This window comes from Peromyscus maniculatus, chromosome 6 (assembly GCF_049852395.1).
Source record: "Peromyscus maniculatus bairdii isolate BWxNUB_F1_BW_parent chromosome 6, HU_Pman_BW_mat_3.1, whole genome shotgun sequence".
Lineage (NCBI taxonomy): Eukaryota > Metazoa > Chordata > Mammalia > Rodentia > Cricetidae > Peromyscus > Peromyscus maniculatus.
Window position 1 is genome coordinate 114,326,954 of NC_134857.1, and position 144,179 is coordinate 114,471,132.

Sequence of the window (144,179 nt, forward strand, 5' to 3'; positions counted from 1 at the left end):
ACTGGTCATTAATGTCCCTTGATGTCAATGGACTCAATTTGCCTATAAAAAGACAGAGTAACAGAATGGATACAAAAACAGGATTCACCCTTCTGCTGCATATAAAAAACACACCTTAACTTTAAAGACAGACACTACTTTTATACCGAGTAAAAGGCTGGGAAAAGACTTTCCAGTCAAATTGACTTAAGGAGCAAGCTGGTGTAGTTATCCAATTTCTAACAAAATAAACTTCAAACTAAAATCAATCAAAAGAGATTGGGAAGGACATTACATATTCATCATAGCAAAAATCCATCAAGATGAATTCTCAATTCTGAATATTTATGCCCTTATTTGGGCACCTACATGTGTAAAAGAAACATTACTAAAGCTTAAATTGCATATCAAACCCCACACACTAATAATGGGAGATTGCAACAACCCTCTCTCACCACTGGACAGCTCCACCAGATAGAAACATAACAGAGAAATAAGGGATCTAACAGATATTATGACTCAAATGGACTTAATAGATATCTACAGAACATTCCACCCTAACAAAAAAGAATACACCTTCTTCTCAGCATCCCAAGGAACCTTCTCTAAAACTGATCATGTACTCAGTCACAAAGGAAATCTCAACAGATATAAAAAATTGGAATAATCTCCTGTATTTTATCATATCACTATTGCTTAAAGTTAGAATTCAACAACAACGTAAATTACAGAAAGCCTGCAATCTCATGGAAACTGAATAATGCTCAACTGCATTACCAATGGGTCAAGGAAGAAATAAAGAAATTAAAAACTTCCTAGAAATCAATGAAAATGAATGTAAAACATACCCAAACTTACAGGACACTATGAAAATAGTGCTTAGAGGAAAATTCATAGCACTAAATGCGTACATAAAGAAGTTGGAGAAATCTCACACCAGTGACTTAACAACACACCTGAAAGCTCTAGAACAAAGAGAAGCAGACTCACCTCGGAGGAATAGATAACAGGAAATAATCAAATTGAGGGCTGAAATCAATAAAATAGAAACAAAGAGAACAATACAAAGAATCAATGAAAGTTGGTTTTTTGACAAAATCGGCAAGACAGACAAACCCTTGTGCAAACTAACCAAAAGGTAAAGAGAAAACATCTAAATTAACAAAATCAGAAATGAAAAGGGAGACATAACAACAGACAATTGAGGAAATCCAGAGAATCATCAGATCATACTTCAAAAACCTATACTATAAAAAATTGGAAAATCTAAAAGAAATGAACAATTTTACAGATAGGGACCACATACCAAAATTAAATCAAGACCAGATAAACAATTTAAATAGACCTATAACTCCTCAGGAAGAAGAAACAGCCATTAAAAGTCTCCCAACTAAAAAAAAGCCCAGAATCACATGGTTTCAACACAGAATTCTACCAGAATTTCAAAGAAGAGCTAATACCAATATTCTTCAAATTTTTCTACACAATAAAAACAGAAGGAACATTGCCAAACTCTTTTTATGAGGCTACAGTTACCCTAATACCCAAACCACATGAAGATGCAACAAAGAAAGAGAATTACAAACAAATCTCCCTCATGAACATTAATGCAAAAATACTCAATAAAATACTGGCAAACTGAATCCAAGAATGCATCAAAAAAAAATCCTCCACCATGATCAAGTATGCATGAATGGCTCAACATACAAAAATCTGTCAATGTAATCCATAATATAAACAAACTGAAAGAAAAAAAAAACACATGATCATCTCATTAGATGCCAAAAAAGCCTTCAACTTTTTGAATCCAACACTGTAACTGTAAGTTTTCTCTGGTCCCACCTCACTTCCATGACCCCAAGGTGCCGCAGTCACTTGGACCCAAATAAACACACACACAGGTTTATATTATTTTTAAACTATGGCCATGGCAGGCTTCTTGCTAGCTAGCTCTTATATCTGAAATTAAATTAACCTATTTCTATAAATCTATACTTTGCCACATGACTTGTGGCTTACCAGCATCTTTACATCTTGCTTCTTCTGGCAGTGGTTAGCAGTATCTCCTCAGCTGTCTTTCTTTCTTCCTCTCTCTCTAGTTAGAATGTCCCGCCTAACCTTATTCTGCCTCACCATTGGCCATACAGCTTTATTTATCAACCAATCAGAGCAACACATATTCACAGCATATAAAAATGACATCACCCATCATAACACCCCTTTATGATCAAGGTCTTGGAGAGATTATGAATACAAGGAACATACCTAAACATGATAAAGGCAATTTACAGCAAGATGACAGCCAACATCAAATTAAATGGAGAGAAACTCAAAACGATTCCACTAAAATCAGGAACAATACAAGGCTGTCTGCTCTTCCCATACTTATTCAATATAGTACTCTAAGTCCTAGCTAGAGCAATAAGACAACAAAAGAATAACAATGGGGTACAAACTGGGAAGGAAGAAGTCAAACTTTTGCTATTTGCAGAAGATATGATAGTATACATAAGTGACCCCAAAAATTCTCCTCCTATAGCTGATAAACACCTTCAGTAATGTGGCAGGATACAAGATTAACTCAAAAAAATCAGTAGCTCCCCTCTATACAAATGAAAAACAGGCCAAGAAAGAAATCAGAAAACCATCATCCTGTACTATAGCCACAAATAATATAAAATACCTTGGGGTAACTCTAACTAAGTGAATGAATGACCTGTATGATAAGAACTTTAAGTCTCTGAAGAAAGAAATTGAAGAAGATATCAGAACAATGGAAAAATCTCCCATGCTCATAGATAGTAGAACTAACATAATAAAAAGGGCAATCTTACCAAAAGCAATCTACAGATTCAATGCAATACCCATCAAAATCCCATCACAATTCTCACAGACCTCAAAAGAACAATACTCAGCTTCATATGGAAAAAAAGCCCAGGATACCTAAAACAATGTTGTACAATAAAGCAACTTCTGGAGGCATCACCATCCCTTACCTCAAGCTCTACTATAGAGGTATAGTAATAAAAACAGCTTGATATTGGAATAAAAACTGACATGTGGTCCAATGGAATTGAATTAAAAACCCTGATATTAATCCACCCCCCTATGAACATGAGACATTTGACAAAGAAGCCAAAACTATACAATGGAAAAAAGAAAGCACCTTTAACAAATGATGCTGGCATAATTGGATGTCAACATGTAGAAGATTGCAAATAGATCCATATTTATTGCCATGCACAAAACTCAAGTCCAAGTGGATCAAAGACCTCAACATAAATCCAGTTACACTGAACGTGATAGAAAGTAGGAAGTAGCCTTGAATATATGGACACAGGAGACCACTTCCTAAATATAATACCAGTAGCACAGACACTGAGAGCAACAGTTATTAAATGGGACCTCCTGAAACTGAGAAGCTTCTGTAAAGCAAAGGACATAGTTATTAAGACAAAATGACAGCCTACAGAATAAGAAAAGATCTTCACCAACCCCTCATCCGACAGAGGTCTGAACTCCAAAATATATAAAGAACTCAAGAAAATAGATACCAAAATACCAAATAATCCAATTAAGAAATGGGCTATGGAGCTAAACAGAGAATTCTCAACAGAAGAATCTCAAATGCCCGAAAGACATTTAAGGGATTAACATCCTTAGTCATCAGGGAAATGCAAATCAAAATGACTCTGAGACATTATCTTACACCTGTCACAATGACTAAGATAAAAAAAAAAAAAAAAAAAAAACCACTGATGACCGCTTATGTTGGAGAGGAGGATGTGGAGCAAGGGTAACATTTCTTCACTGTTGGTAGGAATGCAAGCTTGTACAGTCACTTGGGAAATCAGTATGGTGGTTTCTCAGAAAATTGGCATCAATCTACCTAAAGATCCAATCATACAACTCTTAGGCATATTCCCAAAGAGTGCTCAATAATACCACAAGGACATTTGCTCAACTATATTCATAGTAGTATTATTTGTAATAACCAGAACCTGGAAACAATCTAGATACCCCTCAACTGAAAAATGGATAAAGAAAATGTGGAATTGGGTAGTGGTGGCACATGCTTTTAATCCCAGGACTCAGGAAGCAGAGGCAGGTGGATCTCTATGACTTCAAGACCAGCCTGGGCTACAGAGTGAGTTCCAGGAAAAGGCACCAAAGCTACACAGACAAACCCTGTCTCAAAAAAAAGAAAGAAAGAAAGAAAGAAAGAAAGAAAGAAAGAAAGAAAGAAAGAAAGAAAGAAAGAAAGGAAGGAAGGAAGGAAGGAAGGAAGGAAGGAAGGAAGGAAGGAAGGAAGGAAGGAGGAGGAGGAAGGAAGGAAGGAAGGAAGGAAGGAAGGAAGGAAGGAAGGAAGGAAGAAAGAAAGAAAAGAAAGAAAGAAAGAAAGAAAGAAAGAAAGAAAGAAAGAAAGAAAGAAAGAAAGAAAGAAAGAAAGAAAGAAAGAAAGAAAGAAAGAAAGAAAGAAAATGTGGTACATATACACAATGGAGTACTACTCAGCAGTAAAAAAAAATAATGACATCATGAAATTTGCAGACAAATGGATGACACTAGAAAACATCATCCTGAGAGAGGTAACTCAGACTCAGAAAGACTAACACGGTATGTACTCACTCAAAAGTGAATACTAGATGTAAAGCAACGGATAACCAGACTACAAGCCACAGCTCCAGAGAAGCTAGGAAACAAGGAGGACCCTAAGAGGGATACATGGATCACCCTGGGAAGGGGAAATAGATGAGATCTCCATGAGTAAACTGGGGATGGGTAGGCAATAGAGGGTAGGAGTTAGGGGATGAGAACATAAGGGAATGGGATGGTTGAGCTAGAACAGGGACAGAGTAGGAGAGCAATGAAAGAGCTATCTTGATAGAGGGAGACGTCATGGGGATAGGGAGATACAGGATGCTAGGGAAATTTTCAGGAATCCACAAGGATGACCCCAGCTTAGACTACTAGCAACAGTGGATAGAGTGCCTGAACTGCTCTACTCCAGTAATTAGATTGGTGACTACCCTAACTGTCATCATAGACCCTTCATCTAGTAACTGATGGAAGCAGATGCAGAGACCCACAGCCAAGCATCTGGCCAAGCTCTGGGAGTCCAGTCGAAGAGAGGGAAGAAGGATTATGTGAGCAAGAGGCATTAAGATCTTGAGACAACCGAACCAAGCTAGTGGAAACACATGAACTTTATTCCAATAGCTGTAGAGCCTCTATGGAACTGGGCTAGGCCCTCTGCACAAGTGAGACAGTTGTGTAGCTTGGTCTGTTTAAGGGGTCCCTGGCAGTGATCAGAATCCATCACTGGTGCATGAACTGGCTTTATGGAGCCTGTTACCTATGGTGGGACACCTTGCACAGCCTTGATGCAGGGAGAGGGGCTTGGACCTGCCTCAACTGAATGTACCAGGCTTTGCTGACTCCCCATGGGGGGCCTTACCTTGTTGGAGGAGGGGATGGGGGTGGGATGGGGGAGGAAGACCGGAGGAGAGTGGAAGAATGGAGGAGGGGGAATCTGTCATTGGTATGTAAAATGAATAAAAAATTTCTTAATAAAGGAAAAAGAATTTTTAAAAAAAAATTATTTTAACCTGGTGGAAATAAACTGAATATACCAAAAAGAGTTTTATGCAAAAAGCTGTCAAACAGAAGGTTATTGAGAGAGACATGAATCTAGAATTTAGGAAGATTCTCCTTTCCAAACAGGAGTCTGGAAAGCATTAGACAGCAGCATTACCTGAAATACCATCTTATTATTCTTATTTTGGGAAGGCCTGCTGAAATAAAAATTCACATATCAGTAACACATGACAAGTACCCATTCTCCTTCATATGTGGTTAAACAGCTAGAGCCCATTTCCACTGTATAATCCAAGCAAAAATGTGGCTAGCAAATAAAGTGGAGTAGAAATATAATCTAGATATAATACAGCACAATAATATGCACAGGCATTTCTTGACCAGTAGCAGTATTAAATATTCACATAAATGATAAAAAAAAGTTTCATTCTACTTATGTAATTAAACAGTTTTAGTTTGCTAACATGTAAAACCTACCAACATTTCAAGCCAAGCTGTCTCCCACCCTGGCTATATTTTCCAACATCACATATCTTGTCGTGGCATGTGGTACCCACTAGTCATGCACACATACTCAAAGGTTTTAAATTCCAGGCCCTGTTCAAAGAGTTTGCTTCTGATATTCTACCACTTACCTTGTGTTTCTATTCGTTCTTTAAAGGCTATGATTTTTGAAGTTCTTATGATAATACAAAGAGAAGGAAGAACATTATAAAAAACCTTGTGAGTGGGTTCAGATAACAGAAGGACTCTGAATCCGACTATATGGATCAACTGTTCTCCAGAATCCCTTAATCAGGAAATCATCCTTAGCTACTATCTCATAAGCTTTACTTTCAAATGTATGTATATATGTATATACATATCTATGTCATTCTGTATTTCAAGAACTTGTTCCATCCTCACAAACTAATATACCAAGATAAATTGAAAGAATCCTAAGAAGACCTGTGGTTTTAGCACCTTCCATATTGTTAAACATTCCAATATTTTTCTGTGTCTTCCTTTGCCTGTCTTAAGGGGACATGTACAGGTGCCATCACAGCTGGCTGACTTCATGCTCCACTCCCAGTACCTGTCATGGCATGTGGGAGGAAGTACAGTCAATTCTTACCCAATAAATACAACAAATAACTACCTGTTGAGATGCAGTGAGAAAAGGAGAGCTATAAAGAAGTGATGATCTGAATCACTCCTTTTGAGGAAGGAAAGGACTCTTTTAAATCCTTTTCCTTTTATTTACTTCTAATTCTATTAATCAGGAAGTTATTAAATCTTTAATAACTTGTGAAATATTATTTTAAGGTATGTTATATTTGTTTATGCTGTGGAACATTAGTTTAGTGATGCAAAGCTGTGTTGCATTTTTTTTTGTTGCATTTGTTTAACTCTGTGAAGCTGTGTTACTCTGCCTGTCTAAATCACCTGATAGTCTAATAAAGAGCTGAACAGTCAATAGTGAGGCAGGAGAAAGGATAGGTGGGGCTCACAGGAAGAGAGAATAAATAGAAGGAGACAAAGAGCAAAAGAAGAAAGAGCAAGAGAACAAGGAGAGGAAGTTGCCAGGGGCTAGCCACCCAGAGCCACAGAGCCAGCCATGGAGTAAGAGTTAAAGTAATATATACAGAACTAAGAAAAGGAAAAAGCCCAGAGGCAAAGTGTAGATGGGGTAATTTAAGAAAAGCTGACTAAAAATAAACCAAGCTAAGGCCAGGCATTTATAATTAAGAATAAGCCTCTGTGTGTGATTTATTTGAGAGTTCGGTGGCAGGCCCCCCAAAAGAGCAAAAACAACAAATAATAGCCTTACCTATAATTTATTACATGTTTTTATGGAACTCTGGGAAGAAATAATAATACTTTTAATAATGTTATAATTATAAAAATAATAATAATGTTTGGAAAGAGGGTTTTGTTTATATGATGGTTATTAGGGTGCCTAAATCTATTTTTAGCATCACCCTATTAATTACGTTTCACTACCAGTTGTCCATTGGTGCAGTAATCATACCCAGCTTTTGAAAATGTGTAAAAGTGCAGAGTGTCTCCAAGTCACAAGCCAGCTTCCATTGACTCTGCTTTTTCCTCAATCCGTTTCACCTGAAAACTTTGAGATGCAATGCATGGTGATTACAAAGGAGGACATTAACATGGATTCAGGTCTTCCTTCTACACTGTGTTGCTGAAGGAAGCCTGTTAAAGCGCCACATACCCAGAAGTCAATCAGATAAAGGTTTTCAATGTACACATTGGAAACTGAGTTTCAAAGTTAAGTATATGGAAAATTAAGAATATGTTTATCCCTGAATCCTTGTACACCTGCCCAGAGATTAAGCAAGGGAGTTTTGCTTTGGAACCTTCTGAAAAATTGTGCGTGATGTCTGCATAACTTCAGACCACTGCCTGTGGCTCCCACTCCACAAAGCACTCTCACTCCCCTCGCTCAGAAGTCAGGCCAGCAGGTCTGCTTGGAAAGTAATGTTAAGGCCTGAGCACAGACTTCTGGAGCCACATAAGCCCATATGCACACACTCACATTTCCAGTGGGTGCATTTGACCAGGGTGTGGGGGAAAGAGATCTACACTGCATCCATTTGTTTAAGAACATTTACTTTCCTGGCTTACATTCTGAGTGCTGGGACATTCTAATCTGAAAAGAATCCTCGGGGGGGGGGGCTGGGGGGGCGGGGTGCAGTGTCCATCTGAGGGGAGCAGAGCAGAGGGGGCAGATTTCCAGTAACAAGGGTTGGGAGAAGAAAGGAAATGGTCGACACTTGAAAGTGGGAGCAAGAGAAGGAATCTCAGACTGAAAATATAAACAGGGTTCAAATGCTGAATTAAATCCCGAAGCCAAAGACACAGAGTAGACACTGAGTAGTTTGCTATACCCACTGCCTGCTGCTGGCTGAATTCCTACGCACTCCCCTCACGTTTACCTGTCATCTTGCCTTCTACTCACTGGAGAATTTTTAATTGTTTCAGGAAAGTGAATCTCAGTGAAATATTCTGAGAGGGAAAACGCTAAAGTTAAAAGAGGGAAGACAGTATTGGAAAGATTTGATTCTGGGGGAAAAGCATGTCTTTCCTGTGCCATCAGCTGGCAGCTGCCTGGAGAGGAGCGGAATGAATGAAACCCAGAGTGTGGGCTGGAGAAGCGGAGAGCCAGGAGCGGAGCTTGCAGGGAGGGGGAGGGAGGGGGACGTTCGTCAATCTTGCGACCCGCGACGTCACGGAGGCTGGGGACTCCTGGAGACTATAAAGCACGCCTTCAGTGCAGATCTCAGCTCTCCAGCTGCTGCCTGGGAGCTCCTCCCTGGCAGGACCCAAACGGGGGGAAGAGTCTCTGGTTCTTCCCTGCCCCGCAGAGCAGCAAACTCCCAGGACTAAGTGTGGCTCTGCTCCACATCCTCTGCCCCATCACAGTATCCCAAGAGCGGGTACCTTCCCTAACCGCTGTCAGGCAGTACCCAAGACCACCGTGCCCAGGGGTTGGAGAACTTCAGGGGAGCAGGCTCCAGCTGGCAGCGGGAGTGTGGCAGGTCCCGGGCTGCAGACACCGGCCATGGCCTCAGTCCCCACCGCCGAGAGCTGGACCGACGGGGCGACAGGAGTGGGGACCCACGCAGAGAACCTGAGCGCTGCGTTGGGGGTCACTGAGTGGCTTGCGCTCCAGGCTGGCAACTTCTCGGCGGTGGGGCTACAGATGACATCCCAGGCACCTTCCCAGGCCCGGGCCAACCTCACCAACCAGTTCGTGCAGCCGTCCTGGCGGATCGCGCTCTGGTCGCTGGCTTATGGCTTGGTGGTGGCTGTGGCAGTCTTTGGAAACCTCATCGTTATCTGGATCATCCTGGCCCACAAGCGCATGAGGACCGTCACCAACTATTTCCTGGTAAACCTGGCTTTCTCCGACGCCTCCATGGCCGCCTTCAACACCTTGGTCAATTTCATCTACGCTCTTCACAGCGAGTGGTACTTTGGCGCCAACTACTGCCGCTTCCAGAACTTCTTTCCCATCACAGCGGTGTTTGCCAGCATCTATTCTATGACAGCCATTGCAGTGGACAGGTGAGGGGAGGAAGGCAGGAGAACAGGGGGAGGGGGCGGGCAAGGGCGAGGGGAGCAAAATGGGACAAGCAGTCGGTATGGCTATGAAAGAAATGATGACCCAAGGGGCCTTTAAAGGTAAAGGAACTATGAAGCAGTTTCTGCTCCCATGACCTCTCCACTCCATCTCCCTGGTATAGGGAGGGCATCTAGAGCAGACAGATGCCTGCTGTGAAAATCTCTCATTCCACGTAGGCAATCGGCCAGAATGACGGAACTATTGTCTAGAATTTGTGTTCCATGGAAAATTAATTTTTTTGTCCTTCTTTTTCTCTGTTGGTCAGTCACTCTGCTGGCTAGAAAACGCACAAGGAGTCTCCCATTCCCCTGGCATGTTTTTCTGGAGTCCTGGTCTTAATCATTCTCTGCTCTCCAAACCTGCCCCAAAGCCAGCACTCCTGCCCTCCCTCCCAGAGTCTAACAGAGGTAGCAAGCTCTTGCTAAAAGTCTTGTCAGTTTCCATTATGTTCCTGGTAAGATTTAACATCCAGAAATCCACAGAAGATCTGTGTGCCTGGAAGGGCCTAACCAAGTTTCAGAATATATAAAACATTATAGCCAAAGAATAAGTGGCTGCAAAACAAGATATATTATTTCATAGCTCTTTAATATATATGTTTAGATAGATAGATAGATAGATAGATAGATAGATGATAGATAGAGATGATAGACAGACAGACAGAAGATGAGTGAGAGAGAGAGAGAGATGTTCTTCACCTAAGATGAAAATTCTGAAATACTTGAGTAATTGAAAGCATATTAAACCTCAAATATTTGTTATATTCAAGTTTTTACAAATTCCCCATGCATTTGCTTTCTCTCATAGAACATTGGGAAATGTACAGGCTTGTGAAAACACTGATAAACCCGTCCCCATGAGTGAAAGCTGGCTACACTTAAATCCGACATAATGATAAAGATGAACAGTCCACAACCTGGTGATCCTGCATTCGGCTTAGTGATTGACACTTGCATGAGTGTAATGCCTATTTGAGTATTCTCAAGATTCTGGGAAAAGATTGCTTTCTTACATTAACAAACTCATTATAAAATCAAAAAGACTAAATAAATACTAATTATTACTACACTTAGCTATCATAATGAGAAAAAAAACTTGATTTCTTGCAATACTGAACAAAGAGGTTTTAATAGTGTAAAGCTATACACTATTTCTTATGCCAGGCCCACAACGTTAACCTGCAGGAGCAATGGATGGATGTTACTAAGAAGAATAAACAAATGTAAAAAAAAAAGAAAAACAAAAAAAAACCCACCTTTTAAAGGTCTTCAATACCGTATACCCCCCTCCCCTCCAGCTCTGTTCTTGTACACATTTCTGCTGGGGACAAAGGTGAGTGCAAAGACTAAATAAAATCAGTCCAAAGTTTGGAAATGTGAAATCCTCCTTAACCTTGCCCCACAGAGACAGAAGTTTATGCTTCCTTAGGTTTACATATCATCCTTTGCTGTTTTGTTCTGGCTTCTTTTTAAACAAATTTCTCATATGTGAGTTTCTAATGCTGTGATGGGGGAAGAGGTGTTGGCATATAATGCCACAGAATGATCATAATCTTCTTGAAGTGCTAACAAGGCAACATATTATTTGTTGGAAATTCTAGTGTGTGTAAAATTGGTTTCTGAGAAGGAAAGAATTTATTTTGCTAGTTTTATCTAGTCAACATTTCTTAGATGGCTTTCAAGTTAACTGATAATGCAGAGCTATTTCATTATATTGAATGATTTGAAATAATGTGACTTTATTACTTATTCTTTTTCATTTATTTTATAGAAAACATCATGAAACTGGCTCTAAACAAAACACAGCATACAGTCTGTTATGAAATTGAAGTATGCTCAGTTCATGTATTGCAAATCTCATTTGTTTAAATGGTTATTTAAAAGAATACTCTTATTTGAGCAGACAATTTATCTAAAAACTATAGATGTGAAGAAAACCCTATTTGAGATAATTTTTAGATCAAAGAGTACAACAGATTAAAATTCTGTTTTGCCACTCCATGGACCCTTTCAACAATGGTATCTTATCAAACACAGACTTGGAGAGCTGAGTCTGTAGTGCTTGCAGCCCTATTATAAGATAAACTTTGCAAGATTAGTACTTTTGAGTTTGCAAGAGCATCATGACTTCTCAGGTTACAGTTACATGGACGTGCTGCAGCATGTAGCTGACATCATTACTAACAATATAGTTTTCACAGAAGGCATAGTTTCCTGTATAATTAATGCTTTATAAAAATAACCATAAAATTAAATAGTCTGCAATCAGTTCTCATTAATAAAAGAATATGTCATCAGGCATGTCCAACCAGTGGCCCTCAGGCTTCATGCATACCAGGATAACTGTGCATGTGGCTCAGTGCTTTTGTAGATGACAATCAGCATCATATGGTAATGTGAAAAAGTGGAGCCCCCCCCCCAACCCGATGTAACTGAAACATCAGTGATTTCATGGTAAATGTTCTCTATCCTATTATAACATAAACTGGTTTACATGATCCCATTTTGAATGGAAAGCACACTTGCTTCAATCTGTTTCTTTACCTAAATTAAAAGATCCCCTGAGTGTGGAAGGAGAATGAGCTTTGACTTAAGCATGTGGCCTCCCATCAGCTGCAGCAAATGTTTGCATGCCTCCTGTGACACTTAGAAAACTCAGGCTTGAAAAGGGTTATTCCCTTAATAAGCAATTGACAGTAATGGTCACACATTTATTCAATAAAAAGCATTGTGTCACTCGGAAACCCACTCTGTGCTAGTAGAATTGATTGCTTTATATTTCCACTCTGTAAATAACTCCCCCAAAGACTTGAATGTGAGATCACAGGTTTTAGCTTTCTACTGAAGTGTGGTAATTACTACATTATTAAAATTTCCTGAAAGCCTGTTTTGTCGCTTGGAAGGCCACTTCCCTATCATCATTATCATCTTGATAGCCAGGCCCCAAACTCAAGGTAGAATCTCTGGCCACTACCAAGTTGTATTTCTCTATCATTCTCTCCAAATTTGCCCTCCTGAAATAAAACATTGGGCTATAACACGTCTTTAAAATGCCAAACCTTTCCAAGAGCATGCTGAGAAGCAAAGATTCAAACCATTCTGTCTGGTTGGGACTAATGCCCCTCCGAGCCTCTAAGCTACCATGCCTAGTAGTTAGCTGTGAAGCCTGTAGTCTTGATTAGACCAAGATTGCCTGTAGGATTGTTAGAATCTAGCACTTACTTAATGTGTTGAATGAAAACACCTGAGTTTCAGTTGAGAATGTAGGACGCAGAAAATTACTAAGAGAACAGTTAATACAATAAAATGTGATTTCTGTTCAGTTATTGCATCCAGCACTTGATTTAGGGAGATGTAAGAAATAAATATTTTCTTCCATTTTCTAGGTATGTATTTTGAAATGAAGTTAGAAATTCTAGGAAGTTTTTTTTTTTAATATAGTAAAGGATTATCACAGAGTACGTGGCCTAGTTTAGGTGAGTATTCAAATAATTTTGTAAAATTCAATTCACTTTTTTTCCTGATAAACCTTGAGAAGATAATTTCATATGTTTTATGTAACTGCTCAAAAACAAAGTCCCAGCAAAGGATACTTTACGTTCTTTAGATTCAGCCACATACCAAACTTTGTAATTATTGAAAGAAATGCTGAAATGAACGAAGAAATAGTGTTTATCCGAATAAGTGAGAAATGAACTTGTTTGCTGTCTTCTGTTTTTGACAGAGATCCTTTAGTTTTCCTGTTTCATAGTTAATTTATGCAAATTATTCATGAAATGTTAGGGGTGCTTTCAAGATGGATTGAACAAATAGAAACGTACAATAATAGAAAATAATGAAGAGGAGTTGATCTAAAAGCTGACTCTAAAGTATGGTAAACTTCACATTGTTGCTAAAAAATAATACAGGTTTAATGGTTTTGTAAGTGTGTCTAGAAATCTTCTTATCTGCTGAGTTGAGAGCCCTGAGCCAATTTTGCTCTCCTCTCGGCCCACTTCTATCCACTTACAGTTCTTTATCATTGTTCCAGTCATACATGCCACGCTATTTAGTCCATAGATGAATTTGCTGAAGTGAATGTAAGATCAATCACTTAGTGTCATTGAATTATTTACAAAATAGTAATAAAGCTATGTTTGGGGAAATATTACTTTCAGGAAATATCATAAACCTTTTGCTCTGCTTTAACAATCCTTTCAGTATTTAAAAATTATCTATAATAGTTAATGATGAAAGTTCCGTTACAATTTCATTTTTTAAGATTTATTTTATTTTTAAGTGTAGTGTGTGTGTGTGTGTGTGTGTGTGTGTGTGTGTGTGTGTCACATACAGACATGTAGGTGCCCACAGAGGCCAGAGGCACCAAATCCCCTGGTTCTGAGAACTGAACTCAGTAGTCACTCACCACTAAGCTGTCTCATCAGCCCTGACAGTGCCAGTTCTTATAAAATTAATCATGAGTACATAATAAAAGCAATAAATGCATATTTATTCATTAGATGAATTCATTAGATGTAAGGTCAGCACAAGTAGGCTACAATCAAAGGTGTGTTATATACTCTTGGGAGAACTCCATTTGACACCAAGATTACAATGACAACAGTAGGTAGGATATGCCCCAAACAATCTGTAATAAATAGGTACCCCTGAGGCATTGGTCACACAGCTACCTTCCAACAGACATGGCTTCAAAAACCAAACCCTTGATATGTAACATATTATACCAATATGACTCAAATGTAAAAAGAAAATAGAAAAATAGAACATTTACAAAAGAAGAAATAAAAATATCTAATAAGCATCTAACTTATCCATTGCTTATATTCAAATTTTCCATTTTTCTTATCAAGTATTTTCTCATTAAGCCACTCAAACCTCATTTACTATTTCTATCCAAAGAACCTTATGATCAATTACAGCAAACATGTCACTGCTCTGACCTTCCAGACTATTCAGCAGGACTCGTTTAGGGACTTCTGCCTGCAGGCCTCTCTTCAAATTATCTGGCCCATCCTTCCTCCTGGGCCTCTTTCCTGGCTGCATTTCTGAAACTCCGATTGCATGTAACAATTGCATTTTAGGTTCTTCAGTTCCAAATACTACATCTGTTTTTATTCTTCCTTTATTTTCTTGATTGTCCTCAATTTATCTCATCCAGACCTAGGCTTACATTTATTACACTTAGGAACAATGTAGGTTTCTGTTTGTTGTTTGTTTGTTTGTTTTTTTGTTTGTTTTATATTGAAAACTAGTTTTTTTCAGATTACAAGTGGCACACAGTTACCATGCCAATGTATATAGGCAAATTAAAATATTAGTTAAAAATGTAGAGTGGAGAAAAATACTGTGTATTTACACATACATACATATATGTATATACTTATCTCTTCTATCTCTATAACATAAGGCATTACTGGGATCATTATCAAACATTCTATGTCACTCAGCCTCATTTTTGAGGCTTTTTTTAATTTTTCTAAGTCCTCAAGCTTCTGGATTACCATATTTAAAAAAAACTAGTAGCATGGCTTACATTGTCTACACACACAGTACACCCATGTCTTAAGTGCTGAAGAATCTCTGATGTTTAGTTTTGAGGAGTGCATTGTATGGATCAAAAAGACAGTATCTTTTACCAAAATTATCATTAATAGGAAAGTATGTTCTTTCCAGATTTTTACCTAGTATTCATCTGACTGGACAGACACAGCACCAAGCAGAACTCAGTGAAAAGCTCTCAAGGTGCTTGCCCTATGTGTGAGCAGTTTCTGGGTGATCTCATCTGACCCAAGGTCAAAATGCAAGAAAGATAAAATACTGTTTTCTCTAGAAATGTTTGTCTTCCCTTCAGTTTGAACACAGCATAACAAAAAGAAAAAAATCAAAGCTGTCAAGCATGGACAAAGCTTTCCAAATCCTCTTCACTCCGTTCCAGGCTGCCATCCTGATGCATCCACTTTCCCACTGTGTAGTAAGACATTCCTTTGGGCCACCAGCTCACAAACAACAACACAGAGACTTGTTATTAATTATGAAAGCTTGGCCCTAGCTTAGGCTTTTCCCCAACTAGCTCTTTTAACTTAAATTAACCTGTTTCTATTAATCTACATTCTTCCACACAGCTCAGTTACCTCTCTTCTGTACAGTAAGTCTGACTTCTTTAGTGGCTTGGTGGTGTCTCTCATGCTCCTAGATTTATCGCAAGTTCCTTTCTTTGCCCAAAAGTCCTACCTATTCCCTTTTGCCTAGCTATTAGCCATTCAGCTCTTTATTGAACCAATCATAGTGACACATCTTCACACAGTATAAACAAATATTCCACAGCACCACTGTAGTATATAAATTTACTGTTTTCATGGTTCATTGTAAGAATCACAGTCACAGTGAAAAATAATTGTGTGTGTGTGTGTGTGTGTGTGTGTGTCTGTGTGTCTGTCTGTGTGTGCCTGCATGTGAACATACATGTACTGGCTTTCTTTGTAATACAGCTTTACTCTGTAGTGCATACTGGCCAGGATCTCAATATATAGTCCATGGTAACCTTCAACTTCTGATAATCTTTCTACCTCAGTCTTCCCCATACTGGAATTCTTGGCATACACTACCACATCCAATGGGAAAAAATCCTCTTAATTCCTACTCTCTGTACACATTTTAACCCTCTACAGGTTTTTGATCTGTGTTTCTGGCTCTTACTTTCCCACTCTCCCATAGTCCTTTCTCTACAGTGTACATGCTTGAGTGTATGTGACTCTAAGCACATTGTATGTATGTATCTATGTGGATATTTTTATTTAATTATAATAAGAACATCACATTTTGTATCATCTTTAAACAAATATGCTGTTTCATTAGATACGCAATTCAATTTTGGTATATAGAAATTTTCTTTATCCTATTGAATTTTGCTTTAATTTTTATATGTATAGATAATGCATATATTTAATATAAAACCCACAAAACAAGTGATTCACAAACTTAAAATCCCATTTCCAAACTTTGTTGTGTTCAGGCTATACGTATGAAATTTCACAGTTTATATCGTATCTGGATTTCTGAAGACCTCCTTATATCCCACATATTATCTTTCTTCCAACCCTTTTTCCCATTTCAATAAATCATATAAGAAGTCACTCAATTATTGAAACAGCTCACAATCTGTTATATTTTATCCCACTTCCCTGGTATAAGTCACTCTCATATCTTTTTGGTCTACTCCATTAGCCTTCTAGTGGGTCTCTCACATTATAGCACAGAGTGTTGCTTTGAAAATAGATGCAGTGTGTGTGTACTTCTCTTCTTTTGGGGTTTACTGCTGTGGCTTTATCTATTGCCTGTGTTTTCGAGGGTGTATCTGACTTCCTTAGGTTGGAATTTTCCTTCTAGTGCTTTCTGTAGGGCTGGGTTTGTGGATAAGTATTGTTTAAATCTGGCTTTGTCTTGGAATGTCTTGTTCACTCCATCTATGATGATTGAAAGTTTTGCTGGGTGTATTAGTCTAGGCTGGCATCCATGGTCTCTTAGTGTCTACATTACATCTGTCCAGGTCCTTCTGGCTTTCAAAGTCTCCATTGAGAAATCGGGTATTATTCTGATGGGTTTGCCTTTATAAGTCACTTGGCCTTTTTCCTTTGCTGCTCTTAATATTCTTTCTTTATTCTGTATGTTTATTTGTTTAATCATTATGTGGCAAGGGGATTTTTTTGGGGGGTCTAGTCTGTTTGGTGTTCTATAGGTTTCTTATATCTTCATAGGCATTTCCTTCTTTAAGTTGGGAAAGTTTTCTTCTATGATATTGTTGAATATATTTTCTGTGCCTTTGATGCCCTGAAGGAGGTGGGAATGGGGGGTGGGCTGGGGGGAAGGGGAGGGGGCGAGAGGGGGGAGAACAAGGGAATCCATGGTTGATATGTAGGACTGAATTAATTGTAAAATAAAATAAAAAAATAAATAAATATTAACTAAAAAGAAAATAGAAGCAAAATTGCACTTCTTGTATGCCACCTTGGGTCCATCACTGATCCTCACTGATTTTATGGAAAGGATATTCTCAATCTGTGATTCAAAATGCCTAATATGTTTCAGACTTTCAGATTCTCCTTCATGTTCAAGTGATACCATTGTTTAGCCACAATAAAATGCTTTGATCATAGTTTTTCTATTTCAAATATCCTCCAATTCTCATCAAATGTATGCTTCCTCTGAATGACATTTCAAATGTCATTTTCCCAAAAAAGCTTCCCAAACTTTACAACTTAAATTTCATTCTCTCGGGGCATGTCTGTCATAAAAAATTTTCATGAGAGAAGTTTCTTATTCATATTTAAGAATATTTAGTCAATTTTCTCTAAGTCTTGTAGATGCAGCGAAAGCAGGTTCAGTTATGAGCATGATAAGAGCTCAAACATATCAAACACACAGCTATAAGAATAATCAAATCAATGAAGATTAAAGCAACTAAATTTCACTTTTTAACTTTGAAATTGGCAGAAAGCCATGCACAGTGGCATACACTTGCAATCTCAGCACTTGAAAGGTTGAGATATGATTGTTGTGAGTTCCAGGTCTGGCTGAGCTGTAGTATGTGAGCCTGGCTCAAAAAAAAACAAAAGAAAAAAAAACTGACCAATATACAACAAAGATAGCATTCTTATACCTATTTCAGTGATGTTATCTTTACTCTGTTTTAAAATCATCAACTGAGTTGGGCGGTGGTGGCACATGCCTTTAATTCCAGCACTCGGGAGGCAGAGCTGTGAGTTCAAGGCCAGCCTGGGCTACTGAGTGAGTTCCAGGAAAGGTACAAAGCTACACAGAGAAACCCTGTCTCGTAAAACCAAAATAAATAAATAAAATGAAATAAAATAAAATCATCAACCATTATTTCATATGAATTAACCCAATATAAATCAGGTATAAATTAGCAAAGATCTTTCAGAAGTACAGTTTGTCTGTGCATACATGATTGAAGGTCCTCTGCAAGAGCATCAAGTGCTGTTAACTGCTGAGCCATTCTTCAGCACCCAAGAATAACAATGGACTTGAATAAAAATCCACATTAGAAGACTTTTCTAAACCAAAATCTCAATAATGCAGCACAAATGAAAATCACAACAAAAGAAAAGAAATAAATACTCAGTCATCTGGAAATGAAAGTCAATGTAGAAATAAAAACCTCTAAGTTGAAATATAGCTCAATTCTTCAGTCTTAGGCCCATGAATATAAATGTAACAAAGTCATTAAGAATGTCCAAATTTCTTTTACCCACGACCCAGAATGACTTTGTTTGTAAATATTTTCTTATACTAATTCACTTTTATGTCCCTTAATAACATTCTCTTTAAACTTTTAATCAATTTAATTATTATTTACTTATCTAGTATATGTGAGCTATGTGTGTATATGTTTTCCACACACATAGGAACTTTTCAGGACTCTGTTCTCATCTACTACTGTGTGAGTCTTGGAGATCAAACTGAGTTCATCAGGCTTGGTGATAGGCAAGTATACCCATCACGTTATCACACCAGCTCCACCACATTCATAATAAACCAGAATCCCTTCATCTTCTACTGCCACAATCCTAAATCATATATTGCAATATTGAAGCCAAATAAAGCAATGAACAAACTCTTTTAAACAATTGAAATGTAAATGATGTAGTCAAGGGTCTTAAATTTCACTGAGTCCCCACAATCAAGAGAAAAGATGCAAATAACAGAAGCTTTACAAGAATAAATTACATAAATAAGAATATTCATCTTTATAATGACACACACTTGATTAAAAATAAAGTCCCATATTTTGTGTTAATACTGTGTTGACGAAAAGTCACAGAAGTGGGCACCTTCACCTCCCTCCCTAGCTAATTTTGAGTTTTCATTTTGGGAGCCATGGAATACAGTTTGTTTTGCTTTATTATTCTCAAGAGTGGGACCTGTTCTGGGGTGTGGTAAAGCTACTAGAGGTCATATCATTAAAGAAAATCAATCAACACAAAAATGCACAATTGTCCAAGGTGCAAAAGATCAGAATGTTCAGCTCTATAGGGAACATATATACTGCACCCCTCCTCCAAAGGCTCAGAGATCACTGCAGAAAAAGGAACAGAAAGACCATAAGAGCCAGAGATGATGGATGACTCTAAAGCAACCGTGTCTTCTGGACACAGTGTGACATCTGCACATAAGAACTCACAGCAGGAGTCACAGCATGCACAAGACTTGTCAAGCACAAGCCAGACCAAAGTGAAGCATGGAGAGGAGAGCTAGGCACAAGTTCCCTCCAAAGCCCAAGAGCTGTTGGCAACTGTCCACTGTTGGCAAAGAATTGCTTTCCTCTAAGAGCTAGTTCCTAGTAAGTCAAACACACTCGAATGTGGAAGACCACACATCCAAGAATATTTGGGCAGCACAAATTGGCCTTAATGGGGGCCAGAACGACCAACAGCTGTATGGCTTTTTCAAAAGTCCTTTAGTGTTCATTAAATCTTCCAATATGCTCTCCTCCTATCACATCCCAATTTAATACTCCTGTTCCATTGTTTGCCTTTAATATTTCATAACCCTTTTATATACTTTATGATACTTTTATAACCCTTTATACTACTGTGTTCTATCTCCCCTCCCTTAAGACAACACCTGTGGTCCTTCACTAATTTCTTGACCTCTATGGCTATTCCAAATGAAGATTAAAAGCTATATCCACAAATGAGAGAAAACATAAGATATTTGTCTCTTTGTGTCTGAATTACTTCACTTGGAATGATTGTTTCTAGCTCCATTTACCTGTAAATTTTATAATTTCATTTTTTATTAACATATAAGTAATATTCTACTATGTAAATGTGGCACATTTTAACTATCTGTTCAACAGGTGGCAGACATCTAAGCTGTTTCTATTTCTTCATTACTGTGAATAAAACAACACTGTACAAGGAAGAGCAAGTATCTCTGCAACAATATATACATTCCTTTGGGTCTATCACCCAAAGGATATTGGGTGTCGTCTTAGCTAGAGTTTCTATTGCTGTCATTAGAACACTATGACCAAAAGCAACTTGGAGAGCAAGAGTTTTATTTCATCTTACAGCCTGTAGTCTATCACCAGGGAAGTCAGGGAAACAACTCAAGGCAGGAACCTGTAGGCAAGAAGTTAAACAGAGATCATTGCAGGAATGATGCTTACTGGCTTTCTCAACCTGTTTTTTTAAAGCATCCTGGACCACCAGGCCAGGGTTAACAACACCCACAGTGAGCTGGGCCTTCCCACATCAATCATCAATCAAGAAAATATACTACGGACTTACCCACAGGCCAATCTTGCGGGGACATTTTCTTTTTATTCTTTTTTTTCTTTTTTTGGTTTTTCGAGACAGGGTTTCTCTGTGTAGCTTTGCGCCTATCCTGGGACTCACTTGGTAGCCCAGGCTGGCCTCGAACTCACAGAGATCCGCCTGCCTCTGCCTTCCGAGTGCTGGGATTAAAGGCATGCACCACCACTGCCCGGCGGGGGACATTTTCTTAACTGAGGTTTCCTCTTCCAAAATGACCCTAGCTTATGTTGAGTTGACATAAAACTAGCCAGCACAGTAATGTAACTGAATCATGTGGTAGATAAATTTCCAGCTTCTTTGGGAACCACTATACTCATTTCCATAGTGGTTGTACTAGTCTGCATTCCCATCAGCAATGAGTGCTTCCCTTTCCACTCATCTGTACCAACATCTGTGCCAGCTTCTTCTGTCACTTGTGTTTCCTTTGTTTGTTTGGTTGGTTACTTTAGTTTGTTTTTTTCCATTGGCATACTCCATTCTGACAGGGGTAAAGTAAAATCTCAATGTAATTTTAATTTGCACTTTCCTAATGGCTGAAGATATTGAACATTTTTAAAAATGTTTCTCAGCCATCTGAATTTCATCTGTTGAGAACTCTCTGTTTAGATCCATGCCCTGTTTTGTTTTTGTTTGTTTGCTTGCTTGCTTGCTTTTTTAAAATTTTAGTCAGTTGTTTCCTTGACATTTAGTCTTTTAGTTTTGTATAGTAAAGGTACTGGCCATATGCCATATTTGTAGGCAGTAAAGATATGTTTTCATTCTGTATACTGCTTCTTCACTTGAATGATGGTGTTCTCTGCTGATATGGTCCCACTTGCCAATTGTTTTCATAATGCCTGGTGTCTTAGTTAGGATTTCTATTGCTGTGAAGAGACACCATGACCACAGCAACTCTTATAAATAAAAACATTTAATTGGGATGGCTTGCTTACATTTACAGAGGTTCAGCTCATCATCATCATGGTGGGACATGGCAACATTCAGGCAGACATGGTGCTGAAGTGGTAGCTAAAAGTCCTACATCTTGCAGGCAACAGAAAATGGTCTGAGACTCTGGTATCTTGAGCATATATGAGACCTCAAAGCCCACCTCCACTGTGAGACACTTCCTCCAACAAGGCCTCACCCATTCCAACAAAGTCACACCTACTAATAATGTCAGTTCCTTTGGGGACCATTTTCTGTCAAACCACCACAAGTAGGCTACCAGAATTCTAATCATAAATCCCATTCCTGTGCCTATGAGTTCAAATGCGTCCCCTACTTTCTCCTCTATCAAATTAAGTGTATCTGTTCTTAAGTTAAGGTCTTTTATCAGAGTTTGTATAGATGATAGATATGAACCTATTTTAATTCTTCTACATGTATCTATCCAATTTGACCAGCACCATTTGTTGAAGATACTCTTTTTTTTCCCAATGTGTATTGTGGGCTTCTTTGTCAAAAGTCAGATGTTCATATGTAGTATGGCCAATGTGTCTGTTTTCTGTCAGTACTGTGCTGTTTCGATTACTATAGCTCTGTAGTATAACTTTGAATCAGGGAGAGTGATACCTTCAGCAGTTCTTTCATTTTCAGAGATGTTTTGGATATCTCTTTTGTTTGTTTCCCAGTTTAGTTTAAGAGCATTATTTAAATTTCTGTGAAAACTTACTTTAGGATTTTGATGGGGATTGCACTGAATCTGCATATTGGTTTTAGAAGGATAACCATTTTCACAATTTTAATCTTGCTAATCCATGAGCATAAGTTATCTTTCCTTCTTCTTGTATTTTGTTCAATATCTTTCTTCAGTATCTTAAGGTTTTTATTATATAGGTCTTTTACTTGCCTAGAATTATTCCAAGATACTTTTGAGACTACCGTGAAAGGGATTATTTCTCTGATTATTACTTGATATGCTTGCCATTTGTATATAGGAAGGCTTCTGATCCTTATGTGCTAATTTTGTGTTCTGCTACCTTGCTGAAAGTATCAGCTGTGAGAGTTTTCTAGTGAAGCCTTTATGGACATGTGTATAGAAAAGGATAATCTCTGCAAATAGGATAATTTGACTTCTTTTTCTATTTGTATTCCTTTCATCCTCTTCACTTGTCTTATTGTTCCAGGCATGACATTAAGCACTACAATGAATAGGAATTGAAAGAGTGGACATCTTAGTCTAGTTTCTGATTTTTACAGAAATGCTTTGAGTTTTTCTCCATTTAGCACCATGCTGTCTGTGGGTCTGTTGTATGTTTCCTTTATTATGTTGAGATAGGCTCCCATACCCCTAGATTTTCCATGACTTTTTTGACAAATGGATGTTGGATTTTAGGCAGAAGTGCAACTTGCAGCCTAGTAGTAAAGTTTTGTAGGCTTAGGAATCCTCTCCTCCAATCTTCAGAAATCTGTAGATATCTCCCTGTGATTCTGGGTCAGACTTTACACTGTGTTGGTTCCAGGCAGTTGGTAGATGTGGTGACTGATAAGCAGACAGAATAATTGATCCAAGAGACCCTACCTGGATTCCTGGTTCTGACTCTACTCAGTGTCTGTGTTGAGAGTGTGGATGACTGATAGGACTTCTATTTTCTTAAGAATAAATTTCTTTATTTCAAAAACATATGCTTAAAAGTGAAGACAAATTTAACTTTTTATTATCAATAGATTACTTTCTATACAATTTTACAAGAAACTGAAAGTTCGCATGCCTTCTTTTTACTCATTCCGTCTCCAGTTCTAGAACATCAAACAACGATGCTGACTTTGTCTTTATACATGACTCTTACAACAGAGGTTGACTATTTGTATCCATTCCTACACACTTCTGAAATTATGCCATGAAGATAAGTTAATGGCACGTTGTGTAGTATTTTCCATTTATTTTATATGTTTCAACTGTTGGTTTATTAATTTTTGGAGGAAAACAAACTTAAGAATTAAGAAAAATTCTTACTAGAAATACAATGTGGCATTTTTAAATTAACAAAATTGTTCCACACACATCATCATCATCATCTCATAACAAGCTGACTGCTCATAGTGTACAGATACTTTTTATGTTTACTAGTTTTGTTATCTCACCTTCTGCTTTTGTTGGCTGCTAACTGGGGGCTACTAATTTGTTTCTAGGTTTGCTTTGTAAACTTTTTGAGGCAACATGTAACTTCAAACTTTATCATTTTATTTTAGATTTATTTTAAATTCATTAAACTTACCTAACATGGTAGCTTACACTTTTAATCCCAGAAATTGGGAGGATGAGGTAGGAGGACCACAATTCCCAGGTCAGCAATGGTTATACTGATTTGAAGACAGCATCTGCTGTGTAAGAAGACACTGTCTCTAAACTATCCACACCAAAATAATCCAGCCAAATTTTATTTTGATTGATGTAAAAATCTAGGCTGTTTAATGCATGAATAAGCTCATCAACACCATCATTTCATAAAATATTTCCATCATCACAAAGGGACTCCTACCTTTGGTCACTTTGCATTCACACCCTCAGCCTCTCCCAAACCCTAGCAGTGACTAATCCATCCTCATCACTTGGTCTTCTTATGAGAAGGTTATATTAACATGAGCATTGAATATATGATCTTTGATAATAGGTACTTTTGCTCACCAGAGCATATCTGGCATTATCTTAAGGACTGAGTATTTCACACTTTCTTCTCTATTGAATCCCATTGTGTAGCTCTTCCGGAGTTTGTTCATCCACTCCCTGTGGGGCACTTATGCTTTCCTGACTTTAAGGAATTATAAAGAGAGCTGTATCGGCATCTGTGGGCCTTGGTCAACTATCCATCAAACAAGATGTGGGCTTTTGTCTCTGGACCACCGGTCCACATGTCTGTTCCTATGCCACTAACACTCTGAGTCATCTGCGCTTTTAATGAGATTTGTAACAAGTCTTCTAATGTTTTCTTCCTTTTTAAGGTTTTTCTTTTTATATCTAGAAACTTTGATGTGACTAGAACACTTCTACAAGACTTTAGGATGAGCCTTTATATTAAGAAATTGAACTGGAGAGATTTACCAGGATAGTGTCACATATTCTGCTCAATTTGGAGGGCATTGTCAGTTTAAAAATATTGAGCCTGCTGGTCCATAATCATTTCCCGTGTTTCGGTTCACTCAGATCTTCGTTAATTACTTGCAGCAGTGCTTTGTAACCTAGGTAAATGAGCCCTGCATTTCTCTTTTGTTAATTTTTATCTTTTTTTCCCTTTTATTTTATTTTACAATACCATTCAGTTCTACATATCAGCCAAGGATTCCCTTGTTCTCCCCCCTCCTGCCCCCCTCCTCTTTCCCCCAGTCCAGCCCCCATTCCCACCTCCTCCAGGGCAAAGCCTCCCCCGAGGACTGAGATCAACCTGGTAGACTCAGTCCAGGCAGGTCCAGTCCCCTCCTCCCAGGCCAAGCCAAGCGACCCTGCATAAGTCCCAGGTTTCAAACAGCCAACTCATGCAATGAGCATAGGACCGGGTCCCACTGCCTGGATGCCTCCCAAACAGATCAAGCCAGTCAACGGTCTCACCTATTCAGAGGGCCTGATCCAGTTGGGGGCCCCTCAGCCTTTGGTTCATAGTTCATGTGTTTCCATTCGTTTGGCTATTTGTCCCTGTGCTTTATCCAACCTTGGTTTCAACAATTCTCGCTCATATAAACCCTCCTCTTTCTCACTAATTAGACTCCCAGCGCTCCACCCGGGGCCTAGCCGTAGATGTCTGCATCCAGATTCCTCAGTCATTGGATGGGATTTCTGGCACAACAATTAGGGTGTTTGGCCATTCCATCACCAGAGCAGGTCAGTTCCAGCTGTCTATCGACCATTGCCAGCAGTCTTTTGTGGGGGTATCTTTGTGGATTTCTGTGGGCCTCTTTAGCACTTTGTTTCTTCCTTTTCTCATGTGGTCTTCATTTACCTATTCCTTGTTCTCCCTCTCTGTTCTTGATCAGCTGGGATCTCCTGCTCCCACAGGCTCTCTTTCCCTTGACCCTCGCCCTTCATTACTCCAACTCATGTCCAGATTGTTCATGTAGATCTCAGCCATTTCTCCGTCATTGGGCGATTCTCGTGTCTTTCTTGGCTTTCTTGGAGTCCTGTTTTCCAGGTAGCCTCCCTGGTGATGTGAGTAGCAGTCCAGTCATCCTTGTTCCACCTCTAGTATCCTCCTATGAGTGAGTACATACCATATTTGTCTTTCTGAGTCTGGGTTACCTCACTCAGGATCTTTTCTAGATCCATTCATTTGCCTGAAAACCTCATGATGTCATTGTTTTTCTCTGCTGAGTAGTATTCCATTGTGTAAATGTGCCACAATTTATTTATCCATTCTTCAGTTGAAGGGCATCTAGGTTGTTTCCAGGTTTTGGCTATTACAAACAATGCTGATATGAACATAGCTGAGCAAGTGCTCTTGTGGTGTGATTGAGCATTTCTTAGGTATATGCCCAAGAGTGGTATAGCTGGATCTTGAGGGAGATTGATTCCCAATTTTCTAAGAAAGCACCATATTGATTTCCAAAGTGGTTGTACAAGCTTGCATTCCCACCAGCAGTGGAGGAGAGTTCCCCTAGTTCCACATCCTCTCCAGTATAAAGTGTCTTCAGTGTTTTTCATCTTAGCCATTCTGACAGGCATAAGGTGGTATCTCAGAGTTGTTTTGATTTGCATTTCCCTGATGATTGGGGATTTTGAGCAGTTCCTTAAATGTTTTTCAGCCATTTGAGTTTCCTCTGTTGAGAATTCTCTGTTTAGTTCTATAGCCCATTTCTTAATTGGACTGTTGGTCATTTTGATGTCTAATTTCTTGAGTTCCTTATATATTCTGGATATCAGTCCTCTGTCAGATGTGGGGTTGGTGAAGACCTTTTCCCATTCTGCAGGCTGTCGCTTTGCTTTGTTGACCATATCCTTTGCTCTACAAAAGCTTCTCAGTTTCAAGAGGTCCCATTGATTGATTGTTTCTCTCAGTGTGTTGCTTTTTCAAGATTATTTTAAATGTCATTTTTAAAGTTGACTTGCAGATATTTCATAGCTGGTCTGTTTTGCAATTTTTGTTAATGGCCTTTTGGTCTGATGTTAGTGGAGTCAGTGTGGTTCTTTTACTCATTTATTCCGATGTTACCATGGTGTCTCTTTGTCCGTTTTACTTTCAACTCACTAGTCTGCATGAGTTTACTCTTTAGTTCGTATGGATAACATTTGATGTTACTTTCTTTCAGCCAAAAGAATATATTTCAGCATTTATCTAAAGTGTGTATGTTTGAGCAAAGTCTCTCAGGCTTGCTTATCTGAGAATTTCTTTAATTTAACTTGCAGCGTATTGTATGTTTTACATTCAGATATATGATTCTTTTTTAGTTAGTTATCTAATAAAGTACAGGGTAGAGATCAAAGTAAGTATTTTTTACACATAGATTCCCAATTGTTTCAAAATATTTGGTGAAAAGACTGCCATTTTTCCATTTAATTGCCTTTTCACCTTTGCCAAAAATCAATGAGCCATCTTTTGGAGGTCTATTTCTGGACTCTTGATTTTATTCCATTGATCTGTGTCTGAACCAAATCTGAAGTCTTGATTACTGCAGCATAGACTAGGTCTTAAAATTTGAAAGTGTGATTCCTTCTCCTTCAATCTTGTTTGCACTTACTTTTCCATTCTACTGTCTTGCCTTTTCATGTGAATTTCAGAGTAAGTTCATACTGTTACAACAAACTCTTACCATATAATAATTGCCCTAAATCTGTAGGTAAATTTGGAGATTATTAGCATTTATCATGCTAAATCTTCCAGACAATGTCTCTCTTCAGCATAATTAAGACTTTTTAACACAGTATTTTGTATTTTTCAAGGAAGTAGATTTTGTATGTATTTTGTGAGATTCATATGTGAATGTCTCTAGCTTGTAAAATGACATTTAAAGTTTCTGTTATAAGTTGTTTACTGCTAGTATATAAATATTCTTGTTATTTTCTTTATTGCTCCTTGGTGAACTCACTAATTAGTTTTAGATAGAGACTTTTGTAGATTTATTATATCATTAAAAGTGTTACTTTGTGAGAAGACAGATATTAATTTTTTCCTTTGAAAATGTATGGCTGCCAGTCCTTATTTGTGGTTTAATGCTCCACAAGCACAATGTTGAGTAAAGGAAATAAAAATAGACATTCTTGTATTGTTTGTATAGTAAGGAAATGTACAGCATTTTATCATTAAACATACTATAAGAATGAGATTCTATAGACTATGAGATTTAAGAAATTATTTTATATTTTAACATGCTGAGAGTTTATTGATACATAGGTTTTGAATGTTATTGAATGTGTTTTCTCTATCACTTGATGTGTTCAAATGGTTAGTTTAGATTAAATTGATTTATTTTTTAATAAAATACAAGCCCAAATATTTTATTATTAGTATATTAGTCAAGGTTCTCTAAAGGAACAAAGATGATAAAAATTAGTATTTGTATCAAAAGAAGATTTATTAGGTTAGCTTACAGGATGCTGTCTGGGTAGTCCAATGATGACAAGCTCACATTGGAGAAGCCCAGAACCTCATAATTGTTCAGCCTATAAGGCTGGATGTCTCAGCAGTTCCAATATAGCACTGAAGGCCTGGAGAATTCCTTGGAGAGCTGCTGGTTTCCAGCCTATGTTGGAATTCCTAAATTGGTTCTAATATTTGTGAAAGAATGCCATAGCAGCAGGGTAGATGGATTTGCCAGCAAGGGCAACGGCAAGCAGGCTAAAAGCCAAGATTCCTTCTTCCATGTCTTTTCATCTGGGCTACACCAGAAGATACCACCCAGATTTGAGGGGGATCTTCTTGCTTCAACTATTCTGATTAAGCAAGCTCCGCTCAGATATGCCCTGGCAGCTTGAATTTTAATTGATTCCAGATACAGTCAAACTGACAATAAAGATTAAGCTATTACAACTAGATATGATAGATATAATATTGCCTAAATTGCTCTAAATATTTACTAACTATGTCTTTTTCAAACATGTCTCCATAGTGATATCACTTACTCTGTTTAGGAGTTTCTGTGACTCTTGCTCTTTGTGCAACTCCCATTGCATTATAATCTTTGGGGATTTTTCCGGAGTCAGCTTTCAGATTCACTGATTTTCTTCTATTCTTCTGTTGAACCTTTATTGATTTCCTTTCTTTTCTCTTGCTGAATTTGCTTTTCTCTTATTGTTTTCTAGCCTTCATTTAAAGTTTCTTTTTTCTCTCTCTGATACTAAGCATTTGGTTCTGATTTTCATCTAAGTGTCACTTTAGGTGATCTCATTTGTTTTTATATTTTTATATACCTGATTCAGTACAACATATTCTTTTAGATTTCTTTGATTATTCTTTGACCCACTTTGTAGCAGGCAGACTTTAAGATAGTTCTCATTATCTCTGTCTCCCAGTCATATTTACCTTAAAATTATCTCTTAGTAAGTGATAGACCTCTGATTTGCATCTATCCAATAAAATGGGGCAAATGACATAAGATGTTATCATAATAATTAATCTAACCTTACAACTCATACCTCACTAGCAGATAATCCCTAAGAGTTGCCTTTTTTTATTGATGATGAAAGAAACAAGTTTTCATGAAGCTTGTGGCCACAAGAACATTTTCCTGACACCTAGGAAAGGTAGACATAGATGCTTTGCTAGTCAGTGTCCCAGATGTAAACGTGCTCAAAGCTCATGTGATCTAAGTAGAAGACTGAGTGACATTTTCCACAGATTTTTGAACCAAAGAAATTGTATCTTATTCAATTTATGTTGTTTATACCACTGAGTTAGTGACAAATTGTTGCACATTACATAAAACTAAGATATAAATTGTTGAGTTAGTAGAGTGTATTGCATAACATATCAACTGGGTTATAACAGAGTTTTGTATAACTCCCAAGCTTAGAGACTTTCCTGTTGTATAATGATCCTCCAAGCATGACAGTTGTTATCTTCATCAGCACAGTTGTGACTACTTGAAAGAGGCCTTGAGATTGAGTTTATGTACTGTTGACATTCTGTTTAAGAGGATAGATGAGGATTATAGGATCGTCTCTTCAGTTTCTCATGCCCTCACAGCCAATTGAATGTAATTCACCTCTAATTGCATGTGACGTTGTGGTCAGATGGTGACTTTATAAGACTATAAAAAGTTGAATACTCTTAGTGCAACACATTACTCATGTGTTTCTGGTATAAAGAAATTTTCCAAGATGCCAGTCTTATAAAAATTATGGAATGTACAATTATGTTCATTGCATTATATTTAACTATATTACTTGCTTATATATCCCCCATACTATAGGTTTTATTCTTGTCTTAGAGTACAATCCTTCTACTGATTAAAAACCATTTATGGGGATGTAGGTTAGTGGTAGAGTGTTTATCTATCAAAGTCTTTGGTTTGAAGCACCGCACACACACATACACACACACACACACACACACACACACAGAGAGAGAGAGAGAGAGAGAGAGAGAGAGAGAGAGAGAGAGAGAGAGAGTACTAATTGAAAAAATTAAGAGTTTACTGTCAAATAGTGCACCAGGTTACCAGACAACAACCTCATATATACATAGGGATAGTTAACCTTTCCTGTCTCTGTATAAGCAAGTATAGTTTATGGTGCCTGGAAATTTGGAAATAACAAATGCACGTCTCAGAACACATCCATTTCATCAAAGGACTCATGACTTTACAAAATGGATATGTATTTCCAGTGGTTTATTTAGGACATGAGAAAGATAATATTTTGGATAAATTTTACAACACCAATAAGTAAATGAAGTTGAAAGATCTCTCAATGTATAGGAAAATAAAGTTTGATGGGAGAGGGGATAAAATAGTATATGCAATGTGCACTCTTCTAGTGTTTTAATATTGTTACATCCTCATTTGGAAAGTTAATTTTTAAATATCCCATTTCATCAGTGTGAAATCCAGACAAAACTGGAGTTACCATTGTGTAAAATATTTTATAAGCAAGCATAGCTAGAAAATCAATCGATCAAAATAAGACCTCTAGGGAAGAGAATAAGCTTAGAGACAACTATGGAAACTACCAACAAATTAAAGCCTCTTTATGAAAAATTTTCAAGCTTTGGTATCAAGCAGTTTGGCTATATAGAATAATTGTCAACTTTCTAATCACTCTATTAACACTAAGTGCGACTATAAATGAAATTCTTTACTCTAGACAGTTAAAAAGATCATTACATGGTGAGAAAACAAGGCTGGAAAATCTATAGTTCTCATCAATAATCTCAAGCAATAGATCAGTTAAGTAAAAGCTGCTGTGAACTGAGAAACTGGCCTCCTAATCAAGGTTCCATTCTTAGCTCCACAGTAAGGAAAAAAAAAGGAAATGCTACTGTGTGTATAGCAATGATGGTACAATCAGGTAGTGATGAGGAAAGAGATACGTTCCTTTAGCTAACCTGGAAACCTTCCAATGGACGGTCATGAAGGGTTGGATTTATAGTAGAAAACACTTGTCATGTAACCCAAACAGCTTTAAACATTTAACTGACAACAAAACCAAAGTAGTTTCCCATTTTAATATGAATCTGCTGTGGATATCGCTCTGTATAAATAAAACACTGATTGGCCAGTAGCCAGACAGGAAGTATAGGCGGGACTAACAGAGAGGAGAATTGAGGGAACAGGAAGGCAGAGGGAGAGACTTGCCAGCTGCCGCCATGACAAGCAGCACATGAAGATGCTGGTAAGCCATGAGCCATGTGGCAAGGTATAGATTAATAGAAATGGGTTGATTTAAGCTATAAGAACAGTTAGCAAGAAGCCTGCCACGGCCATACAGTTTATAAGTAATATAAGCATCTGAGTGATTATTTTATACGTGGGTTGGGGGACTGTGAAGGCTTGGTGGGACCTGGAGAGACGCTCTCCAGCTACATGAATGTATCAATATTCTATGTTATAGAAGATTTGAAAATATGGTAGAATTTTCTAATTGGTCATGGAGTCAGTCACTACCTCTTCTGTCACTGAAGTCTATATTTTATCCACAAAGGTAGAAAGAGGTTGGTAAGCAGTGGTCAGCGACTTACATAAAAGGATGCTTATGGGCTGTGTTTGAGCCATGCATCCTCCATCCCTGGAAAGCAAGGAAGGCTTGGACATCAAAAGGGAACTTGTTTCAAACTAGCTAACTGACTGAGTGAATGTTTTTAAGTGGCCAAGTATGAATAGATAAGGGAACTTTATCAAGCAAATAAATCATCATGGATCTTAATTGCTTGAAGCTTTAAATCCACAAACATGTAATTAACAATTAAAGATAAAAATAACTATTAGGTTTATTAAGCTTCAAAAACCACACAGGAGAAAAGGATTTGTATATCCCCAGTTGCTCCACAGCCCTTCCTAAGCACCATGAGGAACACCTTCATTGCTCTGCTCTGACAGCAAAACATATGCATAATTTGAGAAACATTAGAGAATGCTTTCAATTAAAGGAATCAAGAGAGGCAGAAAATAACATAGTTGCTTAGCAATATAATAATGTGCTTCTCCTTGCATGGAATTTAAGGTGTTACAAACCCAATTTTATTACTCAAAACTACTCAAATTGAAAAAGAAAAACAATAAAACAGCAACAATAAACTCACCACCGTCAAAATTCTTAATATGGTGGGATTTGCCTGAACTCCTGCATTCTTTATAGCTTTATTTTTTTTTTAAAGAAAAGTCACATGCAATCTCCTACTTAAATTCTATTAAGGAAAATTTTTCATTATAAACCATCATTTTACCTACTCTAGAGGCATCATTGAATTATATAGACTCAGGATTACATAAATCTAAAATTGTATCTTATAAAGTTTAGAAGCATCTTCTTTTGCTGTTGTTAAGCAAGCAAAATTCAGTGTAGAAGATTCATATTCTATTCTCCCACTAAAGTGCCTCCAAACTCGCAGGAAACTCTATGCTATGGTTGTTATTGACCATTTTTTAATTTATCTTTTGAAATTTTCATATATAAGTATTGAATTTACATAATTTCCCTTTCTGCTCTTCCCTTCGATTCCTCCTGTGTTCCTCTCACTCATCAATTTCAAGCTCTCTCATTCTTTAATAATTGTTTTACACACACAAGAATTTACTTATTTATTAAGATAACATTATGATTAATTTATTAATTATTAATTCATTATCTCATTCTTAAATTCTTGGAGACATTATGGGAATTAAAGATAAAACTTTTTTTTTCAAGACAGAGTTTCTCTTACCCAGGAAGTACAACTTAAGCAAAGGTTTCTTATCTCTCAAATGGTTTGTCAAAGTAAAAGTAACCTAGCACTCAAGAGCCAGAGCTGAAATTTTATAAATCACTGTACATCCTGAACAGCTATGGCTAGCTATCCAGGGCACATTTTACATCGGGATTTATAGTTTGGAGCATTTACTGTGGTCAGATGCAAAATGAGAACAAGTGAAATCTGTATCCCTTCAGGAAACTTTTCCTCACATGATTTATGTAATCAAGTAAACTTCTGAGGGTTGCATTTTTCATTGTAAAACTTCCAATGTGTAGAACATACATAAGGGTCAAAAAGCAGATTACTGAAAATACTAGCAAAAGAATAAATTATACTAGCTACCTATAATACTTACAAAACAGAAACGACTGGTTTATGGGGAATAAATAAGCAAATTGCATTAAAACCTTTAATTTTCAAAAAAATCAAAGTAAATACAAAATACTCCCCCACTTATAGCATAAAATTGTAATTAAAGATGGTCTCGTATTAGAAGACAAAGAATGTGTGCAGAAGTCTTGAGTCTAAAGGATGAGTGTAAGAATTGTCTTCTTTAGAACAGAGTTCCCATGAGCCTAAGCATGTATTTGCTCCATCATACTGGTGAGTCAGTTCCCATGAGCCTAAGCATGTATTTGCTCCATCATACTGGTGAGCCAGTTCCCATGAGCCTAAGCATGGATTTGCTCCATTCATACTGGGGACCCAGTTACTACTGTTGGGGCAAGATTCAGGACAGGAAGTGTAAGTGACAGAATCAGTTTCAAACTGGTCTTCAGCAATGAAAAAAATTTACTGTTTTTTTCCTACTGGTTCACCCTTCTGTATCTTGTCATTCCGTTACTTTCATGAAGCTGTTAGCTAAATGCAGTGGTCAGTGACCAGGCCCTGTCCTTGAAGCATAGTCTCTAATCCAAACCTAAACAGGCTCCACATAACTGTCTCCACTCTCTCACCAACCATTTTCCAACTTAAATCTGGGTGCTTTTTTCCATTTCCCCATGTCTCTGTATTTCGATATTTCACCCTTTTTATGACATCAGTGATATTTAATTTGGGCCCATCCTGTCCACTTGTCCTTCAGAGTGTTAACCCGGAGTGATGCTCTTCAGAGACATCCCATATACGATATAAGCATGATTTCACCAGTCAATGGACCACCTTGGCCCCGTCTTTGTGAATTTGTCATATCTGTAATTGATACCTAGTGAGGTCATCTGGTCAGATTCTGCTGTGGTTCAGACACTGTTTGTTCTCTAGGCTGATGTCTTGGAAGTTCAGTTCTCAACGCACGGATGTTAAAGGGTGATAGAACCTTTACGCATGAGCATGGTGGAGAGTGGTTAGTTTAAGTCTGAAAGAAGGTGATGAGACAAAAGTAGTGTCAGCCCCTCAATGGCTGCTCCCCATCCTGCCCTGTGATTCCTGCTTAATGAGTTGTCCTATCACAGTGGTGCCCCATCGGGGGTTCTCACTAGCTGCTTACAGTGCCATGACTTTGAGCTCCAACACTATAAGCAATATAAACTTTTCTTCTTTATAAATCACCCAGATTCAGGTTATTATTTAAATCAAGAGAAAATGGACTAATTCAGTATCTGTTTCATAGGCTTTCAGCAATTAAAACAGCATTTGTGCTCACTGCTATATTATCGCATTGTTTGGAATACCACAATAGGCTTTAACTTGATGTTTCATTGAATAACATAATAATAGACCAGTAAGGAGAAAAATGCCTTAAGTTCCAAGAGCTGACACGATGGCTCAGCAAGAAAAAGTGCTTGCCAGGCATTCCAAACCAACTGGATTCCATCCCCAGAACCCATGTTAATGAGGGAAGAGAAAAATAGACACCAGAGCTGTCTGCTGACACATATATTATACTCAGACATGTACAAATAATAATAAATAAAAATAAGGTTTTAAAAGCCTTTTGAAGTTTCAAAATGTCATACCACTTTGTGAGAACATAAATTGATTCCACATAATCAAAAATAAATAATAATCTACCTATCAGGAACTAATTTATCTAAAGTTAGAACTATACAAAGGATACAATGAAAAATTAGGAGTTTGTTTTGTCCTATCTGTGCTATAGGGACTAGAAAGTACTCTAAGCATATAAAACTAATTGCACAGATATCCAAATGGCATGCTAACAAAGCCAAAAAAGAAGCCAGATTGTGGCATAATTGAGTCATACACAGTTCAGTAGCACAGCAAACTTTATTGGCAAGTGTGCTTGACTATGGAGATACCCATGAAGCCATAACTGAATATATTATGATAAATGCTTTGACATTTAGAAGCAGCATCAGTGAGAACAAAAACATGCTTGCCTACAGTTCCTGCTATTGCCTGCCTGACTTCAGTGTGTAGTGTTGTGCTTTTGGATTTAGAAGATGAAAATGCTACTTTTGATGCTCTGTAAGGTTCCAGCTTGTATCTATTTACCTCCTCTTCTGTGGACTTTATGTGACTATCAGTGCCACAGTTTGTGTTTATTTGGACTTTGAAAACTAACAGAATATCCAGAGAGATGATAATTCTACTTCTTTGTTATCCCATAGACAAGGGTTTTCCATTTTTGTTCAACTATGAATGACTTTCATCTCTTTAAGCCTCAATTTTCTTTTCTATAAAATCTACCTCATGGTAACATTGATGAAGTAACATATTGATGAGGTTACTTTAGGCCTTTAATGTACTCATTGTGAAGTGCCTGGCTATAGTTAGTAATCAGTGATTGCTGGTGGTGTTATCTTCATCATCAAGAACATGAGGGGTGAATTTTAAGTAGCCTTCCATTCTGACTTTGCATTATATTATCTTGTGTGGTTCACTTTGCTTTTTTATAATCAAGTTTTTTTTTATTTTTCTATTTTTAAGCTTCAATAATGTATAATTGATATACAGTGTGTACAACCTGATGAATTTGAGAAAATGTATTAAACTATGATACAGTCACCATAATCAAGTTACTAAATATATGCAACACCTCCAAAATTCCTTGTTGTGTACAAGTGCACATTACCAACATAGCCTGTGGATGATTATGTAATAAACACCATGTATTTTCCCAAGGTGCAATAGAAACTCAATTTGTTGAATAGTATAAAAGCCAAACCTCTATCCAGCTTAACATAGCTTAACACTCACACCAGCTAAATCCTGAATTATATTGCTGCTTTAAGTGAGGGTGTAGGCCACAGCCTTCTCATGGCATTCTCTATCCTTGTCGACCATCTAGCTACCTACCATCCATGTTACCTAACCCTAAACTTCTATTAAAAAGTTAAGCCATCAGAGACATTAAGAAATGATAATTAGTGACTGGGAATACAGCTCAGTGACAAAGCTCTTTCATGGCTGGTGGCAGCAAGGCCCATGCTTGACTCTCAGCACTGACAAAAAAAAAAGAAAGGAAGAAAGAAAGAAAGAAAGAAAGAAAGAAAGAAAGAAAGAAAGAAAGGAAGGAAGGAAGGAAGGAAGGAAGGAAGGAAGGAAGGAAGGAAGGAAGAAAGAAAGAAAGAAAGAAAGAAAGAAAGAAAGAAAGAAAGAAAGAAAGAAAGAAAGAAAGAAAGAAAGAAAGAAAGAAAGAAAGAGAGAGAAAGCGAGCAAGCTGCTCAGGTAATGAGCCTATATTTTCAGGCATTCAGTGGATACCTTTTCAGTTCCATCCAGCAGATATTTATGAATTCAGATAGTGTTCTAGGCACAGCACCAAGTAATCAATACTTCCACTTACACTGTTTCCATTGATCCTTACTGCACCCCTAAGGCGTGGATGTTCTTATTTCTATTTTAAAAATAATGAAGCTGAGTTTTAAACAGTTAAGCAAGTCTCAGAATAGGATTTGACCCCAGATCTGCCGATTCCTGTGATAGTGCCATTGTTACCTATCTGTGCTACCTCTAGATGCAAAATCCTTATCAAATTCGGAGACACATCTATTAAAGCACCTTTGAAGTTCCGGTTTAAATTCCAATAATGAAGGGAATGACAGAATGCTCTTCTTTATTTCACATAGGTACATGGCCATTATCGATCCTTTGAAACCCAGACTGTCTGCCACGGCCACCAAGATTGTCATTGGGAGTATCTGGATTTTGGCATTTCTACTTGCCTTCCCTCAATGTCTCTATTCCAAAATAAAAGTCATGCCAGGACGTACTCTTTGCTATGTGCAGTGGCCAGAGGGTCCTAAGCAACATTTCACGTAAGTTAATGCTCCTTGACAATTTTCAACTTAATCTAACCAGACATTTAAGGAAATGAAGATTGGGAGAAAAATGTACAGGTAAGACACAGTCATTCATGTTAAGGCTTCTATATTACCAGGGGAAAGACATGTAAAAATACACTACTATGTGATGTGTTGATTTGCAAAGCTACAAAGGTTTTTAATTTGAAATGTGATGACTTCTGTTGGAGAAGCACTAGCATGTCTTAAAGGAGTTGGTAAAAGCTGGAAGCAGTGTGCCAGGGACAGCAGGGTACTGTTGACTGAGAAGCTAGAAAGTAGGAACTAATGCCCGATGTGTTGATTGCTCTTTTAGGAAGCCTGGCTGGAGTAGAGGAAAGTCCTGGCAGGTGTTTTAATTTTGTTTTGCTTTCATTTGTATGTGTTTGTTCATTTCAGCATGAAAAAGCCTGGACACTAAATTAAAAAGGAAATGGGTATGCTGTTGGATAGAATTGGGATTTCATATTTCAGACCTAAGTTGAAAAAGTAAAACAGAAAAACAACATAATTATTTAATTGATTTTTTCAGTTGCAGTAAATTTCAATGAACTTGTTTTCCTATTTTTTATGACATTTAAAAATAACAAATGCTGCCAATAACTATCAATTTTTTGAGACAAGGTCTCTCTATGCATCCCTGGCTGGCCTTGAACTCCAAGTGCTATGCCTGCCTCTGCCTCCCAAGGGTTGAGGTCAAAGGCCTGTGCAGCCATGTCTGGCCTGCAGTCACCTCTTAAGTGGTTATTCTATCTAACTCTGCTCTCCCAAGAGTCCAAACATATCTTTTAAGGTAATAAAAGTTTATTCTGGAGCCATTTTCAAGTGACCATGACCCATGAACACAGATTCGGGTTTCTCCAAATTCCATGTTTCAATGTGGAAGCAGTTTCATTAAGATTTATGGAACAAAGAAAGTCATAAATCAAGACAAGTTTAAAATACACTGGTGGGTATATCAGAAAGGCAGGTACAGTGAGATGGGGGGTGCTTTCTATAGGCAAAAAAATGCCATCTGATGACGTTCTTAGCTTTTAGGCTGGGGAAAGCTAGTGGTCTGCTAAGTTAATAGATTCCAACTCCGTTTTTTATCTATCAGTAAAAAGATGTTAGTTAAGACAGAAGTGGACAAGGAATGGCTGTTCCAGAGGTCTAGAACTAGCCCAGAATAAGATAAGTAGCCTCGGGGCCTGCCGCTTTTCAATTTCTCTACAGTATTCTAATCAATCAGTCATCCAGGCATGATTTCTTTTTAGGAGCGTTCATTCCAAGTTTTCTCTCTTGGCCAAGTGGAAAGCACTGCTAAAGGGAAGGTGGACAAGGTTATTAAGCTGCCATATCTACCTATTATTATGAATAATCTTAGCTTTAGCATGTTATCATTCTGGGTCACTTCCACATTGATTTTAAATCAGTACTTAGTACCAGGAAGAAGATAGGCAAGGAGGTTGAAGATTTATTTTATGGTGTCCTTTACTCACAGAATCAACTAACCTGGGCTCATAGGGGCTCACAGAGACTGAACCAAAAACCAGGGAGCCTGAGTGGGACTGATCTAGGCCTTCTGCATATATGTGACAGTTGTGTAGGTTGGTCCTCTTGTGGGACTCCTAACAGTGGGAGCAGGGACTGTCTCTGACTCTTTTACTGGCTTTTGGAACCCTACTCCTCATACTGGGTTGCCTTGCTCAGCCTTAATACATGGCGAGGTGCTTAGTCTTACTGCAACTTGATATGCCATGTTTTGTTGATACTCATGGGGAGATATGCCTTTTCCTGAACAGCAACAGTGGAGTGGATTAGGGGGTAGGAATAGAGGAGGCATGGGGGAGAGGGACTGGAAGGAGACAAGGAAAAGGAAAATGCAGCTGGGATGTAAATTTTTTTTTAAAAAAGTTATTTTAGAAGACAAACCACAGTTACAAACTCATTAATTTAAAGCCTTCAAAAGACAGTAGAAACCATATAAAATGTGTAAAGTTGTATATTAACCAGGATATTATCTATTATGTTTCCATTTCACCCTAAGGACATTCTTATCACTTTGATGGAAAAGTATGGAATCAGAGAATTCAGTTTGGCAATTTGTAAACTTGTGTTTCTCATGCATGATGTGCTTGTCATCCAAGTTAATAAGGCAATCAAATATACCATGACTGTGGAAACATGCATGCAATTGTTTTTTCCTTCTTTACTTGAAAATCAAAAGAAATGCACAATGTGGTTCAGAGTGCTTAATTCTTCTTTTCATGCAGAAGAAAAAATATTCTATCAATGTTTGATGTCACAAGAATAAACAGAACAATCTCTTATGGAATAAGATATACATCATGGCTGGCTTATTCTATCCTGCACCCTTACCTTTGAAGATTCAGTTCAGTAGTTTAGCTCAGCAATTACTAAACAAAGGACCAAAACGTGGGGGTGTTCAGCCTTGATTCTAAGTGAAAGGAAGACGTATAAACCAAGAAAAGACTTCATTTCATTCATAAATTACAGGTTGGAAATGGGAAATTAAAACATTTGACATGTGACCCTAGGTTACAATGCTCATATAATATTTTGATAGGTTTGTGAAATGAAGACATAGAGATTAAGGTGAAAATAACTGTTTGCATTTGTATTATATTTAAAGCTCAATAAATTCAAAGTCCCATATGTTTTGTTCCAAAAGATTCTCCAGTATGTGTGTGTATTTCTCTGCAGGTACCACATTATTGTCATCATCCTGGTGTACTGTTTCCCATTGCTGATTATGGGTGTCACCTACACCATAGTTGGAATTACTCTCTGGGGAGGAGAGATCCCAGGAGACACCTGTGACAAGTACCATGAGCAGCTGAAGGCCAAACGAAAGGTACTGTACCATGTGACTGACCTGACCTTGGTGTAGACTGGGTCACTTTCTGAGACGGAGCCGAGACCGACTGGTACCATTTGCTATGCTTTGCTTTCATATTCCACTTCATCCTTTCTAAACACCTCCTTTGTCTGACAGAATTTTTCATTTACATAATCTATTTGCTGTTGCTGGCATTCTGCAAACCTTGGCCCTGGAAGGTCTGTCTGCAATAGAAGTTACATCCTTACGGATGAGCTCCTTTTTCCCTTGCCTTTGTGGCCCATCCTCAGTTACTTCGCCTGATATTGTCACTTTGACTTAAATGGAATCTAGCTGGTTTTATTCCTGCATGTGTAACTGCTTTTTTGGTATTTTATCAGAGCACCTCTGCTGTACTCTAAAATCTGCCTGAAGCTGCTTTTATCCCAAGACGACACTGCTCGCTAAAAGTTAGAGTAATGGAATTCTCTCCTCCACCTTTTCTCCTGTCCCTCACTCTTCTTTCCCCCTTCTTCGCCCTTTTCTTCCACTCCCCCTTCCTCTTCCTCCCCTCCCTCTGCCCCTCCTCTTTCTTCTCTTCTCTTTCCTTTCTTCACCTTTGTTCTTTCCATTCATCAGCAACCATACGCATCTGCTTACGGAATGAAAATTACGATAGTGGTAGTCTACAGTTCACTGAATGGCTTGGAAAAATAGTTTCTGATCATTTACATTGAATACTAAAATCCATAAAAGCTGCTCAGAAATGGGCTTTTTGCATCACATGCCAGGCTATGTTATCTATTCCATTTAGGACTGATTAATCTATCTACCACCTACCTCATGAGAGTCCCTTTAAAATCTTGCTATAATCCTAAAACATTTTATCTACTATTGTCTCATAAAAAAATCAATCCAGTTTTTAAAATACCATGTAGCAAAAGACTCCATTTTGACACCACAACTTTTACTGACAAATGATGCTAAATAATACTTAGGTCAAATTAATATACACCACAACCTTTTATATTTAAAAATAGTAAGTGAGCATGATCTATTTTTGACTACATACAGATATGAAATATATATTATAATTTAATTTTATGTTTTTAAAAAAGCTCATCTTAAAAATGATATGCTGTTTAACTATCCCTTTAACATCTGAGGAAAAAACCCTGAGACAGGGAATGCTTCAACGATATACTCATTTTACAAGTAACTTTATTTCCTTTGGAATGTTTTATTATTACTATCATCAGCATCATCGTCATAATCATCATCATCATTGGGGGACATCACTATATGTTACAAGATCTGTATGGAAGGTTAGAGGACAACTTTCAAGTAATCCAAGTGTATTACTACAGATTTTAATTTTTTCATATACATGTAATATTTTTCTAGAAAAAAATGAAAAATTCTTATTTGTTCTTTTATTTTTTTAATATAAAGTCTTACTGAGAACAAAACCAAGAGGAAGTTTATGTCTTTTTCCCTTTACTGTTACTGGTAAAAATAAGACATAAATGTGTTAAATTGATTTCAACATCTACCCTTTCAGAGTAGAAGCACCAACCCAATCCAGAACATGACTTTTCTAGACTATCTCAGAAAAGAAGAAACTTAAAAGTTCTGATTCATTTATCTTTTTCTGACTAAAATAATGTAAAATGACATCCCAGCTATGGACATCTCATAGCCATATCTCACCTCAACCTGGATTTCTCCACAGTTTATCCATGGTTCTAACAGTGTCTTCACAATAATTTTCATTTTACCTTAATTTTAAAAGAATAGATATCTCTTCATTTCTTTTTGTTTAAAAAATGGCTACTGAATTTATTTTTTCTGCCACATAATTGTGTATATATATATATATATATATATATATATATATATATATATGAAAATATCCTGTTATGGTTTGAAATACGGTGTCTCAACTCATCATGATGTTCTCCTATTTTTCATGTCATCACATCTGTAATGTGTATGACTATCTGCCTTGGATAGTCTTTGTAATTATATCTTATTTCCCAGAGAACAAATACATCATTGATAATGTTGATTAGACTCAAGACTGAACACGAAACCACTGGATATAATGGTGCAAATTAGTCATGACTATTAAGGAAAGCAAACCCATAAACAATTTTGATCTAGCCACTTAAAAATAAAATATTGACAGATGTGACTGACTTCTAAAAACATGTATAAAAATAAACACGCCTTAAATATACTTAAATAAAATCAGCTAGCAGGTATGTTGGCACCTGTAATCTTAGCACTTAGAAAACTTATGTCAGAAGACAGCAAATTCAATGCCAGCCTGGTCTACAGTGAGTTCAAGGACAGCAAAGGTTCAAAAGAGAGACTGAGGCATTCTTTCCATCTCTGCCTCCTATAATCTTTAGAGTTGTGCTTAGACATTTTATGCTAAATCTTTTGAAGAAAAAACAATACATTGTATTTCTAAGTTTATGGGACCTAGTACGTTCAATAATTTAAATGATAAACTTTCAGATAAATTGGGATTAACCACTCCATCTCAGTTTTTACATGAATATTACCTAAGTATATGAATTTTGAGAGTAATAGCACTAACTGTAATCAGCTCTTGGTAAAAGGCATTAATCTTGGGAAATAAATTAACACTCTGCCCCCAGAAACAACACATCATTATCATTGTAGCACTCAACCTGAAAGTTGGTCTCTATGCTTCATGAACCTATGGAATTTGATAAGAACTAAGGGGCATAGTAATGTCAGAAGCTACACCCATAAGGTCTCACCAACATGGCTGCCTAAACATGAGCTGAATGAGGACAGTGGCAATAGACACGCTAAGTGGGGAGAGGAAAGCCCAATCATCCTCAACGGCTGAAAGAGGAAGAAAAAGTATTCCCCAGGGAAGAGCACACCAATTGATTATTCCATACTAAATGGTCAGGCCTGAAAACATACAAATAACATTATAGAGACTGAACATGTACATATATATGCATATAATAACAATTAATGGGAAAAGGCCATGAATTTCCAAGAGAGCAAAGAGATGTATATGGGAGAGTTTGAAGAGAGGAAAGGGAAGGTGGAATTAATGCAATTATATTCATCTCAAAAAATAAAGAAGTAATAAAAAGAAAAAGAAGCAAAAGAGTACTAAAGAGCAATCTTTATTACTGTTCCAACATTTGAGTCACTTGTGAAAAACTGGACTTTAATGGAAGAAAAAAATATGAGCTACACAACACATTAATAAACCTTCTTATGTATATGTAACAATTTCAAAGAAATTGATATACTTTAGAACATCACTAAGTATGTCTATGTCTATGTATATGTATATATGTATATACATATACATATATTAAAATAGTTAAGGCACATTTAAAATATGAGATAAATCATAAATTAACATTTGTAATTTATGAAAACAAAAACAAACTAAATATGACAGAGAATACAAACCAAAACACAATGAAGTAAATAGGTCAGCTAAAAGAGTAAGATAGAGCATAGATTGCTATCTCTTATCTATAAATGTATTATATATTATTTTAAGTTTTGGTTAAAACACAAAAAAATACTACATACTTAGAAGGTTAAAGTTACATAAACAAATATATGAATTAGACTAGTAGGGCAGAAAGAATCATTTATAGCTTCAATTTCCTTATTCCTTTACTTCTTATTTTAGAGTAAGTATAGGTTCTGGTGCAAAGGAGTGGCATTTTGAGACTGAGTCCCGTCATTGATGGCGTCTCTTTACTCTGGTACAATGAATTCAAGGAGTCACACTTTGTACTTCAAGAGAAGAGGTCATAGTTAATAAGATTAAATAAATACTGTCTAAATAGGGGTACGCTAATCCTGGCAGGACCCTGTTTTCCAAGATTTTAATACTCTTAATCTCCTGGTTTGTAGGAATGAATCTTACCTCTGTAAAAGAAGTTTCGGGTTTTCATATATGTGAATAGTCAACATCATCAGACCTAAATTGATTGTGTTTTATTGACAATTTAACTTTTACATGAGTATATTTAGAGCTGTCATCTTGTTTTGTTTTGGTTTTCCTTGGAAGGGGTCTTTTATACAGCATTTTGAAGGGTCTGAGATTGAGTTCCCTTTAGGGCAGTGTCTATGTAGTTTAGGGCAATAGATAAAGTTTTAATCAGCTTTTGTGAGGTTTTGGTACAGCTTGGCCAAAGTAGACTTATGTGTATGACTGGTGTCTGCTTGTTACATGTAACATTCATTTTATTCCTAACATCTAGGAAATTGTACCTATTGCCTATGAAATAAAAGAAAATCCATTGTCATTTTGAATAGATATGAATAACATAAATCTGGACATTAAATTTTTTATAAGCTTAATGAACTGTAGGAAAATTAAACAATTGCCGAGGCCATTTTTTTCATAACTAAATCTTTCCTTCCTGTATGTTATCTAATTCCCCTGAGATAAGAAATATACTGTAAAGGGTGATATCATACCCAAAAGAATAGGTTGGAGCCCTGGCAGGATAGAAGACATATTTTAAATTTAAAAACAGGGCACTTCTTTCAACTACCAGACTTTTACCTCTCTTTTTAACCCAAATAAAATTGATGTATTTAGCAGTCATGCAGAAGTTAGAGCTAGTAGCTGACCTTAAAAGGGGATATTAAAAAGCTTCACCCTAGATGATTGAGAAAAAGAAAACTACATATAATGGGGACAACCTGGGTCCCTTCTCTGTGGTGGTATTGTGTTCCCCAAAATATTGTGTACTCTAATAAATTTATCTGGGGTCAGAGAACAGACAGCCACTAGATACAAAGGCTAGAAAATGGTGGCACTCACACCTTTAATCCTAACATTCCAGAGATAGAAATCCCTCTGGATCTCTGTGAGTTCAAGGCCACATTGGAAATAGCCAAGCATGGTGACACACGCTTTTAAACCCAGAAAGCCAGCCTTTAATCCCAGGGAGTGGTGGTAGAAAGCAGAAAGATATATAAGGTGTGAGGACGAGAAACTAGAAGATTTTTGGCTGGTTAAGCTTTCAGGCTTTTGAGCAGTAATTCAGCTGAGACCCATTCCAGATGAGAACTCAGAGGCTTCCAGTCTGAGGAAACAAGACCAGCTGAGAAGTTGACCAGGTGAGGTTAGCTGTGGCTTGTTCTGTCTCTCTGATCTACCAGCATTGACCCCAATAACTGGCCTCGGGTTTGATTTTATTAATAAGAACTTTTAAGATTCCTGCTACACTTCTCCCACAGGAAAGAGCCCTTTAACTGCTTCACAGCTCTTGGGCTCTGCTTTGAGGTTTACTGTAAACCAGAATCACAAGGCTGCCACTGGTACAGTGGAGAGAATGATTTCTGTCTGTTCTTGGATTGTACCAGAAGCATGGATCACTGAGAAGAAGGTACATCTGGAATTGGCACAGAAAGTTAATGTCTTCCCTTTTCTTAATTTGAATGTTTTAAATTGTGTTATTATTTCAGCTTTTCTGACAAAATTCTGAAGGATAGAGAGCTTTGTCTTCAATAAAAAGAAACCACCATATAATCAACTCAACATTGGCCATTAATTACAAAATTACTCTTGCTAACAATCATGCATTTTAGCATTTAGCACAGGCTTATTCTGAATATCCATTTTGTTTGAATTTGCCTAATCTAGGAGTTCTGGGAAGTGATGTATTAGAAGCTCATATAACACAGGCAGTAGAAAAATCTCATTAATTGTCAAGCAAGGTTTTACTGTCCGATGAGGGGTTCAAGGTCCTGGACCAAATATCTGGATCAGATACTGCTACTTTTAGCTGCTTGTCAGCCAATGGGAACACTAGCAACTGGGCTTGAAGTCACGATTGCCCGGTAATGTAAGGGGCCACTGAAGAAAGTGGGGCAGTCAGCATATATCAATTAATGCTGGAAGACTTTTGAACCAATTAAAAGTCAGAGGCTCAATAAATCATTTGTCTTTCCTCTCTTGAAATCACTCAGTGCTTTGTTTCTTCCCTGTTATGTGTCCTTGTTGACAGGCAATATAGGGTATGTGTTTCTAATATTGAGTAAGCTCAGTATTTCTTTTAGATATATCGATGGTAACCCAGGGCTCTTCAGAGAATATCTAGATTGTGCTAAAGGGATCAAATGGGGAGCCCTGTGGCCCCATCAAGAAAAGTTTCTGAGGCTCAGATTAATTATATTATAAAAGGTACGTGTCAGAACCTGTAAGTCAACTTTCCACAATGATTATGAGCCTCTGTTTTTGTATATGTTTTCCCACAAATATTTATTGATTAATCTGTCTTTGGCAGCAGCTTAAATGTTTTTTTGTGTTTTTTTGGTTTTTTTTCGAGACAGGGTTTCTCTGTGTAGCTTTGCGCCTTTCCTGGAGCTCACTTGGTAGCCCAGGCTGGCCTCGAACTCACAGAGATCCGCCTGGCTCTGCCTCCCGAGTGCTGGGATTAAAGGCATGTGCCACCACGCCCGGCTAATGTTTAAGAGCCATATAACTATATTCTAAATTCACAAACATGTCTGAAACTCGATCAGTACTTTGATCTCTGTTTTTATTACATATATGACTGCTGATATTTTAACATCACATTGGATAATAATAGTTGGCAAGTCACCATTCTATCCCATTTACTATTTTGTTCAAGACTGTTTTATATTTTCTTATGTTATTTATTATTAAAATGAAAACTCATTTTATTTAGTTTAAAGGATTTTTGTTTTATTTTTTAAGATTTATTTATTGGGGCTAGAGAATTAGTTAATGGCTGAGCAGTTAGTAGTACCGGCTGCTCTTCCATAAGACCCTAGGTTCAATTTCTAGCACCCACATGGTGGCACACAATCATCCACAACTATAGTACCAGGTGTTCTGAATCTCTCTTCTGACATTCATGGCCACCTATCATATAATTGAGCATAGACACAACATCTATACACACAAGATGGAATTATTTTTGAAGATGTATTTTACTTTATAAATTGTGTGTGTGTGGGGGGGGGTGTTGTGTGCCTGAAAGCATGAATTAGAGGTGGTTGTGAGTTGCCCAACATGAGTGCTGATATATATGTTATCTATCTATCTATCTATCTATCTATCTATCTATCTATCTATCTATCTATCTATCTCCTCCCTCTCTTTTTCCACATTTTTGTTGAAAACAGATTCTTCTTTCATATAATACATCCCAACCACACAGTCAGTTTCCCCTTCCTCCACTCCTCCCAGCTACCTCCTACTTCCCCATAATCCTCCATTTCCTCTTCAGAAAAGAGCAGGCCTCCAAGAGACAACAGCTAACAAGACAAAACAAGATACAATAAGACAAGGCAAAAATCCTCATAATGAGGCAGGAAAAGGCAACCCAATAGGAGGAAGAGTCCAAGAGCAGGAAAAAGATTCAGAGATACACCCACTCCCACTGAGAGGAGTCCCACAAAAACACCAAGTTTATAGACGAGCCATCTTCCCAGTCCAATACTTTTGTTTCTAAAGTGATTATAAATAGTTTAAAAATATGGAATGTATATGTAGGTACGAATAAAGGCATATCATTCTTTAAATTATTGTTGAATGTCATAGAAGATGGCAGAAGCTTACAATAATTGTGCAAACTTCAAATGCTAGCTGAAACATATAGCATGATGTATGAATCTTAGCTTAAAAATCCTTTTAAAATGAAATGAAAAATATCAGTGTTAACTAAAGCATGTTCCTAATTAATGTTATCAATAAAAATGAGGAGTCAGATATTGGGGTAAAAGGTTAAAGATCAGAAAATCAGAGCAGCAGCCACCAGAGAGTTCTTACCTTTCTCAATCCTTGGACCAAAAGGGCCCAGATCCTGTCTCCACCTACCTTATATTCCTGTCTCCACTTCCTGAATGTGCTGGGATTAAAAGTTTGAGCCTCCCAAGTGCTAAGATCAAAGGCATGAAGCTCCTAAGTGCTGAGATTAAAGATGTGAGCCACCACCACCTGGCCTCTATGGTTAACTAGTGGCTAGCTCTGCCCTCTGATCATCAGACAAGTTTTATTTGTCAGAACACAAACAAAATATCATACAACAGTTAACATTGGATATTCTGTTTTGTATTTTTTAATGTACAAAATGCAAACATAACATTTAGTATTTGTTAACGTAACTTACAAAAGTGTATCCAGATTATAAAATAAATCGTATACTCATGCAATTGTGTGGATTTTAAATGGACAGTATATTTTACACACTCAAAAATATCCTAGTAAATTGAGCTGTCCTCAATAAATTCTATTACATTAGGCATGCTCCTATGTATGGGTTTGTACTGTGAGGTTAAAGGCATCATATGGCAGAAATGTAAGGAGGTATAAATTGGCTATTTATCTTTTTAAACAGAAATCACACAGATTACCCATGTGTTCCTGTGCTGATACTCACATAAACCCGATGACACAAAACTGGCAGAGATAGTTTTGATGCACTCAAAAAAAATCGGAAAACCAAGGTTCTGATTAACCCACACAGGCAATCATTGTGAAAGCAAAGTTCTGTCAGTATTGTAGAAGGCAAGACAATGCTCTCTCCACTACTGTGCACTGTGAAGGATTTTTGGCTACCCTTAGGTCATCTCTTACCTACTTACTCCCCTAATTATCATTGTGTTATACACTATGACATTCCCCAGAGCAATGTTATCCAATAGAAATTTCTCCAGTTATGGAAATATACCAATGCAGTAGCGGTTAGCCTGGTGTAGCTATTTAACATGTGAAATATGCTTGCTGGGGGAAAAAGGAAGTTATATTAATTTCATTTTAATGTTTTAAGTTTCAATGTCAATGGTTAAATGTAGGTAATAATTCTCTACTGTCCTGTGCTATTCTAAAAAGGCATAAACTGTGAGTCAAATACAAAAGTTACCGCACAGCCAGCATTCATTCATTCATTTTGATAATGCAGTAAGACATGAACAAGATCAGAAAACCAACCATTGAAGTTTCATAAAAGTTCACATCTATTTACATTGTTTTCTTTGTAGACTGATATGTAGCTGATACATTTTTCTTGTCTTCTTAATTAAAAACTAATAATTTTTATATTTACATGTACATTTGGTGTTTGACATATGTGTATTTAAGTAATGATTAAATTGAGATGATTAACATAATATGTCTACTTCACTACTTTATTAATTTTCTCTTTTGGATTTCAAGCAATTTATAGTCTAACTATAGTCACAGGCTATACAATAGCTCTTAAAAATATATTTTTCTATCTGATTAAAACTTTGTAGCTTTTGACTAACAAGCTTGGTTCCCAACCCCCTCTCACCTCCAAGAACAATTATTCCACTCTTAACTTCTACAAGTTTGACTTTGTGCACACACAAGTGAGGTCATATGGCATTTGTCTTTCTGTGGTTTGCTTATTTAACCTGGTACAGTATTCTATAGTTTAATCTATATTTTCTAAAATGGCAAACATACTTCTTTCACCAGGGTAAAAGTACCCTGTTGTGTATGTGTACTAATTTGTAAAAACATTCATCCAGTTAATGTATACTTATGTTGACTCCTTTTCTTGACTGTTGGACAATGTAGCAATGAGGTAGGAATTCCAAGAATGCTAATTTCAATTACTTTGAATATGTATATTCATATGTATGTTTGTGTGGATATATCTATATTATATATGTGTGTGTGTCTATACATAGCTCCAGAAGTGAAATTGCTAAATAATATGATATCACTAAATCTAATCAATGGAGGCACCAGCATACCATTTTCTATAATGGTGTACAAATTTACATTCTTACAGTTAGCATACAAGAGTTTACTTATCTCCATATTATTAATTTCAATCTTTCTGTAATAAAAATGTGAGGTCATAGCTCACTTTGGTTTTGTGTCACATTCACTAATGATTAGTGATATAATACATTTTAAGTTAAAAATATAATCTGGTTGCATCATAATACTTAATAACAAATTAGATTAGTCATAATAAAAGACTTGAATAGAAACAGATATGAGCTCAGAAGTGAACCTAAACATGTATCATCAATTGATTTCCATGAGGAAAAGATGTTCTTTTCAAAACTGACTGATGGAATTTATACACATGCCAAAAAAAAGAAACAAAACAAAAAACCTGGATCCTTATTTAACATCATTCACAAAATTAACTGAAGAAAATTCACTCAAAATGGACCATAAATGTAAGTGCAGTGCTTGAAACTGAATCCACTAAAAGAATTTGTAACAGGGAATCTTCAAACAGTTGTTTGAATAGTGACTCTTTTATTTTCTTCCAAAAATATATGAAATAAAAGCAAAAATAGGCAATAATGGCATCACTGATCTTTAAAAGCTTCTGCAAAGAAGAAAAGGGAGAGATGAAACTCACATACTAGGTGAACAGATTCACATAGTGTATACCTAATAGCCAATTAACACTTAAAATACATTAGGAACTCAAATCACTCCATAACAAGGTGACAAAGTTCAACTGAAAACTTGGTGAAAAGCATGAGCAGATGTTTCTTGAAAGAATGCATCTAAATAGCCAAAGATATATAAAATGCATACATTACCATTAATCTTTGAGGAAATTACATTCTTCTCTAGTCTTGATTGTCTATGGATCAACTAAATTGTGTTTCAAGTTACATTTTTAAAAAAAAAAAAAAAAGGAACCATTGTGACTTCCTTGAATTTCTGATACCAGACACACACACACATCTACTCACTGTCATACATTGTAGAGAACATGAGCAAGATGGCCTCATACTGAATCTTAATCTCCCACCCTGTATTTCTTATATATAAAATTCTGAAGTGTTTCTTTGCTGAATATTTTTATAATGGTGGATAAACATAATGTACAAAGTGTCTGCTACCTAATGTTCATGATATATGAATTCTGTTTATCTGCTCCTTGTTTGTTCTGTTTGTGAAACAAAAATAAATCTAATTATGATCTGAGCCAGCTCTATAACCTCACTTTCAAGTTTTACTTCTGTGCCACACAGGGCAGAGCCAGCTCCATAGCTGCACTTGTAGGTTTTACTCCTGTGCCACACTGGGCACTTGATTTGGTGGTTTAAATAGATTAATCCTCTGAATGCTGATAGCCACGTGAGAAAGGCAATGGTATTATTTTCATTTAGAGGTGTCTTATTACATGAGTTTAAAAAAATGCCACAAACTGCTGAATAACACTCAAAATATTAACTGAAGGAGTCTGGCCATAGAAACTACTCTTAACTTCTTGCATTATGCTGCTTTCAATTATATTGGTCTTTTCTATATCTTTCTCAGTGGGTAAAGTTGAGAGTAATTGTTTATTTACTTCTTTCATTACCAATACAATTACATGTATATAACTTCTTTTAGCCTATAAACTCAAATGATGACTTTTTTCCTCTTTAATTTCTACTACATCTTTCACCACTCCTTCTTTTTCAACTAGTCCAATGTAAATGGGGAAAAGGAGGGAAAAAAAGTACATTTTTTGACTTACATTTGGCAAATATTCCATAGACATGATAGTATGAAAGAAAATAGAAAGATGAATAAGAAAAATATTGATCCTTAGAGTATTGACATGTACAGTGCCAAGTCATGGTGTTTTTATATAGTAATTATGTCTTAATTCTTCATAAGACTGTTCGTGTATGTATTCATACATAGTGTATGTAATATATTTTGTGCACATCAGAAGCCTACCTGATGGCAAAACAATGATGAAGTTTGCAACTTAGCTCAAAACCTATGATTTAAAAAAAACTACCAATTCTATAATCCATTACATGATTTTTTTTTTTTAGATAATATAGGTGGCACCTAGATTCATCCCTAGTTCCTCTCTTTGCCCGGAAGTTCCACCTATTCTCTCCTGCCTAACTATTGGCCATTCAGCTTTTTATTAAAGCAGTCTCAATGACACAACTTTATACAGTGTAAACAAATATCCCGCACATATGCACAGATTCATATTAATCTACTCTGTTCTCCTAAGAAAAGTCTCCTATCACACTTGTAAATTGCATAAGAATCATAAAGACAAATATTTGACCTACTAGGAATCACAAACACCAGTCCACTCATGTGTCTTCTGTCAATCTCCTAACACCTGGAACCTGGAATAGAGGAGGACAGAAAACAATCATTTTGCTACACTATTTGTATTTCCTCATTATTTTTACTTTTTACTTACAATTAAGTAAAAGAAATATTTCCAACCACTATATAAAATCCTAATAGAAATTTTCATTATTATAGAGGTTACCAGTTGGAAACTGGTTATACAATATCCCTCGGAAAAGATGAGTTAATGCTGACTAATCCTGCAGCTATTTGGGGCCAAGTAAGAAAGTTTGTACCACCTGCCTCATATTTTTGGCTTGGTAATTATATGGCTTGCAGGGATAACAGTGTGTTGTCTCTTAACTTCTGATCCACTGTCAGCAGGAACTGCATTTGTGGCTGTTTATTCAGCATGGTGACAGACTGATTAGTATTGACTAATATCTTTATATTTTCTTTGGCTTCTATTTTTGAAAGATTGTTTGTTTGAAAAGCACTTACTGAGTTTGAGGAAATCTGTGATTACAAAATAGAACAAGTACAATTAAACTATAAGACTGTATTGGGTTTAAGAAACTATCTGCCTATTTTTTCAGTGGCTCAAAAAACTATCTGGCTATGTTTTTAGTGGTGGCTCAATCAACAATAGAAATTATCACATTAAAGTCATAGTAGTAATCTATCCAATGAACATCTGTTATTTTATTCATTTAACCATTAAGATTATAAAATCTGGATATACTTTTTCTTTCAGATGTTCAGATTCTTTTTAAAATTATTTTTAATTAAAATGATATCACAGTTGGCCACATACGTTCTCTGACTTAGACTTATTAACACTGTGAGATAATGTTTTGCTTAAGCTAATGGTGTAATAAAGGCTTAAAGTGTTTGACTTGATGGAATTATGGTGTCAAGTGGAGACTGGTTTGGAATTCTGTCTACCACTAAATTCAAGGCAAGGATCAACTGCCTTCCTGCTGCCTTTTATAGTGTATTATAGTTAGAGTGACTGTCAGGAAAAAAAGGGAAATGAGCTTTTAAAGGTGGGAGAGGGTCTGGGAAGATGGCTCAGTGGTTAAGAGCACATACTTCTCTTGCAGATGATTCAAGTTTGGTTCCCAGCACCCATACCAGCTGGCTCACAACTGCCAACAACACCAGCTCCAAAAGTGTCTAGTGATTCTGAATTCCTAGCACCTGCACTCATGTGCACATACCCACACACAGACACAGACACACACACACACACACACACACACACACACACACACACACACACACACACACACACAAAATTGGAAATAACATCTTAGGACTAGAGAGAGCCTCAATGGTTAGGAGAACTTGTTGTTGGTCCAGGGGACCCGGGTTCAATTCCCAGCACCCTAATGGCAGCCAACAACTGTCTGTAATTCCAGTTCCAGAAGATCCAATGCTCTCTTCTGGCCTCCCAGGCACTGCACACACATGGTGCACAGACATCCATCTAGGCAGGACACCCACACACATAAAATAAAAAATAAAATAAAATAAAATAAATTTTTTTAAGAATAAAATATTTTAAAAATAAAGGATAATAAATATGGAGGAAATCATGATACTCATTTGTTTTAGCACTCTGTACAATATATATTATTAAAACAAAATTTAATAAATCAGATTTCTTCTATAAACTTAATCTCTTTAATGCTAGTGTCTGTGAACCTAATGACATGTTTTCCTCCTTGGAACTATCTCTTACCTCTCTGCCCTCTCCTACCCTGGACCCATATTTTAACTGACTTCATCTATGCCATCATGTTTAAGCAATTTTGTGTTCTGAGTGAAAAATGCTTGTTTAATTGAAGATTTCCTACGTTGGCCTCAAAACAGAACTTTCTTACCTCAACACGAGATCCCTTTCAGTACTCCCTCAGCTCAGCTACCAGGCAAATGCCTGGGCGTTCTGTTCTCTTGTTCCAACTCCTTTTCACCCTTCTTCTCGGCGTTTCTACTTCCTGCTGACCATCCTTGATCCATTTCTCAACTCTACTGTTATTTTTCTATTCTCTCTTGTTGGTTTGCATGTGTATGTTACATGTGGTTGTACATGATCTACATACAAGTCACGGTGTTCATATGGAATTCAGAGAACAACCCTGGGACCAATTCTCCCCTTTTGTCCTGTTCTGAGATAGAGATGATCTTTTGTTGTTTGATACTATTACACAAGGCTGGTGGCCTGTGAGCATTGGAGATTCTCCTGCCTCTGTCTCATGCTCCCACACCTGGATTTACAAGTGTCTCAGAGTTTGAAGCCAGATCCTCGAATTTATGTGGTCAATGCTTTAACCACTGAGTAATCCCTAATCCCTCTATTCAAGTTTTTCCTGAAAAAATTAACATGTGAATAAAATATAAAACTACAGCAAATGCCCTATTGTTTAAATAGTGTGAAGCTTGGCGATGTCGATCCCTTTTATTACTCTGCTCACAAACAAAATGCCTTCCATATTTCCAGTTTCAGTTTTTTGTTCAATCCAGGTGAAAAGTATAAAGATAGAAATCATATTTCTCTGTCACATGTTGCACAAATATTTTACTTAGATAATTATAGTTATTTATTTTCTTTCAGATGTCTTTCTACCACTTTTTGCATTCTTATTTCATTTCAGCAGACATCAGAAAGATTTTCCTCTATAACTTTGCTTAGATGTTATATCCTCTAAGGATTCTAATTCCTTGCACATCTCCAGCCTTTCCTCTTTGTATTCCCAAGGTTAGGACTTTGCCAAATCATTCATATGTCTTTCAACACATCTTTAATCTGTTTATATTTAGAAATCACATGGTGATTACTTCATGCCCTTTGATTCTAAGAAATTATCCTTAGATTACTTCTGTCTAGTTACTTTATCAATCTGCAAAAGAGATGTGTCTATAAACCTCGGAGACAGTAGTCACAAAGCCTCCTGCTACGGCTACCTAAGCCCAGATGAGGAAAATGATTTTTATTGTCACACATGAAGAACACACACAAGCTCCACACAGTGTGTCAGCAAAGGAAAATAACATCCTAAATCCACTGAAAATGATTCATAGACCAGTAGGTTCACCCCTAAAGGGAATAGGAACCTAAATATTAATTAGGGAAATGAGCCCTTCAAATGCTACCCATCTTGATGAAAAGGCAAATCAAATCCCTTAATGTAAATACATTGAAAGCTGGTGAGTGGTGGCAGAATTTTATATGTCACAATTAATCCACTTTAGTTTTTGCTTCCAGACCTGGCTTTATAAAAAAAGAAAAAGAAAAAGAAAAGAAAAGGAAAGGAAAAGACTTTTTTTTTACCTAATTGTGAATACAAGTCAGTTCTCTGTCTCCTCAACATCTTTGAACAATGCGATTTCATGGTGCATCTCTTCACACACTGCAACACTGTACCAGGATTTTTACCAGGAATGGCCCTGAGTAAAGACCTCTAAATGGTGCTGTGAGATGATGAGCAAGTCAGCTTTTGTACATTTACAGCTCACCTGAAACACAGTGAGCAGAGACTGCCTTGTAGCTGTTTTTATTGCCCTCATCTTCCTAAAAGATTTCCTAGGGTTAGACCATATTTGAGAAAAATGACTCAAAAATGAACAATTTTACTGTACCATCCTCAAGTGTCACAGCTTAAAAGAGAGGCTTAGAGACATCTTTGCTAAAATAGTTTCTATCAAAATTTAATTAAATACCTAAATCACAAAAGTTGCTTTTTATTATAAACCAAAAGAAAATTTTCCATAAAATAAGCAGAATGGGTTATAGTCTAACACATAAAATGATACTTTGTAATTTTTTGAAGAAAAATAATATTGGTGTGTTGGCAATTTAAGAGCATTTTGAACTATGTAGGTATGCACATGTATTCCCATCCAATGAAAGAACAAGGTTATATTATTTGAATGTAAATAAAGCATGTAATTGTGTTTATGTAAATTTAGTACAAGGAAAAGGCATTCACACATTCACTTTCAATATGCTTTTCCAAGGTAGATATGCCGCAAATTGAGGATGGACAGAGCAAATGATCTCACAGTACACGCATCTTTGGTTTTGATCTTGAACTCTTTTAATGAATTTTTCATAAAATTTTATTCCTTTTTTAAGGACTCCAGAATTCTCATACTTTCAGCATAAGATTTCTCTCATTTTTAATATCATTTTAAAGACAAGAAAAATAACTTCAGATCTCTAAATTGGAAAAAAATCATTTAAGTGCTAAGTTCTCATTTATCACCACAATTTCTGATTAGGGTTTATTCTTCCTAGCAAATGATAAAGCATGATAATTGGTATATACTTTCTTATAAAAGATGACCACTAGGATTACAGAGCCTAAAATATCACAAATTTTAAACATAACGACACATTTGAGCCACAAATATTAGAAGAACATGATTTATTTGAGTCATGACTTAAGTAAATAGAAGATTTGAAACATTTGGAAATATTCTACTCTATGTAAATTATAAGCTCTCACATTTAATAATTAGTTTTATATGATTCCTCCCTTGAATAGAGAGTAATAGATTTAATTACCATCCATACTTTGAAAGAAGCATGATGAAGCTGTGCTATTACCTGTTATAGTGTGTAGTTGCCTGTTATAATTCCACATTTTACTACATCCTGTAGAAGCAGCCCAATCTATGAGTGTCAGTTTCTTTTTTTTTTTTTGGTTTTTCGAGACAGGGTTTCTCTGTGTAGCTTTGAGCCTTTCCTGGAACTCACTTGGTAGCCCAGGCTGGCCTCAAACTCACAGAGATCCGCCTGGCTCTGCCTCCCGAGTGCTGGGATTAAAGGCGTGCGCCACCAACGCCCGGCGAGTGTCAGTTTCTTATAAATATATAATACAGGAAAATTCATATTTTTCTATTCATTCATCAACTACTTTGTTGAGAATACATGCTACCTACTTTCCTGGTCATACTGGATGAAAATCATTAAGAAACATGAAGATATTAAATGAAATAGCCCCGGTCTTGTCATTGCATCATCTACAAATCTGTCTACTTTGACCTCTAATCTACATTCCCCATCCCCGTTATAGTGAGGAATTCCTAATCTCAAAAAACCTGTAAAGTGTTTTCAGACCTAACATCTTCATAAACATGGAACTCCAGTTTTGCTGCAGGATCCACAGGCTGAATGCAATAGCATTCAAATATTGTTTAAGGTTACTAAGTTTAGAAAATTACCCTTTGATTTTCTTTCTCTTCCTCCACCTAGCTTCTAACCTCCACTATAGCCAAACAAAAGTCATTTTAAAGTAGATTCCCTATGCCCCTCTTACTCAGTTCCTCTCTTGTCTTCAAGGAAACTTTAAGTTCCTCCCTTACTCATAGTTTGACTGGCCTCTTACAGGATTGACAGTGCTCTGTCCTACAGGAGGGGAAACTGTCATATTGACTTTCCTTGGGATTTTTCAGTTACTTTCTAATCAGTGTCTTTTACTTCCTTATAGTCTTTCAACTCTTTTTGCTTTATCTGGCATCTAAATATCTGAATTACTCAGAGGTGAGTCAGGGCTGTTTCTTACTCTTCATTCACTGAGTGATTTATTTCATCTTCCTGACATAATTATCATCTTATTATATCATGAAATGAACATGTGTGGTTCAATCCAGTGCTTCCTCTTTGAGCAATACATTTACACAGTGAGCTGCATACTTCCCATCTTGGCTTTGACAATTTCATATATATGTTAAACTCATAATATATAAAACCAACCTCTGAGTTTAATGCCTTGATTGAAAATATACTCTTCTTACAATCACCCTGACATCAGTAAGTAGCATTTCCACTCACCAGATACTGTAGTCATCCAGGTGCTACTTTATTTAGAAAAGAGTCAATCTAGAACTTTCTCTCTTCTGTCTAACCCTCATATAATCCTCACTAAGTTCTAATGCCTAGTCTCCCTAGAAATATCAAAAATCCCTGCTTCCTTCCAACTCTACGGCAATTCTCTCCTGGATACTTCTACTGCCTGCCAGGACTGTCAGAGCAGTCTCCTGAACAATTAGGGCAAGCCTTGGCATAAATATGTGTGTGCAAATCACATAGCTTTACTTCACTGTAAAAAGAAATAAGATCATTTACACACCCTGCTGACTCAGTTCACCAAACACTGTAGAGATGTAGCTTCATTTTCAGTGACCAATCTAATTTTCTACTGGATTCAGTGCAGGAAAGAATAATCTTAAATATCCTGTATTTATTCAACTTCAAAAGGCAAAGAAATTAAGATTTTACACTTTCAAGATGAAAGGCCAACTTCAAAAGCACACTGAAAACTTAAACAACAACAACAAGAAAGTCTATCCTTCCCTTCAAAGAAAAATCGCAATAGTTGGCTCAACATTGTATTTAGGATCACAACATATTAATCACACTATATTTTTAAGACAAATAGCTGATTTCAACATATAGAAAAGCAATCTGTGATTCTGGCAAATGGTGTCAGCATAGCCTTTCTCTGCCTGCCCAGGAAGTTTCAAACTCATAGATCTGTTTTTGCATATCCTGGGAGAGACAGAGGTGGAAAGGCTCTTCCATGGGGCCAGCAGCAGAGAGAAGATCCTATGTTGCACTGTCTGTTCAAAGCAGGGAAAAAAATAAATGAATCTCATCTTCCTTTTGTGCATCTCAAGCCCTCATAGTAGCTATTTATCAGGGCTGAAGTAGTCCCTCCAGAAAATCCTCTGCATGTCTTCAAGTTCTTCAAGTTATAATGAGTATACATGAGATTGTCAAGGATTTACAGATCCTATCCTTTTGCCTTCAGATAAATGAATAATGTAAAAGTGCATTGTACTATATAAGGCTGTAAAATACTGCAAGTACAGTCCCTATTTCACAATTTTTACTCAGAGAAATCTGTCCACGCTCATGTAGATTTAAAGCTCTTCTTTAACTTTGAGCTGCCCACACTATCTCAACTACTTTTCTCATTCTTTTACACTTTGGCTTGAGAAAAATATCTCAACCCACATGAAGCTTTTGTGTGACATTTCCTGCAGGAGGAATATTCTGTAGATTGCCTTCCACATGAGCATTTGATGACTATGAAAAACGAGGAAGGAAATAAAGAAATAGGTAAGAACTTTTGCTAATGAAGAATTGAGCCCCATTGATAATCACATGCACTTTGCATTTGGGATCTTGAAAAAAAATCACTACACTTTCTTGTTTTTAACCCTTCATCCCAAAAACAGAAAAATTACTCTGTCAATGGTTTGGCAGGAAAATTAAATGAGCTCACATTTTGAAAGATTTTTTAATTTATTTGTTAAGTTGGTATTTCCATATGTATGCATTCGGTACACTCTGTTCTTATTCATCCTCCTCCCACACTGCCCATACTCCTCACCAGTCTTAGCCAGTGTTCTGTTGATGGGAAGAGACCATGACCATGGCAACTTTTATAAAGAAAACCATTTAATCAAGGCTGGCCTACAGTTTCAGAGGTTTAGTCCATTATCCTCATGGTGGGAAGTGTGGCAGCACATAGGCAAACATGATAGCTGAGAGTTCTACATCCCAATCTGAAGGCAGCAGGAAAAGAGAGACACTGGTCATGCCTTGAGCATTGAAACCCCAAAGCCACCCCCAGTGACACACTTCCTCCAAAAAGGCCACACCTACTCCAGTAAGGCAATACCACCTGATCCCAGTCAAGTAGCACCACTTCCTAATGATCAAGCATTCCTATTCAAACCACTGCATCACCTCTAGCCCCTCTTGGTAGCCCCACTACTCCCAAATAATCCCACTTCTGCTTTCATATAACATATATTCCATTACTTTATTTCCCTCCTCCATCTCTGCTATATTTCCTTCCCTGTCTCCGTCTCCTTTCTATCTCTGTCTCTCCTGTCTCTGTCTCTCTCTCTCCTTGATCCCTTTTCTGTTTTGTGATCTACAAATGCACAATATGCATATATGTATGTATATATATTAAATTTAAATCTAGTTTTCTATAAATAAGAAAAGTTGTGTATTTTTTTTTTTAGTTTGGCTTATATCGCCTAACACAGCAAATTCCAGTTTTATACATTTTTCCACAAATGCTGTGACATCATTTATCTTTGTTGCTAAATAAAATTCCAGTATATATATGTACATTTCTTTATTCATAACACATAAGCTGGTTACATATCCCAACTATTGTGAATAGTGCAGCAATTATATACATGGATATATACCCAAGTAGTATACCTGGATCATATGGTAACAGAACTCTAGCATTGTGAAGAAACCACACAGTGACTACTATAGTGCCTGCATTAGTATGCATTCCCACCTATGGTGTATAAAGTCCTTCCTTCCTCACACCCTTACCAGAAGTTATTGTTTGTTTTCTGTCTTCATGGCAGCCTTTCTAACTTGTGTGAGATAGAATCTCATTGCAAGTATTTAGATTTTTTAATTAAAGTACAATTACATCATTTTCCCCCTCCCCTTCCCTTTATCCAACCCTTCCCATGCACCTCCTGCATTATCTCACATTCATGGACTCTATTTCTTTAATTATTGATATACAAACATTTATATATATATATATGTATAACATGATCAGTCTATATAATTTCACTTATATGCATATAATTTGAAAGCTGACCACTTGGTATTCAATCATCAATGTGGAGAATTTTCCCTGGGGAATACTATTTCTCCTGTTCTCATCTTTCCTCGGTTGCCTGTGGCTCTTTGTCTAGGGTTGAGACCATGAGATTTCTAAGTTAGCATGTATATTGTTGCCATCCTCATCAAGGTCTTCTTTAGGAAGCCATTTTAATGAGGCTTCATGGGTATAGCATCTCTGACATGTCTATAGTTTTTTTCCATTTTATTTTTAAGATTATAGCATAATTATATAATTTTCTTCTTCCCTTTCTTCCCTCCAGACCCTCCCATATATCCCCCTTGCTTTCTTTCAAATTCATGGCTTCTTGTTCATTAATGTGTGTGTGTGTGTGTGTGTGTGTGTGTGTGTGTGTGTGTGTGTGTGTGTGTGTGTGCTCACTCTGTATAATGTCACTCATATGTGTATTTTCAAGGCTGATATTTGATATTGGACAACCAGTTGGCATGCTCTTCCCTAGAGAAGAATATTTTCCCACTTTCAGCACTCTGCAGTTCCCTGCAGCTCTTTGTGTAGGGTCAATGCCTCATGGTCTTCCCCTGTCTGCTTTGGCATGTCTACTGATGTTGTCCTTGTTCCGTTCATGTTTAGGCACTCACGTTAGTGATATTTTATAGATGTAGCTTCTGGCATTACTAGGAAACACTTCCTCACAGAAAACTCCCTAATCCTCTGACTCTAACAAACTTTCTACCTCCTCTTCCTTAGTGTTCCCTGAGGCTTAGGTATGGGGGTTGTTTTGTACATGTATCCATTGGGACTAGACTCCGTAACTCTGCATTTTGATTGGATGTGGCTTTCTGCAATGGTCTCCATTTGTTGCAAAGAGAGGTCTCCTTTCTATAAGGCATGAGGATGACACTTTTTGTATAAGAATAAATATTTAGAATGTAGCTGGGAATTATACTGGTTTAGTAAAGTGGTGGTTCTATGCTCTTTTTCAAGATCTATGATGTCACTATCCCTAGGTAGTTATCTAGGTTCCAGTACTAGTCATGGTTTTCCTCTTGTTGAATGGGTCTGAAGTTCAATTAGAGAGCCGTTGGTTACTACCAAAGCCCGTGTTGCACTACTTTACCCTTATCATGCCATGCTGATCATCACTGTGGTTCATAAGCATCATAACTGGGTGAGACTATAGGTTGCTTCCCTCCTTTGGAAGTTTGTGCAGTGTCATCAGATACCAAGAAAGCAAGTCCGCAGGAAGGAGGCATTCAAGTAAATTTTAGCTCAAGGGGTTCTGAGCCCTGTGTCTGAAATTCATGGTATCTTCAGTAATAGGGACTTACATTCCCTCTGGCACACAACCAAGGCCAATAGCAGTAGCCTGTCATGTTTGTGGAATCTTTTAGAACCCCAGCCAACAACTCGAAAGGAAGAGTCTCATACCTGGTGCCAGGGCTTCTGTCTTTGATTCTTGGAGGGAGTATTGTTGGCCCAAATGAGAAAATTCCATTTAAAAAAAATACAGAGATACCATGATAGAGGGAGATATCATGGGGACAGGAAAAAACTGGGTGCTAGGGAAATTCTCAAGAATCTACCAAGATGACTCCAGATTAGACTACTAGCAATAGTGGAGAAGGTGCCTGAACTGGCTTACTCCAGTAATCAGATCAGTGAATACCCTAACTGTCATCATAGAGCCTTTCTCCAGTAACTGGTAGATGCAGATGCAGAGATCCACAGCCAGGTACCAGGCTGAACTCCAGGAGTCCAGTCAGAGAGAGAGAGAAGGGGGATTCTATGGGCAAGGGGCATTAAGATCATGATGGGAAAACCTGCAGAGACAACCAGACCAAACTAGTGGGAACTCATGAACTTTAGACAACAGCTGTGGAGCCTCCATGGGACTGGACTTGGCCCTCTGCATAAGTAAGACAGTTGTGTAGCTTGGTCTGCTTAAGGGGCCCCCAGGAAGTAGGATCCAACCATGGTGCATGAGCAACCTTTATGGAGCCCACTACCTATGGTAGGACACCTTGCACAGCCCTGAGGCAGGGGGAGGGGCTTGGACCTGCCTCTACTGAATGTACCAGGCTCTGCTGACTCCCCATGAGAGGTCTTACCTTCTTGTAGGAGGGAATAGGGAGGTGGGTTGGGGGGTGGAGACTGAAGGGGCAGGAGGAGGGAAGAGGGCAATCTGTGATTAGTATGTAAAATGAATTTAAAAAAATTTAAAAATATAGAGAGATAGATAACATATATATAGTTTTAAATTCTGTTTCCCCTAGAAGTTTCAAACTCTCAGGTCCTGTAGTAAAGCTTCAATACATTCTAAATAGATTCCTGTGCTGAGTGATGGATAGATCAGTGTTATTTTTCTACGTGTGGATATCCACATCTAGAGGCTATGTTTTTACTAATGTGTGTTTTTTTTATATCATTGTCAAGAACTGGTGGCCACAGCTATGTGGGTTTATTCCTCTGTCATCTATTCTGTTCCAGTCACCTACACAGCATTTGTGCCAGAACCATACAGCTGTGTTACTATGACATTATAGTATTATTTGAAATCAGGTGTTGTCTATGACACAAACAACATTGCTCTTTCTGCTTAGAATCAAACTAGCTATTCCAAGTTTTATTGATTTTTTTACTTTGTATGAACTTTGGTATTTTTTTTCTAGCTCTTTAAAGAATATAATTAAGATTTCAATGGTGCTTGTATTGACCCTGTAGGTTTTTGGTAAAAATAACTGCATATAATATTGGTTTTGCCAATCAATAAGCATAGAAGTTTTTCCCATCTTCTAGTGTCTTTAATTTTTTATCCTGTGTTTTAGATGTTTTATTATAAAAATCTCTCTTCTCCTTGGTTAGGTTTGATTTTGTTTTGGTTTAGCAATTTGGAGTTCTTTTTCCTTTTATTATTCTCTGATTGTTCATTATTGATATGTAGAAGGCTATTGATTTTTGTATGCTGATTTTTGTATCCTGCTAATTTACTGAAAATATGTATCAGACCTAGAAGGTTTTTCTGTGGAGTCACCAGGAATTTTCAAGTATACTATAATGTCATCTGCAAATAGGGAAATTTTATTTCTTTCTTATATGTAGCCCTTTTATTTCTCTTGATTTAACACTCTAACAATTTAAGCTCTATAATAAGATGGAGGATAGTAGACACTGTCTCATTCCTGATTTTTTAGGAAATGCTCAGAGTTTCCCTACTTAGTACATCTTCTTTGTAGACTTGTCACATGTAGTCTTTCTTATGCTGAGGAATGTTTACCCTATTCCTAGTTTATTCATGACTTGTATCATAAAGGGATGCTGAACTCTAGGCAGACTTTTCTTTCCCACCTGCCAGTTCCCAAATAACTGACACAGAGACTTATTATTAGTTATAAATGCTCAGCCAATAGCTCAGGCTTATTACTAACTAGCTCTTACAGCTTAAATTAACCCATTTCTATTCATCTGTGTGCTTCCCTGAGGCTCGTGGCTTTTACCTCTCCTGCATGTCCTGTTTCCTCTCCATCTGGCTAGAGACTCCTCTGACTCTGCCCTTCTTCCCAGCATTCTCTCTACCTCAAAAATCTTGCCTAGCTATTGGCCAATCAGCTTTTTATTAACAATGAGAGCAACACATTTTCACAGTGTACAGGATTATTCCACCACACTGAACTTTGTCAAAGGCCTTTGCTGAAGATACTGAGGCAATCTAACTATTTATGTCCTTAATTTATGTGCTATTTTCAATTTATTGATTTGCATACATGGAATGATAACAAATTGTTATAATGTATGATGTTATTGTGTTCTTGAATTCAGCTGCAGGAGCCAAGAATGTTTGTACCCAAATTCATCAGAGAAATTGGTCTATGGGGTTGTTGTTATTGTTGTTGTGTCCTCATTCAATTTTGATACAAGAGTATTACTGGCTATGGAGAATCAATTTGGCAGTATTCTTTTCCTTCCTAATATATAGAACACTATTCCTTCCTTTTCTAATGTATAGAATACTATCCCTTCCCTTTCCAATGTAGAGAATACTATCACTTCCTTTCCTAATGTATAGAACACTTTTAGAAGCATTGGTGTTAGATCTTCTTTTAAATTTGATAGAATTTGAAGGCAGCCCCTTGGTCACAAACATTGGTGCTTCATTCTCATTACTTAGTATAGATCTATTTATGTTGTTCATGTCTTTTTGATTTAATATATGTCTTCAGGGAGTCCTGCCCTTTTCTAAAGAAAAATAAGGAAGAGTGGATGAAGGGAGAGAGGAGGTTGGGGAGAGTGATTGGGAGGAGAGGAAAAAGGGAAAATGTGATTGGGCTGGAAAATTAATTAATTAATTTTAAAAAGCTTCAGATTTATCCATTTTTTCTGTATTTTTCCTACTGAGGAAATATAAATATTCAATGTTCTCCTTAATGATTATCTGGATTTAACTGAAATCTGTTAGAACTGCCTCTTTATCATCTCTACTTTTATTAATTTTGGTTTTGTCTTTCTTTGGTAGATTTGGCTAGGGGTTTGCCAATCTTATTTATTTCTTCATAAAACTATTTATTTTTATGTATTGTTCTTTTTGTTTCTGTTTCATTCATTTCTGCCCTGACCGATAAATTTTTTGCCTCTCCTGATTGGGAGTTTGACTTGTCCTCATGTATGTAAGATTTCTGAGATATAGCATCAGGTTAGTTATTTAAGATCTTTCTGAAATTTTATGTGAACACTTGTAGATATAAGCTTTTATCTTCAGAACTGCCTTACCTATACTACAATGGTTCTAGCAAATTGTGCCTTTATTTTTATTTGATTCACAGAATTTTTTTAATATCCTGCCTGATGTCTTCAAAGATGTACTGAGCCTTCAAGAATGTTCTGTCCAGTTTCCAAGTATTTGTGGAGTTTTGCTTGCTATTGAATTCTGGTTTCGCTGCATTGTGATCTAATAAGAAAGAAGAAATTATTCTGAATCTTTCTATTTGTTAAGAGTTGCTTTGTGGACCAGAATGTGGTCTCTTTTAGAAGAGATTTCATGGATGGCTGGAAAGAATATATATTCTGTTCCTGTTGGATGGAACAGTCTGTGGGTTCTGTTAAGTCTTTTCAATCTATAGAGTAAGTTGAGCCTGAAGTTTGTTGTCTTTTAGTTTGGAGACCAAACTAAAGAAGAGTGTGGGGTATTGAAGTCATCTCATTACTATTTATTGTTACGTGGTCTATATAGAGTTACATAATGGCTAGGGCCCTGTCTCAAAATTTAAAAAGAAAAAAGAAGGAAAGATAAAGAAATTGTAAGCCCCAATATTGGATACATATTTATAATTTTACATATTCTTGATGAGTAATTCTCTTTTATTAAAATATAGTAGCCTTCTTTTTCTTTCCTGAATAATTTTGGATAGAACTCTATTTTCCTGGTATCAAAATGGCTATACCAGCTACTTGTTGCCCATTCACTTGGTAGATTGATCTCCATCTTTTGACTCTCAGTCTATGGTTGTATTTAGTGGTGAAACATGCTGTGTGACAAAAACAAATAGTTGGGTCTTGTTTTCTAGCCCAGTCAAATGGTCAGAGTCTGTATTGGTGAGTGAAGGCCATTCACATTTAAGATATTATTGAAATATGTTCACAAATTCCTGGAAACTTAATTGCTTTGTGACCTGCTGTTTTAATTTTTGTTTGTTTTCATCTCTCCTCCTTGACTTGTGAGGGTTTGTGGCTATTTTATGTTGGGCGTGATATATTCCTTCCTTGCTCTGCTTTTTTAATACTCCCCCCTAGTGAAATTCATTCTTTCTTTGGCTTTCACGATGAAGACTCTTCTCTTCTTTATAAAATACTCTTTTAGATGTCTTTGGCAGTTCTAGATTGGAAGTATTATCTGCCTCACTTTGTGATTGTCTTGATTGTGTTTATTACTCCATTAATTTTTTATTAATTAAGTTTATTCATTTATTTTTGCATCCCAACTGCAGTTTCCCCTTCCTCCTGTCCTCCCTTTCCATCCCCTCAACTCCCTTCTGCACCCCCTCCACAATCTACTCCTCCTCTGTTTGTGTACAGAAAGAGGCAGGCATCCCATGGATATCAGCAAAGTATGGCATATCAAGTTGAGATAGGACTAAGCTCCTCCTCTTGTATTAAGGCTGGGCAAGGTAACCCTGTATGAGGAATAGTTTCCCAAAAGCCAGCCAAAGTGTTAGGGACAGAGTCTGCTCCCACTGCTAAGAGTCCCACAAGTAGATCAAGCTACACAACTGTCACACATATGTAATGGACTTAGGTTGGTCCCATGCAGACTCCCTGACTGTCTGTCTAGACTCTGTGAGCGCCTATGAGCCCAGGTTAGTGGTTTCTGTGGGTTCCCTTGTAATGTCTTGACTCCACCAATTTTTTTAAGAGACAGATTTGCTGGATATTGCAATCTTGTTGATTATTTGCTTTCAGGATTTGAACTGTATTGTTTCATGCTTTCCTGGCTTTTAGAGTTGCTGATGACAGCTCTGATGTTATTCTGACTGTCATTGTATATGAGTCAGCTTTTATCTTCACAGTTTTCAATAATGTTTCTTTGCTTTGTATTTTGCACCTCAACTATGTCATGGAGAGGTTCGTCTCTGGACCTGGAGATTCTAAATGACTTTTATGTCTGTATATTCATTTATTCCTCTAGAATTTGGACATTTTCTGTTATAATTTCATTCAATAAATATATTCTCTATTACTTTTTCATCTCAGACCCTTCTTATATTTCATGCATTTTTAGGTTTGATGTCTTGATCGTACTCCAGAGTTTTAAGATGTTTTGATCATGGTCTTCTATTTCCAAGACACTACCAAGATAAGTTTCTATTGTGACTCTCAAAAAGAGATGCTGGATGGCTTACAGAGAAAAGAGAGATTAGTACTGGTTTTCATACAATCCCATATGTAACTGAAACTGTCACTTGAGCAGAGACTGAAGAATGAGTCCTTTTATGTACTGAGCCATGCCTTCAGCAGCACAGAGGTATGAACAGAAATTTGTCCAGGAAAATAGTAAGTAGAGATATTCAGTAATAGATGCTAAAATGATAGAATAGAAAGATCGTTAAATAGACTGTTGTTGGTTTATTACTCTTTACTGTTTTACCCTTTGCTGTTTGAGAGCCCACCACCCAGCTCCTGAATAAATACACATGGAGTCTTATTCTTATGAATGCCCAGCCTTAGCTTGGCTTATTTCTAGCCAGCTTTTCTTAACTTAAATTATCCCATCTACTTTTTGCCTCTGGGCTTTTTCCTTTTCTTATTTCTGTAAATCTTACTTTAACTCTTACTTCATGCCTGGCTATGTAGCTGGGTAGCTGGCCCTTTTTGTTCTCCTTTCCTTATTCTCTTGCTCCTCCTATTTATTCTCTAATGTTCTTCTCCTCCTATTTACTCTCTCTGCCTGCCAGCCCTGCCTATTTCTCCCTCCTGCCTTGCTATTGGCTGTTTACCTCTTTATTTGACCAATCTGCTGTGGATATCGCTCTGTATAAATAAAACACTGATTGGCCAGTAGCCGGGCAGGAAGTATAGGCAGGACAAGGAGAGAGGAGAATTCTGGGAAGTAGAAGGCTGAGGCAAGGAGACACTGCCAGCCACCACCATGACAAGCAACATGTGAAGATGCCGGTAAGCCACCAGCCACGTGGCAAGGTATAGATTTATAAAAATGGGTTAATTTAAGATAAAAGAAGTAGTTAACAAGAAGCCTGCCATGGCCATACAGTTTATAAGTAATATAAACATCTGAGTGATTATTTTATACATGGGTTGTGGGATTGCGGGGGATTGGTGGGACCTGGAGAGAAGCTCTCCAGCTACACCAATCTGGTGTTTTAGACAAGCAAAGTAACACAGCTTCACAGTTAAACAAATGCAACATAAAAGAATGCAACACATCTTTGCATCATTAAACTAATGTTCCACAGCATATACAAATATAACACATCTCAAAATAATTTTCTACAACATAGACCATGAGATGAAAATTTTGAAAATATTGCTGGCCCATTCTGAATTTATTAAAGAAAAACATAAAAAGGAATGAACAGTGACTGGCTCTCTATTATGTTTATTGCCATGTAACAAGTTAGCCATCTCCATAAGTAAGGCAGAACTGTACTGCACACCCATTAAAAAAAGCACTTGGGAGTCTGAGTAAGGAGGAACATGGGATCAACACCAGCCTCTGGTACAGAAAGACATGATGCCTCGACAAAACAAAAAGGTAGGGAATTACTTGTCAAAAATGGTCAACCTCACCTGGCAAGACTTGCCACTGGTACAATAGTGGCATGAACATCCTGAAAGTAACCAGCCACTTTCTTATTGGACTTAAGTCCTACCCCATAAAATGAAACCAATACCTAGTACTATCATCAGGACAAGAGCCAATGGCTAGGCAGGTCATGGGCCCTAAGGGAGGACCTATTACTGTTGTTTTGCTAAGTGCACCTATATGAAACCAATTCTCAGTGGCATATCATTATACCGTTCAGTTGATGCATCTGTCAGTGCTCATTAGAGAAGCTTCTATTTGAAGTAGATGGTGATTACCATAGAAACCAACAACTGGCAAAAGCCCAGAAAATAAAAGACTGCAGAATGCTCAGTCCTAAATGGAACATACACAACAATCCCTTCTCCCAAGGCTCAAGGATCATGGAGGAAGAGGCAGTGGAAAGAGGGTAAGAGCCAGAGGCAGCAGGAGACTACAAGGAAGCAGAATTTTATGGACACAGTGAGGCAACTACGCATAGGAACTCAGCATTTATACAGTCCTGTACAAACCCAAGACCAAATCCCAGCATGGAGAAGGAACTTGGACATGAAATTCCACCATAGCCATGGAACTGTTGGTGACTGTAAGCCAGTAAGTGCGAGAAGGGGAGTCAGGTTTTGTAAAACTGTAGCTCCTGGTAAGTTAGCCAGGCTCCACTGCAATGACACAGACATGTATATTTTAGCAGCAAAAATTGGTCATGATTTTTAAGGATACAATATTGTGTATGTGGGGCAGAGGGATTGGATCTGGGAGTGATGAAGCAGGAGATTGTGATATTGTGATCAAAACACAATATATGAAATTCTCAAAGAACTAACACAAATTTTAAAACCTCCTGTTCCTATTACAAGACTGCATTTGTACTCTGCTATATATTTTACATATTTTCACTATATGCACTATGAATAATGTATATTTATTACATGTCTGTATTTATTTAGTCACATACATACCTCCAAAGTAGACAGAACTTTTAAAATTATATTTGACTTAAAAAATATTAGATGCCTCAAAGACAAGGATCAGTCACAATATTTATCGTATTTGTGAATTTCGTCTAAAATTTACTGTTGAAATTGGTCTTATTCTGATTTCTGCAATACTGGTAAATAAGTATACATCCATTGTTTTAAAATCATGAACATTGCACTGGCTGTTTTCTATTTTGGTTCTCTTCTAACAAATAAATTGTCAGAGGTGAAATCTTTAGTGTGATAAATAAGAAACTTCATCAAAAGGGCTCACTCTTCAATCTAAGCTCAAGTGACAGATTCAATTTGATTTTTGAGTTGCATGAAAACCACAACTAATGTGTCTCTTCAGTCAGAAAACAAGCCTTCTGTGTACCTTGTCATTCCTTCTTTTCTATGGGACTTATCATGGAAAGCAGATCTTGTGATAAAAATCATATTTAACTTAAAAGAGGCCAACGTGATAGGCATAGAATCCCTGTTCTGTCCTGTACACTGCTGTAGACAAATTTCTATGCGGTCTTATTAAATAAAGAACACAGAGCCAAATATAAGGGTGAAAGCCTTAGAGATCAGGGAAATATTGAGAGCCACCAACCACCTACCTCATCAGCTCTGTAGCTTCCAAAATGCCATGATTTCCTGTCTACCCAGGCTTTTATTGCCTTGCTATTCTGCCCTCTCATTGGCTCTTAGCCCAGCTACCTCACTTCCTTGTCACTACCTCTGTACAGACCTCCAGGTCTCTATGGTTGGTACTGGGATTAAAGGCGTGTGTCACCACGATTGTCTCTGTTCCCTAGTGTGACCTTGAACACACAGAGACCTGCCTACCAAGTGATTGGATTAAGGGCATGTGCTACCATTGCCTGACTTTTGCTGTTTCCTCTGATCTCCAGGCACACTTTATTTATTAACATACAAATAAAATATCACCACACACTGATGCAAGACTGTCACAGGCAATCTAAACCACTCTGGAGAGCTATGTTTCACTAGGACCCTATACAGCAATTCACTTCCTAGTTTACATGATAGTGTACTGTCTATTACAAACATGACATTTAAGACACCTGCTCATACTACCATAACAAATACCTCAGATTGATTGCCTTGAACAACAAATTTATTTTGTCACAATTTTGAAGCCTATGAGTTCATGACCAAAGTGTCATCAGGCCTGATTTCTTGCAAACAGCTACAACTTTGTTTCTTCACAGGGTCATTCATCTGTGTGTGTGTGTGTGTGTGTGTGTGTGTGTGTGTGTGTGTGTGTGTGTGTTAACTCTCAGATTGGATCAACACCCACTCCAATGACCTCATATTCATTTAAATAGCTCTTGAATGACCCTCTGCAAATACAATCATATTCTTGAGTTACTGGAAACTAGACTTTAACACATGAATTTGAGGTTACAATCCAGCCCATATTATTCTGTACTCTAGTTCCTCCAAATTCTGTCTTACATGCAAAATGTATTTACTTTATCAATTCTTAAATTCAAATCCATATATATATTTACTTGAAATAGGGGTTGGACTTGAAGATCTCTGTTCTGATACAAATTCTTTCTACCTATAAAAGCTGTTGTACAACAGTTGTGGGTTTTTTCCCAGTTGACACATTTCCTACAGGAGAGAGGAGAAAATTCCATGAGACTGATGGGGTAAACAAAAGGTTAAATGTCTAGAAGAACAGAAAAATTATTGATGGCTCCTGCTCCACCACCACTCCCCCAGTATACAAAGGGATAAATATGTGCTTAGGGAGGCAACAGACCAGATCCAGACAGAACGTTTGGCTGTGGGAAGGGACTCCCTGGACCTGTGGACTGTTCACAAGATGTCCAGAAGGCTCCATGTTTGCAGCTGTTTTGGGTCTTCACCTACATTGGGGTGAGATTATCATGATGCATCTGACTTTTTAGGCACCCCTGCTCCTGTAATTAACCCCTCACACACACTTCAACTACTCACCTCCAAGAACCTCATTGGTTTACCAACTTGGACATTTGTATAACTGTTAACTGGGGCTTTCACAGGTTCCCTTTCTGGAGTGAATAAATGTGTGTGTGTGTGTGTGTGTGTGTGTGTGTGTGTGTGTGTGTGTGTGTCACCTAACAATTGTGATGCCAGACACATTACCTGTTTCCAAAATACAGAAGGAGAAAGGCCAAGGACAGACATTTTCATTCTAAAGGGGAGAAATTAGGAAAAGAATAGGGAGACACTGGGCATTTTGAGATATTTATTACATCAGGACCCCACTTTTCAAGAACAAATTCCACATTTTTTTTCTGAGGTAAAGATGGTGATATTTTATTTGTGCTGAAATGTAATTTTATTTGTATGTTAATAAATAAAGTTACCTGGGGGTCAGAGCTAATAGCAAACCATAGCAGAAGTCTCGCAGTGGTAGCACATGCCCTTAATCCCCATCACATGGCAGGCAGATCTCTGTGTGTTCAAGGACACCACCAGCATGGAGATACATTCCTTTAATCTCAATACCAACCATAGAGACCTGGAGATCTGTATAGACAGGCAGTGATGAGGAGGTCATGTGGTTGGGTTCACAACCAATGAGAAGGCAGAACAGAAAATCAATAAAAAGACAGACACACAAGAAGTAGGTCTCTTTCTCAGGGGAAGGAGGGCAGTGGCAGCAGGTGGTAAGAAAGTGGTTTTAGTCTCAGCTCTTAGCTACTGCTCTGACCTCTTGGGCTTTTAACTCTGCATTTGGCTCTGTGTTTCTTATTTAATAAGACCATTACATCTACAGGTAACAGGATTCTAGACTGAAAACTACAAATATCAAGGTTCACCTTCTCTGAGTTATGAAGGTTAGAAACTTTGAAACGCAGTAGGACAAATGCCATTGCATTTAAATGATTAAACAACGTGCTCTAGATCTATGTTCTCTGGGCCCACGGTGGCAATAGAGCCTTGTTAACCTCCGAACTGTCTTCTTTCTGTTTTCTTGAACGGAAACACGTTCGTGCCACAGAACAGCTCTAATGTCTGACCTGTAGTAGGCCTTTCCTTGTTTGGTCCCGTCTCTGTCCCCAAATCCAAAGCTGACAGATTCTCTACTGGTAAAATCCTCGCTGTTTCTGCCATCCACTGAGATACCTGATTAGGTCCTTATGTCATTTTCTGTAACCACTTCATCAAATGAAGGTGTGGCCAAATGCCTACATTCTCTCCAGAAAACCCTCCACTTTTGTGTGTGTGTGTGTGTGTGATATAGAGTCACAATTTTTGTTTAAAATTCCTTCTTTATCTGTGTCCTCTCATATTTTGTCAACAACAGCAAGACAACCTAGGCCATGCCTTTAAACTGTTTAGAATCCCCTTCTGTTAATGTCCAAGCTTCCCACTCACAATCTCTACTTCTCACAAACATTAGAACATTATCTGGCTATATTGTTTGCCGTCTGACAAAAATTGTCTTTCCTCCATTGTCCAATAACATTGTTTGCATTTTATCCCAGAATTCACCAGACACAGCTAAAATAGTCATATCCTAGGAACAAATATTCTATCCATCGTTATACATGTACATCTCTACAACTATAAAACCCTTCCCTAGTGTTCTAGTCTCTTTATGAGCCCTCACTGAAGTTACCTTTCACATCTGCTGTTTTATCCATAATCTCTTAGAGGAAATCCAGGCTCTTGGTTGCATATCAGAATTCCTTGAGCCAACACCAATAGCCTGGTTCCAAAGCATCTGCACATTTTAAAAATAGTTATGACATCAGCACCCCACTTTTCATGAACAAATTCCACTTTTATTTTTCTGGGGCAACAGAATACCAGACTGCAAGATGTAAATAACAAGGTTCACTTTCTCACACTCTGAAGGTCAGAAGTGCAAGCAAAAGAGCAGCCCAGGTTGCTTCTTCTGAAACTGTTCTACTTGCAGGACGGTGGCCATCTGTGCCTTCACAGGCTTTCCCATGATGTGTCTGTGTCAGAGCATTTCTTCTCATAAAACTACTAGTCATGTTGCACGGAGTCACGATCATGCATTTTAACAGAATCACATTTCTATAAAGCCATCTATCTCAACAGGATTACATTTGAGAGACTGGGTGTTCATACATCAAGATACAACATTTAGAGGGTATATAATACAGGCTAGGCCAAACCTCTGCAATTATTTATAATTTACTGTCATGATCCCATAAAATCAATCTCTATTCCCTTTGCTTTAATGCATTTTTATATTGCCATACATATCCTTTCAACGGCTGTATCCTTTTACTTATTTTAATGCCGTGATATGTCAGAACATGGTCAAAAAAGTGATACGTGGTGAACAATGCCTTGGGGAACAGTGATAGAGGCTCTAGAAAATAAAAGTCAAAGGACATTTTACCTCAGGTGCATTTTGTTCTCTGGATGGTTCTTGGATGTGATGTCATGTCTCCTGCGACAAATATTTGCATTTAATTTATAAGGCAAGTTTATTCGAATTGGATGTCAGAACATAGCTATAGAACTCAATCTGGTGAGAGGATATGTGGCGTACTGTCCTCAGTGGACCCTGAATCTGGATATGGCCTTCTGTCTTGCTTTTGTGCTATCCCAGATATAATCTACTGTATGTGCCAGGCAACTGTGTTTAAATTGGTCTGTCCTGAGGAAGTTCTGGGAAATGGCTGCTCTGTTAATATTTAGTATGTGGTTACTGGTGTTTATTTACATGTTTTTCTGATCATGTTTTTCTGAACTCAAACAACCTTCCTTGGATCATTGCTTTCTTTCTTACATTCATGTTTAAAAGTACACTGAAAGTGAAGTAAGATTGTCTACGGTAATCCATCCCATTCTTTCAGGTCCTCAGATCCCAGGTCTTAAAGACAGATCTGTGTCAATCAGTGAAGTCTGGCAGATAGTACTAAAATCTGACAATGGGCCCAAAGATTATCCTTCCAACTATAAAACAAAAATGAAATTAAAGTTAATTGTGACTAATGAAGAATAGAAAATAGGTTGCAAACACAATGTGTGTTTGCAATATTTTACCTGATATATAAGTATAGATGTTTTATTTATTCATGTGAGTGTCATATAACTTCCTATAGACAATATTCTAGGCTTCGGTTATGTAGATGTCCATATTGGTTAGATTTGGAATAGTGTCTAATTTCTTGATGATCTTAACATCTCTACCATAATATGCTTATAATATGCCTATATCATCAAATTTTCTGAAATAACTGACAACATTCAGAATTATTTCCTTACTTGGAATGAAATTTTTAAGCACTATCTTTGAAACTGAAGTGCCAAAAGCAAGCTTAAATAACTGGTGGAATAGTATTTTAAATTTAAGTGTTTTTCTTTTTGTTGTTTTTTTATTAGTAACTTGTAGTTCAAATAAGAAGGCCTGTATTTTTCAATGCGATGTCTGTCCACTTAGGTTTCTAACACAGAAAACAGATACAGGAAGGGATAGGATGTGGCCTATTTGTTAGTTCTACATGCTCTGTGGAGAGCTAATCAAAGTCTTTCTTTCACACAGGATTAACTACTTAGACATTCAGATAGAAAAATATTACACTGAAAAATATGACTCCTAGGTGTTTTTTTAATAGTTGGCAGTTATTTTAATTTCCTAGACCAATTCTTTCCTTGGGACCTAAACCTCAAAATCATCCATCCTGCTGTGATTGAATGTGAGGAATGGCTGTAGGCATAGCAGCCTAACCTGGGCGGGGCTCAGAAAGCTAACATTCTGTTTCCCTTTGATACATGAAGAGTAAGTGAGTACTTGCCTCACAAGCAAAGATCTGTGTTTCAATCCTGCGTGTATGGTTAAAGTGGATTCTTAACAACTGCAAACAGGTACTGGGCAAGGGAGACGGTTCCACTGGTAAATGTGCTTGCCTCCCAGCCTGATGACCTGTGTTGGATCCCTGGCACCCACATAGTGGAGGAGAGGAAACATCCCAAATGATGTCCTCTGACCATCATGTACTCCATAGCACACATGTGTCCTCACACATACAAAAACACACAAAAATAAACAGATAGATGGATGAAAGGGTGAGTGGGTAGAGGGAGGGAAGGAGGGAGGGACGGAGGGACAGAGGAATGGAGGGAGAGACAGAGAGAGAGAGAGAGAGAGAGAGAGAGAGAGAGAGAGAGAGAGAGAGAGAGAATATGTAATAAAAACAGACATCACAGCCTTTTAAGATCCATGTCACTTGTCCATGCATCCTTCTGTTGCTGTGAAATCCTATACCAAAGACAGCAAAGGGTGGCAAACCACAAATACTGCCATGGAAAATCCCATTGCCTCAGAAGCAATATGCCTTTTGCAACTTCAAAAAATACCCAACATTGATCAGCCTTTCAATGCAGTTGCTTTAAAATTTGCTAAGACATGATGAAAGATTTTAATTTCTCCTAATTACCTCTCATTTTACCCAACATTGGCAGGAAGCATAGGGTCCTGCTAACCGATTCTCTTTTCTGCTTGGCTTTTGTGGCCAGTCTGTGCTCCAGCCCCATCCAGCCCTGTTTGTTACACATGGTAGCAACTGCTCATGGCACTCAAACTCTGGGCTTCATTTAAGTTGATAAGATAGTTATAAAATTTCCCCCTTCCCTTTCCTCCCCTTGAATTCTCTCATATACTTCTCTTTGCTCTCATTGAAGTTTACAGGCTCTTTTTCCTTTAATTGTTGTGTGCGTAGATGTATATACATAAACATTCCTAGAAACATAAATACAACCTGTTCAGCCTATATTTCTTAGAATTTTATGAGGAGATTATTATAATTCTGTAACTTTAGCATTTCATACAGCAATGTAACGTTCCCATCAAAAAGTCCACTTTTGTATTTATATAAAAACTAGAAGGTGAGTGAGATGGCTCATCATATGAGTGCTTACAGTAAGCCTGACAGCCTGGATTCCATCACAGAAAGCACATAGTGGAAAGAGAGAACCAACTCCCACAAGTTCCCTCCACATGTACACAGTAGCATGCACACACATAAACATACACACACACACACACACACACACACACACACACACACACACTTACACATACATATTCATATAAATATAAATATACACACACATATAAACAAATGCTAAAAACATACACATGCATACCTACACTCCTCCAAGTTCAGTAACTACAAGGTTTTGTGAGCTGAGTAGTTAACTGCATTTTATAGAAATAAATAAGGTAAAATATAAGGATTACTTCATTTTAGAACAATCTTTTATTGTCTTTTTTATTTGTCGTAGGGGTGGTCACATACACTTATAAATTCTTTGCAAAGGGCATAGGGGGCCCATGCATGTGTATTGGAAATTAGTTCAAACTTCTGTTCCATCTCCACACACATTTCAGTTGTGTTCATCTTTTTAAAGACCTTTCCCCTACAATGACAGGAATCAACTTATAAATACCCTGATAATATTAATGGATCTTCATTCTGTATATTGCAGAACAATTTCATTCTCAGGCACTTTTTCCTCTATGAAGGACTCCAATAAGTTCCACATTCAATTCTCAAGGATGGTTTCTGGTTCTTTACATTTACTCACAATGAAATATATTGCCTCATCCAAAGAGTGTATTTTTATATTGCTTGTATACTCATTATCTCTCTTTTTATCTAAGTTCATTTACTATGAAGAAGAAATAACAGTAAATAACTTGTATATTTTATATACATAACCACTCTAAACTTACTGAACAATTGACACCCACAATGCATTACTGAGTATAATCTTAGACACCATTTAACCAACTGTGTGCCCTTTAATATCTTTCCCTTTATATTCACTTTCATTCTCTTACTTAAAAGTTTTGAGCACTCATGTGTAAGTGCTGTCTAGGTGTCTAGAATACATCAATAAACTAGTAAAAAAAAAAAAGTAAAGAGTAAAGGTAACAAATAAAGTGAAAATAGGCACAGACTAAGTGGTTCTGGTTGTGCTAGAAAGACATCAGTTCACATTATTAAACAAAGGTCTTGAAAAAGATTGACAGCTGTGCAAAGGCTTGAGGGAGATGAGAACATTAGCCATTGAAATGTCTAGCAGCAGAATGTTCGAGGCGAGGGGTGTGTCGAGGGGAATAGTGCAGGATAGAAGCTTGCCTCAATTGTTCCAGGAATAGTAGAATGTTCTTATATCAAACTTAGTTCAGTCCAGTAACCCTTCAGCATACAGCTATCTTGCATTCAGCTAATTATTGCAATGAGCAAGTCCATGTTCATAAATATTTTTATTTTATTGACAAATGTCTGTATCATCATATTCCTGTGCATTTTACAAGGCTCTTACATTGTTATCATTTTCATTATGTTATAAGCATCACAAAAGAAGCATGTTCTCTATCATTATATTTTTCAATATATTTTCTCTAGACCTAAGCAATGGAACAAATGTGCTTTAAAGAACAAAGGTAAAATGATCTGAAAATAAGGACCCGAACTTCATCCCATAAATGGCAGCAGTTAAATCTTTTAGTCTTCGGTTTCCTAATGAACAACAGAGATACCATAACCTGTTGAAATGTGTAATACTGAATTAATTAATTAAAGTGTGGTCCTTATTTGAGTTCTACAACTACATACATAAGAAACATGAGACTAACTTCAGAAATTTGATCTTCAGATAAAAATGAAATTTAAAGAATAATAACAAAAATCAAATGAGTTGGTGGAGCCAATGACAATATTCTTTGAGTTATTGACCTGGATTTTCTGCTCCAATGGTCAATTTCTTATGAGGTCAGCACAAATCACCTGTACCATCCAGTGTTTAGACCCTAAGGGAAGCGTTACCTTCCACATTGACCATTTCAGGCTTTGTCTGTTCCTAGAATAATGTCTCTCATGATTCTTACCCTTGCCAAGCCTCATCTAAATTCACAACTTGCAGTCAAATGGCAAGTGGAGTTCATAAATAATATATTTTTCTACTTCTAAGATGCCTCACCGGCTATACATCAGGATATTTCTTTGAGTTGTGTTCATCTGATTGTGGCTATGCCTCAAGATTGTTTTGTTGGATTTATATTATTCTGAACTTATTATTTCTAAAGTCCTAAAGAGGTATGAATGGATTTAGGGTGCCTGAGTAATGAGAAATATTAAAAGAGATAATCATATTTGTGATGTACACAATGTGTAGTGCTTTTGATTCTATCTTTCTTGTGGACACATAGATGAGATTTTATTTCATTTATAGATACATAAAACATTTTTCCATTCATTTCCTTTTACTCCAGTTATTGCTCATAATGCATATATTCTTTGCTTATTTATCTCCAAGTACATTAGATACTGATCTTGTGTTGGGTTCTCACTGCCTTTCATGAACTCAAGGACAGGTAGAGGAGAAATGGAAGTTGGCACTTTTATGAGACTTTTCCTGAGGAGACACAACATGAACTTATATTGACTCCAGATAGAGAAACAAAGACAGACCAGAGTAATGATTACACCAAAGTCCAACGTGGTGAACCAGTGAGTTTATTCAGGTTACTTACGGGAGTATGGATAAGGCATTGCTTACAAAGAGACAAGTCAAAGACAGTTACATTACTGAAAAGCTCACCCCAGGATGGAGGGTGATGTCTTGCTCATGAAGACTGCATTCCTAGAGCTCTCTGTAGGATGTATAGGCACTCAGTGTGTCAGAGAATCTCTTCTCTGGTAATTGTTGAATGCTTCTGTAACCGTGGGCAAGAGGCCCATGAATCTTACAATTTTCAGCTTCACCACATGTGTGACATTTGCTTACCTCATCAATCGTCCAAACTCACCCCCTCCTTTTTGGAGGCTATGTTTCAATTTAGAGCTTCTCAGGCTTTTAGGGAACCTCACAGCAAGATAAATGTTCCAACTAGGAGGAAATTGCTATGCAACACTTCGTCCCTTCCTCCTTACATTCCTCCTGTTCTCTCCTCTAGGACATTTCCTGAGCCGTGGAGGGGTGCTGTAGATAGTCATCTAACATCTTAACCAGTATGTGTGTGTGTGTGTTTGTGTGTGTGTGTGTTTGTGTGTGTGTGTTTGTGTGTGTGTCTGTGTGTATGTGTGTCTGTGTGTGTCTGTGTGTGTATGTCTGTGTGTGTATCTGTGTGTGTGTCTGTGTGTGTGTCTGTGTGTGTGTCTGTGTATGTGTGTCTGTGTGTGTATGTCTGTGTGTGTATCTGTGTGTGTGTCTGTGTGTGTGTCTGTGTATGTGTGTCTGTGTGTATGTCTGTATGTGTGTGTGTCTGTGTGTGTGTCTGTGTATGTGTGTCTGTGTGTATGTCTGTATGTGTGTATGTCTGTATGTGTGTATGTCTGTGTGTGTGTCTGTGTGTGTGTCTGTGTGTGTGTGTGTGTGTGTGTGTGTGTGTGCATTACTAGGGATTGAACTCAGGGCCTCTTGCATGAAAGGCAAGTGCTATACCATTGAGCTACATCACCATCTAGCTGCACATCTAAAGGTAGGCACTGGGCCACTATGGCACAGCAACAGTCACTTCTCAGGACTTCACCAGTAGTGATGACTCTTTATGATAACCCATCTGCAATAAGAAAATTTTCTTCCATGACTAAAACTGACAACAACTGACCATGACCTCTGAGTATAAGCACAAATGTTTTGAAAACATTTTGATAGAGGCATAACACCCATTTAACAAAACAGTAATGGTGGCTTTCCCACTGAGGCTTATACCCTTTCCAGTCACAAGTTTTTGTCCTGGCTTACAATACCAGCCATGAATTTCCTCCTGTGGAGAAAGCCTTAAATTCAACCAGAAAACTGTTTCTTGTGCCCACAATAGCCATGCCACTACTGCACCAGCAAACATCCACTGCATGGTATTTTGGTACTGTAGCATTCAGGGACCATAGCTGAGTAGGACTGCTGTTGACAATCACAGCATTAGGTAACTTCAACAGTAGGTTGTTACCAGCTAGTTCTGGCATATCACTAACAAGAGTAGTAATAGCCTTTATAGTTTGTGGGACCTTGGGGACCTCCCTAGCCAATAACTCACAGGAAGTTAGCACACCTCTGACACTGTGATTTTCATTCCTCAACACTATAATAGCTTCTAGGAGTGCCATTTTCCAACCATTCAGGGTGCCTCCTGTACTTAAACTCTGGTTGGTTGGTTGGTTGGTTGGTTGGTTGTTTGATTGGTTGGTTGATTGGTTGAGACTGGGTCTCACCATGTGACTGACTGAACTGGAGCCCACCAAGCCAACCAAGCTGGCCTGGAACTTACAGAGATCCATCTGCCTCTTTCTCTTGAGTACTGGGATTAAAGGTGTGCACTACCACACCAGGATCTGTATTCTTTATCTACTAGTCTAATAACCCATTTTTTCTTTTAGTTAACCCAGACACAGTAGCGTAGTAAGGTAGATGAAAGTATCAGTGCCCTGGTTGTTCTTTAGCCCCATTCTGTACATCAATGTTTGTGAAATGGCTACTGCCATCACTGTCACACTAAGATAAGTGTAACTTGTGAGGGTAGCTTTACCTGTTGCTCACTTATGTGGAAATGCTTATAAGAGGCCTGTGGCCATGTTCACTTAATGAGAACTGTGGACTGCCAAATGGAAAGCTACCAAAGGTCCTGATTCCTGTTGAACTCGTTTCCCTCCACATCTGTCCCCTACCTGCCATGGCTAACCCAGCACCTGCCAGTTCTGCTTTTCCAATTGAACCATTCATAAAGAGAGGCCTCTGAATATGGCCTGTCAGTACAGATCATCACAGGCCGAGCCTAGGCTCATTGGCTACTTTTCCCTTCTTTCTCCAGCTGGGGTGTCTGTTTTCATTTATACTGCTACAGTTACCCATTCTTTGTGTGATATTTATATCCATACCACCTGTGTTCCATACATCTACAGGAATGGATACTGCATATCATAAAAAGTAAGAAAGCCCCACTGGGACTCTTCCTGAGGACTCCCCACCCAGTTTTCCTTCTGGATGAAAAATGAAAGATTGTGTATCTTGTCACCCAAAACAAGGCCTGTGAAACTACTACCATAGCCAGGATGTCCGTAATTCCATACTACATGGGGGAGAGCACCATCCTCGGATTTCTCTTGCGCATCCTCCACCCTTACACAGATCAGCCTCAGTTCCATGTCCCAGGCCTCATTGAAGAGGAACCATTCCTCCCCAACCCGTCTTTGTTCTGTCAGCCCCTGTTCAAGTACCTAGTGTGCCGTATGGACATCATGTGGGAAGGCGTGACACAAACTTCTATTCATCCCAGATAGGGGACAAATGCCAGATAAAAGTAACGATACAGTGAACTGCAAATTGATGAACCAGTAAGCTTATTTGTGTTGCTGGAATTAATATGGGTAAAGGGTTATTTACAGGAGCAGAGGCGACTCAGGACAACTGCATCCCCAAACACTGACTCGGGAACCTGCATCCCTAGAGGTGCTCTGCGTGACCTGAAGGCAGAGGAGAGCGCAGATCTCTCCTCCAGCAACTGTTTACTATTTCTATAACCTTAGGGAGGAACCCCAAGAAATTGCAGTTTTTGACTTTCTGGGATTTGTGGATTATTTACTCTTTGAGGCCCATGAGCTTCCCACTCTACTTCCCCCAGGAAATATTTCCATTTAGACCTCCCTAAGCCTTCAAGGGCCTTCCTTCCTTCAGGATGGAAGATTTCAACTCTAAGGGAATTGCTACACAAAATGGTCCTACTCAAATGCAGTCTTCTAGGATATAAAGTTTTAAAAATATGGAAACAAAAAATTGAAACTTGGTATCCAAGAAAATTCCTTTTGAGATTATGTGGGGAGGACAGGGATTCTCCTTGTTATGAAAGTAGCATCCATTTCTACCTACCAGTAAATGACACTAACACAAATCAATCATATAAGCCAATCACTTACTTATAAATTGAAAGTTAGTGATTATATATTATAATCATTATTCAAAGAAAGTGTCTCTACAAAATAATTTTCAGACAGTTGCCTAGCGAGTATAATATTAACAAAATTTAAATAGTCTATAGTCTGAGCAAACTGTAACAAATAATGAACCAGCCCATCTCCTGTAGAATAATATACCTTCACAATGACTTTGTTTCCCTAAATATAGTTTCACTATTACACATTACATGTTATCACAGCCTAACCTAGCTCCTGCCTCCCTCTACACAGGTTTTTGTAAACACTTTCTCTAGGTCAATTTTTGTGTGTATGTGGTACAGAGATCTGAACCAGGTTATTATTGTGCATTCTAGGCAAATACTCTACCACTGAACTATATCCCTAGCCCTAATCCAAACCAATTAAAATAAACTTATTTATATTTGTTAGTAGTGTCACTTACTATTAGGTAGAGATGGAATTGTGGCACAATATAACTTTTGATATTTAGCTTAGACAAGTATGTATGTACATATATATTATGTATACAAAAATATGTATATATTTATATAGAGAGTATAAGTTTTTACCATTTATAGTGCTTCAGCTATTCATTAAGTATGCTATATATTTTATGTATTTAGCTATATTGCTTAAAATAATTTGTAAAAAGCTACGGAAACTATTCTAATGACTTTTTAATTTGCTCAAAGTGATTTTATCCTTTCTTTCCAGGTGGTAAAAATGATGATTATTGTCGTGGTGACATTTGCTATCTGCTGGCTGCCCTATCACATTTATTTCATTCTCACTGCGATTTATCAACAGTTAAATAGGTGGAAATACATCCAACAGATCTACTTGGCTAGCTTCTGGCTAGCAATGAGCTCAACTATGTACAACCCCATCATCTACTGCTGTTTGAATAAAAGGTAAAAACAATACCACTGGCATGGGTCTCTTACCACTTCCACCTTCCCTGGAAGCACATGTCATTCTGGTTTCTTGGTGCTCTTTTAAAGTACAGACATGGGAGACAGTGTAAGGACTCAGAGGGGAACACAGAGCTTGCTCCCACCTTAAAACTTAGATACTCAAAAGTGTCACTACATCAGTGGTTCTCAACCTTCCTAAGTTGTGACCCTTTTATACAGTTCCTCATACTGTGGTGACCCCCAACCATAAAACTATTTTTATTGCTATTCCATAACTGTAATTTTGCTACTGTTATGAATCATATGCAAATATCTGTGTTTTCCAATGATCTTCGGCAACCCCTGTGAAAGGGTCATTAAACTTCAAAAATTGTCACAACCCACAGGTCAAGAACCACTGAACTAGAGGTTTTCACTAGGTGGTTTTTACATAGGACAATTTCTCCCCTTAAAACCTTCAGAATCTTATCTACCAGTGTAAAAGAAACCCTCGTGAGTGAAGGTTTATCCACATTCCCAAGGACATGGGAGTTCTTCAAAGAGAGAAAACACACTTCCTATGAGAAGGGGAAATAATAGCATACATGATGGACTCTGTTAACAAAGCTCTCCTTCAATATCCTTCAAAATGGACGTTACCATCCAAGCAAGAATTCCTGTCCTTCCTACACAGCCTTGCAGAATGACAGTAGTTTCCATGGGGTGGCTAGTGAAAATGCTGGGGAGGTCAAGGAAAAGATCTTTTTAAAGAAATGACGTTGTTTGTGCCGTGTGTGGTGGCACATGCCTGTTTTCTCAGCAGTCTGGAGACTGAGACAGGAGGATTGAAAATTTGCCTTGAACCAGGGCTGCATGGCAAGATCCTGTCCTTAAACAAATTAGAAGCATTTATAAACAAACTTAATACTGTAAAGAAGGTTAACTGCGCCCTCCATATTTTAAAAAATTAAAAATTCAAAAACTAGACCCCACTTTGTTGGTGTATTAAGCACAAAGAGGAGCAAAGTAAAATTCCACATGGTTGACAGGTCCCTCGAAGAAAAAAATCAGTGGATTTTATGCACTAATAGAAATGGATCTTTTTTTTTTTTTTTTTTTTTTGGTTTTTTCGAGACAGGGTTTCTCTGTGTAGCTTTGCACCTTTCCTGGAGCTCACTTGGTAGCCCAGGCTGGCCTCGAACTCACAAAGATCCGCCTGCCTCTGCCTCCCGAGTGCTGGGATTAAAGGCGTGCGCCACCACGCCCGGCCTAGAAATGGATCTTTATGTAGATGTAAGTAACTGCACAATCTGACTTCCCAGCTTGGGAAGTCACCAAGAGACCTGTGCCTTAAGTTGATTAAATACTTAATTAATTTTTTTAAACTAATTGCATAAGCCATACCTCAATTTAAGCCACTGTACAAGCAATAAATCTGTTTTGAATCAACTTCATTTAATGATGAACAGTGACAAGGATTTCATACATTTATATATGATTAAATAAAATCATCAGGATTAGCAATTCTAACATTAAATGAGTCTAATTTGTAAATGTGCGATTATTTCTGGAAAATCCACTTTGAAATAGAGTATGCCATTTTTAAATACTTTAACTTGCCAGCCTCATGAGATTAGTTATGATGAGGTCACTGCCAACAAAGAATTTTCCACATTGATAACCCTATGCCATGCTTTTCCAATTTGATGAATTATTTCCCCAATGATGGAAATGATTCTTTTTTAACAAGAACTCATAGGACTGATTCTGTAGCATAGACTGTAGAATTTGATTAAATTCAAAGCCACCGTTAACATGCTTTTGGGGGGGGGGGGTAGCTGAAGGAAATGCTCGCTTGAAAATGACTTTTCTCTCCTGCCTCTCAGATTCCGCGCAGGCTTCAAGAGAGCATTTCGCTGGTGTCCTTTCATCCAAGTCTCCAGCTACGACGAACTGGAGCTCAAGACCACCAGGTTTCATCCCACCCGGCAGAGCAGCCTGTACACCGTGAGCAGGATGGAATCGGTGACCGTGCTGTTTGACCCCAATGACGGGGACCCGGCCAAGTCCAGCCGCAAAAAAAGGGCGGTACCCAGAGACCCAAGTGCCAACGGCTGCTCCCGCAGAGATTCCAAATCTGCCTCCACCACATCAAGTTTCATAAGTTCACCCTATACCTCTGTGGATGAATATTCCTAAATCCGGGTCCTGAGGGGACGGCTGCTGTGGAGCCTAAGTCCCCCATTCTCCTAATCATGTCAAGTCCTGTCCTAGGTACTTTGGGGAAGCAGAGGGGCAGTTCTTAGGCAGGGATACTTAATCTGAGAAAGAGGGAATATAAATGTACAAAAAAACACCAACACATCAGCTAGCACAAAGAAAACCACGTCTTCAATTTACTCTTTAAAAACTTTAGGATCATATGTGACAAGCACAAGGTGTGAATCAGAGAAATGCCCTAAGTGTGCAGTGTCTGTCATTTATCAATTGCAGGGCAGCTTTGGGACGCAGCAACAGCAGAGGTTCTCCAAGAGTTTAAGGAAGCTTTGAATTCCAGTGCTGAGCGAAGGAAACAACACCTGTATAAAACGGAAGTTCTGCACAGCTGTGAAAAGGAAGGGGCAAATGACTGACTTTCCCACAGGAGGGACGGGAAGTCAACCCCAAAGAATAGGGAGACATGGAGGTCTGTGCTCAAGAAAGTTCATTTTGCAAAATGAAAACTTTCAGAAATTCACTTCATTTAGCAGGAAAGGCCATACAGTCAAATCATTGCCCAGATATACATGTCTTTCTCTTGATTATTTTTTCCAAGGAAATAATTTCAAAAGAAAAAAGTCATCATTTAATTTTGATTACTAGGTGTTTTGAGTGCTAAATTAAGTTGCAGTCAAATTTAGGACCTTAAAGGACAAAAAAAATTCTTATGATCCTCTTTATTTAATTATTTGCACATTTAAAAAAAGTAAATTGTAAAACACTAAAAATACCTTCTAGTGCAGAAGGAAAGACTCATGTTTGACTCTGTAACTAGTTACCTGGATTTAGGTAACAATTTAATAGTAGTTATAAATTATCAAGCCAGACACAAGCATCTCCTAGACCCCAAGCCAGCTGCTCTCTGCTGTAGCACAAAGAAAAAGTCACAGTCATTGCTTTATTTTGTATCATGTTGATCTCCTCTTATTCCCTCACTGAAAAAAAAAAGCCAGGAGGGAATATCACAATATATTTAAAGTGTAAGTGGAGTTACAAAAGGATATGTTGAAAATGTCAATAAATGTGTTGGTAAGTCAGAGAAGATGTAGACCCATGAGTCTCTGGCTAGAAAAGGAATCTGCATAATAGTCTGAGGACATGAGCTAATTACAGATGAGCAAGAGGACAGCATACATGCTTCCAGGAACAGAACTCTGCTTTTCTGTGCTTAGGTAATGGAAAGTCATCCTAGAAAGAAATGAGGCTGTGACACTTGTATCTATGTATTTATGTATGCATGTATATATCCCTTTCTTGAGCTTGTCTTATCTAATGTATATTAATATTTCTGGCAGTCTTCTTTCTTGGTCTTATAATTTCTTCCCTTATGAATTTATGTTTGGAATATATTATGATATTTCCTTTTTCCAGCTATGGGATATGTATAATTTTCTGTCATATGTAGGCACATTTCTGAGGCCCAGAACAAAATAGGGAATGTCTGAGCATGTAGACTGTGTCTTCCAGACTCTAGTCCTTACAAGTTATCTCTCCTTAAGTTACTACAACTATTTCTCCACGAAATCATAAACCCTCCACAAGTAAGCTGTACCCTACAAACTAGTCTATCCAAACATTCAAGTGGGTTGTTAAAACTATCTGTCTAAAATAATTTCCTTTAACACTTTTTCCTTGTTATGCTCTATCAACATAAGAACCAAATATATTTTTGAAGAGTAGGACGAAAACATTTATCTGATGGTAAATCATGGTGGATTATCATGACATTAGTCTCTGGGCCTCATCTCTTTTTTGAAGCCCAAACTACAAATACCTGATTGTTATACAGTTTCAAGTGTCTAAAATACCAAATCATATATGTTTGAGTTTACTTTAATAACTCTAATAAACTATCAAACAACCAGATGCATATATGAGTGTGCAGATATATACTATTAAAAATGAATGTAACTACTTCAAGGATTAAATTCAAAATTAAAACTGAAATATCAGTTGGTCATACAGGCTTGCCACAAAACCACTCAGTGAACTCTTTGAAGCTTTGTGTGCATGTTTCAACCTAGCATTCATATTAAGTATCTCATTGTTTGACTATAGTGTTTAAAATGTTCATTCTTAAAACATGTAAGTGCTGATCAAATGTAAAAATGTCATGAGAAAACCTGATATTCGTCATTTTCTTCTTAAATTTATGAATATATAGGGCTGGTATAATTATACTCAAAATACATGAGAACACATTCAGCCTTGGAATGTGAATGTGAAGTTTGTTCTTCAAATCTGATGTAGTCAGTCACCCCTGAAACACATTTGAAAATCATAACTGCTGGTTTTCACATTAGGGAAGTTCAGTAGAATTTTCTAAGACCTCTCTTTGCTCAAAGCTCATGGTTAAACCAAGACTTAACAGGCACACATTTTTAAGGTCAGAAGTTTAAACAATAATAGGAAGCTGAATAAATGCATAGGAAAAAGATAATAAGCCCTTTCATGGGCGTTCAACCCAGAACTGCAGAGTAAAGCACATAGAGGTCGCCTTCAAGGGTGCCGACTTTAAAGAAGATCGTGTTTGCATATTTGACAGAGTTTACATGACTTCGCCGCCAAAATCCAACATACCCTCCAATGTTAAAGTTCAGACCGAATCTTTTTCACTGTTTACAACCACTGACTCAGAATCCTAGACAGGTGGCTAAAATATCCCAGGTTTTCATATTTTAAGTATCAGAGGAAAAAAAACTAAAATAGTTTGAAGGAAATATAAAAAAAAATAAAATAATTGACGAATATTTTAAGTTTCTCTCTTGAAAAAGAAGAAGTGAATTAAAAATAAGCATCGTGTTTTGTTATTTTGCATTCGTAGAGAGGAAAGCAGCAAGCCTAGTTACTATAGAACCCAATCTGATACATATTTTTAGTGCTTCTGTAAACTGCTCTGTCATTCCACCTCCCAACATTACTGACTGTGCTGACATTTCTAACCCAGCAGCCGATTCGCATTCTCTTTAGTATCTGACAGTCTCTTAGATACAGGTCCCTGACCAGCTTCAAAGCGCTTCCATTCTTGCATCGTATACCAAATGCCAGAAGGTATTTGATATCAAACCCAAGAAACACAAAATAAATGTGAAAACAGCGCTGGCCAGCTCAGAATCTGGACTGGATTTTTGTTTCTGCATAATTCCCTCAGAAAGCCTCTAATTGGTGTCTGGACAATTATTCCATCAAATCAAATGGCAACAATTTAACAACTGATGGGAACAGCCAGCTTCTTTGCCTTGGACCATGTGCCAAAAGTTAAGGAAATCAAGCATGGCTCTGGCCATGCAGAATAATAAGATTGGAGTAAATTCCCTTCAGGCCAAACAAGAATTGAAAAGATATCCATTCAGGCTATACAAGGTCACTAATTGTCTGGTTTAATATATATTACTGAAAAGTTTATAAGGAGTTCACATACATACAGCTTGTAACTGGTGAATAATGTATTTTCAAGTTGTGAAATATTTATACTCTGATACTTAAAATATGAAAACCTGGGATATTTTAGCCACCTGTCTAGGATTCTGAGTCAGTGGTTGTAAACAGTGAAAAAGATTCGGTCTGAACTTTAACATTGGAGGGTACGTTGGATTCATATATTTCACATATTTCATATTATAAATATAACCACAAATATTCACATATTTCATTATATTTCATATATATACTTCATATATATATATATTATACTATATATATGAAGTCCATACTCTGCATATGTGGTAATAGATGGCAAAATTAATTTCTGTGTTTTCATTTAAATTCACTAAAATAACATGAAAATTGTTCAATCCCTAATATCTTCCTTTGCGGCTATTCAAACACATCCTATGAAGTATTCTATGATTCTAAGCATATTCAGATAACCATGTCAAACTACATTGTATTTTCTTGCTTGCCTTTCTTCCTGAAAAGAATTTTCCAAGTTGCTTTGATTCAGGAAAGAAAGGGTATTTATAAGAAGCACAGTTGTCAAAGTATAGAGAATATTCTTTAGAGAGAGCAGGAGCGGAGGATTTGAATTACTGCCGTTGTATGTGACTGAGGGTAAACATTGTGTTTCATCACTGTGGCCTCCAGGCCTTTCTAACAAAGACTAGAATTAGGTCCACACCTACTAACAACTCTCTAGCACTTTGAGGAGACCATTATCTGTTTGAAGTCCCACTTACAATATCAATAAAAACAGGAAACAACAATTTCCTTATCATGCTGATGTGAGGATTATTCATTAATACATGAACAGGACAGAGCTAAACAGAGAAGTATGTTTAAAATATCTCATTGTTGTGCATGCAGCGAAACAACTAAGTCCTTTTTTAGCCCGTATCATTATTTCCCTATGCTAAGTTCTTTGAGGGCCTTTCAGTAACTAAAGTAGGGCTGTTTCCAGAACTCCAAGGTTCCATGCACTGTATATGCGTTTCCTATTTCATTCTTGTACCCTGGACCCTGGGGTGGGAAAGCTGTACAAGTGAAGAGTTAGTGATGGCCAATTAACAAAGGAGTAGCTTGGAACATATGATCTAAATTCTTTCTTTAGAAAGAGGCAGTTAATTACAATCATATTTGAGTCCAGGAATAAGAATGTCAAACTTCATATGATAATACATGAATAATGGAAAATAGAGAATTCTCCTCTAAAATTTACTTGGAAGACCCACTAACTCCTTTCATGTGTCTGGCATGATTCCATGAGTAGTGCGCAGTGACAATTTCATGTCAGGGGACAGCAATGACTTACCCTGCCTGTTCAGTTTTAGCAGTTGCAAGGGCTCTTGTCACTCATCTAGTCTTTTATATGCAGTTGGGCACAAACCTCATCTCCAGCCAACTCAGTATAAAGAGGGAAGAAAGTAGCAAGACCTCGCCCATCATACATCCAACACACAGGAAATCTTCCACTGTATAATATATGTATTTATGTATATATATATATGTGTGTGTGTATACATATACATATATATATATATATATATATATATATATGATCAAATTGTTCTCCCTTTCTCAATATGGATTGTGACAAACCTAGCTTAATTTACAACCAATCCTGTATTATTAGAATAACTTTATCCCATTCCGTCTTTGAAGCTGATTCTCAGTGATGTAACCAGAATGTTTCTTTTAAGCATTACATCATCTTAGTCTGCACTCCTCTAATGCATATTCCCATTTCACTCAGATTAATACAGTGGTTCAGACTGGCCTTCACGATGCGGCTGTTTTCCTTACTCTGCTGTCCTCTCCCATGCTTTCACTGGGATCTCTGGCCACATCTACACTGGTGTTTCTGTTGTTCTATAGATATGCTAAGCATGCTTCCACAAGGAAGATTCTTACACTAGTTATTAATTCTGACTAGAGTGTTGTCTACCAGCACAGCACTATGACAAACTTCCGTTTTCTTCAAATCTTTCCCCACCAAATCCAATCCTATCACACTATTTAAAATTTCAAATCCTCAGTCATATCCTTTAGTAATTATTCTTTCTAGTCTTCCACATTGGTTTTTATTTTTTTAACTTTTATAACCTTCCAAAATACCATATAATTTACTAACACATTGTTTTTATTGCATATTTCTAAATTGAAATATAAACTCTATAAAGGTTTGGAGACTATAAATAACTGTGAATGAATCAATATTCTTTCATTCTCTTGTAAGATACAGAGTAGACTGCATTTCTTCACATGTCTATCACTTCTCCCTATCAAAGTCCACAGTTGTCTCTCACTGTCAGGATCTGATTGGCTTATTCTTCCTTTTCATGGTAACTGTCTTGTTACTGGACTGGGATTTGAAATATGTTCTGGGATTAGTTATATGAGCTGAAGTTGGAAATATGCTCTCCAGATTCCTGGGCTGCCTAGTTTTTTACTAGGTCCTAGAATGGGATATACCAAAGAGAAATCATGACCAAGAGAAGGGAGGTCCTGTTTATGAACGCAAGAGGAGCAGCCAACAGTTGACAGCATCATTTTCCTCTTGTACTACCTCCAACACTAACTTCTCATGTACCCTCCAAGAGTTAAGCATGTTCCCTTTGGCAAACAATTTATCCAATAACCATTATTCCCTCAACTAGAAACCAAAGTTTCTTCTCAGAGCCTGAGAGTTTTCAGCAGCAATATCTCTTATTCCCCTTTATCATCCCAGGAAAACAACGTAACTGCTTCTGTAGGATTGACTTTCTGGATTAGCTAAACACCTTTTTTATTCTTTCAGTAGTTTGCCTTTTTCTAACTGAACCTCTGGTGGTGTAGCAACCAATGCTCAGAATGATCATAGAAGATTCCAGTTTGTTTGAATTGGTTTTGGTCTTGAACACCATATAAAACCCTAATCGATGGAAAATAAGGTATTACAAATGGCCCATAATATCATGTGAAGTAAAATTATTATCTGTGATTGCTCTAGATGATAAGACAACCAAAGACAAGACTTTGAAGGATCAGGTGACATTTACACCAGCCAATGGTAAGAATATTTGTTACAATGGCTGAGAGTATAGTGAAGCTTGTATTCTTACAGATACCTATACTGCAAAATTTACACAATGAAAACAAAACCAAGGGCCATTGACTTTGCAAGATACCACTAAAGTAAACGCTAGTCCTCACAGCACAAAAACATGCACTATATAAAGATTATTATGTGTATTTTTCTATTATATCTTACTGTTTTATGCTACCGACAAAACTGGCACAAAGGTGCTATTCTCTGTTTTACCTGGTACAGAATTCACGCACATGCAAAACAAAAATATGTGATAGGTATTTATACACAGTATTTAAATGTAAATAAACAACCCAGAGCTGGCTCAGGAAAAAGATCATAGTTCAGAAATACAACAGTAGGGAGTGGCAAGATGGCTCAGCAGGTAAAGGTAGTTGTTTTTCAAGCCTGGTAACCTGAGTTCAATTCCTGAAACCCACATAAAGATAGAAAGAGAGAAACAACTCCGATACAGTTGTCCTGTGGCCTCTACACATGCACTACAGCATGAACAAGCTCCCTCGGGCATGTCATAGATTCACACACACACACACACACACACACACACACACACACACACACACGATGATGATGATGATGATGATGATGATGATGATGATAATAATAATAATAATAATAATAAAATTTTTTTAAAAAAGAAAAAAATATGGCACCAAAGATTGGGAGGGAAACATGGTAGAGAGAATGCCCTGGGGAAATCAAGGCATTTTGAAGTATCTGTGTATATTGGGGTGCTTAGAAAAGCCAAGGACATGTCCTAAGCAAAAGAAATCTGGGTCTATTTGGGCAGCTGTAGCAAAACATCACAACTGAGTAGCTTACAAATGACAAAGATATATTTTTCATGGTTCCAGAGTTGGGAAGCTTCTGCGAAGTTGTCAGTATATCTGATTTCATATGCAGCCTGTTTTCTTGTGTGGCTGTCAATCTCCTCACTGTCTGTCCAAATGGTGAGAGAAGTAAAGAATTTCAGTATATAAATTTTATACAGGCACAAGTATTCAGTTTAAAGTGATGCATGAACATATGAAATTTTATGAGACACTAAGCATATGTGCCTGGCTTATTTCAAGGTTCAATGGATACTTGATAGTGTCTGATAGGTCCCAGCACAGATCTATTCGGCAAAAACATTTTTAAAAAGTGGTGTGCCTTTATTTATCATCTAATAGTCAGAGAAAATATTGCCAAACACTAGATGAACACAATCTAGATGTAAATGGATCGAGCTCTCCAAGCAAAAGGCAGATGTGGACAGAATGAATAGAAATAGTGGCCCAACTGGAGGTTGTCTACAAGTAACTCACCTAAACTCCAAAGCCATGAGTGGAGTGGAAAAATATAGTTCATGTAAGAAGAAAGCAGGAAAGAAATGAGTTATCTACACAAACATAAACAATATAGGTTTAAGACAATATTTATTACAAGTTACAAAAGAAGGATGCTGTATCATGAAAACACAATTGTAAATATATAAGCACCTGTCAACAAAACACAAAATATGTGTGGTAAAATGAACAAAATTAGATACATGAAAAGCTTCACAGTAGCAATTGGATACTTCAGTATCTTCTGCATTTAATAATGGAGAGTATAGATGGATTAACAATAACAAAAGAGAGAACATAAATGTTATAAACAAACTAGATCTATCCTACAGCTATAGAATCATGTTCCCAACAGTAACAACATACATATTCTAGGTGTACAAAGAACAGTCCCCAAGATAGGCCATACTTTCTTTAATTCAATAAGTCCAAAAATTTTAAAGATTGATGTCGTACCAAATATCTTCTCCAGCCAAAATAAAGTAGAAATCAGTAACAAAGAGATCTACAGAATTGAAGGTTTAACTGTAGAGGTTAAACACCATATTATTAAACAGCTCCAATGGCTGATTGTGTCAGTTTAACAAGATTACTGGGTGCCTATATATTTGACTAAACATTGTTTGTTGGCATCACTGGCAATATTTCTTGAAAAAAAAGGTTTGAATCTGTGGATTCATCAAAGCAGGACTTTGAATTCCTTGTTGGTGAGCATCATCTACTCAGTTGAGGATCTGAAGAGAACAAAGGATAGAGGAATAAAGTGAGCTTTCCATTCTGATTGTTGGACTGTCCAATACAGCTAGACTGATGTGTCTTCCAGCCTGACTCATCATACACTTCAACACTTAAACCTTTGCTCTCACTGTTTCTCGGACATCAGACTAAAACTGAGCAATACCCTTGGCTTTTATGAGTTACCCTCTTACAGCCAGTAGAGAATGAGATCTCAGCCACCAAGTAATTTGTAACATGAAGAAATAAAAATCAAATCCATAATGATAGAGAACTTTGTATTAACTAGGGTAGCCCCAGTCAAAAGGGCAAGTAATAACATGGTTTGGCAAGAATACAGACAAACTGAAATAATTGATGTGAGTCAGTTGAAATAACATTGAATGCAAGACTGGGAAGCCACTCTAATAAAAATTTGGCAATGCCTTAACGTGATAAATATAGTTACTTCAAGACCTCAGACATCCTTACAGATAAAGTAAATGACGCTGAAGAGAACTGCAAATATGGACAAAATTTGTACACAGTTGTTCATCACAGCATCAGTCATAATACCCAAAGTGTCTAACCAATCCCAAATGTCAACCAACTGAGGAATGATAATCAAAGCCTGGTATTTAAGTAAAATCAAATAATACTTGGCAACTGGTTTAAAAAATTAAAAACTTATTTATGTTAAAAAAAATACAGATGAATCTCAGAGCCACTGCACTAGATGAAAGAAGTGAGCCACGAAAGACAGCACACTGATGTACATCAAATAGGCAAATCTGCGGAGGAACGGGAGGTTTAAGTACTTTGGCCGATGGTGCCCAAAAGGAGACAAGAGAGTGAAAGGCTCAGGGACCACTAAGTGTACAAATTTCTCTGAGGGCTGGTGAGAATATTCTAAAGTTAGGTTACTATGTTAGATGCACAATTCCGTAAATATGCTTAAAACGACTGGATTTGGTCATTTAAACACGTGAGACCATATCAATAAACTATTTTTAAAAAGAAAAAGATTTCTTGGATCAGTGGGCTAATGGACGTGTAGACAACCTATATCATTAAGGAAGTCTGTGAAAGACATCTTCAAATCCTCAAGTAAAACAGTTGCTTGAATTGACTGGAGCAAAGAACTTAGCAAAAAAGTAGAAAGGATAAATTTCTCTCTTCACAGATAAAACAGACCTGTGAAATTAACCAGCCCATCCCTTATAATCATGAGTATAGCCCTAGTATTAGGCAAACAAATTTCCTTCAGAAAATCCTAGTCCATAGATAGAATTTCTCCAGGATTCAGAAGCACATTATATTTCACCATACATTAAAAAATAACCCACTGGGGACTGGAGTGATGCCTCCTATCATTTGCTGTCCTTGCAGAGGACTTGAGTTTGATTCCCAACACTGATGTTGAGCAGCTCATAACCACCTGCTGGCTTCAGCTACATGGGAAATGATACCTTCTTCTGGCCTTCATGAGTTCCCACACTTATGTGTACACAAACACACCAATACATAAACTAATACAAATAAATAAAAATTAATAATTATAATAATATACTGACTTGATGTTTTTTAAGTAGCATATACTAATTCTGATCATTTTAGCCTAGTGGAATTTTATAAAACATACTAGTAGCTCCCAAACTCTTTCCAAGAGTGAGAACAGGCCTGGGCTATGTAGTCACTGGCCATAGCCAAGTTACTTCCCAGGACATTACTGTGACTGCACTACCACCAGAATGAGGGGGCAAAATCACTATTATTGGCTAAATGTCTCCTCTAAGCCTAGCGCTGCTTCTAGAACCGCTGTTGCTTGTTGCTGGAAGGCTTCTCTCCAGGTTCCACCAAGCTCCGCGCAGTCCCACAATCCCCATATAAAATAATCACTCAGACGCTTATATTACTTATAAACTGTATGGCCGTGGCAGGCTTCTTGCTAACTGTTCTTATATCTTAAATTAACCCATTTCTATACATCTATACCTTGCCACGTCGCTTGTGGCTTACCGGCGTCTTTACATGTTGCTTATCCTAGTGGTGGCTGCAGTGTCTCTCCCCTTCTTCCTGTTTCCCCAATTCTCCTCTCTCCTTGTCCCACCTATACTTCCTGTCTGGTCACTGGCCATCAATGTTTTATTTATATAGAATGATATCCACAGCAGTTGCTTCCATGTCTGAAAACTGAGTCTTGGTCTACTGCTATACCAGCATTATTGGAACACATGGGCTGTATCTTGTTGTTTCGCTTCAAAGCCCAAGACCATTGCATCAGTGCTGTGGATATCATTCTATATAAATAAAACACTGATGGCCAGTGACCAGGCAGGAAGTAGGTGGGACAAGGAGAGAGGAGAATTCTGGGAAGCGGAAGGCTGAGGGGAGAGACACTGCAGCCACCGCCAGGACAAGCAGCATGTAGAGACTCTGGTAAGCCACCAGCCACGTGGCAAGGTATAGATTTATAAAAATGGGTTAATTTAAGATAAAAGAACAGTTAGCAAGAAGCCTGCCACGGCCATACAGTTTATAAGTGATATAAGCGTCTGAGTGATTATTTTATATGTGGATTGTGGGACTGCAGGGCTTGGGGAACCTGGAGAGAAGCCCTCCAGCAACACATCAGTCTGGTGTTGTCTAAGCTAATATGTTTGTTCCTTGTCCAAGAGTTTCTACTGGTGAAATGGAATGCAGGACCTGCCTCATACACTGGAAGATCTCAAAATATAGAAGGTGGGGCGGGTGAGGGTAGTCAACAAGAATAGCAAGTCTGTAATACATGCCTGAACAAAGACAAATTACATTTAAGTGAGTGTCTTCAACTGGTAGAAGAACAGTTTCGAATATTCTCTTTACTCATTCATGTTAACTACATATTTTCCTTTTATTACTACACAAATAACAAAATGTTAAATAATATTCTGAGGTGTGAGTACTCTGTTTAAACTGGATTACAGAAAGTACCTGCAGCTTTTCAGGATTTTTGTTACCCTGACTTTCAAACATGAAAAACAATTGTTACAGATTTTAAAGGTTAAAGTCTTCTGTTGATAAGCAGCTGATATCACAATTATGGATAATTAGCATAATTACTTATAAATAGAATGTCACTTTCACAAAGGCACTGTATAAATTAAAAAGTAACTACTGTGGTTCTGACGCATCTCACAAGCAATGATGAACAACCCAGTATTCTCCCAAAGAGCTTGAAGCTGCTAGATCTGAGTTTTCAGAACATGATGCAGACATCCTTTGACTATGCATTTTATTATAATGCAGTGTTCTCACTTTACAGCAAGATGATCACAGTGCATTCTAAATGTATTGGAAAAACCACAAAAATGTTCCATGTCTGTGCATAAAAAGTCATTATGATATTATTCTACTTACTAAAACATTGATCTGTTCATAAATAATACAGTGTATATACATGTACAAAAGATCATGGTGTGCCCCATAAACAATTATTATTTTTCAAATAAAAATAATCTTTTAAAATTCTGCTTCTTACTAAAATTATCAGTCAGATTAAGTTCCTATCCCATCACCATCCAAATAACCTGGGAGTAAACTTTTATGAGGCTATCTTAAGAGTCTGGGAGGGCAAATTAATTTCAATGACATCAATTATAGAGGTTGTGTAGATGTGCCAGACTAAGCATAACACAACAACAAGTTACAACTCTCCTCTCCACAAGGAAGTAGCTTCAAATGACATAGCCTTTATTTTGGAGAGTATGATAAATTCTTTACACATCAATGTAGTTGGTAGAGATGGTTTATAAGATATGTAACTGGGTTAATTGATTTCAGAATATGTACCTATAGCAACAAATTCTAAGCATACAATAATCCACTGAGAATCTGAAGTAGAAAAGAACCAAGTAGAAATTTCACATGGCATGGGGTCCAGCAGAGATTCTGTATGAAAAATAAAAATAAAAAAGCAAAAAGAAATATTATGAAAACTCCATGATGCTAAATTGGAATACAGAAAAGTATCTGATAAAATTCAACACGCTTTGATGATACAAACCCAAAAAACCCAAATATAGAAGGATCAGACCTCAACTTAATAAAAGCTATATATACTAAACCCACAACCAACATCATGCTGAATAAAGAAAAGCTGAAATGTTTCCTCTAAGATCGGGAACAAGTCAAAACTTTCCACTATCAGTACTCTTATTCAACATTCTACCACAAATTTTAAATTAGATGAGATGCAATAAAAAAGCATGCATGTTGTCTGTGACAAAGAGAAGTTTCCCAGATGAGGAGGGAGGACAATGTTTAGATTGTTGTCAGGGACTGGGCTGATTTAGAAAAAAATAGTGGTTGTAGCTTCTCCTCCAATGTCCATGACTTCACTAACACTGAGTGGTTAGCTAGGCTTCCAGAGTGTGGTTTCTCTCTTGGTGAGCAGTCCAGAGACTACAGAAAAACACAGCCAATCAAAAGGCAGAGTTGTGGCACCCAGTCCCAATGGATACATCTACAAAACACTCCCACACCTAAGGCTCAAGGAACACTGGGGAAGGGAGGGAGAGAGGGGATGGAAAGACTCCAGAGCCAGAAGACCAGGGAGTTTGCTGTGGAAGCAGGAGCTGCCTCTGACTCTTTTACAGGCTCTTGGGAACCTTTTCCTCATACTGGATTGCCTTGCCCATCCTTAATACATGGGGAGGTGCTTAGTCCCAACTTGATATACCATGTCTTGTTGATGTCCATGAGAGGTCTGTCCTTTTCTGAATAGAAATGGAGAAGGAATGGATGGGGAGGGACTGAGAAGAGAAGAAGGAGGAGAAACTGGGTCACCTAAATAAAATAAATAAGTAGATATTTTTTAAAAAGGGAGGCCACATGGAACCATCCAGCACTAGCCACACAACCACTTCAGGGAGCGTGTCTAGGTGAGCTCAGCTAATAGGAACCAAGATAAAAAACGCCACCCAGCAGCCATGAGAACTAATTGAAGCATACATTTAGGCTCCTTCTTAAAGCTCCTTCACAATGTATTTTTAATCATTCCTTTTATTTTTTAGTTTATAAGTATATCATTTTCCTCTTCCCTTTCCTCTCTTCTAACCCTCCCATACCCCTTCTTGCTCTCTTTCAAACTTATGGCTTCTTTTTTTTCACTAATTGCTATTACATACACATATAATCCTAAATATGTATGCCCATCCTGCTCAGTCCATGTAATGTTACCTGTAAGTATGCTTTCGAAGCTGATCATTTAATTTTAGGTGCAATGTACTTTTGTGTAGTAAGCAGTGCTAGTAGATCAAGTCATACCTGTTTACCCTTGTCTTATTGACTATTTTTAAAAAGCAAACCATTCCTGTTAAAACAATATATCAGCTTTCTATCATGCACAGAGTTTTTTAATTCCTTAAAAAGTGTCATGGTGAAAAAAATAAAATAAAATTACTTTCTAGGCATTTTTTCAAAGGAACTCAGAATTCAATTAGTTTGTATTTTGTGATGGTATATGCATTTATATTAAAAAGAAATTGAAATGAGATATTAAAAGGTGACCTTTGTGGAGTTGTTTTTGAAGCTAACACTGAACTTAATTACTAGCTGCTTTTACTTTATATTAACTTTACAAAGAAAATCCTTCATGATGCTTGCAGCAATTAAATAATTTGTTTATGCTCATCAGTAAGAGATTTAAACACAGACTTGATTGCAACATCACAAAGTGTCAAAGTGATAATGGCCTTAAAGGAGCTGCATGAGAAGGCTTAATGCAGTCATGGTCATCATTATTATTTGCATCCATCCAAATAAAAAACACATGTGACATGAACCAACTTGAGGTAAAACTAGTATTATTTGGATCTCTAGCAGAACTCAGACACCAGGGCAGAAACACCAACACATCAGAAACACAAGAAAAAATAACTTAGACAAATTCAAGGCAGTGATTTCAACAATATACCTTAATGAAATGTGTAACGCGATCATAAAAGGAAAGAAATCACAAAGCATTTTCAAGCCCCTAAGTGTCTGTATAATTCCCTCTTCTCTCCACTTTCCGGGCAAGATGGCACTTAGCCTACAGTCACATCATGACAACAGGACTCCTTCTGGACCTTGAAGCTTTCATTTATGATTTCCAAAGTCAGAGTACAGAAAACCGTGAAATTCTAGCAAAGACAAATGTTGCATTTTCATTCAAATCATTAAATATGCCTTAGACTTAACCATGGGTTAAGGTATATGCATAAATTTCCACTTGTAAATGCTAATTTTGCGAACTTAGAATTTGATTCTCATAGACTTAAGAAGAAAATGCCTAGCATCATATCTTCTTTTCTGTGACTATATGTGCTCTACTCTTCCCAAATCATTTTGCAAAAATATTTTGTCTCTTTCCTTCAACTGTACAAAATAGAATATTACTGTTTATACAGCTTTATCTTTACTCTCTTAGGTTCTAAATTATGACAAGTACTCAATAAGCTGTATTAAATATTTATTCCATGTAAGTCATAACTATAAGCTATTGCCATGGGTTATCTTACTGAATCCCCATAGCTTCCCTGTGAGGGAAGTCTCAGTTACCCTTGTTTGAACTCATGCAGTGTCTGGGAGCTGACAGCACCACAACTGTGGCACCTCTCCTCAATACAAAGGTAATGTCTCCCAGAGGAGCAGCCTTCTCGTAATAAAACCCACTGAATGTCATAAAATGAAAGAAGACCAAGCCCCAACGATTCAGTCAAGCTATGGAGACTTTATGTGAATTTCATTAACTTTTGGCAAAGATTCTAAGGGCCAGGAATAAGGCTGGATGCATGCATCTGTTTCAGCTGGTTACTTTTTTGCAATTGAAAATAATAAAAAGCCCAAATCTCTCTACAAAGGCCTTACATGGAACATGCGTGGACAAACTGGGATGCATCGATTAACCTCCCTGAGCTCACCACCCTGTGATCTGAAGCCCCACAGGATCAGTGTATTTTTGCTTGAATGCATTGTGAGTGGAGCTTGGGGAAAACAGTGCACAATGAGGTTTAATGGAGAGTTGAGGCGAGAGGATTGGTGTTCTCTTCAAACAGGTAAGCACTTTTCAGTAAATATTGTGCATTAAGAGGCCCTGATCAAACTCAGCACTTGGGGTGTTATTTCAGTGGGAAATGTATTAGAACTTGTGCAGCATAAGAAAAAGAGACTGAGGACCTTGTGTGACTGAAAATCAGACAATGAAGGCCCACAGAGGACCATCAAGTCCAAAATACTGTTTTGAGACGGTTTATATTGATTATTCCTTTCGATGGCTTTGAGGAGTAGTTTGATTTCCCCAGGGCCCTTTCCTTATCAACAGAAGGAAAAGTGAATTAAATGACTCAAGACTTCCCACAGCAGGACAGAGGCCACTTGGAGACCAGCACTTTATGCCTATTTTGCCAGCCTTCCATGTGTGTGGTGAGGGTTCCTTGTCTCTTAGAAACCATAAACACCACATAAAACAAATGCCAAGCTTTTTTTTTTTTTTTTCAAAAGAAAAGTACTGAGGTAAAAAATTGCCACTTCTCAAGAATTTCTCTAGGCCAATTTTTTTAAGCTCTGTTTCTTAAGTATTTCATTCCATTATCTCTGGTCAAGATAATTGGATTGGCTTTGGACCAATAAAAGGAAAGCAGGATTTAAAAGCAAGGTCTCACCAAAATGACTGCCTAAACACAAGCAGAACAAGAACAACAATATTAGACGTGCTCACATGGATGGGGGGAGGGACAGGAGGCCTCAACCCTACTCCAAAAACTGTGGGCAGGTTAGGAAGGCTGAGAGCGGGAGAAACAGTCTTCCCCAGTAAAGAGCATCCAACTGACTATCCAAACCAAATGATTAACCCTGAAACATACATACAAATAACATTACAGACAGAGCAGGTTGTACTTATCTATTTAGGAATATGCATGTATGCATGATTTATGTGTATCTATATGTATGTATTTATAAACAATTTATAGAAATATATATATATTTATATATATTATATATATATATAAACAATTAATGAAAAAAGAAGCCATGAATTTAAAAAAGAGCAAGAAGGGGTATATGGGAGAATTTGGAAGGATAAAGGGGAAACGACAAATGATATGATTATGTTATAATCTCAAAGAATAAAATACATTTTTTAATAAAGCAAAGTATTTCCAATTAGCTATCCCTGTCACCAAGCACATCTTCATCTTTATCAGCCTCGCCTCCTACCAAGGCTCAGGTAACACCAGAGAAGGGGACGAAGAAGGAAAGAGCACAAAAGAGGATGGGAGGGGAGTTATAAAACACTATCTTCTGGACAGGGCATGACTACCGCATTCATAAACCAAAAGCAGGTGTGGTTACCTGCACAAGACCTGCACAAGAGAAAGCCAGTCAATTCCAGCACAGATGGAGGAGGAACTCTCCAGGCCCCACCCCTTGCTAAGAAGCTATTAGCAGATAGATAACTGTTATTGGGAAGGAGAGAGCATCCTTCTTTGAAGGTATGGACACTGGTAGGTTTCCCATGCTCTGGGGAATGGTCCCAATGCATGTATATGGATAGCATTAATTGTACTTATTAGGAGAGAGAGAAAGAGATGAAGTTGAAAGGGGGGATGTTGAGGCTTCCTACTGGAGTTGGAGGGGTAAATGGAGAGTGAATATGATTGTATTTTGTTCTATACATGTGTGACATATTCAAAGAATAAAAACAATATAAAATTATATTCTGAAAAACTCAAGGATTTCAAAAAAAAACTATCATTTACCAATTTTTTCCTTACCAGTCTTCCAAAAACCAGATTGGGTAACACTTTGTATCTTTGTATCAACAGACTATAAGAATTTTATCTCACACATGAAGAAACAAAGTCCTATGAACTATAAAATAATTAAGCTTTTTCTAAAATTTCACTGTAATTTATACGTCTTTTATATTTTTTCATACTGAGCAATATAATTAGAAAATATAATTCCATTATACACTTTGTAGATATTTTGTCATATACATATATATTTATGCGTATATATGTATGCCCTGTATATTTACATACAAACACTCAATATTAATTTAAAATTCATGTGCAGTATTTCTGACTTTTTAATCCAGTAAGTATATTAAAGGTTCATCTGTATCCTTCAACTTAAGGGCTCTTCATCGTTTGTTGGCATCAACAAGAGGGAAACCAGCAATTCCTGAAAATGGATCTCCAAAGTCTGCAGTAAAAATTTAAACCCCTTATGCAGTCGATGTTTCATGCATATGAGATTTGAAATTGTCTATCTAGGGACTGAGGAAATGATCAAGTGAGCAAGAATGCTAGCTGTGCAAGCATGTGAGCCTCAGTTCAGAGCCCCAGAAACCGCATGAAAAGTCAAGCGTGCTGCATGTGCCTATAACTCCAGTGGACAAAGACAGGTAGATGCCTGAGAGCTCTCTGCCCAGGCAATCTAATCAAAATGATGAGTTCCTAGATAAATGAGAGAACCTGTCTCCAGGAAAAATTAGCAGAAAGTGATGGAAAAAGATACCCAACATCTCCCACTGGCCTCCACACAAGAAAACCTTAAAAAGTCATCATCATCATCATCACCATCAGTCTCTAAAACAGATAAAGTTAATATTTAGTTTGAAAAGCAGGACATTTCATAGGTTTAGCTTTTCTTGATAAGGATGGGCCAATGTGTAGATCTAAACTGGGAAGCTTAGAAAAAGTCAGGGGAGGTCCCTTCCTCTTCCCCAGACCCCAGCTCTATGTCAAACTTCTGTGGTTCTATGGATCGAAGCATGCCCATCAAAGGATTAAAAGCTAACATCATCCAAAAGAAAAGATTAATGTCCAATTAAAGAGAGATGAAAGAGAAATAAAATACAAAGTTATATTAAGTGAAACAATAGTGGGGAAATTTTAGACCTGTTTGATCATTTTGTCAGGAGTAAGATTTATTGTCAAATATAAAACTATCAACAGAAATTTACTAACAGGGGAATAAATTGTCACTAATAATCACTTACTGAACTGGCTACCAATTTCTGGTACAATTAAGAAGTGACTGGGGTGTAGCCCAGTGGAAGGATATCTACCCTGCAGACATGAGTGTCTGGCTGCAATCACTCACATGACAAACTAGAAGAGTATGACTTACAACACAACCAGTGTAAACTTAGCTGAAGAGTACGGCTGCTGTTGGAAAATTTACAGTTGAAAGTCACAGTTAAAAACAATGTGAAGGAAAATATTAATATCAATATCAGTATTAATTAACCTGAGTATGAAGGTGACAAACTAAAATACTTGAAGGTTAACAGTGCCTGCCATGACAAGTATCACTGGAGTTTCTTCAATTTGAAAGTTCATGCATGCAACTGAATAATCTGGGCATTTTCTTCCACTAATCATACTATTTTTTTTTTTTTTTTTTTTTTTTGGTTTTTCGAGACAGGGTTTCTCTGTGTAGCTTTGCGCCTTTCCTGGAACTCACTTGGTAGCCCAGGCTGGCCTCGAACTCACAGAGATCCGCCTGCCTCTGCCTCCCGAGTGCTGGAATTAAAGGCGTGCGCCACCACCGCCCGGCCTAATCATACTATTTTTATAGTCAGAAGACTGAAACTCTGTTGGAAAACCTGCTTCCACCACAGATAAATTTTCAAGATGATGATTTGTGAAAGAGTCACTTGCCTCAGTTCTTAAAAGCTTCTTGGAAGCAGACAGTAAAGGGGTGAAATATTCAAATACATTAAACTAAAATTTATCTTAGTGCAAATGAAATTCTAAAGCCTTGAATAAAACAAAATAATAAAATAAATTACAAGCTTTTTTCTCTTCTCATTATTTTAGAGAAAGGCAGACATATCTTTCTATACTAAATTGGCTTATAGCTATCTTGAGGAGTGCTTTTGCTCTTTACGGATCACAGAACATTCTTCCCAGCACTAAAAGTTAACTCAGAATTCATCAGGGTTCAAGCAATGAATTACCTTCCAGCAATGAAGACCAGATATGTTGTTTTTAGTTTCAACATTAAAAATCTGTCAGTGCGAACATACCATGTGTAAGGTAGAATTGTCCTTGCTACTTTTGAAAACAAGGTTACAGTGTTATGTATGGTTTACAACTCCATACACTCTGAATGTTATATATCACTTACAGATACGAAGAAGTACTTATGAATGGTAAAAAAAAAATCTAAATAGAATTATTTTACTCCAAAAGAAAGGAGTGTTTGAGTAATGGCTTGTGCATATATGTCAGAAAGACAGGAAGGGGCAGCAGACACTTGTGACTTTACAGCTTAGCATGTAACCACAATGAGTGCCACGCTGTGTGTGTCAACATCCCTGGGACAGCAGGGGAAGAACTGAACTATCCACAGTTGATGAGGATGTGGAGATCACAGAGCTCTTGTGCACTGCTAATGGGCAGCTCCTAGGAAAATGGAAAACACTCTTCAATAGATTAACAATATCATTATGACAGTATCAAGTGATTCTGCTTCTGGGTGCACATTCCAAAGGATTTAAAGCATCAACTCAAACAGACATCTCTGTACTTGTATTCAAAGCTGCACCATTTCATTGAGAAAGTTGGCTTTCATGTTTATCAGTGATATTGACTTATCACTTTCTCTTTCTCCTCCTCCTCCTCCTCCTCCTCCTCCTCCTCCTCCTCCTCCTCCTCTTTTTCATCCTCCTCTTTTTGGCTTTATCTATCTGTTGTTACCAGGGAAATATTGGGTTTATAAAGTTAGTTTGGTAATGTTCCTTCCATTTTATTTTATGGAATTTTTTTTGAAGAGTACAGGTATAATTTCTTCTTTGCCAGCTATACATCTAACAATGGATTACCATCTAAATATATAAAGAACCAAGGCCCAAATATACCTAAAACAATCAAGAAATAGGTTAATCAAATGAACTGACAGTCCTCAAAATATGACCAATAAGCATTTAGCCATATATTCAACATTCTTTGCCATTCAGGAAACATAATTAAAGTAACATCAAGAGTCCATCTCACTGAAAGTTAGTAAGAACGACTATCATCAAAAAAATTCCAGCAAAGAAAGAAAATGTAGAGGAGAGAATGCTGTATACTGCTAGCCAGAGGGAATTCTCAAATTGAAGCATCCTAAATTCTATTATCCACACATTTGGGCTGGTATCTAAGCCACACACATTAAATAACATTCAATATTGTTAAGTATTAAAATAAGTAAATCGTCACTCTTTGAGGGAAACTAAAAGAACCCATACTCTCCATACTATGCCATCTATACTCTATGTGATATGAACCATTACAAATCAGGAAGAAAAAAGAGGAAATAAAATTAAGCCTAAACATAATGAAATGAACAGAAAAAAGAATAAGGATTTTTAATGGTTATTGTATTATCTTCAGTGAAATACAATGCGGTCTTTATTCGAAACTGGAAAATCTCAGCAGAAGAAGGGAACCAATGAAACAAAGGAAGCAAGACCAAACTATAAACCCCACAGCAGTGATGGGTCAAAAAAATGGCACCATCTAGTGGGAGAGCAAGACCTACACAGGTACATGGGGGTCGTTTCCAGTGACTTCAGTAATACCTCTTTAGTAAACTTTCTAAGTTACCTTTGCTCAAATGCAAACCGAAAAGGAGATTACTGATCTCCTTCAATCCTTTACAGAAACCTAGTGAATGAATATTGTGCCCTGAACAGGGTAATTTAGACACAAAAGGAATTCAAGTGGCGGTCCTCTGAGAGAACTAAACAGAGCGGCAGTCTTCGCATGAAGAACAAGAAAACAGAAAGAAAAGGAAATCCAAAGGGAAGGATGGAATTCCACTAAACTTTCCAAATACTTAAAAGATGGTGACAGGCACAATAACTATGAAAGCAAAGAAGCCTTAACAAAAGCAGATAAATTTTAACATAGATTATTTTAGAAAGAAATTCTCTAAAATAAGTATGTTTTAGAAGTCCAAACATTTATACATTTCTTTATTCTTCTGCTATCTGTTCTGTGAAACAAACAAAATAACAAAAATAAACAAAAAAGTAAGTCATTTGGGGGGAAAATTCAAGGTATGAGATTGATTTTCAAAAATAAAATTTAACCTATTTCTTTAATGTTTCCTTCAGGTTGTGTACCTACTTTGTATTAGCAGTTATGGTAAATGAACCTCCAATCCTAATTTGATAAAAATCAAAACAAAAAGCTTCAGTTCTTACCTATCTTGAGAAATAAATATAGTAAGGTTATCTAGTCCATATTTATGGAATTTAGTTAGCACTTATCATTGCTTTAAAAAATATATTGATCTTCACCCAAGACACTGAGTACATTTTAACAGATTTCATGCAGCAACTGCCTCAGGAACTTAAGTTGGAAATTTCTATGGGGCTCCCAAGTTAGAAACATGTCATAACAAGTATGGTGAAAATATTGTTCCTTCTGAGCCCATGTCCAACTAGTTCATTTTGTTCTCCTTTTATTGAATCACAGAAGAATAAAATTAAAGGACAGTTCATTTTTTTTTTTAAAAAAAAAAAAAAGGAAACCCTGTGTGTGTGTGTGTGTGTGTGTGTGTGTGTGCGCGCGCGCGCGTGCGTGTGCACGTACACACACACACATACACACATGTGAATGCATTTAAAACTTCTGTCCACTCATTTTCAGGGAAGGCTTCATTCTGAAACAATAAGAACAAAGTGGTTTTGTAAAGAAACAAATCTCAAGAGATATAAAATAACGAAGCTATGCTGTTTTATGAAATAAGTCTTCATACAGACGAATGTTGTCACTCGAGCCCTTATTTGTACTCCTAGCTAAAGGTGTCCCAAGTGAACCTTCAGTTCATGTTGGACAGCCCAGGGACAGAGTTCCAAGTGACAGTCAGATATTTACTTAGTGACCTCCAAGAATACTCCTAGGAACCTCTCAAATCAACCCAAATGTTTTCCCTAGGAAAGCATTAAGGGTCTTTCCAGTTTCTCCAAGTCTGTGTTAATTAGTTGATCCTATTCTAGTTTTCCCAACAGTCCAGGAAAGTATATTTCAGTGCTTTCTGTTTTAAGTAAGGCAGACAGGGCCATTTACCACATAAGCAGTCTTGTCAAGCTTGCTGGGGGATGTATAGTTAGAAGCCACTTCCCTCCTCCTCTCCCCCAGTCCTAGAACGGACATCAGTAGGAGAGCCCACAACACAGACATGGCGACAAGTAGGTCCACTGTGGCCTCCCATGCATATCTTGTCAGCATCACAGACTTTCGCGATAGCTTATATTATTGAGTGTCCCCGCAAAGGCCATGTGTTGAAGGCTTTCTAAGAGCCTGCAGTTTTTTGAGAGGCAGCAAAATGTTCTAGGAAGTGAGGAACAGTGACAAGAAGTTAGGTCACTGGGCACATAACCTTAATGAGATCATCAGGACCTGTACACCTTCTTCTTAGGTCACTGGGCACATAACCTTAATGAGATCATCGGGACCTGTACACCTTCTTCTTTGTCTTTGCATCCCTGCCCAGGTGAGTAGAGCCCCTGATTACACATGCCAACCATTATATACCGTGCTTCCCAAGTCCCACAGAGAAGGGGTGGAGGACCCATGGGCTGAAGCCTGTGGATTCATGAGCGAGTTAAACCTGACTAACTACAACTCCTCTGATGCTCACTGAGACCCATCAGTCTTATATGCTCAGCCTCCTGTGGGACAGAATGAGCTGGATGAAACAGACAACCTCTGAACCCTTTCTAGGCAGTGTTACTCTATTTAATTTCCTACCTATAAATGCACATTTCCACCCTTCTAAAGTAAGGACAATTTAAGGTTCACTGATTGCAATAAATGCAAATGGTTTTCAAGGCCAAAATATTAAAAATCCCAACCTAAATGTTTCCAAAAATACTGACCCTACAGCTACAATATGTTTGCTATGCTCCTAAAATATGGCTTTCCAGCCAGGCAGTGGTGGCACCTTTAATCCCAGCACTCGGGAGGCAGAGGCAGGTGAATCTCTGTGAGTTCAAGGCCAGCCTGGGCTACCAAGTGAGTTCCAGGAAAGGCACAAAGCTACCCAGAGAAACCCTGTCTTGAAAATATATATATTTTCCAAAGCAATATTTGAATAAAGCTTTAAAATATATTTTAATTACTTATTTCACTTTCTATAAGTTTGCTATTAACCATATTCTTCTCTCATTTTATCATTGAAGCCTCCTCTTGAGCCATCTCTGTCTCATGAAATAAATATTCTGTATCACTCTTTAGTAAGTCTGAATGGTACATTTTTCTCCACAACCTCAGGGCTAGATCAGAAAATTCTGATGCATGCCCCTATTGTTTTACTAAACTATAAGTAGTGACTACTTTTAGGTGTGGCATTGACTTTGCAACCTGACCCAGATTTCTGGTTAAACATTACTCTGGAAATGCCTGTGGGGTTGTTTCTGGAGGATAGTAAAACCTGGGTTGATCAACTGAGTACAACAGATGTCCCTACATAATGTGGGCTGATCTCCAGCCCACCAAAACCCTGAATAAAATACAAAGGTAGAATAATAAACAACTCACATTCTGTGGCTGTTTTGAAGCAGGGACAACAGTCTTCTGCCTTTGGAAAGACTTAGACGGCAACAGTGGCGTTTGTTCTCCTGCTCACCAGGCTTTGACTCGGTCTGGAATTACACCACCAACTCTCTAGATAACAAGCTTGCCCCCATGGTAACTAGGACTTCTCAGCTTCCAGGATGACTTATAACAGATACCTCATTTGTTCTCTTTGTCCAACACACATTGCATTCTAATACATACTGCAAATGTGGAACCAGGGTGAGGATTTATTTATTTTGTTGGGTGGATATTTTTTGCTCCGCTTAAACAATCTCAGTAAGAAGCTGGCTTAAACAACCAGTGTTTGCAAAGGTAATTTCTGCTATACTTGAATAGAAAGGAAAATGTATTTAAGTATTACCAAGAGCAATCAAATCATTTCTGAAGGTAGACCTATAATATTTATAATACAATTATGGAAATAAATCATTGAAATGTTTGATGTATGGGGATTATTTCATCAATATTAAACTTCTCTTTTCTATACTCATCATATAAATTTACCATATCTGGTCACAAGTGTTGCTCCTAGATCTGCAAGAACCATTTGAAAATGAATTACCAATTTAAGTTAATGGAGAAGATATTAAAAACATAATTTATACATGCATTAGCCACTTGATGATTTCATAAAATGTACCAACTTATCAAGAATGTGTCTTTTCTTCCTGAAACTGAAATCTGAGCTAAATAGTACTTTCTGCGACTGTCACTTGCTAAATGTCTCAAATCTTCCACCAAGCTGATATCATCTCTACGGTACTGTTTCCTTCATATTCTTAGGTCTGTTTCACAAGAGCAGCACCATGTTAATTGGCAGCCCCGTAGACATTAACTACTCGATTCTAACTGCTGTTCAACAATGAAATTTTGAAAACCATGTACTTTTACTTTTGGCATCTTTTATAGTTGTCATTGGTTGTGTACCAGCCTGGCTCAAGCATTAGTCAGCTACCGAACACCTGGCTTACATATTTTTCCTGTGTGATAGAGGAACTGAGACACAGAAACCAAATTCTCTCTAAAAACCCCATTAACTCTACAACATAGTAGCAAAAGGTAAGGAGCTGGTAGAGGAAGAGTTAGAGTCAGGGGCCTATATGGCATAAAAGTTGATGCTCAGCCACTTATTCCAAACAGGCAAATTAAAGACATAAAATAATAGTGAAATGTAGAGAAAGGATATTTATTCAATGTAGCAACACTGGGAAGTGGAACAGAGCCTCTGTTGGTCTCTCCAAGTTCATCTGTGGAGTCCTAAGATGATGTTTAGATTTAAATAGTGGGAAAGGGGTATGCATAGCCAAGCAGTCCTGGACAAGATGTGGTCCTGCCCATCATCCTTGTCTGGGCTCCAGTCTCCCCTGAAAGAGGTCCAACAAGCTGTCAGAACTATGCAAAACCTCTTCTCAGAAGACAAATTCGCCTCTGGCTGGCACCAGGATCCCAGCCTTTTCTTTCTCACAGCATGAGAAGACTTAGGAAACTACAATTTCTTGGAGTTCATTGTTCCAGTAGCTTGAGAGCCAAAGAGGGAGGATGGCACAAGCACCTCTTTGGAAATCTCCCTTGCTATCAGCACAAACCTTCAGGGTAAAACGTATGGATGGGATGGGTCTTTCCTTTCCTGTAACTGTGGTAAACACCCCGACAAAGGTACCTTAATGGAGAAGCAGCTTATTCTGCCCCACAGTTCAAGAATACAGTCCATTGTGGAAGGGAAGGGAAGACATCAGGAGCTTGAAGCAGCTCCTTACATTGCACCCACAATGAGGAAGCAGAGAATGGTGAATGCATGCATGCTGCTGCTACTCAGCTCCTTTTCAGCATCTATACAGCCAGCTATACCATGCATGGAATGGAGAAGTTAGCAGGACTTGTCACCTAAATTAATGCCACCAAGATAATCCCCAGGGGACTGCTGTCACTCAGGTGATTCTATATCCTGCCAAGTTAACAAATTAGCACAGCCCATCACAGGTTAGAACCTTAAAAACAAATCAATGAAGAACACGGACATGTTTAATATAACAAGTACTACTCAGTGCTTACATGTACTGAACCATCACATAGCATCTATTAATGTGTGCATTATAAGAATCGCTTATAAATAAAAATTTAATTGATAAAAATTCCTTCAGGAAGAAAGACAGAGACTTATGAAAAGGAAGGTTAATTTCCAGAAATCAAAGCCTTCACTTAAACTGATGTAAGGAAGAGGAGGTTAAATGTCAACAACAAAAAAAATTTAAACCAAACTTAGGACTACCCCACTTGAAAAGGACACACATAGAGTGACCTTTGTGCTTTGAGATAGCACTAATCAGATTTCCTGACCATGTGTGTGTCATAACTAATTTACAACCATTTTTGTGCTTTTCTTGGAGATATAGGTCTTAAACTTTCAGAGCACTGTTAGAAATTTATGGCTGTAATAACAAAAATGATGATCTTACAGTTTCACTGCTTGGACACATACAGTGCTTTTGTCTTTGGGAAGAAAGCATTATTCAGAATGTCGACAGATCGACGAATTTGTTTTCTGACCATATCTAAAATAAAAATTAGAACAGCCAGCTTGATATAATTTTGTGTTTCAAAATTACAGAAATATCAGTGCATAGTATTGAGAGCATGAAGCCCAGACCTCCTAATTCCTAAGGCACTCACACTGACAAGTCAAGTCACTGCCTGAGGATGCTCTAAGAGTGGTCTTTTTAATAACAGGGATTGAAACCAGGGTTTCACACATTCCAGGTAAGCATTGTACCACTAAGCTATAACCCCAGCCTTAAATTAAGACTATTTTAATCATCTTTAAACAATTAATCTACGCTGTTTTACCATGAGTTTCATTACCTTGAATCTACACTAAGATACACCTACTAAAAACCGAACAGAACAGCCCTTGAGCATGTATAATCACAGCCTTATTACCCAGAAACCATCATCTAAAATTTTAATAAATGCAAAAGGTACTTCTTTGCATTAGTCACATTAATGCAATTTTCTTCTTCATAGGACATTAAGTTACTGCATCATTTCAGGAAGTATTTTTATAGGAAGGTTATTTGTCATCAAGTATATTGATATAAGCTGATGGACATTAACATATATTTCCAAGATAGCTTCATTCTGCGAAGGTACAATTTTGAGCCACAAATGTGACTGCTGGAGGGAGACAGCTTTGTGCAATCTTTAGCAGCATCAGTCTAAAGCGATTAAGGCAAATGTGAAGTTTATTAAGGGCTTTTGGGGAAGAGGGGAAAAAGCAATGGAAACAAAGTAACCAACATGAACACAGAAAACTTGGAGGCAAAATGTAATTTTAAATACTTCTCATTTGCAGAAAGCAGAATTTTTAGAATAACTATGGATTTTCAAGTTTATACTGGAGAGTTGTCAAGTGTTCAAGTTATGAAAAAACTGCAAATGTTGAACATAGATTTCACACACAAAGCCTAAAAGTGAAACACATTTCCCCTCTCTCTGGTCCAAACCCAAGTGACTAATATTGTCTTACAAAAAAAATTTTTTTTAGTTTATTTGTGAAAAGTTAGTTTTTATGGGCTCCATGTTATAGAGTACCTTAAATTTATTAAACATGAACCAAATGCAGATTGCACTATGAGCAATCACATGATTAGGTTACAAAATAAATCGTTCCCAACAACACGGAGTGAACAGAGACTCTGTGGATGCTTAGCTTCTTTCAAACATGAGAAATAAGGAGCAAATAAGAGAATGAGGAGGGCGGCCATGCCATGTGAATAGCAGTAAATGAACAAGAGAGATTTGAAGATAATGACTGTAAAATGTTGCTTTCTTTAAAAAAAGAGAGACAGAAAGAGAGAGACATGGACAGAGAGAGACAGAGAGACAGAGAGAGAAGAGGATCCCCAAGGGCTTACTAGCCAGCCAGTATATTCATAATAGTGGTCTCTAAAATTATTGAGGGACCCTGTCTCAAAATAAGAAGTGAGGAGAGAATGAAATACCTAATGTTGACCTTTATCCTCCATGTTCACATATATACCTGTATACCTGTAGATAAGCATCTCTACACACATACACACACACACACACACACACACACACACACACACAAACACTCACACACAGGCGGACACACAAACACATACACACAATGGGTAAAAAATGCTCTTTCACAGAAATAAATTATAATGATTAATGAAATGTTTATTAATTAAATAATCTATAACATGTGACTATAGCATAGATGAAGCCTATATAATTTGAGATGTTTGAGTTCTTTGAATGAACAGTTCACAAGAGAAACTCTTATTGTGGTCAAATCTATATTGTGGGACCCTGGGCTAAGTCTTGAAATATTAAGTTTAAAAATGCTAGTCTTCCACTGAAGAAAAACAAAATCCACATATGGAATGATGAATGATTATGTTAGCTCTTGTTATAATGAGAAAGTAACAGCTTTCTTTTGGCTACCAAGAACACTGGCATTTCTAAATTAGATCCATGCTTGAAGTCAGGACTATCGTGGAAATCCGGAATAAACACCTCCATAACTATCCAGATTGCTCTTGTACAATGCAGTTCTAGGATCCCATTCCTAGAAAGCCACGTCCTTCTGTCCCTGCCCCACTTCCCAGAAAGGCGCTGTTGGTGCAATGACTGTACCCCGAGGAAGCTCTCATCAGCAAATGCTTTGTGTAGAGAAAAAGTCCACGAAAAGAGAGCAGGAGTAAGGCTTGCTTTTATAAGGTTAAAATATGTGCTTCCACTCCCAGTTTACACTGGAGAAATACATTGACATTCAAGTAAAGACACAGACACACACACACACACACACACACACACACGCATGCCCCTGGATGGATAGAGGTATCCATTTCATGAAATCTTACTTGGTTCCACTGCCAATGTCTCATGCTCACTGGACACTGGAAAACTAAAATGAAAATATAAGCTTATTGGCAAGGAGAAAATCAATTTGGGTTAATTATGAGTTTTAAGAAAATAAACATTTGGTCAATATATCAAATAGATTTTGTCATATTTGACGTAGTCATTGACCTTCCTAAAGCATTTCCCTGCAAAATAAATTCTCAGTGAAGGCAAATGGACCATGGACTCCAGATGGTTTCCTAGGAAGACGGCATCCGGAGGTTGATTTTTTTTCAGTCTCTCTGAGATCATTTGAGATTAACAACCTGGCTTTGTAGGAGAATTCTGTGAAACTCAACACTGCAGAATAAAGATAGAAAGGATTTTCAGATAATTAAAATAATATCTGGATGCCTCTTAGAGATTTTATAACCTAATCCTTGATTCCTAAGCTTTTATCCTGTTCTTTGACAGTTGATTTATGTAGGGTGACTAGCTTAGCTGTAAAGTTGGTTTGTTTTGTTTTAATACTGGTTCTTCTAATCTCTCATCTTCTCTTTGCCAGAGTCTCCCTTTGTGAGTTATTTACACTTAAATGGGAATTAAACATGTGACTATGGCATAGGAGGAAAACATTTTACAGACTAAGAATTTCAGCTAATATCTTAAAACTGGGAGAAAAGCACAGAGTGAGGAGACTCCATAATGAGAAATACATGAGACCTAATAAGATGCTCAAGCTTGTCTTTGACAACTCCAGGTAACACAAAAATGGAGGACATGTGACGGGAGCATTTAGAATTCTTCCCTGTTTAGGGTTACCAGAGAAGTCGGGTGTGGGGTCCAAAACTGTCCATCTTCTACAGCATCCAAGCCTGACAGCACCTAACTACTTGTGTTATACAAATGAACACTTACAAAGCACTCAGCACAACATAGCACACAGTTATAATAGTTATTCTTCTCTAAGTAATGTAGCTGCTACTATTATTTCTTTAATAATAATACATCTCATACCAGCACAGTTGTGTCTACTCACATATTCACAAATATTTGATGATTAAGTCATTTTTCAAGCTAATATCTAGGAAATACATGGAAATAAGCATTTGGGAATAAAATTAATGTCTCAATGAAGAATGTCTTCATTAGTTATGATCCATAAAAAAGTCTGAATCATAGTTTTGAAAATACATTCTGAAACAGTTTCCCAGACGAAGTTTCCTAATGACCATCTCTTTCGTCCCTGCAAGCAAGCTTTAATTTGTTTTCTAATATACATGACCTTGACATTTGTCTTTATAAGCAGGATAAAAGACTGCCACGATTGCACATTAGCTAAGAAGCAGATTTGTAATTTAAGGCAGAGCATAAAGATGAAGGTGACTCTTAGAAGAGACAGTCATCTACAGTGCCTCCAGCTAATATAGTAATTCTTAAGAGACCCCGGGGGTGTGGGTGAGCAACATAGAACTGAATCAGGCCAATGAGTGATTCAGGAAAGGGGATGGGCAGTCCTGCTTTGTTCAGGGGTAAACTTCTGCGGGTGAGTTTGTAAGTATTCTGTGCCATTCTTAAAAGCCCAGGGAAAGGAGTCTTGTGCACATACGTCCTCAGGTAAACTTTTCCTTATCTTTCTGACCCGCAACAGTTTTGCAAATTAGAGAAAGGGGTGGTCTGAGTTGGTCTCTTGCACCCCCCTATGACTCTGAGAAAAGAGGTTACTATCTTCCTCATTACTGCCTTCCAAAGAGAGGGCCCCGGAGCCTCAAGAAGGACACTTCTTCCATTTAAGTTGGCAATGAGTGTTTTAAAAGATCTATAATCACAAGAATTTACAATCACAAGATTTCTGATTCTGTTATTCATTTCTCAGATTGTCATTTCATTACATTTCACCCTTCCTTTTCCTCCCTCCAAGGCCTCCCACAAGCCCCTCCCCACTCTCCTCCAAATCCACAGCCTCTTTTTCATTAATTGATATTCCATACTTATATGCATTTGTATTCCTAAAAATAACCTGTTCCATCTATATAAGGTTAATTGTCTGTTTTGGGGACTGACCCATTTGGCACTGGACAACCAATTGGTGTGCTCTTCCCCAGGGAAGAACACCTCTCCTGCTACCAGCTTTATGTGGTTTCTAAGCAAATCCTCTAAAGGGGAGGTACTCTGGTAGTTAGACCGTCTCTGAGAAAGAGCAGCTTGCCTAAGGTATAGTGGAGCTGGGGGCGATTTGAAAGCCATTGTGGTCACTACCAAGCCAGTAACACAAAAGTTACTAAATGAACATACCATAGTACTTTCCTCGCTTCTTATTTTATTTAAACCTCATTGTGTGCTCTTAGCCATTTGTTCTTACACTACCAGCCTTGGATAATACTTTGCATTCCATTTCTTCCTCCTACTACCTCAATAACTTAGCTCTGAGTTTAAAGAAGCAAGAAAATAATTTGTCCTTAAAGCCCCAGCTGGACCCAAGGCTGGCTACTCTCAAGTATTTCCCTTCTGCTTTATATTCCTTGGCTGTCTAGTGTCCTTGATCTTTAATCCACATTGTAAACTATTCTTTCTAATTTATATCTTCTTTTACCTAGAACTATCATTCTTTTGCTGATTCCACTTCTACTTTATTTTACTGTAACTATGGCTAATTCCACCCTATTTCAAAATAACTTTCTATAATATACAACATCTTGACCACAATCCTTATCTGGCCCTAACTATACTCTATAAATTTATTTATTGCCTATGTGATGTCAGAAGACAATTATAGAGTCAATGCTCTCCTTCCACTCTGTAGGGTCCAAGGATCAAATTCTGGTCATCTGACTTACCTAGAAAATGCCTTACCACAGAGCCATCTCACCAGCCACCTATTCTCTTGCTCTCTTGTAATGATGCTATTCTTGCTATAAAAAAAAAATCCCTTGAAAGGAACCTGTCAATCTCTAACCTATAGCAAGAGGATGTATCTTTCTCTGGTATACTTAGTGCAGTTCCCTTCTGTATTGTTTTACATAAATCAAAATATCCTACTCATTTGGACACATAAGCATGGACCTGTGCTATGCACCTTGACCACCACTTCCTGATGCCACCTTAGGGAGGGTTTGATTGCTGAAAGGTTGTCTTTCTTTCCATATGTTCCTATTGTTATTCTGAAATACAGTGTCCATACAAACAGCCATCTGATATATTCACTCCATTCTCCAATGAAATACTTATAAGGTTTGTATTCTATTCTTTGTCATTGTCTAAAATTCATTTGGTGATTTGAAATTTGAAGTAAATTAATACTTTTCTAACTATCTCTTATCTCTAAACTGCTACTACTCCCTTCCTATTAACTATCTCTCTCTGAAATCCTGTGTCTTCTTTAAGACCTGGAGTTGGAATCAAACATGCAAGGATGTGGTTAACACTTAACTCCTCTGCCACCCCTGAGTTGTAATCTCTTTCCTTGACACTTAAGTGTCTTGGCTACCAATGTGTTGCAGAATATTTCTTTATACTGTGTGAAAATGTGTCATTGTGACTGGTTTAATAAAGAGCTGAATGTCCAATAGATAGGCAGAAAGAGGTTAGGCAGGACTTCTGGGGACAGAGAGGTCTCGGGAGAAGAAGAAAAGCAGAGTTCCCGGCCAGACACAAAGGTTGTTAAAGAAAAAAAAAAATACTCTATAGAAAGCCTTACTTAGGTCCCCACCTATCACAATACTACTAAGTAAGGTTTTCTATATTTTTTTCTTTAGTAACCTAATGGGTTCAGATCAGCTTTTGTTAGCTTATTTCCTACTTACCATAAAATGTATCTCTATTGACACTCATTCAATCAATCCATCTAGCTACATCTTAATTCAAGAAATACTAAGTATCTACTAGTTGCTAGATAGTCAAGATTCAGTCTGGCACAACAGGCAATTATTGAGTAAACTGTCATGAGTTTTCAGGTATTACAAAAGAGATAGCTTTCCATAGGAACATAGGATTTTCTGTCCCCCATAGCTTTTTTATTAATTTATTGTTCCGTTAGCATGCAGAGAAGTGAGTTTTATCATGACCCATTTGCATACATATCTATCATTATACTTTGTTTTTAAGTCTGAATAATAATTATCATCTGAATGGAGAATGAGATGAGGCAGCATATGATGCAGAAGGAGGAACACATATTCAGAGCTCAGGGAAACAGAGCAGAGATGAAAACACCAAACAGTGCTGAGAGGACCCATGAGTCACCTGAAGCTTTTCTCTCCCTACTCCCTCATAACTGAAAAAGAGGTGGCCAATTGCATTATAGTTCTCAGTCTTCCTTACAATGAAGCATGGTATGTAAAGGAGGTATTTCTATTAGGCTAAGAGCAGTAATAGGTTTTGTTTTCATCTCTTCATCATGAAACATTCCATGCATGCTTTTCCACGCCATTTATGGCCCTTTTACAAATACTGCTAGGCAATTTGTGTTACTACATAAACACTTACTACAACTCTGTCAGTGAAATGATAATGTCTCTCTTAATAGTAAGTAGCAACATACATTTCACTTCCAATCAGCAGCCTTGGAAGTCTGATACTTGAGATGGAGGAACTCATCAGCCTGGATCCCAGTGTGGAAATGAGCACTTGCTCACCTGAAACATCTTCCCTGGACCTTGAAAGATCAAGAAACCTCTATTGTTTGAACTTCTATTTTGCAGGTTTGTGTGTTCATTGATTTAGTTCTTACTGAAGAAGAATGAGTTATTTTCTATAGAACTTTGTAGGCCACAACAATAACTGGAAGCACTTGGTGAATATAAAGATGAGGGAAAATCAATAATATAGCACATTTCCCAATAGAGTAACTGGACAAAACAGCCACATGATATGAAATGATAGAAACAAAAAAGAGCATTCTTTAAAAAAAAATAGGGCCATAAATTCAGTTTTATGAAGTTTTTTATTTTAAATGTCTATGAATACTCAAACAGGAGTCTTAATTAAGTACACAGCTCTATAGGCTGCTTGTGAGAGAGAAGTGACTGAATAATTCCCAGCTTTTCATAAACCATATTTTCTTGATACGTCTTTCTCCTATACATCTATACTGTTCTTCTGCATTATACCTAAAATTCAGGTAAAGATATCAATGGCATCATACTATTTAGAAAAGTCTGTTCCCTACTAACTGGTGAGAACAAGGTTTTCTTACCAGAAGAATGTCATTATTGGGGTTTTCTGTGATGTGATGTGATGTGATGTGATGTGATGTGATGTGATGTGATGTGATGTGATGTGATGTGATGTGATGTGATGTGATGTGATGTGATGTGATGATGTCCAGATTCTTTGTGTCTTGGTTTGGAAGAATTGAGTAAACTTCCTCAGTTTATGGACACTGGGGTTTCATTTACAAAAGAACAAGGAGAGGTTACCAAAGATGAACCTTTCTTTGTGATTGCCATGTCTAGGTTATATAATGCTATATTAATTGAACATGTGTCTTCCCATGATCCTCTCTGTTAAAACCACATGCATGAGAAGCAAACAATATGTATGAGATCCTAAGGGGGTTTATGACATTTCAAAGTACACCCTGGAACAATCTTTTTCATGTGCATGCGTGCCTTTAGTGGAGTCTCTCCTACTGTGTTTTACTTCTCCGTTGTGGTTAAATTTTTTTCTGTTGGTTGGAATGGTTTCTACAATTCAATGTTCAATCAAAGCAGTACAAATGTAGTGTATTTTAGAAGTAGGTCCTGAAATTAGCCCTCATAGTCACCTGCCTCTGGCCCTGTCTTTCTTCCTCCATGCCATTCCATCTGAAACAAATATCTAAAAGTGCAATTCCAGCCATTCAGTGTGTGGACTGCAGAGATACTTGGGATTGATGTTTTTACTTTGTATTTCATTTGCTTTTATTATTACTACCAATATTTATTGTATAAATGGATGTGAATCCCTGAAATATTTCTATATTTACATACATTATGTATTGCTCTTTGAAACATACTGTAAAGCATACATCTATCTACAGGAACCAAGGTTGCTGCATAGAAGTCAACTTTTCTGTGTGTTTATAGAAGCATGTAATTAGGGTGCTACCCTCTATCATTAATTGCATCTATGTAGGTAATAAATTGATAATATCCCATATCTACATACCTGTAGCTTCATAATTCATTTATTAATGCATTCTGTATTCTTAAAGGTCAATTTTTTTTGTAACATGCACCAGATTCCTGCCAGCCTTTCCTTTAACTTTTACTAAGTAAATTAGCAGAAACTGTTTTCCTAGTCTTCTCCTCATATCCTCTGTTTTGCAGTTTGGTACATATTAGAGTTTAGTTTTAATAAGAATTGCAAACTTCCACATCTGTTGCTAAATCACAGCCTTTTCTCCCATGTGTGTGAAGGAAAGGGAATGTTATTTCTTGATATTGCATTCTTTTGAAGTTATTTGCTTCCTTTAATGGATATTTGAAGTAGGCTGATCATGTATTTCACTAAAGGAAAATGTTCCTGGAATCATACAGAGCTCTGAGTATGGAAAATATATGACAATTTCAATATATTACAAATTTAAGGCCATGGGCCTAATAATAACTTCTCTAGTAAATATTCAACTATATAATTACATAAAATGAAATTAGAACTTCAGAGATAATAAAATCAACACATTCAACATAGTGTTTATTAGATTAGAGATTGGTAACTTTGTAAAAGATTATTCAACTGGACATAAGCTAGAATTTTCTCTGTGAGGTAGGCATTATATTGGCCCTTAAAGATGCTCTCCTTATCCCAAATCTATAAATGAGATGTCACTATGCATTATATACTGACTTGGAATCCCCCCATATTGTAGGTCTGAGCCCTCATTGTGACTTTATGTTGAGGTTGTAATAGTGGGACAGGACTAGCATCTCTCTTTTCTTTCTTTTTTTTTTGTTTTGTTTTTTGAGACAGGGTTTTTCTGTGTAGCTTTGGAGCCTGTCCTGGAACTCACTCTGTAGCCCAGGCTGGCCTCGAACTCACAGAGATCCGCCTGGCTCTGCCTCCCAAGTGCTGGGATTAAAGGCATGCTCCACCACTGCCCGGCGCATCCCTTTTTCAAAAGAACAAAAATATCATAAGTATCCTGCCCACTTCCACTCTTGCTTCTCTCTCTTCCTCCTTTCTGTGCATAGAGAAGAGCTAGAAGGACCAAAGAAGAGCTTTCAACAACACAAGCCACACCACAATCAAACTCTAACGGTAAATTGACTTTGTCCTTCTAGCCTCCAGAACTAGGAAAAATAATTTATTTTATAGCCATGGCTCAATGCATTAAATTGTGGAAAATAGTCAGAAGGATGAAAATGGTGAACTTTGAAGTCAGTCATGAGCCAAGGAACATGTGTAGCCTACAGAAAATAGAAAATGGACCATCTCCTCAGCCTCCAGAAAGATGCTTGATTCTCCAGCATCTTAATCTTAGTCCAGTGAGTTCAATCAGACTTGCACTTTACAGAACTGTCAGATAGTGAATTTGTGTTGTTTCAAGCTGCCAGGTCTAGGAAAACGTGTTGTGATCACAGGTCATATCTTCCAAGATGGAAAGACAGACTGGTTCTGTCAGGGGTGAGAAAAGAAAAATGGAAAATGATGAGTTAGGTGTGTGACCTTCTTCCTCATCCCCTCCAGCTCAACATGTGACCCAGCCATCTTACGTCTGGGCATAGACCCATAGGAATGAAATTAGTACGTAGAAGAGATATCTGCTATCCATATTAATTAAAGCATCATATATATAATAAGCAAGTTACAGAATTGCCTACCTGTTAATGCATAAATGAAAAAAAAAGTGAGCTATGCACACTACAGGATAACTATAGGTCCCTTTTAAAAAAAGGAAATTCTGTCATTTGAAACTGTAAGTAGAACTGGAGAAAACACTGCTAGGTAAATTAATCCAAACTCAGGGAGACAAACACTGTGCATCCAATCTAAAAAAAAATCTGATTTCATAGAAACGGGAGTCAAAGGGTTTTTTTAAGAGTCTGAGAAGGAAAGGGAGGAAACAAAGGAAGATTTGGTTAAGGAGACAAAGTTTAAGCTAGATTGGAAGAATAAGTTTTAGTGATATGTTGCATCACATGGTGACCGCAGTTCATGTATTTGTGTATATCAAAATCATAAAACATATTTTAACATCCCTCTATATAAAAGAAAATTTTGAGCTGGGAAAATCATCCAGGTGGCAAGGGGCTTGCTGTTGCACAAGTATGACAACCTGATTTCAGATTCCCAGGCATGGCAGCATGTGTCTGCAATTACGGTGCTGGAGGACCCTGAAGCTTGGTGGTCAGCTAGATTTCCTGAATCAATAAGCTTCAGGTTCTAGGGTAGATCCTATGTCAGAAGATAAAGTGTTAAGGATGGAGTGATGGCTCGATGCTTAACAGCCATCCAGATGAGTTATTCCAGATGACCCAGCTTCAATTCCTAGCACCCATATGGAGCTTACAGCTCTCTTGAACTCCAGTTCCAGGGTATATGACACTCTGTTCTGGCCTCCTCAGGTACTGCATACATGTGGTGCATGTAAATACGTGCATACAAAACACCTATACACATTAAACAAGTGATATTTTAAAAATAAGGTAGACACCAATAAGAGAAAGACATTCACAAAATCTCTGTCCACTACACATATATGTGCACAGACGAACACAAAGACATATATACAAGCATACACCGCACACATGTACACACATAGATAAACTGTCGATTCAATGGATGTTAAGTAACTTGATTGACTTTTCATATAGAAATCAAAATATCATATCTACTCCAGAAATTGAAAATAGAGAAGAATTTAACGAACTTGTAATTCATAATGTTTCATGAGGCCTGGAGACATGCTGGTCTGGAGGACAAAGGAAAGGCCTTCAAGGAGCATAAACTATGTCAAAGGTTAATGGGGTCATCGGTGAGTACACAACAGCAATCATTCCCTTTTCCCAAATCTGTCGATAGCAAGCAATCTGGCAGTGAATGGTAGGGTATGCTGGCCCTCTCTTCCATCCATGCCTGTGGTAATATTTTATTTGTGCTGAAATGTGATATTTTATTTGTATGTTAATAAATAAAGTTGCCTGGAGAGCAGAGGTCAAATAGCCATAAAACAGCAGCCAGGTGGTGGTAGCACATGTCCTTAGTCCAATCATAGCAGGCAGAGTCTCTGTGTGTTCAAGGACACAGCCAAGCATGGTGACACGAGCCTTTAATTCCAGTACCAACCATAGAGACCTGGAGATCTGTATAGACAGGCAGTGACAAGGAAGTCATGTGGCTGGGCTTAGAGCCAGTGAGAAGGCAGAACAGGAAGGCAATAAAAACACAGGTTAGATAGGAAGAAGCTCTCTCTCTGGGGAAGCTACTGCTGGTGGTAAACTAAAGCTAGTCATGGCTATTGCTCTGATCTCTTTGGCTATTTCCTCTGTATTTGGCTCTGTGTCTCTTATTTAGTAAGACTGTTTAGAAATTCATCTACACATGCCTGACTGTGGAAGGGGCCTGTTCTTACGCAGGCCCAGAGCAGGTGTCAGCAGTGGGTTTTAATTCGTTGTTGCAACAGCTGCCCCTTGCCCAGAAGAAGATGACTCTTTCAACAGTCTTTTTCACTATCTTCCATATCTTACATTGCGTCCCCACCCCACTTTCATTTTATCCCATGTTCCCTGAGCCTGAGAGAAGATGGTCTTGTTTACAACTTAGTGTTCATCCATCACTTAGCTTTTTAAAATAGGATTCCAGCCGGGCGGTGGTGGCGCACGCCTTTAATCCCAGCACTCGGGAGGCAGAGCCAGGCGGATCGCTGTGAGTTCGAGGCCAGCCTGGGCTACCAAGTGAGTTCCAGGAAAGGCGCAAAGCTACACAGAGAAACCCTGTCTCGAAAAGAAAAAGAAAAAGAAAAAGAAACAAAAAACAAAAAAATAAAAATAAAATAGGATTCCTCTACTCACTCAGGAAAGAGGGCCAACCATTGACAAATGGGACTTCGTGAAAACAAAAGCTCTGTGCACAGAGGAAATAGCCAGTTGAAGGAAGAGTTATCCCACAGAATGATTGCTGAATAAGGAAATGATTGCTCAAAATAGTTTGTAGGGAAAATGTGCTAGTTAGATTTTTTTGTCAGCTTGACACATGGTAGAATTATCTGTGAAGAAGGAAATCAACTGAAAATATGCCCCATAAGACTGGCCTATAGGCATGTCTGTGGGGCATCTTCCTGATTTACAACTGATACAAGAGGGAGGGCCCAGCCTATAGTGGGCAGCATTACCCCTGGGCAGGGGGTCCGGGTTGTATAAGACAGCAGACTAAGCAAGCTATAGAGAACAAACCAGTAAGCCGTGTTCCTCCATGGCCTGTGTATCTGCTCCTGTCTCCAGGTTCCTGCCCTGCTGTTCCTCAGTGGTGTACTGTAAACTGTAAGATGAAATAAACTCTTTTCTTTTTAAGTAGGTTTTGGTCTGTGTTTTAACATGGCAGTAGAAAGAACACTAGGGATAATAGGCAATCCAGATGTTATATGTTTGACCATAGCATGAGCCTTTCATAAAATAATACATGACTATTTCTACTAATAACAACAAATACCAATGTAAGAATCTGCACAGAGTTCTTTACAACACAGTGTCTGGAACAACAATAATTATTTGATACATTTTAATTGCCATTAATTATTAACATAAGCAATACTTGAAGCTGGTGAGTGCTCACAATGTATCTTTGGTTTTATATGCCCTAATATTTCGACTAATTACAAAGAAAACATTTTAAAATATCATTATTTTCTTCTTTTTGATATTTTCATTTCTTTCTAGAGTGTTAGTAAAAAAAAATAACTTTAGATAAGTGACTTCTGCAATGCCTTCTTCCATACACCAAGATAAAGTACTGTACACCCCAACCCCATTTGGGTCTACGTGTCATTCTGAAATCATTTTCCCATATGCTCTGTCCTCTCTCTCATGGAGCTGGGATGTGCCACAGAGTTTTATGCTCCCAGACAGGTATAGAGCGATCAAAACTCCTATTAAGTCAAATCATACTTTTTCCAAGACATTTACCTAGAAGAAGAAAATACATCTAGAATTGACAATTTAATTGTGGCATTTAGTCTAAAGATGTTGTATTATGTAGTGTTCGCTCAAAATGACTTCAAGTTTGAATCATGAGACCATTAAGCCACCTGCTTTGTCATCACCATGTTGCTCAAAAAATCAAATTTAATGTGTCTTGGCTGATAACACAGTCTTCTGTAATATATGTGGAGATTTTATAAAATATTAGGTGAAAATAGTAGGATCTAATATTGAGTAATTTCATGGAGGGAAATTCATTTCCTACATTGTTAGACACAAACGGTGTAAGGAATAATGGCAGGACTCCAATCCAAATCCCATCAACATTACAAATGAAAATGTTCCTGAATCTCCTCAATACATAAACCATTGATTTTTATCACAGCTTTAAGACCCTGTCTCAAAACCACAGGAAGAGAAGCGATTGAGGAAAACACCCAACATCAACTTCTGGCTTTCACATGGACGCAAACACATGACATTCACATACACAAATTGGTTAAGATATTTTAATTAAACATTTTTAGACTATATAAATGTTTTGATTAGGAACAAAAATATTACTCTTTTAGTAATTTCATTGGGGGAAAATCCACCTATTTCACCATCATCAGGAGAACCAAACCAAGCAATCTACCTCCTGCTTGGAGCAGAAATAGAAAACAATATACTTTGGGTATTGGTAGATGCATCCTTTCTTTACTATCATTCTATGTTTCAATCCTGAAACCATATATTATATAAGAAAAATATATCTCTGTCTCTCTGTGTCTCTGTCTTTCTCTGTCTCTGTGTCTCTCCATCTGTCTCTGGTGTGTCTATGTGTGTGTCTATCCTTCTGTCTCTCTGTCTGTCTGTGTCTCTGTATCTCCCCCCTCTCCTCCCTCTCTCTCTACCTCTTCTCCCCTCCTCCCTCTCCTCCCTCTCCTCCCTCTCCTCTCTCTCTCTCTCTCTCTCTCTCTCTCTCTCTCTCTCTCTCTCTCTCTCACACACACACACACACATACACACACACACACACACACACACACACACACACACACACACACACACACAGCTGAGTTGATTTTTCTGTTACCAATTCTTCTCTCTCTAATTGTATGTACCTTTCCATTTCCACTGACAGACAAAGGCTCAATCCTACACTTAGGGACCAGCCAGGCTTCTCTGGTTACCCTGTTTACGCTTATTTCAGTATTCATAAAGTTAAGGATATCACTTAGTTCTTAGAGCTCCTTCTCAAAGCTCACATCTTTCTCAAAACCGATCCAAACCATCACCTTCCTCTTCCCTTCAAATTACTTTTTCCAAAATGTCAAAATTTTCCAGTGAGAGGATGATTTGAGTTCATCACTGAGGCGTTGTTTTTCATCTACTAAGTTTGTTCCTCTGGAATCATAACATTAATCAGCATCAAGGGCAGGATTAAAATAAAGCTCCAGTTATAAACATGCTGACGCTTTCATCGGTGCCTTTATGAGTCCCTTGTTTTGTAATAAGTAACTATGCCAACCATCTCCAGCACTTGACTGTGACCTGAACTCATCCCTGTGAGTCTTAGAGTCCACATTCTATTAATCCACTTTACTTAAGTCATCACACAGTGTTGAGCACATTTGGTCCTAAAGAAGGAAAGAAGAGGTATTTTGAGGGTAGGGACAGAGCAGAACGCAGGAATGCACGAGAAGAAAGGTGAAACCCAGTCATTCTTTAACTGAAACACATTGAGCACCGTATGTTTAGCGATAGGAGTTTATCACTAATCAAGTTTAAACTACTTTTCTGGGAATTACAAAACTGTCTGATGGCATTCAAGAACTGGTGGCCTCAATTTTTTTAAACTGCTGGTTATATTAGGAAACGGTGATTAGAGAAAGACTAGTCATCATTTAAACCCTCCAGGTAAGGAAGAGCCTAGTGGCAAAAACAAGCAGTGATGGGAGAAATGGGGTCAGATGGTGAGACATTCAGGACTGTGAGTAAAGAATAAGCGTTGATGACAACTGGCATTTTTTAATTATAAACATGAAAGTGATGAAATAGCTTTTAACTCTATGGTATTAAAATATAATTAGTAAATATTTTATAACCATATGCCTGCAACTCACTGTGTCTTGTTATAAAATAATTCCATAACACTCTACATTTTAAAACAGTAGGAAAATTGGATTAATGGATTCAGTGTGGGGGGGTGGGGGCAATAATATCTACTTTACTCTCATAGTTTATAATCTATAACAAGAGAGTGTAACTCAAATTATTAATGGAATGAAAGTGTTTCCAAGAAGGGGTATTTGTAAGGAAATGAGAAAATAATTGCTGCCTATTTCTGTATAATATTCAAAGTTATTCTATATGATCACCTTGCTTTTTATTTTATTTTAAAAAATAATTTGTTAATTGAAACAGTCATTGAAATAAATTTTCTAAATGTTGTCAGTGAATTAAACACTAAATAAATAAATTTGTCCATATTGTTTTTAAAGTAACTAAACTATAATTACCTTGTTCTAGCTAATTTGGGAGATTTTGTTTTAAATTCTAAACAATGCCTGCTAACCTACACTTGGGCCCCCTTTTAAAATTAGACACAGATATGTTGTTCCTCTTTAAAATACCAAAGAATTAAAGAATAAACAAGTCAGATGGCTGTAAATATGGATTTTCCACCAGTTTAGGAAATTTTTGTGGTGTACAGCTACCTTTCAGGTTCCATGATGACTTGGTTCATTGTGCCAGATACTTTCATACATATTGCCTGTTTAATATTTCAGCCATCTTGAGAAAGAACATTTTATAAGTAAATGAAAGTAAGCTATTTCCCAGATCATGTGACTCATACCTTGTAGAAATAGTAGTCTAAAATCCAAGGCTCTCCCATATTTCTAAAAGTATGACCAATACATCATCATACACAATAATACTGTGACAGTAAAAATTCAGAGTGAAAATTCATTTCAAATAATAAATAACAATTTTATGGAATGCAGAATGGTCTCTCTCCTGAGAACGAGAAATAGTCCAGGTTCTGACATCTGACAGGCAGTCATGATGAGGGCTAAAATAGGCCATTATTATTGCTGCCTGAGAATCATCTAGCCTATTTGTATGGCTCCCCCTGCCCCGGAACCACTCAGAGAAGGAGCTTCAAGACTGTCTTTCAACAGGATAATAGAACGTCATTTCTGTCTCTGTGGTAGAGATACCTCTCAGCATATGCTCACTCTATCGGGCTCAGCTCCAGGGTTGGCTTTGCAGTTCAAGCTCCTCTTTGTAGAATTAATCATCAATATTGTTAAAACTGCAGATGGGGCCCTGTAGGGCAAAGGAAGCTGAGTCCAGCAGGAAAGTTAATAAGCTGAGAAATATAGACTAATACTGTGCCCTGGTTACTCACAGGCAGAGTTTCTTAAGGAATATGGCTTGGGGAATAGCTGAATCCCCTAATCTTTCCCAGGGATATATGTATTTAACAAAAATAATATTAATAATAACATAAAATTAGAAAAAGAGATTAAACAGCTTTCCTTGATTAAAAAATTAATAATAATAATAATAATAATAATAAGCCTGGAGGTAGAAATAAAAAGTAATTTTCTCTTCAGCATCTATACTAAAAGTAAAATAATTTTTATTATTCTATTTCACAGCAGACCAACTCTGAAAATGACTAATATAAAGAAACAAACACACTGTAAATGTGTCTTCATCATATTAGCTTACATTATAAACACTACTATTGTCTTTGCCAGTATTATGTATTTTTATCACACCAACCAACATTAAAGAAAACATTTTGAAGAAACTGGTATGAAAAACCTAAGTCCAAGTGGTTATACATAGAGGAAGAAAGTCAGAAACATCATCTCTAATGCCCAAGAATTCTTTTCTACCACACACAGTCCCAGCTCATACCATTAATAGAATTGAGTTATTATTCCCAATTCCTGTAGGCAAAAACCCAGCCTAAAACATGCTAAAATAAGTATTTTGGAGACACTTACTTTATTAGATATTTTCTATCACAATAATTAAATGCACATTAACTCCATGTTTCTCAATGCTCACTAATGTCATTACCAAGTACTTACTGGGGCTAGGGAAGGAGAATGAAGAAATGCCATGTCTGTGAAGAATTTAGAAGGAATAGTAAAATCAATTAATAATTAATCTGCTTTCAGTCAGACAAGACAGTACATGCAGGCCTGTAGTCATAGCACTCAGGGGGCTGGGACAATAAGATCACAGGTTGGGGAAATCCTGACTTACATAGCAAGTTACAAGCCATCCTAAGCTGTAGAAAAAGAACCAATCTCAACAGAGACTGTCATGGGACTAGGAAGATGGCTACATAAGTAAAGTCATTGTCTCGCACGCATGAAGACCTAAGTACAATCCTCACAACTGGGAGTAGCAACATGTTCTTATAATTCCAGCACCAGGGAGGTAGAGACAGGCAAATCCCTGGGGATCACCAACTGTAAAAGGTAACCTACTTGACAAACCCCAGGTCAGAGGGACTGGGTCTCAAAAACTAAGACAGGAGATGGAAAGGGCTCCATGGCTAAAGCACTTGCTGCTAAATATGAGGACCAGAATTAACTTCCTCCATATTTGAAATGCAGTCACATTAAGATAAAAGTTTGTTCTAGTTATTTTTCTGTTGCTGTGGTAAAACCTTAGAGGGTATAGAGTCTTAACCACACTGTCCCTGTTTATGTTCTTTTCCAATAGTTGGTTATCTGTTCTGGGCCAAGGGTTTTTTGTTTGTTTGTTTGTTTGTGGGTTTTTTATTTTTAAGTTTGTGATACATACCAAAAAATTAAGACATGCACAATTCTCTAACCTCTAAAGTTTATATCCTAGTGAGACCAGCAATAAGCAACAAGCATTAAGAAAGGAAAATTGAGTCAGGTGGTGGTGGCACACGTCTTTAATCCCAGCACTCGGGAGGCAGAGCCAGGCAGATCTCTGTACGTTTGAGACCAGCCTGGTCTACAGAGCGAGATCTAGGGCAGGCACCAAAGCTACACAGAGAAACCCTGTCTTGAAAACCCAAAAAAAAAAGAAAGAAAGAAAAAAAAGGAAGGTAAATTGTAGCAGGAATCTTAAAAGTTCTTATTAATAAAATCAAACTCGAGGCCAGTTATTGGGGTGAATACTGGAAGGTCAGAGAGACAGAACAAGCCACAGCTATCTCACCTCATCAGTTCCTCAGGTGGTCCTGTTTCCTCAGACTGGAAGCCTCTGAGTCCTCATCCAGAATGAATCCCAGCTGAACTGTCCTGCTTCAAAGCCTGAAAGCTTAACCAGCCGAATGCTTAACCAGCCACATGCTTAACCAGCCAAATGCTTCTAGTTAAATGCTTCTAGTTTCTGGTCCTCATGCCTTCTATACCTTTCTGCTTTCTACCTTCACTCCCTAGGATTAAAGGCTTGCTTTCTGGGATTAAAGGTGTGAGTCACCATGCCTGGCTGTTTCCAATGTGGCCTTGAACTCACAGAGATCCCAGATGGATTTCTGCCTCTGGAATGCTAGAATTAAAGGTGTGTGCTATCACTGCCTAACTAGTGGCTTTTCTGTTCTCTGACCCCAGATAAGTTTATTAAGGTACACAATATTTTGGGGAACACAATACCACCACAGTAAATGGTATCAGGTAGGGGACTGCACAGTTGCTATAGTAAAGAGGAGAAGAATATGACAGATCGAAAGTGTCATGGAGATCATGGTGTTCTATGGAAAACACTTTAAGAAATTATGGTCTGTTTGCCTTCCACTCCCCTCCATAAAGCACATTGTATTATGGAATAGATACCTGTGTTCTAAAGAGGCTAATTTTGCCTCATTTGATAGTCCTTCCTAGAATTTTAGGTGATGATCTATGCCTTACAATGTCAGTTATAATAATTTTTATGATAGGGACAGTTAGTTGCCTACCTAGCAGATGTGACACTTGAGCAGCTTGTCTGTATAACACAATCATTTCCAGTAATAATCACCATGGACAACAAATAAAAATAATGGTAACCAAATTAGCTGATAATGAATATTTTGTTAAATGTTGAATATGTAGCATAGAATATGCTGGGAAAAGAGGTGGCTTTTGGATAGGTGTTCTAAGAAATATCTAGCTTCTGACTCATGAAGAGGCTTGGTGGAAAAGATCCTGAGTTTTATTTTAAATGATATAGGGAAACACATGAATGTTTTAATCAAGAGCATGGCCCAATATACATTTGCCTAAAAATTACTCTCACAGTGATGTGGCCACCAATGAGAGTGGAATTGAAGACAGTTTCCCTTCTGTAGGTCATTCCTTCACTGGTCTCCACTGGTAACAATACTTATGTGCACATACCCACACCTAGCCACACACATACAAATAATTTTTTAATCTTAAAAAAAAAACTCAACCATAAAAAAAAAAAAACAGCTTTGGAAATTGCACTCGCCCCAGGCAGTAACATTTGGAACACAGGAACAATACATGCTGTTAAACATTCAGAGAAAAGGAATTTTTGCTCAAGAACTATTGGTGGGAATGTAAACTGCCATTCTGGGAGTCATTTTGGAGGGTACTCAAGTCCCTGAAAGTGCTCCTATACTGTGAATCAGCTATATCACTCATGTCTATATGCCTAAACACCTGAAGGATTCAAAGTCAGCACGTCACTGGGATGCATGCATATCCATGCTTATTACTCCACTATTCACTATATCTAAGAAATGGAATCAATCTAGATGTGCCTCACCAGATGAACAGACTAAGAAAAATGTGGCACAGATGCACAATGTAATTTTATTTGGCTACAAAAAAATTAATATACTTGAAGGACAATGAACAGAACCAGTAATCACTACATTAAGCAAAACAAGCCAATCTGAGATACAAATATGGCATGCTTTCTCTCCAAATTTGATTATATAATTTCTGTGTGTAGATATGTATGTGTTTATATGTCATAGAAATAGGAAGGGGAACACAAGAGAAGAGAAAAAAATCTTAAAGAAGGTTAGTAAAGGGGGAAAGACAATAATGGAATACATGTAACATAAAAATAGAAGAGGGGACTATTTGGTAGTGAGGAAGTAGTCCAAAAAGGGAAGGGGTGAGGTGAAGGATGATATTGGGGGAGAGGATAAATAAAAAAGCATAAGGGCATATATGTATGAAAATGTCATAGTCAAACCCATAATTTGTTAACTTAAAAGTAAATTTTAAATAGAAAATTTGGTTTATGAGTTTTAAACTTGAGATACATAGTAGTCATCTAAATGGATATAGCCAAAAAAAAAAAAAAAAAAACGCTTAGATATAGCATCCTGAATCTGAGAATGTAGATAAGGACAGAGGTATTTAATTTTGAAATTACTAGCACCGAGTCACTGTAACTAAATATAATAGCCCAGGGAAAGGGTATAGACATTGATAAAGTAGAGAGTTATCACTGAACATAAGACTAAAGAAGACAAAATAGCCCAGTGAGCCAACTCTGAAGGAATATATGGTGACTCATGCTGAATGCTCCTAAGTAGTAAAATGAGGATTTATCAGTGTGGCTTTCATTAGTGTCTTGAAAAACAAAGGAATAAAATGAGATGGTGGGAAGGTTCAGGTTTCCATTAAGTAGATGAGATGGAAGCCCGTTGGAGTAAACGGATGGTTAAGTGGTAGGAGAGGAATGGGGAGTGTGTTAGGACAATTTTATATAATATGAAATAGTATATTTAGGGAATGGACAAGGGATAAATTTTTTAAAAATTTATTTGTGAGGGGGTATGCCACAGCACTCCTGCTGAGTGCAGAGAACCACCTGTAGGACTCAGTTTTTCCCTTTAATAACATAGGTCCTGGCTATTGAACTCAGATTGACAGGCGTAACAGTGGGTGCCTTTTCTCACTGCGTTATTTCACAGACCCAGGAATATATATTTTACACAAACGTTATAAGAGCCTACCAAACACAGGTGAGAATAACAGAGATATAGGAAACTGAAAGTAACTGGATTCTGAAGCAGACACGGGAAGCAGTGGCCATTCACAGACTTTAGAGAAAGACAATGAACATGGTCCATGTTGGGCTATCGTGGTAGTGATAAGGAGAGGAAACACTCACTCCTAGAAGTTGCTATTTTCTCTATAAAGAACAAAGGGTTCTTGAGCTGCATATTGGAGTAACAGCTGAGGGGAGAGATAACTCAAGTCATCAGGCAATAAATAGGTTGGGAGAATAGACAGGAGTCAAAATCTGAATAAGATATTAATGAGAGGGTAGTAGGAAACACTAAAAGATTTATAATCAGAAAAAAAACAATTAACTCTGTATTGTAGAAATAGCTTTGGGAATGTAAACGATTAAATGGAGAGCAGTTGAAATACAATAATTCATGGTTGAAAATAGTCCACAATAGGGCACTTTCAGAAAAGATTTTATTGAGGTAGTAATGGAGAGAAAATTTTGAGAGTCAAAAATAATAATTGTTATGAAGATGAGTGTGTGTGTGTACACTTATTAATCTGCCTTCTTCACTAGATATAAACTTCATCACAACAGAGACTTCACATAATTTGTTTACTGTTTCGTACAGTGCCCAAGAGACTCATGAGCAATATTTGTGGAACAAATGAGTGTATAAATACTAGGCTTCTGAGAAATGTTTACTGAATTTAGTTTCCTAGGATCAAAGTATCTTATTATAAATAAGAAAATCATACTTCTCCTTTTTGCTACTTCTTGGTCTACCTCTAATAAGTTTAATAGTTTCTCTCATTTTTAATATTTTAAGTTTCAAGTCAAAGTTTTTAATTCCTTCTCCAAACAATGATCCATGACGATAATAATGTGATGCAAATAATATTTAACATCACTGTGATGGCTAGTATCAAGTGTCAACTTGACAGAATCTAGAACCACCTGAAAGGCAGGCCTCTGAATATGCCTGTGGATGATTATCCTGATTGCATTTATTGAAGTAGGAAGATGCTGCCCACTGCGGGTGGCACTGTTCCCTGGCTGGGAACCTGGACTGTGTATATGGAGAAAGGGAGCAGAGCAGCAACAAACCTTGATCCTCTCAGGCCTGTGATAGCCACCTCTGTGAGTGTTGATGGAATTGTCAGAGTGTCGAACTCTAAGGGGTTAGGTCTGAATAGCACTGTCTTGGCAGTCATTTCTGTTTACAGCTTCTGTTTCAAGTGTATTTGTGAAGAGTAATAGAGTCCGCATACATCCACAGTGACATCTGAGCACAGAACCGTCAGTCTATATTTTTAATAAACATTCTGATGAAAAAAAAAAAGACTGGTTCATGACTTTGGTCTGCCACTGGTTCTTTTTCTCAGATGGGTAGAGATGCCTGTGTTGTGCCTCCCAAGGAAAAGGCCATCATGTAATACAACAGTAAGGCCCAGCTTCTCCCTTTCAATTTCTGTGGAAAATGACGGGGGTCCAGCAAGAGTCGTGCATAGTCTCAATGTGGCAGCAACATATATTTAATCATGTCTTATTATTTCTTATTAAAAAAAAAAAAGAACCAGTGGCAGACCAAAATTCATGCATTCATGCTCTCTGCTCCTTGGCTATGAATACAATGTGACCAGCTGCTCTGAGCTCTTGATGCCTTCCTTCACTTCCTTTCTGTGATGGACTGTGCCCTTGTCCTGTGAACTAAATAAACCTTTCTCCCTTGAGTTGCTTTTTCAGAGTACATTCTCACAGCAATAGGAAAGAAACTAAAACAATCACCTAACAAAATTCTCCAAAACTTAACATAGTATTCTCCTGGCTTAAATTATGTATTTATTTGTGAGTTTATCTTCCTCTACTGGGTACAGCAATTTTTTTCATCATTGTTGGTTTCTTTTCATGTTCATATTCCCACTGTCTACAAAGTTCTAAACACGTAGAAGGTTAAGTTAATGATTCTGAGAGGCAGGACATAAGTGATACTGAAAGAAATACAGAAAATTGTAATCTTGAAAAGTAGGTGGACAAGATTAAAGAAAGGTGAGTCAAATTATCCCTCTATTCCTCCATCATGAACCTCAGAATTAAGAGTTGATCACAGCTAGACCCAAGCATTCTTTCTCAGAATAGAAATAATAAGACATGATTAAATATATGTTGCTGCCACATCGAGACCATGCACGACTCTTGCTGGACCCCCATCATTTTCCACAGAAATGGAAAGGGAGAAGCTGGGCCTTACTGTTGTATTACATGATGGCCTTTTCCTTGGGAGGCACAACACAGGCATCTCTACCCATCTGAGAAAAAGAACCAGTGGCAGACCAAAGTCATGATCACACCGAAGTTCAGCTTTGTGAACCTGAACCAATGAGTTTTTACTGGGATCACTAACAGAAATATGAATGACAGAACAAGGTTGACTCAAATAAAGCAGCTGTGCCATCCAAAAGCCCACCCCCAACACAGGTGACAGTTCGTGAAAGCCATAACCCTAGAACCCTCTGCACAGCCTGCAGGCTGCTCTCCTCAGTCTAAGAATATGTTCTCTCTGCAGTTGGCTAGTAAGAGTCTCCTCCACCAGCAATTATTTACTCCTTCTATAAAACTGAGAAATGGCCTTTGAGAATCCATGTTTTCACTTTCCTAGACATGAGACATTTTGTCTATTTCCTAAGTCTCATGAGCTCCTCCGTGACCCCTAGAAGTAATATTTTAATTCAAAGAAACAGTTACACAGTTATACTCTCCCTACCACTGATCCAAGTCCCTCTGATGACCAACCCATCAATCTCCTTCTGCTGCAGCCAATAGGAGCTTCGCTCTCATCAACTTCCTTCATTTAAGGCCTAGTAATGGTAACTGTCCCAACTACTTTGCCTATTTAAGGAGCTCAATAGCAGTTGTTACTTGGTACTTAGGGACTCTTCTAGTCATCTAATGTTGATGAATGCAAGGTTTTCTGTGCATCAGTGTTAAATATAACTGTGGTGAAAATCTTAGTACTCTTTTTGGAGATTATCATATACTGCTCTGTATAATCTCCATCACAAGTTTACAGAAAATTTCTTTTATCTTAACATTCCCAAATAATTAATATCAAACCAAATAATTCTATAGCTCCTACTTGGGTCCAGGTATGAGTCTAACCACTTCACACATATCACCTTGTAGAATATTCCTAACTAAATTTTGAGGTGAGCAGTGTGTGTGTGTGTGTGTGTGTGTGTGTGTGTGTGTGTGTGTGTGTGTGTGTGTCTGCTGCCTGGGGCCTTCTACATGCTAGGCAAGTACTCTATCACCATGCTACATTCCCAGCCCTAACAAGGTACTGTTCTTACCCACATGTTACAGTATGAGCTGGAGGGTCAAAAGAGGTTAAGTAATGTTCCCAGGGTAGATCACATCGGCAGTGGATCTCAAGTTCTAAGTGAGGCACTGTGGCTCCCCATATAGTCACATGCAAATGTACAGTCATGAACCTTCAATATGAAGAGGGAACATTTTGAAGGTGAGAACATTTTTGACAAAACATTTCCAAGAAAATTTTGTTCACAGATATCAAAGAAATGTAAAGTACTAACTACAGCATAAATATTGCACTTCCAAAAAATAGGACAATCGTAACCTGAAAATATTTGAAATGACCTTGAAGATAGCCCTAAATACTCAATTTTGTTTCCAATTTCCCTGAGAGCAATATACACAACTTTTGATGAGGACTGGGTACACTCTGTGAAAATGAAGTTTTTCAAAGAACATAGTTTCTTGTATTACACTGAGAAACTTTGTGAACTTCAGAGGTGAGCAGTAACATTACTGTTGTAGAGAATAACTGCTAATTAGAATATAAACCACAGCATTGGACTATACCAGCTGATCTAATGAAAATGTATTTCAGATACAATTTCTGTACAAATCAAGCTTGAAGATCTCAGGAATTTAAAATAGAAAACAGAAACTAACATAGAAATTCTTTATGTCAAACACAGCAGTGATCCATGCCTTCTCTGCCGTAATGGACCATATCCTCTGGAACTGTAAAGCAGATAAACACTTCCTCAGGTTACTTTGTTGGGTGTTTTGTTACGGCAACAAGATGACTAGGACATCATCTCTATCCAGCAGAGAAATGGAAATTATAACTGCTTTGAAATCCCACCTCACCCTAGTCACAATGCCTAATATCAAGAAAACAAGTAAGTGCAATTAAAGATACGGGGAAAGAGGAGTTCTTCTTCACCGCTGTTGGAATAGAGACTGGCATGCCTCCAGTATGGAGGGTCCTTACAGAACTAAAAATAGATCCATCCAAGCTTTGAAACCCTTGATTATATACCCAAAGAGCTCCAGATCAACAGACTAGAGACATACACACACACTTGTTCATTCTTCACTACTCATAATATGAATTGGGACCAACCTACATGTCTATCAACAGGTGAAGGGATAAATAAAGTATGACATATATAGATATATGAAATTTTCATTTCTGAAAAAAGAAAGAATATTTTTCAAGAAATGGGTATATCAAAAGTTCATTATAAAGCAAAATAAGCCAGATTCAGAAAGACAAATACTGTAAGTTTTCTCTCAAATGCAGAATCTAAAAAGGGTGTGTGTGTGTGTGTGTGTGTGTGTGTGTGTGTGTGTGTGCGCGCGCGCGCGCGCGCGCGCGCGCATATGTGTGCATATGTGTCTATAAGTTGTGAACGTATAAAAAGAACCGTGAAAGGAAATAATATTAGAGAGAAGGGGAGGGGAAGAGAGGGAATGGGATGTGTGTGATGTGACAGAGGGGAGGACTCCTTGCAGGAGGGAAGAGAAGGAGCAAGAGGAAGACAAGAGAGACAGGGAGGCCGGACGAGGGAAGAAGAAACCAGTAAGAAAAAAGTCGAGGTTGGAGAAGTGGCTCTTCGATTAAGAGCACTTGCTGCACTTGCAAAGGATTCTGGGTCAATTCCCACCACACAGATGTTAGCTCACAAACATCTATAACTCCAGTTCCAGGAAATCTAACATCCCCTCCTGGTCTCTACAGACACCAGGCATATATGTGGTACACACACACATACATGTAGACAACCATTCAGACACATAAAACAATCTATTTTTAGAAAAGTAGAATGACAAAAATTATGGAAATGTCATGATTAAATGTTATTTTGTATGCTAGCCTCAAAAGATAATTTTTAAAATGAAATGAATCATCTAAACATAAGATGAAACAAACAGATAAACTCAGGAACGTCAGGAAGAAGAGAATAATACCAAAGGTTAGCTAAATGTAACAAAGAACATCAGACTTAAATGCTACAAGTGCAGTGTCTGGAATCACATGTTACTATTCTGTGACAACGGAAAAATAGTACGTATTTTAATAATACGTACTATTTTTCCTAGCTTATTAGCTGAAACACCAGTCTCACTAGTCAAACCACCTAGGAGGGCAACTCTACACCAGTGTGACACCCCTGTAGCTTAGAAACACTGCACTCTCCAATGCGCTCACAACAACGAAAATTTGATTTACATATTATTTATAGGTTCAGATTGTACTGCAACTGTTTACATTCTATTGCCTAATCTGGGCTCTTTGTCATTACCTTTTTAATAAAGAACTTAAAATGTGCTTTCTGCCCAATCTAAAAATACTACTAAGGAATAAAATACAATGAGCCCATCTGAGAAAAATATTTGCTTCTCATTTAAACACAGGCTAAAAATATTATAAAATGTAGGCAAGTTGATAATCCAAATCAGCTTCAAATATACCTGGAGAGAGCTGCATGGGGGATGTGTAGTCACAGGAATATATGTGCAAATGCAGTCCCTCCATTCCAAGAGGCCTGCAGGATGATAGCAAGAACTGTGAAGGACATGAACTTCCTGTCCCAGCCTTTTCAGCCTGTGCCACTGAGCATCTTCCCATGGAGTTAGGCCTGACCATTTCCCTAATCAGAAACTTAAGGACAATGACAACTTAGTGCCCTTGAGTCTAATATGACTGTCACTGCACCAGACAGGGGTCCTTGCAGGTTGCCCATGGCTGCAAATTTCTCTCCTTCCTTCCCTCCACAAATCTGTTGACCTCATCTTTGGGACATTGTTTCAACTTGCTTTCCCCATCTAGGAGTAATGCTAATATTGCTAGTGACTGAATGCAAATATACACAGAGCATTCTTTATAGTAATTAACACCATATAAAGTGGGTATCCACTCTTGGGCATATACCCAAGGAATGCTCAATCATACCACAAGGACATTTGCTCAACTATGTTCATAGCAACATTTTCGTAATAGCCAGAACCTGGAAACAACCTAGATGCCCCTCAACCAAAGAATGGATAAATAAAATGTGGTACATATACATGATGAAGTGCTACTCAGCAATAAAAAACAATGACATCATGAAATTTGCAGGCAAATGGATGAAACTAGAAAATATCATCCTGAGTGAGGTAACCCAGACTCAGAAGGACAAACACAGTTATGTACTCACTCATAAGTGGATACTAGATGTAAAGCAAAGGATAACCAGACTACAGCCCACAGCTCCAGAGAAGCTAGCTAACAAGGAGGACCCTAAGAGGGATGCGGATTGCTCTGGGGAGAGGAAATAGATGAGAGCTCCTGAGTAAACTGGAGGTGAGAGGGAACAAGAGAGGGTAGGGGATGGGGAAAACAGTGTGGTTGGACTGGAACAGGGATGGAGTGGGAGAGCAATGAAAGAGATACCATGATAGAGGGAGACATCATGAGGAGAGGGAGAAACCTGGTGCTAGGGAAGTTCCCAGGAATCCACAAGGATGACCCCAGCTTAGACTACTAGCAGTAGTGGAAAGGGTGCCTGAGCTGTCCTACCCTGGTAATCAGATTGGTGAATACCCTAACTGTCATCATAGAGCCTTCATCCACTAACTGATGGAAGCAGATGCAGAGATCCACAGCCAAGTACCAGGCTGAGCTCCAGGAGTCCAGCTGAAGAGAGGGAAGAGGGATTCCATGAGCAAGGGTCATAATAATCATGACACAACTGAACCAAGCTAGTGAGAACTCATGAGCTTTAGACCAACCCCTGTGGAACCTGCATGGGACTGGACTAGGCCCTCTGAATAAGTGAGACAGTTGTGTAGCTTAGTCTGCTTAAGGGGCCCCCTGACAGTAGGATCAGGATCTATCCCTGGTGCATGAGCTGGCTTTTTGGAGCCCCTTACCTATGGTGGAACATCTTGCACAACCTTGATGCAGTGGGGAGGTGCTTGGACCTGCCTCAACTGAATGTACCAGGCTTTGTTGACTCCCTGTGGGAGGCCTTACCTTTTTGGAGGAGGGAATGGAGGGGGTGAGTTGGGGGAGAAGGCTGGGAGGGGTGGGAGGAAGGATGAGAGGGATATCTGTGGTTGGTACATAAAATGAATAAAAAATGTCTTAATATGATGACAGTTAGGTTATTTGCTAGGCTGAGCACTAGAGTAGACCGGTCCAAGCACCCTCTGGACCACTGCCAGCAGACCAAGGTGGGGTCAATCTTGTGGATTCCTGAGAGCCTCCCCAGCACCCTGCCTCTTCCTATTCCCATGATGTCCTCATCATACAGCCTTTGTCCAGTGACTGATGAAGGCAGATACAGAGATCCACGGCCAGGCACAAGGCTGAGCCCTGGGAATCCAATTGATGAGAGAGAGGAGAGATACTGCAGGCGAGGGACGTCAAGATCATGATGGGAGGATGTGCAGAGATGACCAATCACACTAGTGGAAGCTCATGAACTGTGGACTGGTGGCTGTGGCGCCCCCATGGGACTGGACTAGGCCCTCTGGATATGGAAGATGGCTGTTTGGCTCAAACTGTTTGGGGGCACCAAGGCAGGGGGATCTGGATCTGTCCCTGGTCTATGGGCAGGCTTCTGGAACCCGGTGCCTGTGGTGTGACACCTTGCACAGCCTTGGTGCAGTGGGAGGGGGCTTGGACCTGCCTAGGCTCAGTGTGCTGGGCTCTGCTGACTCCCCATGGGAGACCTCGATTTGGGGAATGTGGGGCTGTGGGGTGGCTTGGGAAAGGGAGATAGGGGGTGGGAGGAGGGAGGAGGGGGGAATCTGTGGATAGTATGTGGAGTGAGTAGAAAATTTCTTAATAAAGAAAAATGAAAGAAAAAATCTTGATAAATAAATAAATAAGAACCAAAATATAATAGATAGAAAGATAGATAGATAGATAGATAGATAGATAGATAGATAGATAGATAGATAGATAGATAGATAGATAAAGTGGGTATCATTATAATGCTATTTCACAGGTGAGGACATTGAAGCCAAAGATCTTTTACAAGTTGTACTGATCATACAGTAAACAGTATAACTGATATTTGAAACCAGACAATCTGACCCCTGTGGTGGTATTGTGTTCTCCAAAATATTGTGCACCCTAATAAATTTATCTGGGGTCAGAGAACAGGACAGCCACAATATTAAACATAGAGGATAGGCAGCGGTAGCACACACCTTTAATCCCAGCATTCCAGAGGCAGAAATCCCTCTGGATCTCTGTGAGTTCAAGGCCACATTGGAAACAGCCAGGCATGGTGACACAGGCCTTTAACCCCAAGAAGTGAGCCTTTAATCCCAGGGAGTGATAGCGAAAACAGAAAAATATATAAGGCGTGGAGACCAGAAACTAGAAGCATTTGGATAGTTAAGCTTTCAGGCTTTCAAGCAGCAGTTCAGCTGAGATTCATTCTGGATGAAGACTCCGAGGCATCCAGTCTGAGGAAACAGGATCAGCTGAGGAATTGGCAAGGTAAGGTAGCTGTGGCTTGTTCTGCTTCTCTGATCTTCCAGCATTCACCCCAATAATTGGCCTCAGGTTTGATTTTATTAATAAGACCTTCTAAGATTCATGGTACAGACCCCAGTACTATAATCCCAACCATAATGTTAAATACCATTAGAACAGCATTTCTCAACCTGTGGGTCGTGACCCCTCCAGGGATCGCTTATCAGATATTCACATTACAATTCATTAAAGGAGCAAAAGTATAGTTATGAAGTAGCAACAAAAATAATTTTATGGCTGGGGGTCACCACAACATGAGAGACTGTATTAAAGGGTCTCAGCATTAGGAAGGCTGAGAACCACTGCCTTAGGAAAGCAGGATAGTTCCTTGGGCCCTTGATTATTTGAGTATCTGAGACTGTATCTCCACTTAGCAGCTGTCACTTACCTGAGATGGGGAGAAATATAGTTTATTCAGCTCCTATGTGGGCCACAGACTAAGATTCTGCTGAGTAGAATATTGGCTCAGAAGTTTAATGCTGTAGCCCACATGCTTTGGGGCACAAGCCTTGACTCTAATTTGATGAATATGATCTGCTATCGCCTTTCCGAAACAAATGTCCAGACCAAACTTGAGCTCCACATTCTCTTCATAGGAATTTATGTAACATTTCAACCTCTTCAAGTCTCAAGCTGCTACAGTCTTTTCATTTCTCTTCTGCTTTATTCCTCTCTCTTTGGCTTATTGGTCATATGAATTACATGATAAGGCAGATTTGTGCTTTAGGATTCAGACTTCCCC

General features: G+C 37.7%; 1 protein-coding gene across 1 annotated transcript; it reads left to right on the forward strand.

The window, feature by feature from the left end:
* Positions 1-8,862: 8,862 nt before the first annotated feature.
* Tacr3 (tachykinin receptor 3) lies at positions 8,863-88,337 on the forward strand. The gene is made up of 5 exons (XM_006970349.4): positions 8,863-9,645; positions 37,366-37,554; positions 40,285-40,435; positions 84,037-84,233; positions 86,102-88,337. The coding sequence occupies exons 1-5, from the start codon at positions 9,140-9,142 to the stop codon at positions 86,412-86,414; spliced, it is 1,356 nt and encodes a 451-aa protein (XP_006970411.1). The 5' UTR covers positions 8,863-9,139; the 3' UTR covers positions 86,415-88,337.
* Positions 88,338-144,179: the final 55,842 nt, after the last annotated feature.

Coding starts and splice junctions, on each gene's coding strand:
- Tacr3 (XM_006970349.4), top strand. CDS start 9,140: ATGGCCTCAGTCCCCACCGCCGAGAGCTGGACCGACGGGGCGACAGGA. Junction 9,646..37,365: donor ACAGCCATTGCAGTGGACAG/GTGAGGGGAGGA, acceptor TATTTCACATAG/GTACATGGCCATTATCGATC. Junction 37,555..40,284: donor GGTCCTAAGCAACATTTCAC/GTAAGTTAATGC, acceptor ATTTCTCTGCAG/GTACCACATTATTGTCATCA.